The sequence below is a fragment of the Populus trichocarpa genome, chromosome 2 (assembly GCF_000002775.5).
Source record: "Populus trichocarpa isolate Nisqually-1 chromosome 2, P.trichocarpa_v4.1, whole genome shotgun sequence".
NCBI lineage: Eukaryota > Viridiplantae > Streptophyta > Magnoliopsida > Malpighiales > Salicaceae > Populus > Populus trichocarpa.
This window is the reverse complement of record NC_037286.2, coordinates 9,472,267-9,587,727: the sequence shown is the minus strand read 5'-3', so window position 1 is coordinate 9,587,727 and position 115,461 is coordinate 9,472,267. Positions and strand designations below refer to the sequence as shown.

At 34.2% G+C, this 115,461-nt stretch overlaps 11 protein-coding genes and 3 pseudogenes across 18 annotated transcripts; 3 read left to right on the top strand and 11 right to left on the bottom strand.

The window, feature by feature from the left end:
* Positions 1-9,075: 9,075 nt before the first annotated feature.
* LOC7462883 (uncharacterized) lies at positions 9,076-13,123 on the bottom strand. The gene is made up of 5 exons (XM_024594240.2): positions 13,021-13,123; positions 12,589-12,929; positions 12,254-12,449; positions 11,549-11,680; positions 9,076-9,576 (listed from the first exon to the last, which is right to left on the bottom strand). Exons 2-5 carry the CDS (start codon positions 12,885-12,887, stop codon positions 9,454-9,456), a joined length of 750 nt encoding a protein of 249 aa, XP_024450008.1. The 5' UTR covers positions 12,888-12,929; positions 13,021-13,123; the 3' UTR covers positions 9,076-9,453.
* Positions 13,124-17,238: 4,115 nt separating this feature from the next.
* LOC7462882 (cold-regulated protein 27) lies at positions 17,239-20,170 on the bottom strand. Its single transcript, XM_002301147.4, has 5 exons — positions 19,961-20,170; positions 19,097-19,294; positions 18,664-18,961; positions 17,804-17,916; positions 17,239-17,694 (listed from the first exon to the last, which is right to left on the bottom strand). Exons 1-5 carry the CDS (start codon positions 20,057-20,059, stop codon positions 17,629-17,631), a joined length of 774 nt encoding a protein of 257 aa, XP_002301183.2. The 5' UTR covers positions 20,060-20,170; the 3' UTR covers positions 17,239-17,628.
* A 1,870-nt stretch (positions 20,171-22,040) lies between these two features.
* Positions 22,041-28,198, bottom strand: LOC7472689 (uncharacterized). The gene is made up of 12 exons (XM_002301146.4): positions 27,679-28,198; positions 27,209-27,383; positions 26,809-26,892; positions 26,290-26,531; positions 25,553-25,781; positions 25,169-25,333; positions 24,955-25,086; positions 24,526-24,639; positions 23,934-23,981; positions 23,505-23,583; positions 22,928-22,984; positions 22,041-22,585 (listed from the first exon to the last, which is right to left on the bottom strand). The coding sequence occupies exons 1-12, from the start codon at positions 27,864-27,866 to the stop codon at positions 22,527-22,529; spliced, it is 1,572 nt and encodes a 523-aa protein (XP_002301182.1). The 5' UTR covers positions 27,867-28,198; the 3' UTR covers positions 22,041-22,526.
* Positions 28,199-30,235: 2,037 nt separating this feature from the next.
* Positions 30,236-32,050, top strand: LOC7462881 (protein DCL, chloroplastic). The gene is made up of 3 exons (XM_002302400.3): positions 30,236-30,722; positions 30,816-30,930; positions 31,648-32,050. Exons 1-3 carry the CDS (start codon positions 30,361-30,363, stop codon positions 31,807-31,809), a joined length of 639 nt encoding a protein of 212 aa, XP_002302436.1. The 5' UTR covers positions 30,236-30,360; the 3' UTR covers positions 31,810-32,050.
* A 6,911-nt stretch (positions 32,051-38,961) lies between these two features.
* Positions 38,962-43,604, top strand: LOC7462880 (bZIP transcription factor TRAB1). Of its 3 annotated transcripts, XM_052450627.1 has the most exons (6): positions 38,975-39,155; positions 39,528-40,198; positions 40,349-40,732; positions 41,776-41,847; positions 41,980-42,009; positions 43,285-43,604. In XM_052450627.1, the coding sequence occupies exons 2-6, from the start codon at positions 39,539-39,541 to the stop codon at positions 43,357-43,359; spliced, it is 1,221 nt and encodes a 406-aa protein (XP_052306587.1). In that variant the 5' UTR covers positions 38,975-39,155; positions 39,528-39,538; the 3' UTR covers positions 43,360-43,604. The 3 variants fall into 3 exon arrangements, 2 of the variants coding, with proteins under 2 accessions (XP_002302435.1, XP_052306587.1); XM_002302399.4 differs by having other exon boundaries at positions 38,962-39,155; positions 39,528-40,732; XR_002980496.2 differs by lacking the exon at positions 43,285-43,604 and adding an exon at positions 41,451-41,556 and having other exon boundaries at positions 39,528-40,732; positions 41,980-42,015.
* Positions 43,605-45,592: 1,988 nt separating this feature from the next.
* Positions 45,593-47,209, bottom strand: LOC18096301 (THO complex subunit 5B-like; annotated as a pseudogene).
* Positions 47,210-50,291: 3,082 nt separating this feature from the next.
* Positions 50,292-54,721, top strand: LOC7462879 (uncharacterized). Of its 5 annotated transcripts, none has more exons than XM_052450650.1 (8): positions 50,292-50,629; positions 50,724-50,871; positions 51,002-51,073; positions 51,149-51,850; positions 52,308-52,671; positions 52,877-52,958; positions 53,588-53,842; positions 54,160-54,275. In XM_052450650.1, the coding sequence occupies exons 1-7, from the start codon at positions 50,381-50,383 to the stop codon at positions 53,792-53,794; spliced, it is 1,824 nt and encodes a 607-aa protein (XP_052306610.1). In that variant the 5' UTR covers positions 50,292-50,380; the 3' UTR covers positions 53,795-53,842; positions 54,160-54,275. The 5 variants fall into 5 exon arrangements, with proteins under 5 accessions (XP_052306610.1, XP_024450268.1, XP_024450265.1 ...); XM_024594500.2 differs by lacking the exon at positions 54,160-54,275 and adding an exon at positions 54,330-54,721 and having other exon boundaries at positions 50,293-50,629; positions 50,736-50,871; XM_024594497.2 differs by lacking the exon at positions 54,160-54,275 and adding an exon at positions 54,330-54,721 and having other exon boundaries at positions 50,293-50,629.
* Positions 54,722-59,555: 4,834 nt separating this feature from the next.
* LOC112326436 (triacylglycerol lipase OBL1-like) lies at positions 59,556-62,833 on the bottom strand (annotated as a pseudogene).
* A 663-nt stretch (positions 62,834-63,496) lies between these two features.
* Positions 63,497-66,033, bottom strand: LOC7462877 (transcription factor HEC2). The gene is made up of 2 exons (XM_002301142.4): positions 64,949-66,033; positions 63,497-63,813 (listed from the first exon to the last, which is right to left on the bottom strand). Exon 1 carries the CDS (start codon positions 65,747-65,749, stop codon positions 64,964-64,966), a length of 786 nt encoding a protein of 261 aa, XP_002301178.3. The 5' UTR covers positions 65,750-66,033; the 3' UTR covers positions 63,497-63,813; positions 64,949-64,963.
* Positions 66,034-72,162: 6,129 nt separating this feature from the next.
* On the bottom strand, positions 72,163-75,767 carry LOC7462876 (protein ROOT INITIATION DEFECTIVE 3-like; annotated as a pseudogene).
* A 7,523-nt stretch (positions 75,768-83,290) lies between these two features.
* LOC7462875 (heat stress transcription factor B-4) lies at positions 83,291-85,182 on the bottom strand. The gene is made up of 2 exons (XM_002301140.4): positions 84,558-85,182; positions 83,291-84,431 (listed from the first exon to the last, which is right to left on the bottom strand). Exons 1-2 carry the CDS (start codon positions 84,804-84,806, stop codon positions 83,586-83,588), a joined length of 1,095 nt encoding a protein of 364 aa, XP_002301176.2. The 5' UTR covers positions 84,807-85,182; the 3' UTR covers positions 83,291-83,585.
* Positions 85,183-100,803: 15,621 nt separating this feature from the next.
* On the bottom strand, positions 100,804-103,484 carry LOC7462874 (probable BOI-related E3 ubiquitin-protein ligase 3). The gene is made up of 4 exons (XM_002301139.4): positions 103,323-103,484; positions 103,133-103,233; positions 102,565-102,875; positions 100,804-101,393 (listed from the first exon to the last, which is right to left on the bottom strand). The coding sequence occupies exons 1-4, from the start codon at positions 103,448-103,450 to the stop codon at positions 100,866-100,868; spliced, it is 1,068 nt and encodes a 355-aa protein (XP_002301175.3). The 5' UTR covers positions 103,451-103,484; the 3' UTR covers positions 100,804-100,865.
* A 1,925-nt stretch (positions 103,485-105,409) lies between these two features.
* On the bottom strand, positions 105,410-107,255 carry LOC7462873 (uncharacterized). 2 transcript variants are annotated; one of them, XM_024596232.2, is made up of 4 exons: positions 106,432-107,255; positions 106,154-106,339; positions 105,781-106,067; positions 105,410-105,696 (listed from the first exon to the last, which is right to left on the bottom strand). In XM_024596232.2, exons 1-3 carry the CDS (start codon positions 106,918-106,920, stop codon positions 105,783-105,785), a joined length of 960 nt encoding a protein of 319 aa, XP_024452000.1. In that variant the 5' UTR covers positions 106,921-107,255; the 3' UTR covers positions 105,410-105,696; positions 105,781-105,782. The 2 variants fall into 2 exon arrangements, with proteins under 2 accessions (XP_024452000.1, XP_052306390.1); XM_052450430.1 differs by having other exon boundaries at positions 105,410-106,067; positions 106,432-107,249.
* A 2,885-nt stretch (positions 107,256-110,140) lies between these two features.
* On the bottom strand, positions 110,141-112,608 carry LOC18096300 (subtilisin-like protease SBT3). The gene has a single exon (XM_024594842.2). The coding sequence runs from the start codon at positions 112,557-112,559 to the stop codon at positions 110,238-110,240; it is 2,322 nt and encodes a 773-aa protein (XP_024450610.2). The 5' UTR covers positions 112,560-112,608; the 3' UTR covers positions 110,141-110,237.
* Positions 112,609-115,461: the final 2,853 nt, after the last annotated feature.

Below are 115,461 nucleotides of genomic sequence, written 5' to 3'. Positions count from 1 at the left end.
CTTAACCATAAAATTAATTAAAACAATTAATACCTATTAAATTATTTATCACTTCTTCAATTCTAATACACTTGAGTTATAAAATCACACTCAATTTTAAAGTGACAAATTAAGTTCATTTCTTTCAAATCCCAAACAAATTTTAAAATACAAATCATATATTAATACAATAAAATTATCATTATAAAATAAATAAGACACTTAAATATACATGTAAATTACAAAAGTATGCAAACAAATTTCAAGAAATTAACTTTAAATATAAATGAGTGTTACAACAAAAAAAAACATGTTTTTTTAACTTGGTGGAGTGAAATTTGACAAGAAACAAAACAAAAAAAAGGGAGGTTGTGTTGATGTTTAGGGTTTAAACTGAAATCAAAGAAGAAGAAGACAATGTTTTAATTCTTTTTAAAATCGCTAACTAAAATTCTACATGTCAGAAATGCTGAGGAAATTTATCTTTTATTTTTTTTATTTACTTGTCATTCTCATTGAAATTACGAATAAACATTTTATGTCATAATTTTCATCAATAAATAATAATAGAATAAATTTTTGTTGATGTTTTCATTATTTCTTTTCAATTTTGAACAATGTATTTTATGCGATACATGATGCATAAAATTGTTATAAATGTCATTTCTTAGGATTTTAATAATAATGTGACAAGCAAACTTGGTCATCAATATTTTATTTGTTAGTAAATAGGTTTTCTTCCTCCTCGAGGATTAAAATTCTATAGGAAGCCGCAAAACTGATGTGGCAATTAAGATAAAATATTATAAATTCTATGTAAATGGTTTTATGACATCATTGCATCAAACAATAAACATCTTTTTATATAAATTTTCTGTTTGTTTAGATATTTCTTTTACGTATATTAGTTTTTGTATATTATAACATTAATGAAATAATTGATCAATAAAAGCTTTAAGCTATTGGATGCGTGGCAAAATAGACCTTTACGCTGTGTACAAATAACTATAGACAAGTAAGAAGGAAAATATGTAAAAGACTTGATAGAAAAAAGAAAAGAAGTAAAAATGTAAATTCCTTTTTTTAAAAAAATATCTCTTACTTAAGTTATGAATATAAGAATAAAAAATAAAACTATAAAATTATGTCAGCACGCTTATTGATTAACATTAAGTTGATTGCTAGAAGAGCTTATACCCCATCACCAATAAGATCTCAATGCACCACTCATAACGCCACCATTGAAGCTAATGTTTGATTGCTAGAGAAGCTTACACGTGCTATCCAAAATATATTGGTTCCTTCCACTTGTCAATCATTTTTTTTTTAAATTATATTTTATTAATATTAAATTATGTAATTACCCTGGTCTATTTAATAATTATAAAAAAAACTATAATAAAATGACTAAAATATTCTTGAATGAAACAATAATATTTTAAGTGTAGTTGATTAATTATACTACGAAGAAAAAAAAAACCCTTGCCCCTAGTCTTACGATACATATTTTACTAATGACCCTTATTTTTTTATATATATAATAATAAGCAAGTATATGTCATTATTATTCCATAGGAATATCAACATAAGATTAATTGTTTTTTGTTTTGGCTTGGTGCATGCAAGTAGTATTTGACATGTCATTATTATTCCACGCCCCAAGATAAGACCAATTTCTTGTTTTTTCTTACAGCATTCTACTATTGGAAAATTTTGGCTAATCGCGCACAAGATAAGACCACTTTCTTGGCTAGTTGGGCTACTTTCATAAACACTAGTAGCATAGCCAAGGAATCTCGTGTGGAGAGGTTAAATTAAGAAAAAATCTAGAAGAAACTAGAAGTTAAAATTTACTTAAAATTACTCGATTGATAAAGGGAAAAAAATTATTGGCAGGGACTCGGGCCTACCGTCCCCTACCTCCACTCCTGACAAGCACAAGTTATGTCACTAATAATAGCATAACTAGCCAAAAAAAAAAAATACTACATGCGTCATTGTCAATGACACAACTAAATAAAATGTGTAATTTTTTTCTGATTGTAATAATTTGTAAAATATTTTTATTGTTCGTGGAAATTTGAAAGAAAAAAAATCTATTGCATTTTGCATTTTGTCAAAATGGCATCCAGCTGTCGGAATTCTTAAGGTATCCGACCTGTTAGATCAGGTCTGATTTCTCGATTGTCCCCACCATGTCATGCTGTACGAAAACATAAACTGCATACGTGGAAGTCTCTGGATCATGGACTCGATCCTCTTGGGAGTTCTCAATCTCTGATAGGAGTACCCCTCCTTCCACCTTCACAGACTCACGGTTCCATTGTCACCAGCATGGCTAGCTGGACTTTGACACTTGTCACATTCCCGATTGCCCATTTCGAGAAACTTCAGATACGATATTGCTTCCTTCACTATATTATCAAGCCTTCTTATTGGTTATACATCAGCGTGGGGCTATTCCTTTCTTTTCTTTGTTTCTATATATATGCGCGCGCGCGCGCAAGAGCACTCTCCGTGTTCAGTCTCCTCTGCATCGTCGATAAATTATTTTTAAAAACAGATTTTAAATTAATTCAGTTCTTCTAATTAAAAAAAAAGCTAATTAGTTTCTCTGTTTTTTTAATCTACGATAGAAAAGTCAAGAATTTTTTCTTCCACTGTAAGATAAAATGGTATTCATATATTCAAAGTATATAGTTTAAAATTGCACATTAGGGGCCAATAAGTAACATTTTTGGTCTAGAAGGAGCCTTTTGTATGATAGCGAAAACCTTTTGAAAAAATCCATTCAACTTTAGGGACCATTTGGAGTTTAGGTCGGCTGGGAAGTGGGAACAGCCCCCATTGACTCTGCTATTGGGTATGCACAAGCACCATTGCCTTGGAAAGGGCGCCTTGAAAAGAATTTTAGTAATTTTACTATTCTATTAAAAAGAGAATATGTTCAGATATTTTGAAGAAATTTATTAAAGAAAAAAAAAGTATAGAGTAATAATTTATTTTAAGGAGCAAACTATATTTAGCTGTAACACAGCTTATTAATTATATATTTAGGGCGTTAGGTGTAGATTTATAATTAGGAGAAGATTATAGTGACAATAATCCCCATTAATTATTTTTTTCCAAAAAATTCATAATAGCTTTTACTATATGTTTAGGAGCTCAAATTTGCCATTATATTCTTTTTAAAAACCTCCTTAATATTTCTTGAAACTCGGATCCTTATACTAGAGGGTGGTTTTTGTTGGAATAATTATGTATAAAGTTATTGTTAAATAATATTTATGTAGTTTTATTTATTAAGAGTAGAATAATATTTTTAGTTTAACCAATATATATTTTATTTATATTTAGATTAAAACTAAATACTCATAATAGATAGATCATTTATAATTATATTTTTTTATTTGATCTTAATTATTTTAATAGTTACATTCAAATAAATATATATTCTGTAAATTCAATCTATGATCTAATAATTCTGTTTAAATATAACACCGGTTTCACATGGTAATATTATTAGTTTGGACAACACTACTCGACATCGACAACACTTGCTTTCTCTCTGTCCTCTTTGCTTGCGAATCCAACCTCCGCCTCTGTTGGGCATCATCGACAACCCTAACTAGGAGTCAAATTCATCGTTGTCATATTGTTTGTCGTCGCAGAGCTCTCTGCAAATGGGAGTTGAGCACGTGTGTATAAGAAGAAAACAAACCAATAATTCGATAGGATATATATACGGGTGGGTCCCATGGCATCGATGTGGCATCCATCATGTTTTTAGTCACATGGCCACTCTGCATGGTCCAGTAAAAGCAATAAGCAAAAAATAATTGGGTTAGGCCACCCCTTTGCCATAGTTGTTAAACCTGGTTTAATAGGGTGAACTACAAAAATCTGAGATTCAAAACTTTACCGGACTGAGTTTCTAGTTAAACCATGTTATACATGTCCTAGTTGACTCAAGTGGGTTTTTAATTATTTGATCGGCCTAGTCTAAATCTGATCAAATTAACAATAAATAATTTTTTTATAAAAAAATTAATTATTTAAATAAAATAAAAAATTGACATCCAACCTATATATGGCTACGCCCCTATTTACATCCAAAAGAATATGTTTTCAATTAATTATTAGTAAATTGAATCAAATTACGAGATTTGTTATTACCAAGGACTAAAAGTGATACTATTAGCAACATGAAGGACCAAAACGTGAATATACAAGCCAAATTTCATCCATTGAAAGTTCATGTGCGTTAAATTTGATTATAATTAAAAATTGTGTGTGTGGCCATGATCATTGCATGTTGTGTTGATAAGGAAAAATCCATAGTGTTGCAATTGCATTACAATTACAAAATAAACTTAAAAGTGCTTAGTGGTTTTGTTGCACCGATGTTTATTGTTAACACTTGTGTTTATAATTACTATAATGATTGATTTTTAAATTATTTTTTATTTTAAAATATTTTAAAATAATATTTTAAAAAATCAATTTTAACATTAACATATTAAAATGATTCAAGAACATAAAAAAATAAATTTTAAATAAAAAGTAAATTTTAAGCAAATACTATTTGGAACGTAGTTCCAAACTGCACTTTAGTTTTATTTTTAATTACAATAGTATTTTTTTTGTCATCAAATTATTTTTTTATTGCATTATGTTGTGAGCTATTTTGTGGCCAAAAGTCTCTTATCTTCATGTGTTATAGAGATTTAAAGGTTTTTATCATATTGTAAAACTTGATTGGAGATTGATTTAATAAGACTTGGTTTGAATTTGTAGTGGAAAAACACAAATAGAAAAAAAGAGAATCAAATTGAAAAAAAAAAAATCACGTTGTCAATCTTGAATTCGCTCAAAATTTTAACTTTTATTTGATGAGAAAAGTTCAAATTAGGTGTTTTTGACCATCTATCTTACAAAAAAAAATAGATGAAGGTTGAGAAAGAAAATTCAATTTTGTGTTCCTATACCGAATTGGAGGTGTTTTAGATTGAAAAATTAGTTTATTGATATTCTAAAAGTGTTTATTAAATATTTTTTTGATGAAAATAGATTGATAAATAGTTTTTTTTATACAAAAAACTTCAGCCCAATTTTTTAACCAACACTTTGGTGACTATAATAGTAGCAAGCAAACAATGTATTGTCTGCCATGATAAATGGCGCATTGTTTGCTTTATTTTTAAAAATAAAAATAAAAAGATGGATGATATGTCATTTGTCATTTGAACAAAAAAAAAAAAAGGCCAGACATGTGAACCCCATCTCTTTAGCTCAAGCACCTGACCCTTTTTTTTATGTTTTTATTTTATAGTTTTTATTGAAATGCACTATAAAAAATCCTTAACATGATATTTAATTATTATTCAATTTTTCCATGTTTTTAAATTTTAATGGAAATGTTAACAAGATTTCTTTTTCAATTATTATGTACCTAAATTAATATATATATATATATATATATATATATATATATATATATATATATATATGTGTGTGTGTGTGTGTGTGTGTGTGTGTGTGTGTGTGTGTTATTTCCTTTTTATTTCAAATTAATACAGTTTTTTCATATAAAAAAAAAATCTATTTGTTGTTGCTTTTTATTCAATGAACAATGCTACTAATAAAAAATAATTTTTATTTTCAAAATGAAAAAAAAATTACACGAACCAAATATGGTAATTTTGATTTAAAAATATATATATGTCCTTGATAGTTTTATTTATTGTCTTTTCATTTTATATTTATTTTTATAATCGTTTAATTAAATTAAAAATAGATTTTAGAAAGCAAGATTGTTTAAACTCAGTCGGGGTCATGATCTAGATAGAGTTAGATAGGTTAACCTGATTTGGCCCAATTCAATTTATAATATTAACATTTCAGTATATTTTTTATAAAAATACTTTAGTCAACATCATATTTAATTTATTATTTTTAACGTGAAACCTATATCCGTATGATCTTGGTATAGTACATAGTTCTCTTAATTTTTTTAGTAGAGAAAACTTTTTGGTTTATTAATTAGGTTACCCATCTAAAAACTTTAATGAATATTTTAGTGATCTTTTTGATATATCTCAATGATCTTTTTTAATCTAAATTATTATTTTTAACGTGAAACCCATATCCGTTTGATCGTGAGGTTGTTAAGAGATTAAATCTTAGATATTACTTCCATCTAGTCGAAGGAAGGGAAATTTAATTGATAACGATTCCTAACAAAATTGTTTGTTCATTCTTGATTTTAAGTCAAGCAACAGGTTAGCTAATAAGGGTGAAAAGGAGACAAATAGAGAATAAAAAGAAACAAAATTGAAGGTATTCTTTTTGACCCGATAGCACAGAATTAATCATATGAACTGCCCTTTCTGAGTTCCCACGGGGTATCTGATATATGCAAGCCGGCTATCTTCAACCCTCTTTTCTGGGTTGTTTCCAGGTATCTTCACGCTTCATCAGTCCACTTTCCAGAACATGCACGCATGCATCCTGCATTGTTTGAACGTTCTTGGACTACACTAATCCAGTTGTTGATTTAGCAATGGATTGTGTGTGTGTGTATTTTAATATCAGCAATGTATTTAGCAATGAAAAAATCCGAAGTTGAATTAAAAACAATAAATTATCTCTTGAAAAATAAATTATCTAAGGAATCTGCAACTAATTATCCGTTGTTGATTCCCAAAATAAGTATCCTTTTAAATCTTGATTTAAAACTAAAACTTCATATTGTTGATATAGTTATGGAGTTCTAAGAATTTCAGTCGTCTGTTAGCTAAACTCTCTCTCTTTCTCTCATTACACGCGCTTACACACACATAGAAAGAGTGAGTTTTTTTTTTTTTTAGTTTAACGTGGGTGTCCGGGCCAGCTTGCGCGCACCTCGACAAAAATGAGTTTTGATCTTATAGATCATCACACATGTAAATGCATGTGTATCATGCTTGAACTCTTTTAATGTGTAATTGATCAATAAGACATCTACGTACAAAGATGTGAAATATAAGTGAATGATTAAGACAAGACTGCAAGCTTGTTTAATGGACAACAGGTTGTGTATGTTTATAAATACATGTTTGGTGGGTAAATTTAACTGATTAGGTAATAATAAAAAGTAATTAGAGAGGTTGGTTTACTAAGCTAACTAAAAGCATGAATATAATCAAAGATACTAACTAATATGCATCATTACCATAGTAATTAGGAGATGGGTGTGACAAACTCCTCCTTAACTATACAATAGAAAGGAAGGAAAAAGAAAGGAGTGGAAAAAAAAATAAAAAGTTGAGTTATAATTGGCTTCTTTAATTTGTGTAACATGCGGCAGATAATGACTGGATTTGATCGATGGCAGAAAAAATGGAGATATTCTATTGCTGTGCATCATAATTAATCGATGGTAGGAAAAACAAAATTGTGGTCGAGATGAAACTCTGATTAATATCGGGATATATAATCATCAGCATTCACCCAGATAGAGAGGACCTACCATGATCTTTCAGTATGCCACGTCACAATTTCCAGCTGGAGGATCCCGGAAAGTAGATGAATTATTGGAATGCGGATACCACAAGGTAAAAGGGAATCTAACGACATTTATCACCATATGGCATGGTCTCGAGATCATGACAGCTCTTACTGCTTCCACTAAGACCTCCATCATATGCATGGTGAAGGTGGGCTCATCATCATCATCATCATCGAATGATTACCTTCTCGGTGTATGAAGTAGATTGCCCTACTCTATAAAACGAGAACATTGCTCGTGTTTTAATGGAAATGAGGCAGTACTGGCTGGTGAGGGTGAACACGAGGGTGAGGATGTTAGCAAAAGCTCGACACCATTATGAATGATGGGGCAAGAGCATGGTTGTTTGGTTCCAGTCCGAGATCGTGCAGATTGATGACACCAAGGAAATGGTGAAGCCATCATTTGATGAGGGAGTGCTTTCCTTTCCGAGTGTGGAACCCGTCAAGATATTTGGCCACCATGCACTCCTTTTCCATTATCCTCCACTCCCAATCCTGACATGTCATTTTCATGAATTGATATTTATATTTAGTCTGTCATCCATTACTGCAACTCTCTCCCGCAGCCGCTCTTTCAGTTCTCTTCCAATCCTCTCATCACAGATTTTGAGGAGAGGGTAACCACCTTCCGAGCAAAAGAAATTTGTTCATTATAAGCTCTATGGAACTCTTATAATTCAATTTAATTTTAAGGGTTAAATATATTTTTTAGTTTAAAATCTTTTTAAGTGTATTTATTTGAATTCCAAATAAAATTTAATTGCTAAAAAATAACCAAAAACAAATCAGAGAAGAGACACCCTCTTATTTGCTATCCTTTTGGAATTGACATTAAAAATATTATTTCAAAATACCCTTAATGCAAACTTGATTTCTTACAAAACTCTTCACTGTCTCTTTCCCTCATTTTCTAACACTTTCTTTCGCATAGTGGGATTACTGTAGAAAATATATAGGCTAATGTCTAAAAAATTTTGAGCTGGGTTCCTTTGACCAAATTGTAAATTGTAACAAATGATTTATGTAACAAAAATGAATTATAAATTAAACTCAAAATAGTTAATATTGCTAATTCAATTTATTTTTACAGTATTCCAAACACTTGAATTGAATTTAATTTTGTGGTATGAGAATTGTAATAGATTATGAATTGAATTTAATTTTGGTTCCAAACATATTAATGTTTTAGCTCTTTCCGTTCCTTGGATCAAGCCCAGAAAAACTTCTCAAAAACCTTGGGCCAACGTACGAGCAGTAACCATTCGGACCTTCAATGGCTTCATACTTGCCAACTTTCCAGCTTCAGAATCGGTTTAAAATCCATCACTGTAATTGTTAAACCCAACAATTAATCGACATTAATGACCCTTGTTTACCTGGACATATAAACTTGCATATGAAGACATAACAACAGCTAGCAGCCTTGAAACAATGCACGAATGATCAAAGGCTGATTTGAGTTGCTAGGGCAAGCATGAAGTCGTGAGCTAAACAATGCACGTATGATCAAAGGTTGCTGTCTACCAAGAGGGGTGGGAAGTATAATTGAGGAACTGAGGCCCAATCAAGTAAGAATCCAGTTACAGTTATTGCTCAAGTTTACCTAAACAACGAGATTCCATATCTAGATATTGATACAGAACTCGTCTTCGTATAGGTGGTATTTTAACTTGGCAATTAAATAAAAAAAAACATGCATTTATGGGTATTCGAAACTAAAAAAGGCCTAATTAAAATGTGAGTAAAGTAAACAAGGGAAAGCCTAATGGGGCTAAGGTTGACAAAAAGCTTTGAATGACGATCAATAAAGAGATCAGTGTTCCGTGGAGGGCAGAGCGCATGACGGGAATGTTAATTTGATCCTCGAGAGTATTTTCATATGAGCTCCACGTCCAGCATTAGACCATGCTTTATAAGAAACTTTTATGCCTTCTCTCCGTAGGATTTCTCAAGGACTGAGACCCCTGGTCCATATATCAATCGGCAGCGCTCATCGAACGAACCAACCAGTCGGGAGACTACCTCCTTGAAAAACATGGATGCCACCTGTCAAACAAAGCCCTCACTAAATCAAGATATACCAGATTTTGTAAAACAATCTTGAAGCCTCAAGCATACTACAGATATTCTTTCCATGAGAAATATATGAGTGCTGACATGGTAAAATTATGCTGGTGACTGAATTTTGAGCTATGAGAAGATGACTAATCCAGAGTTACAGCAAGTCACCACTACCCCCACCTATCCCAATTTAGGTTGGCCTTTTTCAATGACATTTAAAACTTATAAATCTGAAATGGCCCATCACTACTACCACAGTGATCCCAATCTACAACTTATAGGCTGAGACTTTGAATTGTCATTCCAAAACAAAAGGTTTTGGCAATCCAGAATTTTCCTCCAATCTTTTCACCTGTCTTTTCAAGGCAACACAATCCTGGTGCGAATTACACCCAGCCCATCATACCATAAATCCATTCATATAACAACTCCATCATCCCATTCTGATGTAGTGTAACTAGAACTAGGAGGAGGCTAGAGAACGACGATGATAAAAGCAGCTCCTTCCCTCCATCTGCTTTGTTTGTTTGAGCTATATATGTAGTTTGTGCTTTATTTCATAAAAGAAAATACCTTTTCTTTTTTTTTTGAAAAAAAGGCCAAATAAAAAACAGACAGTTAATTTTGCAGGCTACATTCATCCTTTGATCATTGTAATCAATTGTGTCCAAACTACAAACATGGACAAGAGCCAAGTGTAACGTTCATAGGAGAGTGAACAGTTTTTTTCTCATCCAGCTACATTTCCACTTTTCAATTTCAGGTTAGAAATGTTCTTCAAACCATTATGAAAGTGCTATTGTCAATCTACAAATTTACAATTTTTTCCTCAAAACTAGCACAACAAATCGCCCCCCTTCTCATATTTTTCATGCCAACCAATTTAATATTTTCAATTGGCAAAATTAGGCTTCTTAAGTGACTGTGACTAACTGTACCAGGTATGTTAACCAGGGAGGATAGATTTCCTATTCAAGTGTTTGAGACCCATAGGAGAAATTACTAAAGACAGAATGATGCAATAAATACCTTTTCATATCAAACTGTGTCTTCATTTATCAAATTGCAAGTCTACTCAGCAACTACAGTTTACAAACTAAAACAATAGGCTCGTTGGGACTTCTGAAATGTTTGGCCCCTCTTTGAAGAGCAAGTATGCTAATGCTTTTGGAATTTCTATATACACACATCATAGAAGCACAATAGATTGGAGTTTCATGTGAACTAAATTACTTTATTTTTAATTGGTGCATTTAACTTTGTTCAAAGAAATATATGCTTCTGAAAAGATTGATAACTCATTCACACAACTGACAACTACAAAATCACAGAGTAAAGCTCTTACAGGAAAGTGGACACTGTTTTCATCCAATTTTGTGTCCACTTTCCAGTTTCACTTCAGAATAATGCCCTCAAAAGATATTCAAAATGTTATTCTACATTATTCTTTTTGAGATTTTAATTTAAACATCACTTATAAGCATAAATCAGGCATCATGAAGTTAGATATCAGTCACATTACAAGTGAGAATATTGGTGTTGACAAGGGGCATGGAGTTATTTTTGCATTCAGCATGCATGTGTAGTTTGATTGTTTTTTGATAGCATGCCACCTTATCCCACTTCAAATTGTAACTTTTCTATCAGTAATTAGTTTCTAATCCATTTTCAATATCTTTCAAAAGTGCCAATCAAGTTTATGCCTTGATAAAATGTCTAGTAAAAGTGTAAGCCAAACTGCAAGATGTCGCGTGCCTCTTTTAAATTTCAAATGGAGCAATTCCGCATTTTTCATTTATTTAGTAACTTTTCTGCTAGCAAAAAACAAATACGTCATAAAAAGTATGTATATAATCATTTGCACAATGAGTGGTGAATGAAACATGCAAGAGAAGCATGTATTCAACTTCATAATTTCAAATTAAAACTAACAAATTCAAGAAAATAAGATCTTTACCTGTCTGTAAAGTGGTGACTGGAATTTGAAGTCCACTAAAAAATAAAGTTCACAAGATCCTGGAACTGGCCCCGGATTGAATTCCCAAATATTTATCAAATGGTCAAAGAGGTTACTCTCTGATGAAGTTGTCTGGAAGTAAAGGACAGTCAAAAGTAACATTATCAACAAAAAAAAAAACTTGAAAACAAATGATAGTAGCAACTTTAGTCTGAGAATAAGAAAAAAAACAAAATATTCAATTGCAAGTATAAGAACTAACTCGGGTATTTAATACAGCAACTTTTCCGCACTAAAGACTTCCTGAACTGGCAGCAACTTCTTACTAAATAGGTGAGTGGTATGAGAATTGCCCTCGAGATTTTAATTCAAGTGTCTCAAAAAGCAAGCAGCGTAAAAACTACCGCAAGTTTGCTTATAATCAATACATGTATTAGAGACATTTGTTCAATCAAATTTATTTGATGACAACATTGCTGCCTAATTTTGAACATTGATTTTCAACTTGCTTTTTCTCCTTCATAAGGGCAAATTTCTGTTTTTTTTTATTTTGTATACCTCCTTTTACCTGCAAGTCTGAACTTCAATGCCAAAAAGAGCCACTAAAATTTCAGCCACACTCCTTGATGGAATCCACAATTAGCATTCTCATTCGGAGACATGTAATTAGATGCAAATCTCACACCAAGAAGCAGATGTGTTTACCTTGAGAAACTTCGGTCTATTTAATTCTACATGAGAAACATAGCTCTCGACGAGAAACTTAAAACCAATCTCCAACTCCGCATCAAATGATCCATCTGGGTACTGTTTCAGTATCTCCGACCGCTGACACCACGGTACAAACCCATGATACAGATCAACGGCAGCAACCACATCAAATAACTGCTCCGGAGAATACCTAAATTCCACAAAAATAACACAGCAAAACAGCTCAATCATAAAAAACAAAAAAAAAACTAATTTCTGAATTTGCATTGCAGTATTAAAATCCTCAAGGTAATACAATAGGAGTTAGTAAAATGAAATAACTAAATTACCCCAACACGCGCCTCTCTTCGTAAACCTTCGATAAAACACTACCTTCTTCACCGTCACCGCAGCCAAGAAACCCTCGTTTTATAGTAGTGTTATTATACAAATTTCCTGATGCGAGATCAAAATCTTTCCGGTTATTGTAAGTTCCTCTACTAATTGATGGATTCAAGATACCGGCAAGGCTACTCAAGCATCGAGTTTGATCGAATTTGTGGCTATTGTGATTTATTGCGGACCTGAAGAGATGTTTCCATACATTTTCACGGGTTATTAAGGAACGGATTGCTTTCGAGGTTGACATTGTAAATATAGGTGAATGTTGATTTTGGATGAATGAAAATCACTGCAAAAAATGGGAGAAAATTGAATGAGATAGGGACGAATTGAAACCCTAGAATTTTGGGGTGAAGAAGAAGAAAGGACAGGGAGCGTACATTATTAAAAGACCACAAAATAATTTATTTCCACAGCGAAGGGCGCCAATTTGGACAGCAACGCGAGACCGATGGACGGATGGAGGATTGGATGTGCGTATAATAAGTTGGTTTTTATAATCACAATATATTGGTATATTCATGTTAAACGTGATTAATTTGATAATATAATAAAAATTAAAGCAATAATAATAAAGATAAATTAAAAGAATATTTTCCCATGTAAAATTAGATTAACATGCAAAATTTATTATCTAGAGAATAAAATCAAGATAGCCCCGTGTAAGAATGGAATTGTGAAAATCAATTATAAAACAATAAAAAACAATTAAATCAAACAGGTTAAATTTTTCAAGCCTATAATCTGAAAGGTTAACAAAATCCTGATTAAAAAAATATTGAGATATAAAAAAAATAAAAAAAATTCAAATAAAAAAAGAATTAAAAACAAAACAAGTAGGAATAAAAAATAAAAATTAAATTTGATATAGAATAAAATGAACTAAAATATCAAGGGTGCAATTGAAAAAAAATTAATTAAAAGAATTATATAAGATATTGAGGGATGCAATTGAAAAGATAATTTAATTAAGAGAATGATTAAAAAACTAACAATTAAAATAATGGGAAGCATATCTAAAAGTTGAAAAAAACAAATGAGGGTTAAATTAAAGAAAAAATTAATTCCATGGGTTATTTAAAAAAAAACAGCAATAAAAAAATAAGAATCATATCTAAAAAAAAAATCAAAAAACTGCTTTAAAAGTAAGTAGGGAAAGACTCTAAAACTGACGGGGAGATGAAAGAATGAAGGGGAAAAAAAAGAAATGGCCACTCGCACAAAATTTAACATATTTTTACCACATGTACCACCCGGTAATGGAGGTATTGCCGTGAGGATTTAAAATGTCATTGTGGAAGCTAGAGTTTAGCCACCAGACAGCTTTACAAGTATCGTTCAAAGACTACAGGAACACCTAAATACAACCGTTTTTTCAGATAAAATAATATTTTATATATGCCAAATATTAAATTGTTCTTATTCAAACTCGATAATTATTAAAAAAAAAAAAAAAACAAGAACACCCTTTACCCAAAGTAAAGACAATTATAATTCAAGAGTATTTTAATAATTTTACTGTGCAACTATAAAAAAAAAAAAAAAGTTGAAAGTACCCCTACCCGCCAGTGTTTAAGTTTTTGCCTCTAATGGCATGTCAGTAATTTCACTATGCAGATAACAGCAAGAAAGTTATTATACCCCTGCTTTCAAGATCTCATGTTATGTTTATAGGGATAAAATCATCATTTAACTATTATAATTTACTTGTCAGCGTTTAAGTTTTTGCCTCCAGTGGTATGTTAGTAATTTTATTATACAGATAACAACAAAAAGATTATTATACCCCCGCTTCCAATACGAAGTATGTTATGTTTACAGGGATAAAATCATCATTTAACTATTATAACCTACAATAATAACGAGTTTATGTGCACAATCATAAATGCAAATTAAAATAAGTAACCCTTTTAGTTTCTTTTGATAACAGATTGTGTGTGTGTGTGTGTGTGTGTGTGTGTGGAAGGTTTATAAATTTACGAGATAAAAATGTAACAAATCTAGACTCTCTTTTTTTCACGGTTGGATGTTTTATTTTTTATCAATTTAAGTTAGTCATTTGTCAGTAAAGTTCTTTGTCAAATCTCTCATGTTAGGTCCTCAGTGATGTGTCCATTAAATGATTATTTTACGTACTAGGTTAGAGAACCATGCTACATGGTGGATCAAGTAATAAAAAAAATTTACCTTCACAAAAAAAAAAAATATATATATATATATATAAAGTTTGTAGAGAATTATTTGGGTATTTTTATTCAATCTAACTTAATGGATCAATTTTAAAATTTTTTGATTTGATTTTTTTGTTTAAACTAAGTTTAAAATTAAACTATATAGAAGTTGTCCCAACTTTAATTAGTCAACTTGCTTGATCAAAAGATATTTCAATCGACTAGCAAGATAAAAATAAGAATGAATTTTAGAAAAAATAATGAAATTAACATAAAAAAACCTTTTATGACTCAACTTATTGTCTAGCATGGGTTTAAAATTAAAATGTGTTTGAATCGTTTTGACTTGACCTTGTCGACGTAGTTGATCCAAAGACAACCTAGTCGACTAATAAGAAAAAACCAAGAACAAAATCAGCAAAAAAAACCCTCCTAGCTCGACTCATTACTTTGCTCGGATTTAAAGTTAAATTATATGGGAATAATCATAACGTGGCCCAATCAATTTAACCGTCCAAAAACAACTGAATAACTATTAAAAAAAGTCTAAAAATAAGATTGAGAAAACAAAAAACAAAATTTAAATTAAAAAATAAAGGAAAATAAAAAGAATGAGGAACTGAATTATTATTTTTAAAAAATAAAAAAAGAAGCTTCACTGATAATTTGTGTGTGTGTGATAATTTCTTCAAAGCAGTTTTTTAATTTGTTTTTCCATCATGTTTGGTCAATTTTCTTTTGATTATTATTTGTTTTTTTTAATAATCTTTAAAGCTATATTTTTTTTTAATTTTATCATTCTTTAATTTTTTTATATGTCAAATCCAGTCCTTGTTTTTTTTGTTTTATTTGAGATAATTTTTAAAATTATTATTTTTTTATAATTTTATCGTCTTCATTTTTTTTAATTGCTATTTTTTTACATCGGAAAGGAATTTCAATTGATATTTTTTTTTTCAATTTCATCTATCAATATTAAATTAGTCAAAGATTAACTTCTTAATTGAGCCCGATGGTAGGATTTCACATGTTGTGAGTATGAGAGATTAACCCGGATTTTAGAGATTCACTAGGATTTGCATGTTTTTTTATTTTTATTTTTTTAAACTCATATTTTTTTAATTTCATCATTCGTTGTTTATGTAGTTGGAGATTGGCTCCATTATTATTTTTATTTGCTTTCTATATAATTTTTCATTGTTTTAAAAATAACTTGAGTTATCTTGAGTCTTTTTATTTATTGTTCTTTGTTAAATTTAGCTTTTTTATAAGATTTTTTTTTGAATTAAATCAAATTAATTGATTAAATATAAATATGAAATGCTCACTTCATGAAAAATTTATGATATTGAGGGAGTAGCTAATAATATCTTATTAGTTACTTCCTGAGACTACCATGAGAAAAGAGACAGATAAAAATAAAAGAAAGAAAATAAAACTCATACATGTTGAAAGTGATAAAATATATCCAACTAAGATTTTTATCTTCTACTTGTATTTTTTTTTTTAAATGAGCCTAAGGAGTAACTAATATAGAATGTCACTAGTTACTCCACGAACACCATAAAATTTCTCAATCACTTCATGATATCTTTCTTTGTTTTCTTTCCTGGTCGTGGCTCTAATGGTGCATGCAATTTTCTTCAGTGTCATCATATAACCTTTCACAGTGACGTTAAAACCTTCCTGATTAACTCCTTTTGATGTCTTTTTTTTTTAGGTATGATATTAAAAGTTTATTTTTTATAGTTACTTGTTGCTAGTTTTTTTATTGCGTTATTTACTGTAGATATTTTTTAAAATTATATTATTAAATTAACTGAATTTATTGAACCCATTTAAATCAATAACTCATTACCCGGGTCTTAATTTTTTTTTGTTTTTTTTAAACATCGGTGTTACTTGATTTTTTTTTCATATCCAAAAATATATTTAAAAAAAGCTAACCTAACCTGCAGTATAGTATAAATCACTTATCTAGAACAAACTAAATTTTTTTCATAATGTGAGAGACCATATTTATAACATGCACACATTCCTTTTTTACAATAATTGTTTGTTAACCAACTCGCAGCAGATATTATATATGGGACCAAAGATATGGACTTCAAAACCAGCGAAAAAAGAGAAGTCATCGTTCATAGTGAAACCCCCTGATCATGAAAATGTTTATTGGGCTTGTGAATATATACTAAGGTCTTTAAGTTCGAGCCCAGCAGGGAAGCAAAATCAGGTTAAAAGACTTCATTTTTTTTATGTTCAATGTAGCTGTATAAAACTTTCGATGTATGCATAGTATCAACCCGCCAACTGTTTTAAATTACTAAAAAAAAAAAAAGAACTGTCTTAAATTAGCTCAGGCATCGGTTGCATGGAAAGAAATATTTTCAAATGAGATAACCTTCTTAGTTACCCAAACTCAATACCTACTGAATAGCTGTGCTTCAATAACTATCATCATTGCTTACACACAAACCTTAATTGTACTACAAAATCTGTTGACTTATGTCAACATATGAAGCAACCGACATGCAACATAAACAGTTGCCACAACCATATAAAAGGTTATAAGCAGATAAAGGATTAGTAGCCCTCCGTAACAGAGCATCCCCCCACCTCCTCCCTGTCTTTGTAGCATCAAATAATGCCAGCTATTCGTTGAGGTAACCATGTTAAGAAATGCCTCGCCGCATCTCCTCCCCCCCCCCCCCCCCCCATTCAAAAGAAAAGGAAAAAAAAAATGCTTGTCCAGTCACTTCAAGGGTTAGAAAATTAGTCACACAAGCCAGCGACTTTCAGATCAGTATTGCAAGTCCTTTATTTAGCTGCAGAAATACACTCAGTAACCTCTTCTTCCACAGGAGTCTTGCTGTGGGGAACAACCTGTAAAAGCAGTTAATGAGGGGGGCTAAACTGAGACTACAATGCTGAAATTATGCTCTGACCTAGAGTCCAAATGAAAGGGTGCTGCTCAACCAAATTTAGAGATTACCTGGTCACTACTCGAAGGATCAGTTTTCAGAGTTTTCAACCTTTTTGAGCTGAAAGAACTGCTTGCACTTTCACTTTCGATGTCTTCGTCAACAAAGTTCTGGCCTGACATCTCTACAAGAATAATGAAGATGCCGCTCAGTTTGATAGCAGAAGAAGATGTTTAAAGCATCCAATCGTTTTGTATTCTTTCTCCTGAAGCATTAGCACTTGAAACATTTTTCAGGACGCCTAAGCATGGATAGCCACAAGGAACTAGGACTACCATGTTTATATAACTAAACAAATCCGTTCACTTTTTCCATAGTTAGAACAAATGCAGTACGGAAATTACTCTCCACATTTTAGTTCTTCTTCTTCTTCTTCTTTTAATTCACTAATTTAATGCACAATAGAAACTACTTTCTCGACTCTCAAATCCCCAGACTCCCCTATTTTTACCCATACAAAGTTTCTTTTGTTCAAATTCTTTGTAACACACTACTGTAATAGTATTTTCGGAAACACTTAGATTCCAGGAAAAATTTTGTTCTGCCAGCCTTCATCTCTACATATCTGCATGCGTGAGAGTATATAGAACGATAAATTATCCCAGCCCTACAATTCATATATCACCGTACTTGACAGAGTGATGTGGAAGAAGGGGCGTGACGATCCTGCCGATTTAATTTAAATATCCAACAGTAAATGATCAAGGAATCAACTAACAGAATTCATAGAAAACATGTATGAATTCTCAGTCTTCCCTAATCTTTTATTGTTGCAGTAGTTGTAGATATGGAGGAAAGAAGGAAAAGCATTGCAATGCAGAGCAGAAAAGGAGAATCTTTAAGGAAACACAGCAAACATAATTAAGAGCACCTGTGTTGCTTTCAACGAAATCACGATGACATGAAAAAGAGTTGCCAAAATGAGAAAGTTTTGAATTAGTTGCTGGACAGCAGAGAACTGCTTTCTTCCACTTTAAATTGATTCCTCGACTTTGGATAGCACATTCTTGAAGAGCAGGAGATGTTGCACCTTCTGGTTTTCTTGCAGGCGTAAATTGTTGAATCCATGGGCTTGTTAAATACCCACGGGAGTCCTTCGCTGAGCTTAGTTGAGATTCATGTCTTCGAAAATTGATTTTCTGCCAGCCGCCACGTCGAAGAACCTTAAACTGGAATAAATTTGAAATGAGGACAAAACAGAAGAAGAAACACTTACCAAGACAAAACATAGGCAATCGCAAACACACAGAAACAATAGCAAAAGGGAAGAGCACCAAAGCTAACAGAAGAGATTAGTTTCGAACCTGGCCAGAAGGTCTACAGGTGCTACAATTGACTTCCCCAGACAAGTTTGGAACTGGCCTCCCCTTCTGGGAACGCCAACCAAGAAGATCTATCGAATTGTATAATTGATTAACAAATGAAGCCTCCATGGATTTAAGATAAAGTTTGTGCTTCTCATCTGTCCATTCTGAAGACATGGATTCTATCATCGGTGAATCCTGACATGTATAGTTAACATTATAATTAGAATTAGAATCATTGAAAAGTAAAAAGAAAAAGAAAAAGAAAGGATCGTTTAATTCCCATGTATGATGTTCTTCATTTAATCTTGTGGTAAGAAAATATCCTCACGAGCTGCCAACAGATTGTTATTTAAACAATTGAACCATCTTCCTTCTTAGGTTGAAGGAACAAAACAAGCAATAATAACTTCCACAGAAATCAACAGATCATGAAACCTACTTTCTTAGCACAATTTCCTTAAAAACAATCACAACTTTTATATTTTATTTTTTCAAGGATAAAAAGCAAAGATCTTATGTCGTAATAATCAAATGATTTTTTAACTCAACATTCATGATTATAAGAATTAAGGACATCAGAACCATATATCGGTGAATCACAAACATAATGAAAAGAGTGTTAAAAAACAAACAAACATATATATATTCTTTGCGATTTTAAATATTGAAAGAAAAAAAATTAATGTTGCTTTACAGTTTATAAGCTAGAAAAAGAAAAAGAAATCATACACACACTGCTATATTGGCTCTTCAAAATAAGAAAAAAGTAAATAAAAAAGGTATCAAAACTGCGCTAAGAATCAACAAAAAAAGCAGGCAAAAACAAATAAATTTGCAACAGCAAATCCAAGAAGACAGTACCTGTAATTGAGCCAACTCGACTGACTCGTGACCAGTTAACCCAGACGTTTCTGATCTCGTTCGACTTTCACTTTCTCTATAACCATCCATATACAGCATAAAATAATAACTTCACAAAATTAAAGGATTAGATTTTCAGATTCAGAGAAACTTAAGGGGAAAGAAGTTGAGGGAGAGAGAGAGAAAGGGAAACGTGAAGAATGAGAAGTGGGAGTTGGGACAAAAGAACGTTACAGTTGTCACCGCTTTTACACGTGTCATGGAGCCATCACATGCCACGTCAGTAATGCAGACTAGTTAGCGCGAAGGCAGAGGCAGATATTTTTTTTTTTATTCCAGTGTCGAAAATATCTTCTTCTCTTTAGTCTGTCTTGACCTTTCAGATGCGTTAAGGTTATTACGTGGCGCTCGCGACTGTGACCTATGATATTTTCAGCCATCGTTTTTTTTTTTGTTTTTTTTTTTTAAACTCCGGCGGTTGCAATTATTTATCAGCACTGTCTCTCTCTCTCTCTCTCTAATCCTTAACTCCCGCTTCCCGCGCATGTTCTTACTTTACGGCATCGTTTTGCCTCTCTTCTCGGGATTTTTGCATATTCAATGCACACGTTGTTGTTTTTATGCTCGTTTTTCTATTTACCAGCATGAGATTTCGGGTTCATTTTTTTTTTCTGATATATTATATATGTGATATATGGTTGAAGTAAGTTGCTGTATGAAAGTTTCTCCTCTTTCTATGAGCAATGCATGTTCATAAAACTAAAATAAAAAATTATTAATTTATTATATTCAATGCAAAATTAACGTCTCGGATGATTTTTGTTTTTTTTTGGCTGAAACTTGCAAAGGAAGATTCCTAATAACATTAATAATTCCTAAAACACCCTAGGAAATCATTAAAAAAAACTAAAAATCAAACCAAATAAAAGTATTTTTACATGCAATATTGATCTACTTTTCTTAAATCTGGTTAAAGAGAAAACTATCTCAATTGAATCTCTTATTTTCAAAATTAATCTATTCTTACTAATATAATTTTTTTTATAAGATCGATTAAATATTTTTTCTCATTCTATCTCAACATCTAATTAAAAGATTAAAACATGAAAAAAATAATTAAGTTTAGGACTATAATACAAAAGGCTAAAACAATAGGGACCAAAACATAAAACTTTAGGGACCAAATTGTATTTTTTCGTGCCATTTAAACAATAAAAATGAAAATAGTCTTGTTTTTCATGTTAGTTTTGGTCATTATTGTTTTAATTTTTTTAAGTGTATCTAAAATTTTATTTTATAATATCAATCTTTAATTTAATGTTAAAATATTCTATAACACATCGATGATATGCAAATCAAAATAAATCAATAAATTCTAGAACATGAAACAACATTGATATAATTTGGGAGGATGAAATTAAAAATTCATGATTAAACTAAAATAGAGAAAACCCTATGTTTGAGTTCATAGTTTTTTTTAAAAAAAAACAAAAATTGCACCGCCCGTTAGATTGTGCTGTTCTCGGTCACATAACACAAAATGTTTTTTCTTTAATTTATTGAGGTTGCATTGTTCCCAATAGAAAAAAAAACAGAGCACAAACAATATTTTAAAGTATACCTGATGACCGATGACGACTTGAGATCCAATTTAGATTGGATTTGAGATTAAACAAATCAAATAATTGACTTAATTAGATTTAACTAAAACTCAGTTGATCTAATTTAACTTAGCTTAAACTTGATAAGTCAACTGTTTATATATATATATCAAGATCACTGTCATTTTAGTCCACTATATTCTGGCCTATTGTTCTACTTCAAAATTATGTAACAAACTATTCTTTTATTATCAAAGTATCATGATCTCCTTTTGTTTTTCACTCGCTTGTTGACCCAACTTGTCATCTTTATCTTCCTCATTTCTCATAAAAATCTCTAAAGTAGCTCATTTGTTTAATTTGTCTTCTTCAAACAATGCCATTATATTTGTTTCATTTGTTTAATTTAGATTGGATCTCCAGTCATTAAGTTCAATTTTAACATTATTTTGTTTTTAAAATATATATATATATATAAATTGTGTTATTCTCAACAATACGCATTCACAAATTTTTTATTTCTTTTCTTTAAGATTACAGTATTGAAAACAATCGTAGCCTCAAAAAATTATATATTTTTTAAAAAATTGTATACGAGCTACACGAAAAATATACATAAGTAGATCAGCCAATCCCCTGTAAACATTGACGCGCGCGCACAAACACGTGAAGTACTCAAGAGTTGCTTTTTCGTACCTGGCTCTGACACGTGTGAGAGGAAAACAAGCTCCCGACAAATTGTTTTCGAATTGAACTGAACTATTTAGTTGCTATGAAGTACCAAAACAGATTCGTGTATGCAAAAATCATTGTGGCCCAGAAATTCAGCTTACAAGCACTTGTAAAATCATGGTGTCCTTGTTCATGTCTTCCGATTCAGATTTCAGCCTCGAATAATTCTCCCTTTGTAGATTGCAAAACTAGGAATATCGACAGCACTTGCAGCAAAGCATGATACTTGGATCTCATGTTTCCGGCTTCTGCTCACCTTCTGATGTTGCAGTCTCTTGCAGGTCAATCTGACCTGAATTGGCCAAAAGAGAAATAAACATTAAATTAAGCCAACGATTACAAGCACTTGTAAAATGAGGTACTAGCTTAATCCTTATTTTTTTCAACCACGCTGGCTCATCCAAGAACAAAACAGATTAAAGTCTTGTGATGTTACAATATAATCACGCAAACATGGCTCGATGATATGATACATTGTTGATGCCAGGCTAGGCAGTTGTCATGAGGAAACAAGCAATTACTGAATCCGTCATCGAAATAGCAGCACCTCCAATATTTTACCGCCACCACCAGTGGCGCAACAACTCCACATGATTACCATATTGAAATTTAATTGAAGGAAAAGTAATCATACCTAACAAGGAAATTAGAGATGGAGCCTTCGAAGAGTCATTCAATTTCATGTCTGTACCTGAAATCAGCATCCAAAGTCAATATGACACTAGCCAGCTATTCATGCGATTTATGGCCAATTCGGTTTAATATATATATGTATGTTTACAGCATTGCTAATTTGCAGTTTGAGCACAGTCAAATATAATGAGCACCATTTAGAAAAACAAGGCATAGGCTCAAGTGAAGTATTGTGAAAAATATAATAATGAAAATAGAAAATAAAGAAAAGCTCTCTACATTTCGTTTGCGTTTATATAACTTAAATTTCTGACCAGGCGAGGTCACATAAGAAACTCATCATGTATATGTACTTATTGACTCCTAAGTGTGTTGCAGAATGACCACTGTCTTCAGTTTTTCTTCCGCAGTTTTGTAAGGTAATACGGATTAAATTCCAAGTGTTCAGATTTCAGCTGGGCCAGAGTCCCTTGTCGTTGACTCAAAATTTTAGATAATGTGCTAAAATGGTTAAACAAAAGAGAGGACAAGAAAATGAAGATACCAAAGGAAAGCTGCCAAACTCCAAAGCAGCTTACCTGAACTTTGCATTGATTTAAGGACGTCCGATTTCTTATAAGTAAATCCAATAAAATTGGTATCTTTTGATGTCAACATCTGCACCATGGACCAAGAAAAACAAACTGAAAAATTAGCATCACAGCTAACATAAACCTTAGGGGAAAAAATGGGATATAGGGATGCATGTTTTAAGAAGAAAATTGTGCACATGTATGGAAAAATCATAGAACCATAATCTATCAGGGTAATTATATAACTGAGCTGCCAAGACAAACCCAGGGACATAATGAAACAATTTCTCTTAAAATTTTTACAACAATATAGCCATGTTATCGTGACTGAAAAGAATCCTTTGGACCATTTCTCTAAAGCTCATGGATATAAACTCGGATTTTTAAGGACTTCTCTGCGTAAATAAAAAGTTAAACTTCAGTTAATGTTGTTACCTTCCTCCAAGGCCCTACACTTGGTATTGTGGATGGTGGGCCTTCCAGCTGCCAAAAAGAAAAAGCTTAGCGAAAGTTATTTTAAGAGGAAAACATATCCACATATAAACAAGAACGCGAGAATAAATGTGTGTCCCAAGCCAACTTGTCAAACTTTACTTATTTTTAAAGAGCTTAAACATCCTATCAAATTCTAGGAAGCATTTAAATAATTATTAAATAGCCTCCAGAATTTAACAGACACAAGATAAATGGTCAGGGGTAAGGAGAAAATGGTTACACAGTCAAGCTCTGTTCAATGGAAGCTACACCATCAGTCAAAACTGGAGGTGCAAGAAGAAGTAAGACGAGACCAAAGAAGACATGTAGAAGCTGATGAAATGGTGACTGTTTTAACCTAAAAAAAGGCATTGCTTTGAATAGAGAAACTGTTGATATGGGATCTCTTTTTGTAGAACTGATAGTTGCAGGAGTTCCTAGGTAAGTTGAATGAGCTTGAAAATTGTGAGGACATCATACATCATATCAGAGTCAAATTTTACCCTTAATGAGACCATGAATTACATGTTGCAATCTTTTACAATGTACTCACATCAGGAAACTTCTCAAAGTTCTGAGTATCCAAGTCTCCATTGACTGTAGGCTTATATGCAGCTTCCAATTCATACAGAAAATCCCACTGAGTGCTCCTGAACCATGGATGCACCTGAAACAATGGAGAATTCAGAACAGATTACTAACAATCTCAAACCCCTCCGTTGCAGTATAAAGGTATTGATGGCAATTTCACAATGCTCCAAAAGCAGCCAGCAATAACACATAACAGTTTGCATAATTGAGAATAAAATTGAGGTATGCATGTTTTACATCTTGATAACTTCAAGGTGGCAGATTCACCTCTTTGATAATGTATCAATGCTTAACCTATCCTGGAAATTGAAAGAGTTTAACAAGAGCAGAAATATCTGCAGCTTTGTTTGATGTGTATGATGAATGTTGTTATTATTAGGAAAACAATTACCTTCAATTCTTCAACTCCTCTGGTCCCCAGCCTCGTTTCAACATCACAGAGCAAGTGGCAAATAAGATCTTTGGCCTCGCTTGATATCTTTGGTTCCTCGGGGAATTTAAGGCATGTTTTCCAATTGATTATCTGATAGAAACAGATACATTGACGATTTAGCAACCATGAAGAATTCTGAGAAAATAATGGAGAACCACAACTTAGGCACAACCTTGCGGCATGTGATCCTTGGTTCATCAGAGCAGAAGGGAGGATAGCCTATAAGCATCTCATACATGATAGCACCAAGGGACCACCAATCACACTCCATTCCATACCCCTTCTTTAGTAGCACTTCAGGAGCCATATAATCAAGAGTTCCAACTGTTGAATAAGCCTGAAGATAAATGTTAAATGATAATTGGCCACATGCAGAAATTACTGTTCCAGAAGAAGGCGGATAGAAAAATCTTGAACAGCATTTGATTTTCATAAAAAGTCAAAACCCGACTTGCTGCCAAAATATGCACCTTGCATAAATTACAGATACCTAGCAATGCTAAAAAATCAGAATATACCAAAATGTGGCTTCAGAAAAAATGGATAAAGATCATACCAGTGCACGTCGATTGCGTTTCCATTGTTGCAATTTTTCTTTCGGCATCAACCAGGGGGGTCTGTCACTGGTAGAATGCCCTTCAGATTCATTTCTTCCTTCCTGGGTAGAAAAATTTTCATTTTCCAGTAAATTTGAATACTTATCATCCAAAGGTTTGCACAAGCCAAAATCTGAAAGCTTTAAATGGCCATTTTTGTCCAGTATCAGGTTATCTGGTTTTATGTCCCTGCATGGAGAGCATTCTCTGAGTAAAGAAAAAGGAAAACTGAACAGTATGTTAATTCTCTGAGAAAATTCTAGTGATAGTCTGCTATCAATCTAAAAATCTTCTAAGGTGGTCCTGACCTAGCACAAGAACAATTTATGACAGACTTGTGGCCCGCTCTGACTCCTCAACCAGTGTCCTGGCTTCAAATGAAACTTACGATAAGCATGGACAAATCTATGAGTATAAATGCCATGGTCTTTGCAGGACTGAACCGTTTGGCTCCCCAAAAGATGAATTAAGAAATTAGGCCCATAAAAACCCATGAAGTCGAAGATTGAGCTCAGATGTGCCAATTTGACAGGTCACGGAGACTGGGGCAAAAATTGGCATTAAAATCTGGACATATACAAGGATCCACACATTTATATCCTAAAACTCGGTCCATGCCATTAATAACTAAAGGCACACCGATCCCACAGGTAAATTATGTAAGCTTCTAAGCTCTATAATCGCAATATTGACATACCTGTGAACATAATTGTGTTGGTGAATTGATTGTATGGCTAGAATGCTCTCCGCTATGTAAAAACGTGCAACATCTTCAGAAAGAATATCTTCTCTCATCAATAATGTCATTATGTCTCCACCAGGTAAATACTCCATAATCAGATACAAGAAATCAGAATCTTGAAAAGAGTAGAAAAGTTTTACTATGCACCGACTATCAACCTCCGCCAGTAAGTTCCTCTCTGATCGGACGTGCTCAACCTTAAAACAGAGGGAAAAGGAAAAGATCAATACAAGTCACAGACGCACACTGAGTTTAGTTGAGTACGGACGGTGTATGATTGATCTCCGAATTCAGACAAGTCAAGCATGCTTTATTAATTACTACACAGTACCTTGTACTTATAATTCTCTTTATCGAATACCTATAACCCTATTAGAATGGATTGATGTCTGGTTATGCTGAAATGTACATTTGTGAGCAGCCAAGAGAGATTTATCTTGAGTATCAAAACTATCTCATTTACTTTGGTCTCACCTGTCCACGGCTAAGCATCTCTGACTTCTTCAATTTCTTCATAGCAAAAATCTCTCCGGTGTCCTTGGCTCTGCATAACCTAACCTGGATTTTTAGAAAATAAATAATAGAAAAGCTTCTTACAGTTTGCAATTGCAAATTAAATTACTTCTCATCCAGCACACAAATAAAAATCTACGGAGAAGTCAAGGTCATATTAACTCAACAACAACGTACTTTACATGGCAACAATCGGATTTTCCCCTATCAGGCAAACCTTTTTATTAATGTACCATTCCTTAGTAGCTGAGATATCAACGATCTCTCTGGATTTATATCTAATCATCAGTATTAAAAAAATTGGAACACAACAGCAATTCTAGAGGAATTTAAGTATGCAGAGCTTGAAATCAATAATTACCTCCCCAAATGCACCTTTTCCAATCACAGTTAACTGTTCAAAATCATCAATTCCAATTTTACGCCTTTGCAGCCTCATATACTCTGTTTCTCTGCGCTCCAAATTCCTAAGCATCTCCTCTTGTTCTTCATTTGAAACCTGAGCTTCTTGTGCTCTCATTTGAAGTGCTCGTCGCCTAAAAAACATAATTAAATGTAACTCATTACACATCTTCAAAAAGAAAGAACAAAATTATGCGTACATTTACTTGGCAATTAATCAAACGGGTAAGCATAGCTTTAAGATAATTATACGAATTGTGAACCAAATATTCCTCAACTTTTAACCTAAAATACTCATAAATAAAAGCAACTATAAATGCATTAAATTTGACCACTTTTGACTTCAATCGAAGCAGCAATAAAATATCAGAAATTCAAGCAGAAAAGAAATCTACAAAAAAAAAAGAGTATCAAATCCACACTGCATACCTCTCTTTACGATCTTGCAGTCCTTGCAGATGGTTCTTATAATGATTCTCTATGAACTGTTTTGCAGCCGCAGCTTTTTGTCTCGTAACCGGCGATGAAACGGACACATCAGGGCCTGAATCGAAGCCGCTGTGATCCGGCTTCAAGTTCAAAGCCCCCAACCTCACCGTCCCATCACCACCGTCCATTCTATGGAATGATATTGAAGAGTGAGTCAGAGACTCATAATCGAACTGATTGAGAGTAACAGTATGGGGAAGAGATGTAGGGGGTGTTTGAGAAAATGAAAATTATTATAGCAACAAGTAAGAAGTATTGGTAGGGGAATGGAGTGTGATCAACGCCATCATCATCAGGTTTTGTTTAGCTCGCATTCGCACCAACTGGAATCTGTGAAGCACATCCTTTTATTTCTTTATTTATTTTAACCACTTATTTCCAGCTCTTAGAGAGAGAGCACGAATAAAATGTGTGGAGAGAGAATAGAAGAAGCATTACAGCAGGCCAGCTTCGCTCTTGCCTTTTTGGAGACTCTAAAATGTCGGCGGAGATATATATATATATATAGATAGAAACACTAATTTTTCTGATTGGCGTGTGTGATCGCGTGTGTTCACATGGTTGGTTGTTGTGCTGGTCTTTCAGTTGATTATGATTGGCAAGTGTTGGTTACGTGCTGTTGACGAGAGTGGGGTTTTGTGATTTCAACGGTTGAATGATGTGAGTCGCATGGTGGTGCGTGCTGGGTCAGATTTCATTCCATTGTCTTTAATGACGGGTGGGTGGTCTCAGGGAATTTACGTGGTCCCTTGGGTGACATCACTTAATCAAACGGGAGGTTTAAGATCTGGATTTTTAGGGTCCATTTAATTTGGTCCCGGCCTCTGGGTCCCGCTCGGGTTTTTTTTTTTCCGTTCAAAATCAAATTCAACAAAAAAAAAGTCCCTGATTATTCTCTTTGTGATCTGATTCACCAGTAAACACACACATACATATTAAAAAAAAAAAAAAAGAACATTTATGTTGGGTTGAGAGGCCTTTTTTAGTTTTATAGCTAGACCTTAACACTGTAGTATAATTTTTCTAGAGGGTAAAATTTGCTATCTGTACACATGTAGAAGCCAGAACTTGGACATCAATTTTTTTGATGGTGGGAATTTTCTAGAAAGTTGAATGCTTGCCCATCTCCAAATTCTCCTTTTCGCCAATACTGTTTGAATTTAGCTCAAGAGCTGCAGATTCCTTCTGATACACCAAACGGCAACTAGGAATCCAAAGGCTGAAACACTACCGGATAATATGAAAAGCCCAGCGAGAGGTTTGAGATCTAAACTTGAGTGGTCCCTTAATACATCAGAGGAAGAAGAGAGCGTCTGTCGCTTAATACATCAGAGGAAGAAGAGAGCGTCTCTTCCAATTGCCGAGTTTCTCCACTCTATAACTTTCAGGATTGCCACCGACATGTCAAAAACCAGAGGAGAACCCTTTGGAAAACCTGGAAATGGAAGCCATGCCAGTAACATAAAGTATAAGAATTTTCTTTGTGCAAATTAACGGGGCAATGAAACGAGGAAGCAAACAAAAAGGAGAGAACTTAACAAAGCCAAAAACGCCTAGCTGAAAGGTAGGAAACACTGCCCTTTCCACCAGGCTAATAAACCGGTCCCCATTCTTCCAAAGAACGGTTGTCATTTACCCGCATTATCTTTCTCGTGGTTCTTTAAGAAACCGAATTCTGGTGAGTGTTGACCACACTGCCATCTCTCTATAGCTGTTAATGCAACGTCGATGATGTGAAATGAAGGTGATTGTCACACCACATTGCTCTTAAACCTTATTGCCCCACTCAAACCTTTAAATTTTCTGGATAAGATTCCTTTGAATAATTCTGTTGGGCTCATTTCTCCTGCTGATTTCTTTATAGCTTTTCAGCAATAGCCCAAGTTGCATCATAAGCACGAAGAGCAAGGATACTTGGATTACAATATTCTTCTTCTTCTTCTGGGTACTCCGATAGATACTTGCTGCGAAATCTAGATCTAAGCCGTTTAAGAGGCTTGCTAATGCGTCCAAACCCCGTTTTAAAACACATCACATCTTGCATGTGTAATTCTTGTATGTTAATATTTAGATTATGATATTGTCCGGAAACGAGATTTAAATTGTGTTTTATTAAAATTTGAAATTATTTTTTGCTTAAATATAATTTTTTATATATTTTTTATATATTGTTTTATTGTACTAATATAAAAAATAATTTTTTAAAAATAAAAAATAATATTTTAATATAATTTTAAATAAAAATACTTTTAAAAACAAATATTATCAAACTTTCAAACAAACTGTAGAAGCAAGGAGATCGCGGTCATCAGGGAAAGCTTAAAGTATAAGAACCGAAGTGGAATATTGGAGAATCTAAAGGGCTAGAATATAGTTTAGCAGCAAGTGAATGCTAAGCCCATAACTGAGAAGGCCCAGTTCCTAACCCAATACAGAACATCTGGCTGGGCTTGTGGCCTTCACGTGTTGTCTGGTAAGGTAGATAGGTAGGTTTCCCCTTGCAACTTCACTGACAGAGTGAGCAATGATAACTTGACCGTTACAATGCTCCAATTTCTGCTTTCCTAACAGCAAATTGCAGCACTAGCAAGTAACTAGCAGCAAAAAAAAAAAAACTAGGGCATGGCCTTGGCCATGGCTTCGTTATCTAAACCACCACCACCGCTATCCCTTCACGCGTTGTCAAACCCTATCTCTCTATTTTCCTCGCCGGCAGTGGTGTTATCTTTTCCGTTTAATCGAACAGCTTTCGCGAGTCCAAGTGCGCGCGCGATTAAGACAGGATCGGACAGTTCAGATTTGTTGAGGAAACCGATTGCACCGTCAGAGAAGGACTTGTTTGGAATTTCTGAAGAAGAAGAAGAGGACAGTGAAGGGGAAAGGGATGAAGAAGAAGAGGAAGGATTTGTGGATTGGGAGGATAGGATTTTGGAGGATACGGTCCCACTTGTTGGGTTTGTTAGAATGATTCTTCATTCTGACAAGTAAGCTTCCTTTTTTTTTAATAATAATCTGACAGTAATTAAAATTTTATATGATTTTTTAATGTAGTTTTTTTTGGGGTATTGCTGTGGCAGATATGAAAGTGGAGACAGATTGAGTCAAGAGCATGACAGAACTATTGTGGATAGATTGCTTGCTTATCATCCAGATTTTGATAACAAGATTGGATGTGGAATTGATTATATTACAGTAATGCCTGCCCCCCCCCCCCCCCCCCCCCCCTCTCTCTCTATATATATATATATCAATTTGATTCAGATCATTTTCATATAATACAATTGTATTGTTCTCGTTTCTCATCAAACGAGGCAGGTACTTGAGAATCATACATAGTGTTGTTATTTCGTAGGTGTTTATGCATATGTAGCTCCCAGGTAATTTATAGTGCTAATTACATAAGGACATTTTCTAGAATGAAGGGGGGAAATTATTTAATAGTTTGTATTGTATGTTTTTGCATCTTTGAGACATGGAAAACGGGACTTATTTTGTCTATGGTCGTCTGCTAATAACCAAACTATCTGCAAAGCGCGATTCTTGTAAAATTCATTGGTTAAGTTGTGAAAAACATGAATAGCAGTTTCTTCAAAGAGCTGGGGGTGATCTCTTTTCATCTTTTCGACTGTAAAGCAAAATTCACACATGCAGCTGAAGAATGCTGCTGATAGAGCTAAACTTTTGGTGTTGAAAAAGGTCATGGTTAGATTTGGTTGGCATTATCTAATACCATTTAAGACAGATTCAGATATGTTTCTAAATATAAAACTTGATTGTTTGCATTGTTAACCTTTTAAACTTCAGAAGTGAGTTGGTTGTCTTCATTGGGGTTGGGAATTGTGATTGTGATACATGTTTTCCAGCCACATTTGATTGCTAATTCTGTGGGTTTTGTCTTTGTTCTGCCAGGTTGGGTATCATCCTGATTTTGCGGACTCGCGATGTTTGTTCATAGTTCGAAAAGATGGGCAAGCGGTTGACTTTTCTTATTGGAAATGCCTAAAGGGCTTGATCAAGAAGAACTATCCACTATATGCAGACAGTTTCATTCTCAGACATTTTCGACGGTAGAGGAGTTGAAGGTAGCCGCCTCAACCTCTCAACCACCTGTATAATTGTAAGCTGAGGGTTTTTCCTCCCTTCCTTTTGTTGTCTAAAAAGTCTTTGTACGTCTTGAAGCAACATATGTAGCAAGTAGAAGCAATGATTGAAATCCTTAAGTTTAAAATGAAATGCTTGGTAAAGTTTCCAGAAGGATAAATCTAAAAGTTTGGAGCACTCTTCAACTTCAATCTGCTCTATTTTTTGTTTACACCGACTTCGTCCATTTTTTAAACTGCCGATGTATTGTAATTTTGGTTAAGTTGCAACTCTGGCCACAGCTTCCTCGCAGGGTCCTCAATCGGAAAAGACAAGAGCGAACTCGGTCCTTTTCGCTCCTCCCAATTGATGTTTGAATCCGACTTGGTAGTACATGCCTTAAAGTCGATGTCATGTTCACAAGCACTTGGCCATGTGATATGTCGCGTTAACTATAGTTGAGTCATGTTCAATGCCCTTGTGTTCATATTTCATTTTTCAACAAAAGTTGGACTTGAATTTGTCCCTTATCGGGATTTTCATCAGAAAAATGCCATGCAGACGGAGTTACCGGCGACCTTCCTTGTGTTCATATTTCATTTTTCATTTTTCAACAGAAGTTGGCCTTGAATGTGGCACTTATCGGGATTTTCATGAAATATTTTGTGCTCCTTTTAAAAATTTGATACTGTGCGTTTTGGAAATTGAAGACTGGTGTCTTTTTATATGTGATTTGGGAAGCTCCTCTACGATTCCCTAATCTCCAAATTTCGTAGCTTTAAACTTTCCAGGACCTTGGATTCTTTCTGGTTCAATTTGCATTATTTTCCATCACAAGACAGTCAGTTTGGCTGTAGCCTGTATCATCTTTCGATTCTTAATGAAGAATTGCAATATGGAATTCTGAAGACTTTTCATCCTTTATATAGACTTCCCCTCGCGTAAAATTTATTCCGCTCCTTCGAATATTTCAAATGGACATTAAGGATCTTTATCAGAGGCTGGACCTGACTTTATTGAGTTGTCCAGCAAATCTTCCATTTCAGTTTTCTCAATCACCATCAGCATGTCCTCTCTTTTTTTAAAAAAACGAAACAAATCAAACACGATCCTGACGTTAACATCTTGGAAAAACAATCTCTTGCCACGTTTATCGACCTTTCAACAGGTGTCTAGATTGTTTTGGTTGGTCGTGCTCGCTGTCGCCATTTATCTGGGATTCTGTCATAGTTTACGTATATGGTCAGAGATGCTTGTTTATTTTAAAAATATTTTTTTATTTTTTAAATTTTATTTTTATATCAATATATTAAAATGATATAAAAATATAAAAAAAATTAAAAAATACTTTTTAAAAAATACTTTTAAAAATAAATAAGCTCTAAAAGTAAATACGACCAGTACAGCATGAAATTGCATGCGAAATGCAAATTTGTAGCTATGCAAGGGTTTTTTTTTTCCAAATTCTCGAAATGGTTTTTTACTGGAGAAGATAAAGTTCCTCGGGCTCATTTCTCAGAAGAGGATGCGGTGCCAAAAGAGCCACCATAACCGATGTTACATGGTCTATGCTGAATCGTGCAACAAGCTAGAGAACAGGTGGCAGGCTTGCTTTTCTTCCATTTTGGGTCTCTCTCTTTGTGAGCGTTGATCGTTATGATACGTTCCAAAATAATTTGTAGTGGTTTTATCACGCGGAAATAGAGATGATGACATTTCTCTTTTGCAAAATGGCTTTTGTTTATTTGGTAATGATCGGTGGTGTGTAGTATTTTTTAAAAGTAATTTTTAATTTAAAATATATTAAAATATTTTTTATTTTTTATATTAGCATATCAAAATAAAAAAACACTTGAAAAATATTTTTTAAAATAAAAATAATTTTAAAAAAACTTTTAAAAATAGATTCAATAATGTAAATAAACAATCCCCACTCTACTAGGCAAGACTTCACATCCTTCATATCCTCAATTTTGAAAAGTCAGTCCCCCACGAGATAGAGAATGGAAGATACAAGGGTCCGTTAGTGTGTGAACACTTTTTTTTTAATTGTTATTTTGGCATGACATGATTTCACCTTCTAAACTAGTTAATAAATATATTTAATAAGTTATTTATATAATTTATTTGGAATAAATTTTTATTTAATTATGACAAACTCATATATGATTGTTCAGATTTATTTATTATTGTATGAATAATAACTTTTTAAAATTTTAATTGGAATTTATTTCTGACTCAACAAGTTAAATAGAAATAAATATTTTGGTTCATAAATCATATTTAAAAGAAAATGTTAATAAAATTATGAATTTTATGTAAAACAATCGACAGGTTAATACAACTGGATTCAACCGGTCAATCAATTGAGCAAAAAATAACACCATTTGACTATGAAGCATTTCAAAAATTTAAAAATAATGAAAAATGTTCTAAAAATATGACATGGTTAAAATATATTATTTTATTAAAACTTTTTAAAACAATATTCTGTCTAATTTTTACTTATACTGTACTATTTAAAAAAAAAATCTATTTAGGACGAGAAATATCCTACATTAAACATGACTTTATACCTTTAAACAAACAATCATGGCCTTCCATTAAAGACAAGCAATTATAACAAGCAAAGTGGTTATAATTTTTTTTTTAATTAGAGTGATATTTCTTTGCTTGGTTATAAAGCCAACCAATTCAAGACTCACGCTAAAGACAAAAACTATTCCATCAGCAAAACAATTAATTTTTTTCTATGCAATTATATCGTCATTTATTTATTCTGAGTTTTTGAAAAAAAAATGATGTAAAGAATTCCCTAACTCAATATTCAAGTAACTAGTTGATTCCCCCGCATTGCAGAATAGAGGTTTTTTTTTTCAACATAAAAAAGGTGCGGGTATTGTTAAAAAAAAATTATATTAAAAAAATCTTATATGTAATCTAAAAAGTTATATTTACGTTCAATAAAAATAAATTAATAATTATATAAATCAATAATTGATAAAAAAAAATATATTAAGTTTAACTAGAGATTGAGTTAAGATATTAAGACAAAGATACATATTAATTAAGCTATCTAATTTTATGTTGCGGGGAGCTTTTCAAGTTTTTTTTTTATTATACAAAAATAAAATTATTTTTTTGTTAGAAAATAAATAATTTAAAATCCATTAAATTTTTTTACCGTAATTCCTCGTTTTCTTATTAATAAATATTTTAAAAAGAAACATATCTTTTATTGTCATGGCTCTTAATTTAATAAAATATCAAAAAGAATTAGAATAAATATAAATCATCAACTCCAAGATCATTTGTTTTGGTTTGTCAGAATGTGACTAACCAACAACTTTTTCTTGTCTTTATAATTTTTTTAGTGATATTTTCTTTCTTTAATTTAAGGACTGAAAATAAACAAAATAATTATTTTTAGTGATATTTTTTTTGTGTATTTTTTAAGTTGTTAATGAATGATTTGAAACTTTAAACAACATGTTCACACGTTTATTTGTTTTTTGATAATATTAAATCATGTTTATATAAATCAAGTATGGAAATGCATAGTATGTAAGACAATTTTAAAATCAACATGACAATTAACAAAAATAATATTTAAAAAATAGTAATAATAAAAATAACTCTTGATTAGAAAAATAACACAACATAATTATACACAATATAATTATACATTTGAGATTATCCATGTCTTATGCGACAACGAGTGGATGGACTAGCTTTATCAATAACATGACTTCCACCTGTATTTGTGGTCTCATCCTCTAAGACAACATCATATAGGCTCAATGTCTCTCCTAATAGGTCAAGTAGTACGACATGTCTCGTACCAAGAAGATGCATAATAACGAGCAAATCCATCATCATCATCATTGGGATCATGAAGATTGGTTGCAAAATATTGACCATCATATAACAATTGTCCAACCTAATATGAAGCAAATAGAAATTATTAATCCATAAATAAAATACAATGATTTTTTACGATAAACAAACCCATTATTACAAACCATGTCATTAACTCCGGTATCACAACCAAAATTTGGAATTGGAGGCCTCATCACATCATTACCATCACCATCATCATCTGATGTTTCAATTAAACTCCTGCCACCCTCATTTTCATTATTAGTAGGATTGGAGGAGGCATACCTACGGTTTTTATCACTAAATCCCATAATTCTATCTTCCAGTATCCTAGATGTACCAGCACCAATTGAATGTGATAATTGTCTAAATGGTCGAGCATATGTAGGCATAAATATATTAGTATCTCCATGCTCCACATTATATGAGCTACTAAGTATAGGTCGACTACTTACATACAACTCTATCATGTTCGTTCCACTTTGGACGAACATTCACATCATGTTTCTAAAATCAACGTCACAAGCAATCGGTATTGGAAAATATTGATGTTCCCCAATAAGACACCTCAAAGTGATATCTATTTCAATATTATTATAATTTAACTCAAGTCTTTAACATATAACTCTTTTAGTATCTTCAAATGACATGCCTCTAGTACCATTCAAGAATACAATACTTCCGCCAATATAAATGATATTATTATTTGTATTAAGAACAATAGTATCATCATAATGACACAACATAAAGAAGTTTGAAGACATTTTGTAAAAAAAAAAATACTTATTTCATCAAAAGCAAATATCTCACAATTCGACACGAGATAAATTGTTATTATGTAGACTATGATAACAACAATAAAACTATAATTAATTGCAAAAATTCAATTACAATAATTTTAACAACTTATCAATTGAACAATTTTTACAATTAAAAATTAAATTATGAAAATTGAATATTAATTAAAAAGTAAATGATCTCAATTTAACAGAATCTACAATTATGATAATTTATATAAAAATTTAAAGCAAGCTCTAGTTTCTACGATTCCAACCATAACTTTATTAATAAAATCAGCTGGTTAAAAGTCTATCTAATTGCATCAATTAAAATAAAATTTATATAAATTAAAACAATATAATTAAATATGACAACTAACCCAATAATCAATTTAAACCCTAATTTCTCAAATTCAAGTCTAATTGATTCTATAAATAACATTAATTGTATTAACAATACATAATTACAACATTCAAAACCTAAAATAATCTAATTATCAAACACAAGACATATTCTTAATTATCAAACACAACACAAATACCAAATTAAATCAAAACACATAATTTATTAATTTAATAATTAAACTCATAAAACTAGCAGACAATGCAAATGTTTTACCTTGCTTTTATGATGTGTAAGTGGCAGTTGTGGCAGCGGTTTGCAACAAAAGAACAGTAGAACTACTCGTAGAGACAAGGGGAAGATGATTCTGGTGTTTTGATGGAGGATTGAATAATGTTTGGGGTGATTTGAAGGCTGTTTTTTCTTGGGGTTTTTCAGATTCTAGGTTTTTTTTTTTCTCTCGAGAGCGATGACCATTGAGAAACAGAGTTGTGCTTATATATACATGATACATCGTAACCACAATTCTGAATCGCGGTTATCTTATGAAACTGTTATTCTGAATTGTGCTTGTTAAAGAACTGTTATTGTAAATAGTGGTTCTTTAACAACCGCGATTCAAAATAATGGTTTTTATTTAAACTGTTTTTTTAAATAACAATTTTTTAACCATTGGGATTCAAAATAGCAGTTATATAAAGAAATTATACTATTTCTTCAAAAATTTTAAAAATATGCCATTTCCTCTTGACTTTTTTGAAACTGTGTTAAATTTATACCCCGTTTGATTTATGAAAAGTAGTTTTTTGAAAATCATTTTTAAAATTTTTTTGCTATTAAAAAAATTAATTAATAAAAAATACTTTTCAATTAAATAAAAACTTAACTTAATTTTCATAAAAATATTTTTTTTAATTTTGAACTAAAGATATTTCGGTTAAATGTTTTTGAAAAACTTCAGTTTCAAACACTACCCTGAACTAACAAGAAGGCAACGTCAACCAGATAAAAGTCACCGTAAGGAGTGGCTGTGGCTCTCTCTGAAACTGGGAAAAATAAAGGACGTACTCCTTGGTTTCACGTGCACGAAAAGGTTAAACATCAAATTTCTTGACGAAAATACCCCTATGCCCCCATGTGCACTGCGCATTATAAAAATCACTTTTATCCGCACCCTCTAACAGCATCAGTGTCTCTACGTGGACGGCTCTCGAGAACCCATATTACTTTCTCCGATTGGATGCACATCACATCACATCACAGACTCCTACCCAATCATGTTGGTCCACGTATTCGTAGACAGCTGGCCCACTAAACAATTATTAAGTTTTCTTTACCCAAATATTTTTTCGAACCCGATTATTAAATCCTGGTTTTGTTCAGCTCTTCAGTTCTTTTTATTTTAGTTTATATTCGGATGGATCGAAAATAACAGTAAATTGGCTACTGGTACAAAGCGCGTTAATTTGTTCTTTTACGTAACATAAAAAAATATATAAAATAAACTAAAAAGTTATAGAATTATAATTAAAATTTTCTAGCTAATTATATATTAACATTTTCATTTAAATACTAAATAATAATATAATATAATTAAAATAAAAATAAAATAAGTAATGAAAAATTTCAAGACTTTAAAATATATTGAAAACTAAAATTAGTAAGGTAATTGATCGACTAGTTATTAATATAAAATCAAGAAAATTATTTATTTTATAAACTTGTAAACTCGATCTGATTTTATTAATTTTACTGATTTTGTAATAATCAAGTTCAATTTTATTGATTTTTAAATTTTTAATTTAATTTTACATGTTAAATATAATTTATTTGTAAAATTATATAATTTTATGAATAAACTAGTGATTTTGACAATAATCCATTATTGTTACATGTTTGAAAAATTTAAAATTATGAAATTGATTATAAATAATAAGCTCAATTTCAAATATAGAAGAAATTAGTTGGATGTAAGAAAAAAATGATTTTAAAATAGAGATGAATCATCTCAAAATTTAGATAATTGTTTTTTTTCTTTTTTAATAAATGCACTGATAAATAAATAGTTTACCTACATTTTTGCTAATTAGTTTCTATGTGGGGGACTACCCTTTAAGAAAATATATTAAACTCATCCATGACTTTAAGAGCTAGAAAAAGAAAAAAACAGAGAGAAAAAACAGTCGACACTTGGCGCGTCCATGGAGCCCTAAAAAAGCGAAGAAGAAGGAAAGAAAAGAAAAAATTGGAAACGCAAGACACGAAAACAAGAGGAGAGGGTGAATTCCAAAAAAAGAGCAGAGCATAACAGATAGAAATACAAGCGCAAAACAGAGGTATGTTATTTATTATTCATTTGCTCTCCAGTCTCCTCCCCCTCCTCTCTCTCTTATTACTTCACTTGTATTTATTTTGTGTTAATTACAGATATAATTGACAAGGCAAGGCAGTATCAATTTCTTCTGCTTTAACATTTTTTATTTTATTTTTATGAAGCAGCTTTCATTTTGCATGGTTTAGAGTTTTTTTGTTTTCTTTTTGCTACTTTTGTATCATTATTTTTTAAAAAAATAAAAAATTCTTGAAGTTTTTTTTTGGTTCATAAATATCATCATGGGATTGGAAATGCAATGAAGTTAGGGTTCTGAACTTTTTTTTTCGGATTTAGTTATCAAATTCTTTAGCTGTTTTGACACTGTTTTATCCAGAAATTTAGAGAATGGGGACGAATTTCAACTTCAAGAACTTCCCAAATGACCCGTCAGATGCCGTTGGTTGCCGGCCACCGGGGAATTCTCCGCTGACCAGACAGTCATCGATCTATTCGTTAACTTTTGACGAACTTCAAAACACAATGGGAGGATCATTAGGCAAGGACTTTGGGTCAATGAACATGGATGAGCTGTTGAAGAATATATGGAGTGCAGAGGAGACACAGACCATGGCAACAGCCACCTCTACTGTGGTCGAAGAGGGTGGTGGTCTCCAGCGTCAGGGTTCGCTGACGCTGCCGCGGACGCTGAGTCAGAGGACGGTGGATGAGGTCTGGAAAGACATGTCAAAGGAATATGTTATTAATGGGACTAGTGCTGGAGCTGCTAATAATGTGCCCCAGAGGCAGCCCACTTTAGGAGAGATGACTTTGGAGGAGTTTTTGTTGAGAGCTGGGGTGGCGAGAGAGGATACTCAAGTGGCTCCAAAGGTTAATACTAATGGTGGGTTTTTTGGTGATTTATCACGGTCGGCCAATAATAGTTTAGCGATTGGTTTTCAGCAGAATAGGGGTGTAGGATTGAATAACGATAATACTAATCAGATCTCTTTGCAATCGTCTAATTTGCCTTTGAATGTTAACGGGGTTAGATCAAATCAGGCACAGGTGCAGCAGCAGCAGCAAATATTTCCTAAGCAGCCTAATATGGGATATGTGACGCAGCCTAATAACGATAATACTAATCAGATATCTTTGCAATCTTCTAATTTGCCTTTGAATGTTAATGGGGTTAGATCAAATCAGGCACAGGTGCAGCAGCAGCAGCAGCAGCAAATATTTCCCAAGCAGCCTAATATGGGATATGTGACGCAGATGCCTTTACAAAGTGGTCCTGGAATTAGAGGTGGAATGTTGGGGATTGGAGATCAAGGAATCGATAGCGGTTTGATGCAGGGTGGAGGGATGGGAGTGGTTGGATTGGGAGGTATTGCAACGGGGTCACCTGCGAACCAGCTGTCATCAGATGGGATTGGGAAGAGTAATGGGGATACATCTTCTGTATCTCCAGTGCCTTATGTATTCAGAGAAAGTGTAAGGGGAAGGAGACCGGGTGGTGCTGTTGAGAAGGTGGTTGAGAGGAGGCAAAGGAGAATGATTAAGAACAGAGAGTCAGCTGCAAGGTCTCGTGCTCGCAAGCAGGTGATTATCTTGTTTGATATTTTATATATCATCTATTGATTTATACATTTAGTTCTTGATTTTAAGTTTGCTGCAAATTCGATTTCAGTATATTGGTTTGAAATCTGTTCTTGAATTGAAACTTTGCATTAATTTAGAAGCAAGTTTGATATCTTTAAGATAAAAAGAATGTGTGGAAGCATGTACTATCCGTGCATTTGATGTAACCAATCCCATGGTTTATTTCCTATTTTCCGTACAATTGCACAATGGTTCTTTTACACTGCACCAAACTAGAGGAAAGCCGATAATAGGTTATTAGCAATGTTTTATTGACTGAAGTTCTTAGACACTTGATAAGTGCCCATATAGACAAACTTGCTGTGCAAAAGAGAAGAAAGAACAACGGTTCATTTACAATGAACCAAACTAGAGGAAAACCAGTAATAGGTTATTGGCCATGTTTTATTGAGTGAAGTTCCTAGACACTTGATAAGTATCCATATAGACAAACTTTCTGTGCAAAAGAGAAAAAAGAAGAATGACTGTGATATTTAGGTTTTCATATCAGTAAGTTGTTTTGAAATATTCCATCTTGACACTTGTTGTATGTCACCAAAAATTAAGAAAGAAAAAACAATCACAAGTTTCTTCTTCTTGTGGTTCATGAATTTTGCTGGCCATTAACCTTCTACTTTTATCATCTATGGCCTCTGCGCTTGCCAAAACACCATGAAAGATTATGGGGCAGAATGGTAATGTGATAGCGATCTGACATGACAAGAGATGAAAGTTTTTGAGAAGTCAAGGTCATGAGAAGTTATAAAGATCCAGTTTGTTACAAGGTAATGGAACATTTGTTTTAAGGATCACAACATGAATTTGAACTTGTATTGGGCCAAATTCAACAAACGTTAATTAAGAGCTGAACACTTTTGACTTATTTTGAATCAAAATATTATACAGGAACATAAGTAGATATTTTTAAAATAGAGTGTGTTGGATTATTACTTTTTAGCATGTGCTCAATATATACTCTTTTTTCTCATTTTGGTTTTTACCAGGCTTATACCATGGAATTGGAAGCAGAAGTGGCAAAGTTAAAAGAGGAAAACGAAGAATTGCGGAAGAAACAGGTATTTTAGCTTTTGTCACACCCAATTATTTGTTCCTGCCATATCACACCCACCCACTCAAGGTATCAGTGTCTGTTACAAATTCAAAACCTTTGTATTTACCACTCATTGATTGTGGGTTGGTTACTGCAGGCGGAAATGATGGAAATACAGAAAAATCAGGTGCTAAATCTATCTAGTGCTCTTTCCATTGAGCGGAAAATAACGAATAATCTTGCCTGTTTGCTCATAGCATGTCTAATGACTATTCAATGCTCCTATAAAGTCTCCATGTATTTTCCCACTTTTTTCTTTATTACAAAAAAATGTCTGTGCTTAATGTCAATAAAAGGAGGTACATCTTGTGTGCGTCTGTGTGTACAAACTCTATATTTGCTTGTTCTATGGTTACTTGAAAGCATTGCAAATATAGTGCCTTCAAGTTATGGGCCATTAATTGTCTTTACTTATTTTGTGGTTAAAAAAATTTCATCACTTTGTAAGTTGACTAATTATAGTTCCATGGCAATTCAATAAATATCATTACCTTGAAAAGAGAAAAGAATATTATTTAATTTATTATATTACAAACTGTTAAATATATTTACATATTATATCGTAATAATTTGTTTTATCATTTTGTAATTTAACTAATTTCACCATGATTGTGATAATTACAAATGATCAATTATACTCTTGACAAAAAGAGTATCCTGTTATCTTAGAGAAGAAAATAATACTATTTATTTCCTAAAAGGTTATTTTTAAGTGATTGTAAGTTAATGAGTACTTGTATTTAATGTATTGTAAATCTTATCTTAGTACTTTGTAAATTTTAAGATGCTATAATTAAAGTTCCTTTAGATAACAATAGCAAGCATATTCGTAAATGATGGTCTCCTGAGATATTTTCTCCTTGCTTGAACAAAATGGGAGAAGTGGAATGCCTGAAATAAGGATCATTGATGCAAGTGCGCTTCTTACCTTTTTTTTCAAATAGGAGCGATGATCAGGAGTATCACTTTTGACTGTGCTTTCTACTTGCTAATTTTCTGTGACTACGTCAATTGTCAACTTTTATTTGTGTGCCACAAATCTTGATGCAATACTGATATATAACGTTGTGGTCTTATGAAATCTCTAGTGTTTATAATGCTACATTCATATGAATATGACAAACCAGCGCTGCAGCTTATCAATGAAATAACTATGATCAAGCATGCACTATCTGATTTGCCTTATACTTTTCCTACATAAGCTGGACACTGTACATTGCTGGGCATTTCAGTTGTGGAAATCATTGCTTCCTACTGCGATAGCATTTAGCGTTTCTTGTGTTTCTGTTCAGCAGTGTGTCTCTCCAATTGACATTTATAATTGTGGCATAATGTACTTTTTGACAGTAACCACGCAGACACTGAGGTCGTCTTGATTTTTCTCCATTTGGTGGTGTTACAGGTTGCGGAGATGATGAATATGCAGCAGGGTGGTAAGAAACGGTGCTTGAGACGAACTCAGACAGGTCCATGGTGAATTGAAAGTGTTTTGTGATTATCCCCGTTGAAAATCATGTATGGTATTGGTAGGTGACTGTACATATTTAATGGAATTGTGTTTTCTTCTGTAAATGGAGAAGATACGAATTTTACAGTGAGAAGATCCGGAGGTTTACTGTGATGTAAATCAAACCTTCCAATATGTACTAACTGTGCTTGCATCTCTTCTGAACTTCTTTGATAAGTAATTAGATTGGCAAATGCATTTTGTGTTGGTGACCATTTTATCTATGTTTCCCGCAGTGTTGTATTTCGGTTCTCCTCTCATAATGATCCCTTTTTATTGTTCTTTGTATTGATTTTGAATCATTGAGGAGGAGAAGTATACATAAAGCCTCACTCAGTCACTTGTTTTCTTCATCGATGTGGATAACAATGGACTTCTGAGATATTAGCAAGTATTTACATCATTGAAGTCAAGTCAGCGAGCACAATTGTACATGGCAAACAAATGAAAATTAGAGTAGCATGATGGGGCCTGTCAGTCTGATTGCTTTTTGCGTTCTAGGCAAAGCTCTGTACCATCTGAGCCCTGATTCTAGGGTTAGAACTGGAAATGCAAAGCCAACTGGGAAGTAATCGATCTGGGAAGCATGCCTCAGATGGCCTTGGTGACAATTATCATAATCCCAGTCTCATGGAAGTTCGGCTAATCTCGTGTTTCATGAGATGCATGAGTAAACTAATAATCCTCAAGCCTCGCCATGCCATTCAAAGACACCATTCATAATCCGAGCCACACGAAATCATTTGCAGAACTGGCCTGGTTCAGAACTAAACCTTCCAGATTTTCTTGAAGCGACGAGGTTGCACAGATATTTGCATGTTTATATCAAGTTTATACCAAGAAATTCTCGACTCTTCAGTATCTGGGAAATCACAACATTCAGCTCCTCAGTTTGAAATTAATCATCTGCAGACAGTACATGCAACGCCGTGAAATTCCTACTCCGGTGCCCCTAGATCGACAATGAATACTATACAACAACCCCTTGCAGGGAAAAGTAACTCCAAAATTCCTGGATATGCGCGGATAGCATATCCATCAATTTAAGCAGAATGGGCACCCCAAACAGTCCTTTGCATGAACGTAGTCTATTCACATCCCCTATAGGCAAAGGTAATATCACCTCCCTCAAATACTTAATCCTACCCCCAGCAGAGAGGTAGCAGCAATAGTTTCTGGTAATCATTTCATCTGCATGCCCTGAGATTCTATTGCTAGTATGGGTAGCCAGAGGTGCATGCCATGTCCTTCCAGGATATCATCTTCCTGCGATCCCTCCCTCTAAATGATCTAGCAAGAAGACTACCACTAACAGGTTTTACACAAACCAACATCAACAGCAGAAGAACACTTTGCACTTGGAGATGCCTCATTGATGAAATACTCAAACAACACTGCAAGACAGTGCGCACTTGATGAGCTAAGACATGATTTTCTTGATCCAAAGGTAGCAGCTTTAATATATAAAGATTGACCTGCAGAACACCAACGGGAAACATGAATTTGTAGTCCTTCAGCAAGGAAACTAGCACCACATTTGAGACAAACAACACAAAAAGAACACTGAAAATAAAGACAATTAGTAGGCTTAACATGAGCATGATAAATCACCAGGATGCAACTCTTTCTTACATTAATAGTGAATTGGTTGCAGTTGACTTTCCAAGTAGATTAGCATTCAAATACCCTAACAACTCGTAAGGTAGATGCACCATACGAAGGTGTTCTTTAAACAATGCTGGACAACCACTAAATGTCTGCAACAATAATCTACCAGTGGTAATATTCTGTATTATAATTCTGATGTCTTAGTTTATTTTGTCTCGATCTGTCTCCAAGATAAAAGCTAACTATTTATTTTGAAGGAGTAAGCTTAACATCATTCACAGCAGACGCAGCTGCGATTAGAGACCCCATCTTCCCCAACATTCTCTGATCTTCCGTCCATATTGACATGTATTGGTTCCTGAAGTTGATTTGTATCAATGACGGGCAAAGTTGAAGCCTGATTAGGTGGGGGGCCTGTAGGTGACCGGCCAAGTAAATCGCATAAAGGTGTAAACCCACAGAAAACTTTCACAATTCAGAGCAGGCCATTCAAGCTTTGTAAGTGATTCAAGCTGTTCCCTGTAAGCCAATCAAAGAATTCCGACTTTTCAACCCAAAGCATACCTTACCACAATGACAAACAAGACAACAAGGGAGCCACAGAATGAGAATTAATACCCAAAATAAGAGGCAATAAGCACGCATCACTAGTCAGAAGAGGTAAAACGATTAGGACTATAAAAATTCCGCAACATGAGCCACTACATTATCTTATAATAGAGGCCATTGTAGTCCTAGCTGAAAGAACAAAAATATGAAAGCTTATACTCAGATTTGATCATATTTGGGCACCCATCCCCAACTCAAATGTCTAGCCTTCCCCTAATGGTCCAAGACTTCAAACAGACAGATCAGTGACTCACACAAGAGCCTGCTGTGCCCTTTTCTGAGAGCGAATTCTTTGCACAACTGTCTGCAACCGATTCAGCTGGCGATACAGAGACAATCCAGATAAAACAATCTCATTTATAGCTGTTTCACTGCTTGCAGGTTCAAGGTCACTGAGTAATGGGGCTGTCTCTAGTGAGAAACCAATCCCTGCCAAAGGCTGGGCCCACTTATATGGACGTGAAGTTCTCCTTTCATCAAATGCAAGGGAGAACAAACGTCCATACCTGGTGAGGCAGCTCAGTGCCAGTGTCACTGTGAAACAAGTTGCACAAGATGTTATTTTCTGGTCCTTCAAGCGATCCTTCAACCCCAACACATACAACATTCAACTTTAGAAAGTATTCGAACTTCAAAGTGAGGAGCTTTGGAGATTTTGTGATTAGAAACCTCATCATCAAATATATGGAGAATAGTCTTGAGTGAATGAGCTTGATACAATCCTGCTTGATCAATGCCCTCTTTGCTTTGAACCCTCTTTCCCCTCCTTTGACCATCATCTTCCTCGTCAGGTGCATCATCCACCAACCTGGAAGTCTCTTCATTGGTGGATATACCTGGTCTATTCAACAAACATCACTTTAGTACTCTCCGACCATGTTAAATCACAAACGCAGGTTTTGCAAAGCACATACCGCTGTCCTTATTTCCTTGCTGGCGAGTTGAAGATTGAGCTTCTTTAACATTTCCCGCCAGCTCCAAATCAATACATTCTCCAAAAGCTTCCTTTTGCGCCAACAACTGCGAGTAAATCACATTAGGTGGAGGCGTAAGCAGCTCCGCTGAGTTGTGCTGCTTTAATTTCTTCGTATGCAGAACTCCTAATTGATTCTGTACAGGCAATAAAGCTTTCTTAAGCGATTTAAGATGTGACGGCAAACTCAGACAAGAACTTCCTGTCCGCAATAGTACTCTCCAAACAGGGCTTCCTTTTGCTGCCCCAGTTTGTCACACAACGTACACAGCTCTTTTCTCTAAATTCCAAAAACATTAAAAAAGAAGAAAGAGTAAACACCAACACAAATTATTTTTCAAAATATCAAGTTACCCGGTGAAGCTCATAATGAAGCATCAAATTATGCGAAGCATGAGGAGACTAATTCGAACCTTTAATGTGCTGCGAAGCATGCAAAAACTCAACTCCTCTCGTACATCAAATTATACAGCTGTCGTAAAATACACTGGAGCTTTTGCCTTTTCTGTCTAATTCTTTTTTTATATTAATATATTAAAACAGTTTAAAAATATAAAAAAATATTTTTAATAAAAAAATATTTAATTTTTTTTAAACGGTTTAAACCGCCTTTCCAACTACTGCTTCCATTTACAGCTTTGTAAACAGTTTGGTAAAATCTTTTATTTTAAAATATATTAAAATAATATTTTTATAACTTTTTTTATTTCTAATTATATTAAAACAATTAAAAAATAGTGTAAAAATAATTTGAATCGACCTATTGACCAAAAAGAAAGAAAACAAGTACACAAAACTCATAGATTTTAATGTCAATTTGAATAATAATTTTAATTAAATATATATTTTAATTCAACTAGCAATAATTAAAAATACTTTTTCAATTTTTTTAAAAAAAATTATAATTCTATAACCGCAAAACCGACTACTATGTTCTTTTGTCTTATATGAATGGTAGATGTATTCTTCTTTTCTTTTCTTTTTTTTTCTCCAAACCCTTTTTTTTTTCTTACTATACTTTTCACTCTCTCCTGCTTTCCAAATCATGCATCTCTTGACGGTAAAAATTTTACATCACAAACACGTGATCGGCTCGAAGATATACGGTCGATACATGCTTTCATTAAGAAAAAACAAACACGTGATCGAAAGTCATCGTTGCCCAGAACGTATGAATAAGACAATAAATAAGATGGCCCCCACTGTCATTTCACTCCTAGTCAAATTTCAAATTTCCAGTAAAAGGCAATGAATGACATGACGAAGACCCTTCAACCACAACATTGATAAAAAGAAGTAAGAAACCGCATTAATAGCTTGCTCAGTGGTGAAAATTATTTTTTATTTAAAAATATATTAAAATAATATATTTTTTATTTTTTATATTATAATATTAAAATATCCAAAAATATATATAAAAAATAATTTAAAACTAAAAAAATTTAAAAACATAGCTAGACCTAAAAACTAAACACAATCTAACACTTATAACTACATTAATAAAACAAAAATCATATCGAATCATAATAAAAAAAAACCCAAACCTAAAATTAGCTCAAATTATTGTCTCCTTTTCAGTTTTTTTATTGCCTCCCAGATAAATCTTAGTTGATTAACTCGTGATTAGTTGTTGGTCGAATAATTTATTTAAATAAAAAAAATTTAATAGGCATAAATGCATTTTGTAAAGGGAAAAAAATCAATATTGAATAAAAAAAACTAATATTGGATGATGAAATAAAAAAAAGCTATAAAAAACAAAGTCAACCTTTTTTTAACTTATTATGCTCGTGACTCGAGTCATTTGACCTGAAGCACCAAAATTAAAAAAAAAAAACTTCAAAGCTCAATTTTCAACTAATTAAATATTAAAGGATAATTTATTTAAAAAAATCAATCATATAAAGGATATAAAAATAACAATTATAAGCTAAAAGAAAGGCTCAAGCTCACCCGGGGCAACCCGCCAAGCCCACGGGTTAGGTTATGAGATCAGGATAACCTGATAGAAAAAAAAACGAAGAAAATCACAAAACCTAATTAAAAAAAAAAAACCATTGTCATGTTATAAAACCTGTGACTTGAGACATTTGATCGAAAACACCGAATATAAAAAAAATCATGAAACCCAATTCTTAACAAACTAAATATTGAAGGATGATTTTTTTTTTAAAAAAAATCAACTACACAAAAAGATCCAAAAGAAGAGTAATAAAAGGTGAAAAAAGGTGCTAGCTCACCTAGGTTAACACGCTAACCCACGGACCAGGTCATGAGATTATGATAATCCCGATCTAAATACGAATGAAGAAAACCATGAAGCCTGTTTCGTTAAAAAATCAACGTCGAGTAATGAGGTCAGAAAGAAAAACAAATAAAAAAAAAACAATGTTGATCCGCGTTGGATTATTAAGCTCGTGACTAGACCATTTGATTGGAAGCAACAAACATGAAAAAACCATGAATCTCAATTTTTAATAAATCAAAAGTAAAGGGATAAAATTGAGAAAAAATTCAATTATTCAAAATGATTCAAAAGAAAAATAGCAATTAAAAATAAAGATTAAATTTGATAAAAAAAAAACAGAGAGGATGAATGATTTTGTATTAGAGGGTTAAATTGAAAAGAAAAATAAAAAAATCAATCTCACAAAAGAATTAAATGAAGAAACTACAAAAAGAACGAGGACTAAATATAAAAACAAATTATTTTTTTTTATGAAATGATGAAACTAGAAATAATTGAAAATTTACAAAAAAAAAGGCAAGAAAACAAATTAAGGAAATAAAAAGAATCAAGATCGAAATTGAAAAAAACAAAAAAATGATATATTTAGATTAAAGGATGAAATTGAGAAAAAAATTAAAAACCTACAAAAGGGTTAGGGACACAAATTACAAATCAAAAGAATAAGTATGAATACTCAAATATGTGCAACTAAGAGGACTACCTTGGAATTTTAAATGTTGAGCACAAATTCTGAGAGTAGAAAGAGAAAAGAAAAGAAAAAACATTGCCGGTGATAATCCGTTAAGAACCAACCAATAGGCGCCGCCACTAAAAAAAGAGGATGCTGCGAGGAATCCAATGATATAAATAAAGAAAGTTTTTCATTGCTAAAGTCAGCTGCACGTGCCACTGAAAGATGACAAAGCAACTGACGTGTGCAATGCATATATCAACGACTTTTTATTTATTTATCAAATTATCACATTATCCTTACCCTTAGGATCAAATAATTACTACAAAAATATTATTTATGAAATTCTGTAAAAGCCTTTCAAGCGTTGCTGCTTTGAGAATTTTAATTTTATGAGCAATTAAGTCATTACACTCTATTTAAAAAAAGTTAAAAACTGAAAAAACCCCTCAACCATAATGAAATAATTTTTTTTAAGATTGTTTAAGTAATTTTACTTTTCAATTTTTTTTTCTTAAAAACCGAGTTACCATTTAATAACTATAGAATGAAAAATGAACCAGTAAAAAGTTTATCTTACCGTCCAAGACTTCGTTCATCCAATATTTGTTTTTTTATAAACAACAAAGACATAAATTTATTATTCTAATCGATATTGAATCACGCATTTGATACAATAATTTTACCGCACAGCTTAGGTTTTTGTTAGTTAAAAAGAATACCCATACCCTTCTCCCCCACAAACAAACAAACTGATCATGACATTAAAATTAGAAAAACTCCTCCTTTTTTAATACCCGCCATTGAGCGAGCACACAACACACACATGCCACTGCATTGCCATTGAAAAGCGCGAATCTCTCTCTCTTGACTCACTATAATGTGGAGAGGCAGAGAGTTGCCACAGGCAATACATAGCGAAACTTCCAGAATGCCGGAGCTGGTGCGCCACCGCGACCAGATTTCGTCGAGATCAGGATTCAGAGCTCGGGATGCAAGTCCTGACTCTGTAATTTTCACTTTAGAATCCAACTTCAGTCTCTTCTCTTCTACTTCTGCTAGCGTCGATCGCTGCTCTTTTGCTTCCGATGCTTATGATCATGAATATCTCGCCTCTGAAATCTCTCTGGTAAACTCCTAGCATGCTGTTTTTCTCACTAGAGCGGCGGTTTTTGAGATTTAGAGGCGATGTAATGAGGTTTGTTCTTTTTTTTTTTTTGGAGTGTGCAATGCAGCATTTGGCTGCACATGATCAACAAGAGAGCTATTGGAGTGGTCCAGATCCAAACAAACTGAATACAGTAGGGAATAACAACAAGCAGCACACTCACACTCACACTCGTCCCTCCAGAAAAGCAGAAAAAGCGAAAGGTACGTCCAGCTAAGCCAACCATTATTATTGTTGTTGTTATTATAATTTTCCAGTGCAAAAGCTAACAAGTAAAAACAGAAATACAAAATTTAAAATTAACTGTTTCCTTTGTTTCATTCAATTAAAAAGCAGTTCAAAAAGAAGAAGACGATAATAATCTCCTAGATTCAGCAAGAAGCTCCTTCTCTCTCGCTCTCAAAGGTAACAACCAAATCAAATTATAAGTCCAACCTTTTCATTTTTCTCAATTTGATTTAATTAATTAATTTAATGTAGAGTGTCAGGAGAGCAGATCCAGATCTGATGCAATTACAAAGAAACCGGATAGGCGGAGACCTGCATCACTAGATCTTAATAATGTCGTTACATCTCCTTCGCCGCGATTGGGTAACATGAAAAAGAGTATAGTTTATTCATCTCGAAAATCCGGAACATTTCCTAGTCCTGGAACTCCAAATTATCATTCTAGTGCTGGGATGCAGAAAGGTTGGAGTTCAGAGCGAGTACCATTGCCAAATAATAGTAATAGGCGCCAAGTCATGAATGCTACTGCGGCTGCTGTTTCCCCTTTTAATAATAATACTAATAACAATAACAACGGGAGACCATTGCCGTCCAAATGGGAGGATGCTGAGAGGTGGATATTTAGTCCTGTTTCGGGAGATGGGTTTGTTAGGAGTTCGATTCAGCCTGCTCAGAGGAGGCCTAAGTCAAAGAGCGGACCACTTGGACCACCGGGGGTTGCGTATTATTCCTTGTATTCGCCTGCGATTCAGGTGTTTGATGGCAGGAATATGGGGAATTTCATTGCTGGTTCTCCGTTTTCCGCCAGTGTTATAGCTGCCGATGGGTTGGCTGTTAAATCAAACGGGAGCCATGGTGTTGCATTTCCTATGCGGACAGAGCCTTGCATGGCTCGTTCGGTTAGCGTGCATGGTTGCTCTGAGATGCTAGCTCAGTCTTCTTTGCCATCCCAAGGTACGAGTTTGTAAACTTCAGCCTGGTTTCTTGGATCTGTTTTTTTTTTCTTTCAATTTTTATTTTCTGTTTTGGAGGGCTGAATTATGCTGTATCTATAGAAGTTACTCAGGTTGTTGAAACTATAACACTTTAAACAAAGAATTAGACAGTGCAAATCGCATGGGTGGTTTGATTCAAAATGCCTGATATGTTCATCTCACTAAAATCGTTTTCAGAATCTCTTCAAAGAATCCTATTTTAATGGCAAGCATCCTTTGGCATGCGATTTAATTATTTTGTTCTTGTTGCTTGAAAGGTAGCTGAAATGGTTTCGATGAATAACTCAATATGACAATATTATATAATTATGGGAACAATGCTCTAATATATATATATAATTTTTTTCCCTCCAACTGTTGATCCATTCTTATCTTGCAGTATCTAACTTTCCATGTCACCGTTAACTAAAAATCAGATGAAAAGCTTGATGGTGTCAAGGATGCAGCAACTGATATATCTCGCGCTGTTTCAAGAAGGGACATGGCCACCCAAATGAGCCCTGAAGGTAGCAATCATTCATCTCCCACCAGGCAGCCATCATTCTCCGTCTCCACTCCCTCTTCCCTAGCTATTGTGGAACTGCAGGGTTTCAATTCCTCTAAATCTGAGGTCAGGGATGTACAGGTGGATGAAAGGGTTACGGTCACAAGGTGGTCTAAGAAACACAGAGCCCGCAACCATGGAAAAAGTTCAGAAATTGTTGATGACTGGAGAGAGGAAGCTGCTGATGCTCTGTCATCAGGTTTGGATGTTTCGGAGGCTGGAGAGAGCATTTCAAAGTAAGTCTTTCTATTGAATTTTCGTAATCCTTCAGTTTTATTAGGCCAGATTATGATTTTGTTATGAATGTAATGCAATTGAGTACTAAAACTAAGACTCTACTAGGATAATTAAGAAGGACTAAATTACAATCAAACACCAGATCCTTTGAACCGAAACCATAATTTCATTGATGGATAAATAGAGCTTTTGTATTTTTTTTAGGGTCAAAAGAGAGGAAGCCAAAATCACAGCATGGGAGAACCTGCAGAAGGCAAAAGCTGAGGCAGAACTAAGGAAACTTGAGGTTCTTTTCTTCCCCACGTGTTTTGTCCTCTAATTTTGATTAAAGTTGAAGGATTAATTCACTTAATGATCAGCCTGGGTGCAGGAGAGAAGATATTTTTTCTACTATTTCCTTTATGATCTTTTGAAAGCTTTGCCTCTACGTAATAAGATATTGGTGTTAGATAGAATATCAGAAAGTCACAACCTTTATTAGTTGCAGGACATATATCAGCACTGTAGAATATTGCGCTCAGATGTCTAAAATGAGAAACTTGGCTACATTAATTGTACATCCTTGCAGTTTGATAACTAGGAAGGGGATACAACACATGATATGGAACATATGTTTTCTAAGTTTTGGGGTTTTGATGAACAAAACTTCCATGTAGAATTGATAGCCTTTTAGCCGTGCCTGAGTATTTGATTAACTGAGCAATGAACTTTTTACCTGGATTCTAAACTTTTTCTTCCTCAAAACTATTCAGTTAATATAATATTGTATCATGAAAAATACAAAAAGAAATCTATATTGATTGGTCACTGAGATTCAAGATTAATAGGTTCCAGCTTTAACCACTCATCTTTGTTTCTATGTTTTGTAAATTTAGAGGCTTGTGCATTTTGTGGCCTTAACTGACTCAATTTCAGATGAAACTTGAGAAAAAGAGATCATCGTCTATGGATAGAATTATGAATAAACTGAGATCAGCTCAAAAGAGAGCCCAAGAAATGAGGAGCTCGGTACTAGCAAACCAGGCACATCAAGTTTCCACAAACTCTCGTAAAGCTATATCATTCCGTAGAACCTGTCAAAAGGGTTCCCTGAGTGGTTGTTTCACGTGCCATGCTTTCTAATATCTCATCCAGCTATATGTTCCTACGCTTTGATCGACATAATACCTGGTAATTACTTGGAAACTGCCTTTTGTTTCAGATTATTTTTTATTTTTCTCACTTGCGCAAAATTTGGTTTCTTGTGAAAGGTTTTACCGAAAACCCCTGGCATACCTGCTGGCTCTGTCTAGAGTCTGAAGAGCTTTGCTACTTTAGGTCAAATATTGAAAAAATATGTTGCCAATTAGTTTGTTTCCATTATTTAATTTGTCCATATAAACTGTACACATAAATAGAGGCAGGAAGGTAGAGTGCTCTTGAGTTTAAAATGCTTCAAGTCTCATACAGAACGCATTTGGACATCCCATGATTTGTTTTCGTTGTAGCTTTTAAGGTATATGTTTTTCCTTAAAACTACCTGGCGGAAAAGTTAGGGCTGGCATAAAACGTTTTGCCGTTCCTAAAAGGTGAATCTGTATTTATAGAATACTAAGTCTGTATATGATCCTAGCAACTATCTTGTAATTTGTTGAAGGTTTCTTATATCCCTGTCCAGGTCAAAGTGGAGGAAAACTGTTGGCGCATGAAGAACAATTACTAGGATTAAGTTTTCAGATGGGACGCAAGACCCTGGATGTGACAGTCCTGGTATCAGAATTTTCATGAAATTTGACTTATAATGATGATTTTTCAGAGAATACACAAACAAGTTTTTCTGAAAGATGTATTTGTTTTAGATTTCAGCAGACACCCTATAATTGTTGTAGATACATGATATATACAAGAGTATAAACTTTTCTAGGAAGGAAAGCTTAAATTAAGCATGGCATTTACAACACATTTAAGGAGGCATGATTCTCCTGTTAAGACCATGATTACGTTGCTATTATGGCCAAGACTTCAGCGTGAGAATAAGTCTTTAATCATGTGCTTTGATTCTTGGAATTTGATGCTTGATTGCTTATCACTTTAAATTACTTCCCTTATATGCCCCCGTAAGATGGAGGAGCCATTGACTAATCCAATATTGTTCCTGAGGGAGTCAAGGCGTTGTTGCGAAAGTGGTTTTGTTAAGAGGTTTGCAAGCTGATCTGCAGTGTTAACATGGTGCACATTGAGGATCTTCTTGCTAACCAGATCACGGATGAAATGGAGATCAATCTGAATGTGTTTCATTCTTGAGTGCTGAATGGGATTAAAGCTAAGATTTATGGCGCCCAAATTATCACACAATAGTGCCAGTGAAGCATTGATAAAAAGTCTTTGTTCATTAAATAGCGATATCAGCCATACTGTTTCAGAGGCTGCACTTGCAAGGGAGCGATATTTAGCCTCTGTTGACGAACGAGCGACAACTCTTTGTTTTTTGGAACTCCAAGAAATGGGATTGGATCTAAGAAAAAAAATATAAGACGTCGAAGTACGATCATCCATCGGAGTATGTCGTAAGTGTAAAGATTAATCGTTTCTGAATCTGAATCCCATGGAAAATCATGTGTTTCAGTTAACTGTTGGGGAATTCCGGCTCCCCATGCGCGGACCGGGGGTGTACTGATATTTGCTCATAGGAGGGATAAAGCACACTGACACACAATATTTTACGTGGTTCGGCAAAACCGCCTATATCCACGGGAGAGAGTCCATTTTATTAGAGATTAGAGAAAGGATATACATGGAGGAGGAGGATCACTTCACTCAAACTCTACTCCCAGCTCTTTTGCTGCACTTGCAGCTGCTGCAATGGCAGCAGCCTTGCTGCCATTGCAGCTCTCCACTTTCTCTCTATACTCTTCACATTCTCACACCTCTCTTACTCATTTTGCTATCACATAATGCCTCTATTTATATGCATTTCATGGCAGCTGTTCCACTTGTTCTGCTGTCAAACATGGCTGCAAGGTTAGGCATGGTAGGTTGCCTAACCATTGAAAATGGTGGCTGCCAATAGTCAATGGTTGGTGCCAACCATTTGCTGCACATGCAATGGCAACAACCCAACAATCACCCCCTTTGCCATTCATGTGGGGCAACTGTCCTCTTGCTTCTTCAGCACAGGCTTGCATCTTGCAGCTCTTCCAAGCTTACCATTCTGAGAGCATCTTCGGCTAAGTTTACATGGTACTCGCCAAACCTTTCAATCACCAGAGTCACCAAAGCACACCTTTTCTCACACAAAAGGATCACTACAACCAGATGGTCTGCCACTTCACATCTGAAGAGTGTTAACGCTTGTCTCTGGGACACACTGCATTCCCCTTCGAGCGTATCAACCATGCTCGGTCCGGAATGATTCATCAAGCCTCACACCAAGGCTTACAACACCCCCTCAAACGGAAATTACCATTTCCAAGTGCGACAGTCATTATCTGAGTATCTCAATATGATCACGAGCTCACCACTCTTCCAAGAGTCTACTCATCCAGGAGTTGCGCCTGCCCTCTGTTCCACCCTAGGAACCACGCCTTACTTCTCCGTGAGTCTCTCGCTCTTAGTCGTAAGAGTCCAGGTAGCTCTCCACCTTTAACCATGGGGGCAGCCCATTAAAGGTTGATCCATATATGTCTTGATACTGAGTATTACAATGCCTTCTCCAAGCTCACCACCTTGACAAGAGTCAACTTGTTCCCGGAACCTGCGCATGCCCTCTGCTCCTTCATAGCAGCCGCGTCTTAATGCTCCACAAGTCACACACTTATTGTCCAAGGCAAATGTCTTCTAGCTCATTGATCTTTAGCATGGGGGCAATATCCATGAAAGTCAATCTTGCATTTGTCTTCATACTCATCATAGCCACTTCACTGGCTATCCATCTGTCCACTCATATCCAGCCATCACATTGGCTCTGGGGTTGTTCTGAACTTGGGCTCCTATCGTGGCCCATACACCTTCTCTAAGGTGTCTTCGCCCGTTGTCATGGGGCGGTCTGAACTGGGGCTCTTATCATGGCCTTCACACCTTCTCCAAGGTGTCTTCGCCTTTCATAGGCGGTCGCATCCTCCTTCAGCTGAGATGCTTCAAAGTGGCTCCAAAAAAGTCTCTTCCACCATGTGCACTATGGGAGAGATTACTGCCACTGACTACATAGAAAGAGAAACTTGCGGTATACTCCTCGCAATCCTCCACCTCGATTTCTATGTTTGGAGCTTCTGTGCCTTTCTGCTTGACAGCTCCACCTACACCAACTCTCTTTGGTGTCTTCGCCTTTCATCATAGGCGGTCGCCTTTTATCACAGGCGTTTGCACCCCCTCAATTAGGTGCCTCTACAACAGCTCTCTTTCCATGCTTGCATGCATTGGAAAGGTCTTCGCCTGTTGTCTTCATTAAGAGCATAAGAGACTTCCTGTTGTACAAACTTTAACAGTCTCTGCTCTGAGCTTCATCTGGGAACACTTCTTCTCCTTGCACCTGTTGTCTCATTATAGTACCTCATTGGATCCTACGGGTACTCCTGCACAATCTCCGTGTGCCCTCGTGCAATTTCTGTTCTCCAGATTTCTCCCTATTCCTTGCTTATGTTTGACAGCAGCTCATCCTGTCACAACACCTGTCCAAGTCAAAATAGGGTGCCAATCTTTATACCCTTGCTGTATTTCTCTTCCATTATCAGGGTCTTCATCAATTCTCCCTTCGAGAAATCACAGTCACCGAATCTAACTTCTTTGGAGAAATCACCACTTCATCAGATCCTTGAACTTTTGGAACCCAACTGTTCCCTTGTGCCGCCATCCTGCTAGTCTTCAACTGTTTCATTACAAACTGCTATATATACGAAAATAGTACCATATGGATAATCCTTCCACTAAGCAAGTTCCCAGGAAAGATTGGAGGGGTCACACTGGTCCCGCTTAAAACCCAATCTCCTAGACAGAACTTCTTAGGCCATATCTATCCATCGTACTGTCTTTCGGTATATACAACCATTTGCTAGCTTTGTTGCGGCTTTCCTTTACAAGTGATCTGGAATATACTAGTTTAATACATGATTTCTCAACATCTGGCGAGACTACCAGTTCTTAGATTCGTCAAGATTGGTCTTCATCAGTTTTCACTCTACACCTCTAATTGTCCACTTGATCGGGTGTCCAGAGTGTCCCAATTTTGCCTTCCTTCAAAGCAATTAAAATTCTCCCCACTTAGCATTTTAGCACATATAATTGGGTAAACATGTGCACGTTCTTCCTCTTCATCTCCATCGACCACCATGATGACCTTCAAATGCCTCCTGATCGGGCAATCTCTTTTGTTAATTTACCACCGCCATTTTTGGTCTCAAATCTCAACGATCGGACCGTACCATTGCATCCGGAACGATCAAATTAGCTGGAAACAAGTCTGAAATCGTCCAAATCGCATTTCAGACGGCTAAGATTTGATCAAAACAATTCTGGCCTGATGAACGGCCCAGATTCAATCTCAGATCCGGTTGCACGTAGACTCCGCTGCACAGAATCTTATCCGTTGGCTCGCGGCTCGGCTCGGCTCAACTCGGCTAGGTTGAGTTCGGCTTGAGTCTGGTGACGTGGCTGGTGGGTCCAACTTTGGTGACGTGGCTGTTGACTGGACGCTGACTGGTCTATGACGTGGCTGCTGACATGGCATGCCTACTGTGCATGATGACTTCACCATTACATCAGGCTGATGTCATCATGGGCCATGCGACTGTACATGATGATGTCACAATTACATCATGCTAATGTCATCCCTCACATGTCTACTGTTCATGATGACGTCACTTTTATATCATGCTGACGTCATCCTTATCCGAGTCAGCCACATGGGTCGGGTCAACTTGTATTCGGGTCGGGTCAACTCATCCGGGTGAAGAAGACGCGTGGGGCGCGTCTGCGCGCGTGGGCAGACGCCTTGCCGGAGAGTGATGGAGAGTGCGGCCATGTCCGACGTCCGATTTTGACGCCGTTTTCACCGTTGGCTTCGTCTCTTCCTCCTCGACACAGTGGTATGGTCAAAACACAATTTTGACAACTTTCATTTTTGAGCAAAAAATCAAACACCCCTTTAAACCATCAGCTCTGATACCAATTGTTGGGGAATTCCGGCTCCCCATGCGCGGACCGGGGGTGTACTGATATTTGCTCATAGGAGGGATAAAGCACACTGACACACAATATTTTACGTGGTTCGGCAAAACCGCCTATATCCACGGGAGAGAGTCCATTTTATTAGAGATTAGAGAAAGGATATACATGGAGGAGGAGGATCACTTCACTCAAACTCTACTCCCAGCTCTTTTGCTGCACTTGCAGCTGCTGCAATGGCAGCAGCCTTGCTGCCATTGCAGCTCTCCACTTTCTCTCTATACTCTTCACATTCTCACACCTCTCTTACTCATTTTGCTATCACATAATGCCTCTATTTATATGCATTTCATGGCAGCTGTTCCACTTGTTCTGCTGTCAAACATGGCTGCAAGGTTAGGCATGGTAGGTTGCCTAACCATTGAAAATGGTGGCTGCCAATAGTCAATGGTTGGTGCCAACCATTTGCTGCACATGCAATGGCAACAACCCAACATTAACAAAGTAACCTCTTAGCAGCAGACCAGTGATTTGTCGTGGGGTTGTGCATGAATTGGGACAATTTGTTCACTGAAAAAGATATGTCCGTTCTTGTAAGAGACAAATATCGAAGACCCCCAATTACTCTTCGAAACTGTGTGCTGTCAAACGAGGCCGTGCCATCATTGAGCTTCAAAGTCATGCTTGTAGACAGTGGTGTAGAGATTTCCTTAGCACCTAACATATTCGTTTTTGAGTGCAGCTCCTACATGTATTTACGTTGGGAGAGAAAGAGACCAGACTTTGTGGGAATCACCTCTATGCCCATGAAGTAACGAAGGTCGCCCATGTCTTTCAAGGAGAATTGAGTACCTAGATGATTAATGACATCACGTGCAAAAGATTGATCACTTCCCGTGAGCACCAGATCATCGACATACACTTGAAGGCAGCACAGAATATCGTTGTTGATGTAGATAAACAAGGAGTCTGTCCTGGAATTTTTGAACCCAAGTTTCAGAATGTCTTTCTTTAAGGCAGAATACCAGGTACGAGGGGCCTATTTTAGACTATATATTGCCTTCTTTAACTTGTAGACATGCTGAGAATTTGTGTTATCCGTAAAGCCTGGTGGTTGAGGCATAAAAACGATTTTAGTTAGCTTGCCATGTAAGAATGCATTGTTGACATCATTCAAGGACCAGCCCTACATAACAGCAGCTGTCAGAACTGTCCTAACGGTGGCAGGCTTTACAACAGGACTAAAAGTTTCTTTGTAGTCCAACCTAGGCCGCTGATCATATCCCATGGCCACAAGCCTTGCTTTGAAACGGTCTACTGTCTCATCTGGTTTCCTCTTCACTCGAAACATCCATTTACAGCCTATTGGTTTACAATTAGCTGGTTATGGCACCAGGTTCCATGTGTCATGTTTCACAAGTGCTGTAAATTCCTCTGACATTGCAATTCTCCATTGAGGCTCATGGAGAATAATTTTCCAAACCTTGAAACTACACTTTGAAAACCTCGGCGGATGAAGTGCTAGCTAGGGTTATTATAACTTATTTTGTCATATTGGTGTAAAACCTCGGTAGTTGCTTCTAACTTCTTTGAAGTAATTGCTTTTCTGGAGTCCTGAAGATGGAAGGGCTATGACTAGTACGCCATCCGAGTAGAATTGGTATAATCTTGAGGACACTGCTGACAATCCTGGAATTACCAACCCTACCACCCTTAGCAGTGTGTAAACCAGCCTTCTCTATAATCTGGACCCTTTATGCAGGGGATCATAAAACTTCTAATCAGCTCCCAAACAGCATTCAAGAATTTGGGTATGGCGAAAAACAAAGAGAAGTAGTTCTTGTTCGGCTCTTCTGGCATAACCTGTGTCCCAATTACCATTCACAATTCATTAGTGGCTCATCGAAAGCATACCTAATTGTGCTAAGATAAGTTTTGGTTAAGTAATTTTGTTGTGAAGGGGGAGAGAGATGGAACACTGATCTTCTTCTTTATACCAGCTAGTGTAGTACCTGCGTTCCCAAAAACACTTGTAAAAGAAAACTTTGTCATCGAAAGGCAATCTAGGAACCGTGTCATTGCAATAGACGAATCTCACTTTATACCTTTTTCAGCTCATCTATCATATATTCCCCAAATTGATCGTCCCCAACCCTAGGTTACCCAAACGTGTAGACCCCTTCCAATCTCTCCAACAACCTAGCCTCCTCGTGTATAATCAACACAGCCATAAACAATATGGCCAATGCCCCACCCAAACTGTGCCCTGTCACTATAAATTTTGTTCTCTCATTGTTGTACAGTGTCCCTCAGCTTTTGTCTAATTTCATAGAACGCAGACAAGTGGTCATGATGAAGGTTGTTAAAATCGCGTTTTGACTCGTAAAATCGTACGATTTTACGAGTCAAAACACGATTTTACGAGTCAAAACATGCATTACGGGTTGAATCGCTTGAAAAAATCAAAAATGGGTAAAATCGGGTTGAAATTGGGTGAAATCGCAAAAATCGGATGAAATCGCGCAAAATCGCGATTTCAGGATCGATTTTGCGATTTTGACAAAATGAGGCTCTGAAACAAAATCCCCCCCTCCTGAACAGCTGTCAGATGCCTATTGGATTATTCCTGCACAGTCACGGACTCACGTGACTGTCTTCACTCTGCTCTTTCCAATTGAGGCGAAAAACTCTTTCACGAATCACAATTCACAAATACTCTTTCCAATTCCAACAGAACAAATCCCTAATCGGGCGGCGACAACGATCTATTCTCCATCCTCCACAAAAGCAGCCATTACGCAAACTATTACCCCTCATTTTACACCCAAAAAAGAAAGAAAGAAAAAGACAGAGAGAGACCGGCAGAAAGAGAGGGGCTTGATGAATTTACCGAGATCGGAGGATTCGAGGATTGAAGGTTTAAGATGAGAGTGGAACCAGCAGAGAGAGAATTTGGAGCAGCGGGCTCCCATTGATTATAGTAAAAACAAAAAACTCCAAGATGATCAGACAGTGAGGAGACAATGTGAGGTGAAATAATCACATGGTTAGGATGACACTGATCCTTGTTCTAAAAGTTGTTTGCATAGACAATAGAGGGCATTTTTACTCTCCTTTCTGGTTTCAGCTTTCTGCCTCTTTTACCATCATCATCTTCAACAGCAGCCGGCGACATCGTAAGTTAATTTTGCCTTCATCATCATCACCGGAGTCAAGGTTTCTTTATTTTTGCCCCTGTAATAGATTTGTATGTTTTCCTGTTAAGTGTTAATTGTTAGTTAGTCCTGTAATTCATTTTGCCCGATCCTGTAAATTGTATATGTATAATGTTGAATTGAATGGAATTGATCGGGTGTGAAAATTGTTGAATTGAATGCCACAGTATATACTATATATGACTGAATTGTGCAAAATATTACTCGGTGAAAATTGGACTGAATTGATTGAATTGGGGTGAAAATTGGACTGAAAAAATATTGAATATTAATGGGGTGAAAATTAGACTGAAAAATGTTGAATTGGAATGAATTAATTGGACTGAATTAATGGGGTGAAAATTGGACTGAAAATTGTTGAATTTGACTGAATTTAATGCCATTTCAGTATTATAGGACTGAATTAATTGGACGAATTGTTATGTATGAATTTTTATTTAAAGTATGAATTTTTTTTAATGTATTTTAAAATTCCTTACGATTTTATAATTTTATAATCCGAGTTTGTGAACGGCTTTCCGTGCCGTGTTAAAATCGCGATTTTAACAACCTTGATCATCATCTTGTTTCAAAAATTTCCTTAGGCCAGCTAATGTTTTGCAGGCCCAGGGCTCTCATAAAGCCACGGTGGACCTGACCAATGCCTTTAAGCAGGTACCACGAGATATACACATATGTGGCCCATCCAATGATGGTTCGGTCCCTCTAAAAGCTACCAGACCACCACAATTAAATTCGGGTCAACCTTTGTATCTTGGAGCATGAAGGCACGCGTTGAAGCCTGGTTTTGAATGTAAAAAATTTTCATTTCTCTAAAAAAGAGGTAGGATTATTTTCATTTTTTTAATCAAATAATCAACCCTTTGGATATTGAATGTAAACCCTCCGGCCAAAAAAAGGGGTAGCAGTTTTGATCTGATCCAAAGGTACCAGCTTTAAAGAACGTTTGGTATTGCGTTTGTAACTGTGTTTCGTTCAAATTTGAATTTTTTTTTTTTTGCTAAAATTGAGTGCGGTTTGTACTTTTTGGATCGTTTTGATGTACTGATGTCAAAAATGATTTTAAAAAAATAAAAAAACATCATTTACATGCATTTCGGCACGAAAAGTTATTTGAAAAGCACCCGTAACCACACTGCCACTACAGAACACCAGAGGGAAACATGAATTTGTAGTACTTCAGCAAGGAAACTAACACCACATTTGAGACAAACAACATAATAAGAACACGAAAATATTCAATAAGAACTCTTAAAATCCTAATTTCCTTTCAATTTTTTTGTTGGGAGCTTTTGGATGTTATTTAAGGTACGTTTACATCCTTTCTAATCTCTATACAAAGGACATCTTGTATTTTGAAAGGCAATCAATATGCCGATTACTTGGTTAAGATTATTAAATAGAGGTAATTTTTATTTTATAAAATATAATTAATAAATATATTTTTTATTTTAAAAATCTTTTATTAGGTGGAAACTCTGGACGATTTTCCAGATAGCTATTACCTTAAATCACATGCGGAACGCAGGCTTGGAGATCGAAGTTGGAGAAAAAGTCCAACTACGTTGACCATCTAGATTGAGTTTCACGTGTCAAGGCGGCCAACGACGTCATCATCTTGCCACGTTTGAAAAATAAAGCCCACCTCTTTGTCAGATTTTCACGTGGATTTCTCATGCTCCCTCGACAATGGCGATGCCATCACCTCCCATCTCATCAAATCTTCGCGCAATCATTTCCGAGGAAAACCAAGATGCTTTCTTATCCCAAAACTATGCTGTCGTTCATCTGGCCAGGAACAATTATCGACGAAACAAAAATAGTTAAATTTTAATCTACTTCATAAACCATTGTAAAATACAACACAATCAAATTATCAAATAGATCCTTGGTAATTGGTATGCTATTACAAATCTATAAGTATTATGGCTGGATTAACAGAACTTTTGATCAACTCCTTATCAACCAAGTAAAAAGTAAACCTTTCGAGGAAAAAAAATTAATAAAAAATTAGACGAGGACATTAATTAATAAGCAAACACATGAGAAACGAGAAGTTATATAATATGATATGATGCTTATAAAATAATCAGTAATATTTTTTTAGTTATTAAAATTATCTTGTTATTTTGATGGAGCATATATATAGCTATATATTTCCCAATCCCCAGCATTACAACTCAAAATTCACAAACCCATCCCTTCCCTTAATGATATACTAGATTTTACAAGATTTGAATATATTTATTATGCTCGATCATTAGTTTTTCAGGATTGTCTCCTTGTACTGCCGTAGAACGTGGATTGCAAAGACTTTCAGCGGCCAAGTGTCCCAAAATGACGGTAAAAGATGGTAATTCTTTGGCACGACCAAGTGGGTGACCAACTGATCTATCTGTAAAGAAGCCATTCTAGATTTTTCTCGGCAGAGAATTTAAGATTTTTTGTGCATAGTCTATATCAACCCACTAGCATTTATTATTTTCTTTTCCTGGCTGATTTCCCACAGAGAGCAGCATGCATAGCAGCGAGAAACTCTCTTCCTTTGCCAGATGCAATAATACTATCATTGCACTTGTGTCTATATTAATACCAAAGACAAGATTCTTCATTTTCTTTGGTTTGAATTACGCGATTTTGAGTGCGATGAAATCATCACAACTAGACATATGTAAGGGGAGATTTTTAAATGAAAAAAAGAAGGAAATTAACTAAGACAATGATTGACATGTTCACCTAAGATTTTGAGCATTTGTACATTGTATTCAGAGATTGTAATTATTGATGTCAATACAACAAGGATCACAGTGCCTCGAGATTTGAAGATAGAACAAATAGCCATGCATAAAAGACAGCTCTTTACAACCCCACTAGCTAATAATTCACTACTCACTAGAAAAATGCATTTAAAAATCCAGCTCACCACTCCCTTCATGAGCTAAGCATCACCATAATTCTGAACATTTTGACGACGACGAGCAGGCGGTTGGTGATATCCTTTTCCCATTGCAAGGTAACTCCCGCTAGTCATTGCCACAGGAAATCCAATCCCAGTTGTTGTTGTTGGCCTATTAGCCTGAGATCTCTCAAGTGACTGCACTTGAGTCTTCAAGAACTTAACATAATGAATTGCCTCATCTAACATAGAGGCAGTGTCCATTTTAGTCCCTCCAGGGACTAGTCTTTGAAGTATCCTTATTCTCTCACTTATCCGTTCTCTTCTATGGCGTGCAGCAACACTTTGCGGATCTTTTGATATCTTCACGTTCCTACGTTTTGGTGGCTTCACTGATTCTGGGTCTATTTGAATTGGCTGCATGGCGGCAATTCGAAATATCATCTCCCTCATTGTTGCCATTGAATTCTTCTTTTGTGATGGTGTAGCATAATCATTTGCCTCCGGTAATTCACCAAGACCTCTCCATCTTGACGAAGATGGACTGGGAAAGAAATCTTGCGGGGATTGGTCTTGAGTCGGGGTGCTGTTACTATTAGAAGATAGAGTGGATTGTAGGTTCATAAATGGAGGTGAGCTAGCATTGTGTGGGTTATCAGTGTTGAAATGCGAGATGGAAATATTACTTGCACTTGCAGCAAGAAACTCTGTTGGGGATAAATGATCAGCAACATCGTTATAGGAATCGTAGAACTCGGGAAGCTTGTCCATCAGCATCATCATTTCCATCTGATCTTCTGTTGCAGACCTTAACTGGTCAATTTCCATGGCTTATATATTTTTCAGCACTCTCTTTCTTACAAAAGAGAGAGTGTTTGAGGGAGAGAGAAAAAAAGGGTGAGAAGATAAGTGAGAAACGTAACTGAGAGACAGAGGGATGGGAAAGATAGAGGAGAAGAGTGTGTAGACAGACTAAGAGTTGTATCAGAATTTTCAGCGGAGAAAGAAGAAAAGTAAAAGAGTATGGAGAGGAAATGAAAGTGAAAAATGAATAAATAAGAATTTCGCCGACAGAGAAGAACTGTTGGGGTCTGTTCTCAATTGTTAAAACGTTGCCTCAAAATTCACCTTCTCTGCAGAAACCCTAAACCCCACTCACATGACAGGTGTCAGAAATCTCACCAGTCTCCTTTAAATGAGATACTCTTCCTAGTTGGCGGTGAGAATCCAGTGCCGCTGGATGTATTGGTAATGCAAACGCAAGCACTGGGAGAGACCCACTGTATTATTATTCGACGTGTTGCATAATCCTGATCATGACAGCATCTACCCCCTAAATTAACCTCCTCCTCTCATAGAAACGGAACGCTCTTCGAGACGGATCAGGTTCTGCTGAACCGCCCCTCTACATGTGCTGGCATTGCCTAAAGAGCTTTCCAAAGAGAGAAGCGCGACTTTAATGGCCGCCCTTTCATCACTACCTTAGCTGCTTTAGATAGATAGAAAAAGGATGCTTAGTTAAAGTCGTTTCTTTTTCTCTCAGGTGAATTGATCATGTTATAAAATAAATGAATCACAGTACTATGCTATTAATGTAGAATCTGCTTAGTAAAATATAACGTCAAAAATAGAATATGGGCTGGTTTTATTTTTTTGTAATCAACAGTTATTGATTAAAAAAAAATTAGACGTTCAGTTTGGTATTTTTATAAATAAAATAACCAAATTAAAATTTTATTAAGTATAAAAAATAAAACTGAAATCGAATCAAAACTGATTCCAACCGACTAGTTTTAGTTCGGTTCGATTATTTTATATAAAAAACCAAAACACAATCGACCGATTTCGGTTATGTTCACTTTAGTTTGGTTTGATTCGGTTTCGATTTTTTTCGATTATTTTATATTAAAAACCAAAAACTATATTGTTTTTTGGGCTTTCTAATGGGTTTTGATTTCAGTTTGGTTCTGTTTTTTCAGTTTTGTTTGATTTTTTTAGTTCGGTTTTTGGTTTATTTTTAACTAAACCGGTTCGGTTTGGTTGAGATTTTTCGGTTTTAGACTTATGAAACCGAACTGAACCTAATATTTTTTAAATATTCTAATTGTTTTAATCAGTTTTTTATGGTTTAGTTTCGGTTTTTTTTTTGTTTTCTTGATTTAATTGATTTATCATTTTTTTTCTCAACCCTAAAAAAGACATCAATTTCTAAATAATTAGTGAGAATTACTCCATAGAGATAGATAAAAAAAAAAGTAAAAAGAGAAAAGAAAGTAAAAAGTTATTTTTGTCATCCCTCGTCTTGTTGTTGAAAGATAGCTAAGGTCTCGGTGATTTAGGAAAACAACCTGTGAAATTAACTATAGAGAGGCAGCACCATGCCGACACATACATTCAAGTTTCAAGGTTTAATTATATTTTTTTTTCTCACATCACTTGTTTGGAATTATAATAGCATTTATAATTGAAAGTAATTTTTATTTAAAAATATATTAAAATAATATTTTTTTATCTTTAAAAATTAATTTTAAAATCAGTATATTAAAAAAATTTAAAAATATATAAAAATTATTTCAAATAGACTCCATCCAGAAAGAAAATATTTTCCTTCAAAAAAGCAAATTAAACATGAAATGTCAATTCATGTAGACAAGCCCGGAGATCGAATTAAGTAGATGAAACCTACTTTTACGGTTTCTAACAATCAACAATAATAAAACGGAGACAACAAATTTACTGCTCAGGACAATTTCCTTTCAAATATTTCACGTCCTATTTTTTTTTAATTATAATATTATGTTTTTAAAGAAAAGAATTTCTCAAAATTTCGATCCCAAATCGTGGCTAACTTTTATGGACCCTGACTTGTCTTTGTTAATTTAGAATTGTGGTTCAACCATGATTTTGAGAATTTTTTAGTTTTAAATTAATTTTTTATATATTTTTAGATAGTTTTAATATGTTAATATTAAAAATAAATTTCATAAATAAAAAAATATTATTTTAATTTATTTTTAAATAAAAAATACTTTAAAAAATATCATGTACGCTTTCAAACCTATCTAAAATATAATGTAGATTTTGATAAAGAGACATAAAGGGTCTGCGAAGAGTGTTAACGGATAGGGCCATTCAAAAGGACAAGGATGATTGTGGTAAGATTCCACGGAGAAGAGTAGGCCAACTATCTATATATGCTAAAAGAATATAGTGTTTTACTAGTAGCACAATTGAGATTTTCTCTCCAATTGTGTTTTTTTTATTTTTTTATTTTTTACATCTTGAATAATATTATTATTCTACACTTGATTAATTTATACTATTTTTTTTATCTTCTTTTCTTTGGTAATTTTTTTCTCTTTTTCTTTACACTTATTTTTTCAAAACAAATTATTATATATAGATTAAGAAAATAGTGTTTTTATATAGCAATTGCAATAATGTTTTATTTTTCTACTATGTTAAAAATAAGCTTGAAATATTATATGTTTTTATTAACACATATATATGATCCTCACTATATTTTATTATATATAAGCATTAATTATTTTTATTCTTAGTTATATTTTTACCCGTAGTAAAAAAACACTTTAATATCACCTAAACATTAATTCTTTTGCGTTAAAAAAATTTATTTGATTTCCAACTCGACGAGTCAAACAGACATGTTAACATTTTTTATATATATTTATTAACAAAGATGATTATTTATTTATTTAATTAAATGCATGTATAGAATTAATTTTAGATTTATAATTAAAATTCTTGTTGTAAAAAAAAAGCATTTAAAAATCTTACATATTTCTTTTTTTAGCTGAAAAAATTATCCACCCTAGGAGAAAACGCATTTCAAATAACTAGTAGATTGCCGAGGGAACTGGGAACGCATCAATGCTCAAACCAGAGATCGATCTCGATCAACTGTATATATTTTTTAATTACATAAAACATTCGATGAACAGAGCCATCCCCATCCTCGAATGGAGCGCAAGTGCCTCATACATTATGAACATCAAACGAGTTTAGATAGTGAATTAACGTGCTGTACATGCACATGTACATTTGGAAAATGCGATCTTCGGATAAACTGTGTTTATATCATATTTTTTTGGGATTAGTCTATGATGCATTGTCTAACAGTAACCCTCCTTCTTACGGTATCGTATGGGATTAAAAGAAGAGCTTACAAAATGCGATGCATGGGTTTGATCAGTCGTCATCAATGGGACAGACGCACAGTTGTGGTTTGCAGAGGTTGGTAGGTTGGCTAGGAAGAGGAGAAGATAGATTATTAATGAGAGAAACAGAACAGAAACATATAAATGTTGTTTGGTATTGCCTGCTCTCTTTTCTGCAACACCAACACAAAACACCCTCTCCCATCCACTCCTGCAGATTTTAAAAAAACTCTGTCCAGACTCCAGATTGCTGACGCCTACTCTTTCTTATTAAAATACTGAATAATTTAAAGTTCTTATTCGTAAAAATAAATAAATAAATAATTAAAGTAGTATTTTTTTTATGTGTATCAAGAAGGCATGAATAAAGAGACATGTTCTCTGCAAGGAGAGGTTCGATAGGATAAAAGGAATCCTGGGAAGAGAGATTTTGTTGTTGGGTTGTTTTTTTTTTTTAAAAAAAAAAGACTTGGCATTATCACCATTGCCCTACCTTATCTTCTCTTCCCCACATCCCCATTCAATAATTTATAGTGAATGCCTAATAAAACCAAATATTCTAATAATTCTTTGCTTCTCCCACTTTCCTCAACTAGTTCCCTTTCCCATCGGGAACTGCAGGCTGAGAGTGTGAGATGAAAAGGAACTCTTTTTTTTTTTTATATAATGATATTAACTTAATAAAAAATGGTCTGGCACCTCTCGCTCTCGCTCTCTACATGATTTTCAACACAAACTTGGATCGTTTTCTGATTGCCAGATTCCTCAAACCAAACAGTCATAGCATCTTTGGCATTTAGGGTTTGTTATGGCTTTGAAGTTTGTTGGTATTTAGAATAGTATAAAAAATTGATAAATGATGATGTCCTGGGTAAAAATTTATGTCTGGAATAATAATATTTTAAAGAGAAAATGTAATGATATTTTAAAGAGACTATAGCTCATGACTATTGTTTCTTTATAGAGAGAAGGGGTTAAGATGTAATTTTACCTTAATAGTTTTAATGAGATGAAATATTATTGACATGTACATTAATAAGAGATAAATATCTCTTACACAAATATTAATGTTGATGGAAATATGACGGGCCCTCAATGAACTTTTATACACAATACCTTACATAACATTAATATCGATGCAAATATGGTAGGTACTTAAAAGACTTTTATACATTATTCCTTACACAATATTAATGTTGATGGAAATATAGTGGGCAATTAGAGAACTTTTATACAGTTAAGAGTGTAAAGAGAGTAGGATTCAAAATATAGTTGAGTTCATGGTGACTGGGTTATTCTCCTAGGTTCAGCCCAAAAGGGATGAACGTTTCTTTTAGGCCGAACTCATGAGAATTGAGCTCTTCCCCTAAGCTTAGCCAATAAGAGTTGGGTTCTTCCTCTAATTTAAGCCCATGAGAGCTAGGATTTTTCCCTAAGTTGTGCCCATAAGGGTTGAGCTCTTCCTTACGGCTGGGGCCATTATAGCTGGGCCCGGACATGTTGCCTGAGACCATAGGTTTTTTGGGACTTCAGGGTGGGGGTTAGACACGCTAAATTTGAGTTTATTAATAAAATAACACATTGCAAAAAATATTTAGAAAACTAGAACAATTTAGAAAGTCGCAGATGACATTTGCGACTCGTGAGTCCTAAATGTCATCTGCGACTCTCTCAAGTTGCAAAATTATTGGACACAAGATTCAATAAAAAGAGAGGAGAAAGAAAAAAAAATAAAAAGACTCTAGAGGCACATTAATACTTCGATGACGACGCCACTGGTATCGTTAGAAAGATCTCAATGGTACGAATCCAACATTACCTGGAAAATTCACAAACAATGATTAGAGTTGGTCACACGAGCTGCCCAAAGGCAAGTGAGCCCTGACACCTTTATATTACTCATGTGGTTTACTTCGTTCACTGTTTGTGGCTTTCTTTAGTGGCATTGAATTTGTCTTGTCGAGATCTTTTCAAAAGTATCAGTGGTGTTATCATCAGAGCTCAGTGTGCCTCTAGAGTTATTTTATTTTCTCTCTCTTATTTCTCCACAAATTACAAGAGGAGAGAGGAGTGAGAAAAAACAAACAAAGAGAAAAAAAATAACACTGAAGACACATCAAAGCTCTAATAAAGACAGTACTTTTAGAAAGATTTCAACAAGATGAATTCAACAACTTGAAAGAAAGTCACAAACAATGAACAGAGTGAGCCACACGATCCGTTTAAAAGTGTTGGGGCTCACTTGTCTTTGGGCCACTTGTGTGACCTGCTCTGGTCACAATTGGTGATCTTTTTTAGTATCATTAGATTCATCCCATTTTGATCTTTCCAACAATACTAGTAATGTCGTCATCGAAGTTTTGATGTGCCTTCAATATCATTTTTTTTATACTTTTTTTATACTTTTTTTACTGGATTTTGTGTCTATCAAATCCTTAGACGTCATTTGTGACTTTTTAAAATATATTGTTTTTCTAAATATTTTTTATATTGTTTATATATATATATATAAGAATCCTAAAAAAACTCTATGGCTTTGGCGTCAATTTTTGGAGAGTACATTTTCAGAGCCCTCGCCAGTCTTTCCTTCGATGAAAGCTAGCGTGTAGAAAGAGGATCTGGTTGATCAGACTGTTTTTCAGGTAAATCTAGCTTCATCAGTGCTGTTTGCGTCACGAAACTACAGATGAGCTCACAAGCTGATTTTTGCCTTGTATAGTAGTACATTTTGAGCCGCGCATTCTTTCAGCTCTTTGCTTATTTTATTTTTTTGTGATTGAATGGCTTTGAGCACACAATTACAACGCTCATCTGCGTCCACACATGGACATTTTGGTTAAAAATGTGCATCTATCATCAATCAAAACCGAACAGCTTAATACCAAGAAATTTAGTTTAATTATTCACATTTTAAATTTATTTTTTAAAATTACTAGTTTAAATGCTATAAATTTCAAAATCACTAAAAACTTATATGATTATTAATTTCAGGAACTCAGAAACTTCAAGAATTCAAAAAATTAATCTAGATGCGTATAAATTAACTAGAACACCCATGATTAAAAAAAAAAAAAAAACCAGCATCTGCCTACCTAATTATTCGTCTTGCGTCTTTATCTCCTTACATTTGCTGGAAAAATCCTATTTAACTGTCTTAAACTCCTTCGAAATACTTATTGTACAAATTCATTTTCACCAATGATAAGAACTGCAATGCTCACCCTCTGCTAACCCCTAACCAATTAAGTAAACGGACAAAGCTCATCATATGACTGCTCATGGAAACAATGAATCAAATCTGAGCACCCAGTCATAATGGCACTTTGTTCCGCATGATGCTGTGGCAAATTCATGGGATTCTTTAAATTATGAACATCAACTTCATATACAAGGATAATAAATTCCAGAGGCAGGGGAATCAGGAAAGCTAAGTTGACCTTCTCTTGGGGCATGAAATCATGTAGTTGGGCTGAGGAGGATAAAGTAGTCAAACCCACAATCGATAAAGAGTGAAAAATATGAGTGTGGTTAATCATCCAGCTTCCATGGCACGGCAGTAACATGATTGAAGCTCATCTGTCTGATAAAACTGTTACCGTAATCCTAATCTTGAATGTTGTTCCCAAATACCTTCAGGATGACTTGTTTTTGATGGTCAACAAATGAAAATTCCAAAAAAGGACATGATTGTGAATAACTAAAGCGGAGGTTCTCACCACTCATCGGATTAATGGCAAATACACTGACAAAAACTTTGAAGCCATTCGTGCAATGAGAAATCCTTTGACATCTCAGGTTAATATCTGATTTGCACTCCCCACGTCATCTCCATCCAAGAGCTCGACCTCGCAAAATTCATGCAAGTTGTCATACATTTTCTTCCACCTTTGAAGCATTTGCATTGATAGCGTGCAATCAAGCTTTAGCTTCTCCACCTCCATTCCAGCTGCAGCAGCTGAGCCTTGTTGCTGGAATCAAAATTTTGTAAATACAAGTTACAGATATTCTACGCGGTTGGACAGAAATCAATAGGGAGCTCTTTCTAAAACAACACTCATCACAGTAACAGTACTGGAAAAATTGAATTTAGTTATCTGCATTAATAAAGTAAAAAAATGAAAATTTTGCAGCAATTAAGAACCTGAAGTTCTTTGATTTGACAATTAATCACTTGAGAGCTGATGCATGAAGAATCCAGAGGATTATTTCAAGACGCCTGGAGATTATCTACTGCGTAACGATTTTCTCATCCGTTGTATTGATATATTTATTGACCGGAGGTGGTAATGATGATCCATGCCTTCTTGAGTAAGCGTGAGCATTTGACAACATTGCGGGTTCAAGTACGCCATTCGCTTAATAACATGGATATTGTTCACATGACCTTTGATTCGTGCAATGTCAAATCACAATACAGAAATGTAAGCATAGAAAGAAAGAATAAAAATTAGGAATAAGGCAAAAACCATATGCAAATAAGCAAACGGAAGTCTAGGTAATTAGAACAAAACCTTTTGCATGTTTGAACACACTAACCATGTTATGTGTTTTTGGGTCCCAAACCTCGAATCATACCAACCTCCCTATCCAGCAAGCAATATATTTCCATTTGTATTATATGCTAAGCAAGTAACAGTTACTGCTCAATACAAAGCATATATAAGTATGTATAAAAACAATTATTTAAGTGCTGCTGCTGATGCTTATTAATATCTAAAGATCATGTAGGAACCTTCTAAATAGCATAGGAAATCGATTCATTATCTTTTGAGTTGAAAAGAAATCTATGAACATCTCTAAATCTATGGAAAAAAACACCATGTTCCCCAGGAGTGAAACTTAAATCTGCATATTAATGGGAAACATTTCTCCAAAATATAGCATGTTCACAATCTCAAGATCTAGGCCCTTGTCAGAAGCAAGAATTGGTCATGCCATCATGACAATGAAGGGCAGAGCAATTGAAGGCACTGCTGGTACCATGATGAGTCTTGCTACATAGCATAATTAAATACTATAAAGTACACACTTGTTACACAGAAAAATCAAATACTACAAAGCACGCACCTTAAATTTCAATTAACAAAACAATCCAAAAGCAAGAGGCTGAGTTACTTGGTGGAAATGATATGAGCAATGAAAACTTCGAACGCAGAAAATTTACATGCTAGAAGATTGCCACATTTATGACATGAATATCTGTAAGAAAAATCACAAACCTGTGACTAGGTAATGAACTGATGATATGCAACCAGTGACTTTTGCTAGATGAGCTATCAGCATTGAGCGCAGCAATGTGTATCTTGCCATCTCTGCCACCAGCATAAAATACATGTTCATCAGGGTCCAATGTAATCGCATCAATAATAGAGGGAAACTGTATATTTCTTAATAAGATTCTGTTAGATAAGCTCCCCACCTAATACAATCCACATCGGAAAAAAAAATCTAGCACATATCATGAAACAAATTTAATGCAAAATATATGGATTCAAAAAAAATTGAAAGAGTACATTGCTTACAATAAATATACGTGGCTCTACAAACAGCATAAAAATTACATAGTGAAGCAAAATTGTTTCCGATGATAGAGTGCCAGTCACAGGATAATAGACAAACCACAAGCAATTTAATCCAGAAATTGTAAGATCATATATCGAGTTGCAACGCGATTTTCTTATTTGAACAAAAACAAAATTAAATAATTACAGTCCCCATTTAAGGTAGAATCTTTCTGCACAAGGAACTGGATGGTCCTAGCTACTCAAAAACCATGCTAGCGAATAGGCACATCAAAGTATATCCTAAATTTATCAAAGAAACATGTTATATTTCCCCAAATTGGTACTGAGTAAAGAATTTTAATCGGCTAAGGTTGTAAAACTAATTTGTTTAAAAATGCATCACTTGCAAGCTCGACTCCAATTCTAGGAGGGGCTCCCTTGACGACCTTTCTAAGCAATCAGATTCACTGAATACTGAACTCAATTATCATAATCCAATTATAAATCGATATCTTAATCCAATTAACATCTTATCAACTGATTATCGATAGAAGTATGAATTAGTGTCTAAGTTAATGGAAAAAATTATAAATAACATGAAAACAGTGGAAAATATTCATTTTCAACAAAGATCACATCAACCTGTTACCATATCAGTGACACGCAAAGTATGCTCTTGAAAGCTATGCTCGTAAAGTGTGCTTGCCCGCTCTGTTTGATAATCATCAAATATCCTACCTTGTACAAAAGAAACTCAAGTATACTCCACAATCATGAGCATAAAAAATTAACCATTAACATTAAACAAAAAGCTATAAAAAACCAAAGGACGTACACGAGTAGTGACCAGACTCGAACAGATACATCCTCAGAACCAGAAACCAAAAGAGAATCATCTTCTGTAAAAACCAAGCAAGTAACAGTCCTGTAATGGGCACGCCATTTCTTAAGCAATCTACCCGTCATTCCATTCACACGACAGAAATGTCCCAACAGCAAAATTAGCAGCTCTTCGAACTAATTTCCGCTGGCCAAAATCAACAAACATATACGAAGAAAAGAAGAGAGAAAGAGAGAGAGAGCAAGAAAATTCACCTCCCCAAAGTAAATATTCCGGGATAAACCACCTCCAACAATATAAGTGCCTTCACTATTAGCAACAAGCGGCTTTACCGGCTTCTCTGGGAAGCACTTAACCCCCACTTGAGGCTAATAAATGGATAGAAATGAAATATATCAGACCAAACTTACTTAGATGAATTTAATCAAACACTTCAAGTGCATATACCTTAGACCAGGACCAGTAGAGGATGGAGCCTGAAGATGCTTTGGGGTCCTGAAGCTGGGAAGAGGCCAGGAAGCGGCGGCCGACGGAAGTAAAGCCGTGAGGAGCGGAGACGTAGTTATTAAATATTTTGTTTTATAAATATATTAAAATAATATTTTTTTTATTTTTAAAATTTATTTTTAATATTAGAATGATACATGAATAAAAATATTAATTTAAATTTAAAATTCAATTTTTTAAAATAAGCGGTAACAAAAAAACAAATGATGTAGTTTAGTTTACTGGGCTTCCGCTTTGAAACAGTAGGCTTCAACCTTGAAACAATTACCGGATGCTTAAAGGTTGTTTTAAAGTATTTTTTTATTTAAAAATATATTAAAATAAATTTTTAATTTTTAAAATTTATTTTGATATTAACAAATCAAAATAATATAAAAATACTCTAAAAAATTAATTTAAATCTAAAAAATATTCAAAAATATAATTAAACTATAATATCAAATATAACCTTAACTCGATATTATAATACAAATTCAAGATCCATTATATAATTGCTACAAGCTTACCACTATAAAAACAACATTTATTAAAACAATTGTCTAAAACACTATACTAATCAATTTTTTTTCATTTTAATTCTTAATATTTTCTTAATAAAAATCCAGTCTTTTATATCTAATTTCATGACTATTTTTTCAAAATTTGTTAAGGAAAGAAAAAAAATTCAACAATAAAGAATCAAGGTGTAAAATAAGAAGAAAAATCATGGCTAATCTAAAATTTAAAGGAAATGTTTTTTTTCCATTCTCATACTTTTTTTTCCTTCATAGTACCTATAGCTTTTGTAATTTTTATTTTGGTACAAAAGTTACTTTTCTTAACATTTTATTCATTGAGTTAGAGAGAGGAGAGAGAAAATCAAATGAAAATGATGATAAGAGAAAAAATATTTTTTTTCATCGTTTTTCAGCTACGAAACTCACATTTCTTGGTATCAACATCTTTCATTCAATGAGATGAATTCAATGGTGGTGAGTTTTTCATATAAACACGCATGAAAAAGTAGATAAAGGTTGTTTTGGGATTGGTAGAAGATTTATGGAGGTTTTATGGTGTTTATTAGGTGTTTTTGGGTTGAAAATTAAGTTTTTTTAAGGTCTATGCATGTTTGACCACCAAAGTCGTGCATCTAGCTTGACTTTTTTTTTTAATTTTATCTTTTAATATTTAATTGATTTTGAATTATTTTTCATATTTTCTTTATCATATAAATAAATAAGTAAATGTTTTTGAATCTAGTGAAGTCTATAACCTAGGTTACAAGTTTGACGGATTAACTAGAGTTAATCTAAGTTAATCTAATATGTCCTTATATCCATGTTAAAAAAAATATCTTCTTGAGATTTTTTTTTAATACCGAACATGATCTAAATCACTTTAATTTGAAGAAAAAGGAAAAAAGAATTTATAAAATTATTATTTTATATTTAATAAATGATATACTTATTCAAAAGCAAGGGTAGAGAAGGTAATTTTGCTCTTTACCTCCAACTATTTGTAAGTTATAACTTTTAATTAAAAACAATTTCTTTATTTTTCTTCCCTCATTTTCACCTCGATCCAAGCAAAATAAGGAAAATGAAATTCATTCCCCTTACATCCTCTCCTCTGTTTGATTTCATCCCACTTTCCTTCCTTGATGATTGTGGCTCCCAAACACTATATGAGGCATTATTATCGCGATGGTGGAACCATGTATGGATTAACAGCACTGCCGCCATAGCAAGACGTTTTCTTAATTAATTGCTTACCTCTTTTTGGTATAATTAAGAAATTATTAATATTTTTATTTTTGAGCCCTGTGATTGCTCATATGATGGCCACTGAAAGGTTACATGGTCGTTAACTTCAGGGCCTGTGAGATTAGTCGAGGTGCACGCAAGCTGACCCGGACATCCACGTTAAACTAAAAAAGAAATTATTAATATCGAATTGATCTGCACCGTGATCAAAAACATCATGTGCAACCCAAATCCATCTGCTATCTTCTCTACACGAAGGGAGGCTTCAGCAGATTTTGAGATCTCCACTAGTTTTAAACAACTTGTTTATGCACGATAAATTGTCTAACGCACAGAAGCAGCCTCGAGAATATGCGCTGAGCAGTCCATTGCATGCTCCACTTCTAATTTTGACAGCTGTTTAGAGAGCCTGTAATTAAATATTAAAACTGTCAAGAGAGTACTTTAGTAGATAATTATTCCAATGTCAATTTTTTAAAAAACATTATCAAGAGTATAAAACTTTTTTAGCACCTTCATTCAATTCAATTAAATGGTATTATATTAATATTTATCAACTTTACTCTTTTTTTAATTCGAGTTCTAAATTAAACCACGTGAAACCTGATCTAAAGTGTATTATTTAATTTAATAAATTCAAAAACAACTTTAATGACTGATAGAAACATGACATAACTTAAAAAAACAATATTTTTTTTTATATTGAGACAATATCAGATTAGATCGACCTTGGTCATCCTACAACCTGAGTCATAGATTTCAATGGGTTTAATAACTTTGATTTTTTTTTATAAATTATTTTTATTTAATTTTACGATAACATTATTAGATGCTTTCAAAATCGAGAACCAACTTTAAAAAAAAATATTTATTTGAGATCGTGATAACCCTATAAAAAATAAAAAAAAATAAATCATAAACTTCATTTCTCAACCAATCCAATATTGAAGAGTGAAATAAAAAAAACAATCAGAAAAATTAAAGGATCAGAAACTAAAAAAAAACATATCAAGTTGGATAGGTAAACCCATTAATTCCATAAATTGGAAAACTCGGGTCAACACGTCGAACCTGTAAAACAGGTAATGGACTTCATTGGGATTAATAACATATTTTTTTTCTAAATTATTGTTTTATTTAACTATATGATAACAAATATAGACGATCACAAAATTGAGCGTCAAACCAATACTGAGATTTTTTTTAAGACTATGATAAACTCATAGAAAGCAAAAAGAAATAAATTATAAAACTAAATTCTCAATCAGCCTAATATCGAAGGATAAAATTGAAAAAAATAATTTTTTTAAAAATAAAGTTAAACTCGTCATACCCATTAACAAGCCCATAAACTTTCTAAAATTTAATAACATATTTTTTTGAAACTATTTTGTTTAACCATATGGTGAAAAGAAAAATAAAATAATCATATAATCGAGTTCAATTAAAAAAAAATATACTCTACTAAACCTGCAAATAGGCAACTAGAATTTCATCTTCAAACTCTAAATTAGGTTACTTCAAACCTAATTTTTTAATAATTTTTTTTAACTAATTTATTTTTAAAAATAAAGCATATAACGATGCTACTTGTGATACCCTTGAGCTCTAGTAGGAGGTGGTCCTTAAAAGGCATTAATTATTATCTGAATCATTAATTTATCAGGGTTCAAATCTTAGGAGGTGGTGCTATGTAGTCGTGGATTATTTTAAACATCGCATATGATTCAAAAAGCAGAATATTCAATAAGATGCAACGGTACTAATTCCACAGATCGGTCAGATGAGATGAGATTTCATCTCGTGAAAACGGAAAATTAGGAGGTAGGAAAATTCACAGCACTAATTTAATTGATCATGCTGAAGTCAAAACTAATACAAACAACAACGGCCAAGAGTGGAGAGAGGATGAGTTCCACTAATTTTCCTTCCCATCTTCGTACAAAGAAGCAAGAATTTGCTTGAGTTGCCTATTAATTGTAGGCAAAGGGTCGCTCCAATTCCACCAAGTGACCTGCCCTCTCAATGCAATGCAACGCAACGTTGCTTCGCCTTCTAGTAGCCTGCGGTGACAATTTCAAGACCCTTCACGACAACCATTACTAAAGTGGTGAACGTATAATTATTTATTTAATTTAACTCTTTTAAAAATAACATGTAATATGATGATGTTGAGATATTTTTTTTGATATTAATTTTAATATTGTGATAACTATATAAAAAAATTATCAATTCTAAATCCCTATATATAGATACATCATATAAGAATTAAATTAAAAAAAAATCAATAGTCAAACAGAAAAAAGGACTTAAATGCAAGAAAAAACCATCATCGAGGATTGCTATTATAATTCATAGTGCTAATGAGTGTGATGAAACAGTGTTTTTCCAATACCTTTTAGTTTTATACTTAATTGTATAATTTCTCGCGCTATGCCGTGGGTAAATTATATTTTTTTATGTAAAAAAATATTGAAGTATTGTTAACATGTTTTTTATTAAAAAAATTAAATTATATAGGGATTGATCCCTGATGTAAATTGGTCGACTTTATAGGTTCAAAGACAATCCAGATGATTAATAAAACTATTGCTTGACTCAAAGATGATATTTTTAAAAAAATATATTAAAATGACAACATATTAGATCGATGAGGATCAACTCGGATTAACTTGTCAAATCCGCTACCTAGATCATGAGACCCTAATAACCTTATAGAGAGCAAATAAAAAACTATTAAACCAAATTTCTAATCAACCCAATGTTGAAGGATGAAATTAAAAATGAAATTCAATTCCCAATTAACCTAATGTTGAAGAATAAAATTAAAAAAAATAATCACAAAACAGACACAAAATACCAGCCAAGTCAACCCGAGCCAACCGACCAAACTTGTGATCCGGATTATAAGACCAAGATAACCTCATTGAACACAACCTGATACAGATTATAAAGTCTAATTTTCAACCAACCCAATATTAAAGAATATAATTGAAACAAAATAAAAAAAATGGATACAAAAGGATAAAAAAACCTTGAGTCAATTGACCTAACCCGCGACTTGGATAATAAGACCATCATAACCCCATGGAAAGAAAAAAAAAGATTATGAAGCCCAATTTCAAATCGACCCAATATTGAAGGATTATATTGGAAGAAAATGTAAAAAAAAAATAGACAAAAACAATGACCCAAGTCAACTCGGGTTATCCTGTCAAACCAAGGTCACAAGACCGGGATAACCCATAGAAAGCAAATCGAAAGAAAAAATTAAAAAAATGTAATTCTCAATTAACCTAATGTTGAGGGATGAAGATGAAAAAAAATCAATTTATACAAGGACAAAATAAACTCGAGTCAACCTATCTAACTTATAAAACTCGCGACTCAGATCATGAGACCGTGATAACCCCATAGGAAAAAAATACAAAAGCAACTATAAAGTATAATTCTCAATCAACTCAATATTGAAGGATGAAGTTTAAAAAAACTTAATTAAAAAAAGATAAAAAGATGACCGAGTCAACATGACTAACCTTCAAAACTCGCAACCTAAGTCATGAGATCGAGAAATCCTTTAAAATAAATTGAAATAGATTATGAAGTCTAATATCATGTAAATTTAATATTAAAGGATAAAATTAAAAAAAAATTAAAAAAAAATCCTCAAAAATTTGGAGGGATAAAATGAAAAAAAAAAACCTTGACTTTTAATTATGCATTGCTAGATTGAAAAGCTAATTTCTTCTAGTACAGGTTAAATATTTAGAAAACTAAACCTAGTTAGGGTAGGCTATATGTATATGTAGGGCATCATGGCCTCGTGGGAAACTTCGAGGAGAAAAGGGAAAACAATTTGGATACAAGTAGCTAGTTTTTTTCTTTTTTACAGCCTTATATTTATTTATTATACGCATCCACGTACCCTGCATTATATAAATCCTTATAAGTAGTATTAATATATGGTATATGTCAAAAACTTGTCAATAAAGTGTTGTAAAAAAAGAAGCCTCAGGAAATGTCAACAAAGTGCGATCAAAAGACTAAACGAAGCATAACAAGTCTTTTTAAATCCCATCTCTCTCCTTTCCTGTTTTTTTTTTTTTTTAAATTAAAACTTTGATTCAAATGACCTTATTTTGATGGTCGCTGTTAAGCAGCGACACGCAAACACCTTCCTTTAAAGCATCTTTACTGGATGATCCGTATCCACTTTTGGATGCCCCATCACCCAGCACTCTTTTTCACCCTTCTACGAGTATATAGACTGACGTGTCATCTCATTTATGTATTCTACATCACGCATGAATTTTCATGTCACGTGCGATACCTCCCAAGTCCTAGAAAGGACAAAGGTTCGGAGAAGGGGGCGTAGGCATAGGGGTACTTTTTTGTCAAATAAGAAAATACTAGGGTTAGGGTTTTGTATGTCGTATGAGAGGTATACATTGCACGACAAAGAATACTATTTGTCTAACTTTTCTTAACACATGCTCCCATCTCTGTCTCTTCAGAGCTTCTCTGTCTTAGACATTAAATAATCTTCGTGAAAAATACACAAAAAAACAAGCCAACAAAAACAAAGGAAGATTAAAACCCATGCCAGTAGAAATGTATAGTCGAACCCACTTTAATTACAATGGCAATACGTACATAGGACAAGCGAAGGGATGCATAAAAAGAGATGGGGTTTTTAAGCAAATGCTGGTTTGTTTAGCTATCATTCATGAAGACTCTATCTTTATGGGGTTGTAGCATGGAAGAAGAAAAACTAAGAAGGATTGGAAATGGTGAAAACAGGGATGCATGTATTGTAAGGAAAGAGAAGATGGGATCCAAAGGGAGGTTCGAGGAAGCTGATCGGCTACTTAAAGTAGGTAAAAGCAAAGGTTTCTGGTCCTCAGAAGAAGTATAGAAGCCTTGATAGAAACATTTCAAACCACTTTATTTTTTAGTCAGTCTCTCTAGCATTTCGCTGTCATCGAACAGGCCGCTCATTTTTTTCTTCTTCTTACTTTTTGAACCCCGTACTCTTTCATTACATCTGTTAATTTGTAATTTTATTTGCCGTCTACTGACAGTGCATACAAACGAGAAATGATGACCTGCTTCTTTTCCAGATTAATCGTATTATCTATACAGTTTCTTTTCACATTGACAAATAATTCTAGGAATAATTAATGATAATGATAGTTATTATGACAAGGCTAATCATATTTTGAGAAATGAATGACCATAATCATATTGTCCTCAGCTAGTTAGCTGCCCTTTCTTACTTTTGTTTTTATCCCATCCATCAGTTTTCGGATGTTTTGGAAGTATTTTGCAAGACATAGTGCTGCGTATCATACATTAATGGGACTAATCAGAGAAAGCCCTAGATGAACCCAGCCTGAAACCTCTCAGCTATTTTTGCCCCCCAAAAGAACCTAAGAGGAAAGGAAATTAATTAAGCCATCAAGACTCTATCTTTCCCTTGCATTAGTTAATGGAACTGAAACTTTTACAGACATTAAATTCAGAAAGAGGAGAAGCAGGAGGAGAGAGCAATAAATTGCAAACAATCAAAATGAAAGGACATCTCTTTAGAAATGGACTTGTGATTTTTAAACTTGATTTGATTTGATCTTCATTCTAACCAAACCCCACCTGCATTCATGGCTGTGGGGGGTAAAGAAAATACCCGGCACTAAAGTTATATACAAGGTCACAAAAACCAACACGCACGCACACGCATGTTTCTTTCATTAACACGAGCTAGTAGCCTACTATCATCTCAGACTATCTTAAGACTCAAAGAAGACAATGAAAATCAAACAAGAAATAAAATCTAAGAAAAGATATAAATATTAAACCCAAAAAGCTCAGATCTTTAGAATTGATTTGAAGATACTAACATCTTGAAAGAGGCATAAGATTCAATCCTAAATCATCCTTGTCCAACACCAAACGAGCCTTGCTAGTTTCCATATTTCCTGGATTTGAACCATACTCTGGGTGCAATCTTTTCTTTGTTTGTAATGACACACCAAACAACTTTGTCTTGCAACCATTGTTGTTGGCTTCTTCAAGAATGGTCAAAGAGCTCTGTGAAGTAGTTGTAGGTGAGTTGATCAAAACATGAACTTGAGGGATTTGCTTAGGGTTAGTTGGAGCAGTTGTAGGATAGTACCCAAGAAGCTGGTTTAAGGGCTTCTGTACTAGAGAACCATTAGAAGTAACATGATTTGTTGTAGCATAAGGTGATGGGCCACAAAGAAGCAAAGAAGAAGAGTAGGAATTGCTGGGAGCAACAGGCTTGACATGATTTTGGACAAAGTAAATAATATCATTGTAAAGCTTTTTCATGTGCGCAAGCTCGGACATTAGCATATTGTTGCTTCTCCTTAGTCTTTCATTATCTTCTGATAACGCAGAGACTGAACTATTAAATCCACCCCCACCACCAATAACTGTGGCGGTAGCAACTCCTCCTCTTGGTGGTGAAGTGAGAGGAGGTGAATCACACCAGTTGTTGGCTTGCTCATCTGAATCAGATGGAGAGATGCTGGTTCTGCTTGGGAAAGGAAAGAAACTGGGCCCGTTAACACCAAAAGGAGAATGTGGGTGGTGCTGATTAATGGCTACTTGTGGCTGAGCTGTTTTTCTTCTATGGATTTCACAAAGTAAATGTTTTTCTCCCTTCTTGAAAAACTCATTAGCGAACTCCCATCTGTCAGGTACAATCTTCCTAAACCCCTAATGCACCAAACACCCAAAACAAACCCAAATCAGAGCCAAAATAAAAAATAGAAAAAACAAAGAACAAAGACACAAAGTTTTAAAGAAAGGGCATATGATAAGAGTGATTGAAGTTATATTTACATAGGTATTGAGTTGCCTGACAAAGCTAGAGAAGTTGTTATGCTTGAAATAGTTAGGAAGGAGATCACGAGCAAACTCAGGTGGCCTCCAAACAACGAAAGTAGTGTCATCTTCACCCCAAGAAACTATGTGGTCAGTGGCTGGATCATCTACCAGTTGGTAGGTTTTGGTAAGGAAAGGAGCTGGGACTGATTTGTGGGAGTCTAATGAGAGTAATATGCCTTCACAGTTATCTAACATGAGAGCCATTGGAGATCAAAAGCGCCTGCTAATTTGCAGGAGAGGTGTAAGAGAGAAAAAGTGACGGTTTTGGATGTGATAGCTAGGTAAGGGATAAGGAAGAGAGTGTGAATATGGATATGGCGGTATTGTGAAGCTCGGGATGGGAGTCCTGGGTGTGGATTGAAATGTTGAAGAGGATGGAGGGATGTTTTTAAGTGTCTTGGTGATACAGTAAAATATTGTGTACAAGTTGTTTTTAAACTCTGTAAGTAAAATAGGGGTGAATTCACATTAACGTTGGATAGTCTCCTCGGTTGTGTGGTGAGAGAGAATATGTGTCTGTATGTCTGTCTGTCTGTCTAGAACTGTGAAATCAGGACCTTTCAAGACAAACCCGTGACCTCTCTCTCTCTCTCTCTCTCTCTCTCTCTCTCTCTCTCTCACACACACACACACACATTGATCCCGCGCACAGCCACTTAAAATCAGGCACAGGAGGATGGTGCAGGCCTGCCTTTCTAAATTGACAATGCCACCCTTCTCTTTTTTGAGTTTTTTTTTGCTAGATTAGAAAAAGAAAAAAAACTATTACCTGAAAAAATAATTCTTAAACTAGTCGAAATTCAACATACATTTTTATAAAAATGCAATGGCATGAAATAAATCAAAATAATCTAATAGTTAGAAAAAAAAAAAGATGCCATGCCAAAAACAAAAAAAAAAAACACAAGAGAAGAAAAAGAAAAAAGAAAAAAAAATGAATGAGACGTTGAAGACACAACAAAGCTCCAATAAATCTTCAACGAGATGAATACATAAACACGATGAAAGTTAATTTCAGAATTGGTGATAAAATGCCAATAAATAAACATGTCGCTATCTTTAGATTGCACGCGTGACTCACCATTAGTTTTAAAGTCGGCTTTTCATGGTGTTTATGAATTTATCTCGTCGATATCTTTCTAGTGGTATTGAAAGTTTTATCCTCAGATTTCTGGTGTGTCTACGAAGTATTTTTTTATTTTCTTTTCCTTTTATTTTCTCTCCTCTCTTTTTTTTTTTTGTCATATCATCCTTTTTTTAGCCATTAGATTATTGTGATTTCTTTCATGCCATTAGATTTTTATAAAAAAAAATATTTGCATAAGTGAATTATTTGAGAAAGCAATAACTTGCAGGAAATTTGTTAGTTGATGCGCAAAACACCTGGCAATGTATATGATATATGAACCTGTCAACTAATATGTTGGATTACAAAATTATTTTTTCATGCTGTGCTAGTCTAGAAAAAAGAACTCCTTTTCATTTTCACTCCCTCTCTTCATTTTTCACCACTTGCGATTGATGATATAGTCAAACACTTTATAACTGCCATGCCATGCTCGTCTCAATGATTATTATTTTTTTTTCTCTGTATCTCTTTGAACAGACCTCCTTTTGGTAGTCTCGATTATACACTGTACATTTCCTTAATTGCAGTTCTTATTCCTCATATATCCTCTTGGAGTCATAATTACACAGTACGTCCTTAACTGTGGTTTTCAGCCTCATCTATAGACCTTTTGATTACCTTACCAGGACATTTCTAACACCTTGACGGGGTGGATGAAATGAAGACAGGGGCCAGGAATTTTAATTAGAGAAAAAATTGCAGGAAGGATCAAAATTTAATTTTTTATTTATTTTTAAAGTTAAAGATTTAATTTATTAAAGGAGAAGAGCTGAAATATATATATATAGAAGACCTACCTGCCTTTTTGAGACGGAGGTGCTTTCGGACTTTCACTTCACGTCAAACCGATCGATGGTCTCTTTTCATTTTGCTGCTTAATAAATATTGCAGAGCCAACACATTCACTCACTCCATCATTTTCTAACTGTGTAGCAGGCAGATCTATGATAAGGTAAAGGATACATCGGACTACGTGATGGGATTTAAAACCTGTTTATTGGTGACGGCATTTCTTCTCCTCCTCCTCCTCCTCTTCTGTTGCTTCTCTTCAAAGTTCAAACACTTTATTTCTCACTACGTTCCTAACTTCAATATCGATATCATAACAATAGACATGCTCTCTCTGGCCACCACTACCTTTACTGACTAACTTAAAATTATTTCCATACCTCCTTCTCTCTCTGTCTCTCTCTCTCTCTCTCTCTACGTACTATACTGCCCCTTATAGTAAATTAGTAATAGTAGTAGTCTATACATGCGTGGAGCATCCAACTTTGGCTCTTTCGTGGCTCGGCTTCCTTGATGACGTGTCTCAGGTGACTGAATTATTGGCCCCAAAAGTCTCCATGAATAACTGAAAAATTAACAGCTTTTTTGCTTTCTTTTTTGTAATGGCCCAAGAAATATTTTGTTTTATATGTACGTACGTACTCTCCCTTGCTAGCTAGCTTTCAAGAGGTCAGGCAGAGAACATTCATGTCTTCGAAATTTAATAATTAATGCCATCTCAGTTCGGCTATATCTTAGCAATAAACGAGCTCAAATTTTACTGCTACAAGTGTCAAGATATGAACAAGATAATGGTACCACTTGAACAAAAAGAAAAAAAAATCATTTGGCTTGATATTTACGGGGAAAAACAGTTCCCATGATTCAAAATATGCAATGAAAAATCAAGAAACTTCATGTTCATGATAGCCAATGTGTAATGCCAAAGGAAACTTAACTTTCTCACATGAATAATGACCATCACCTAGTTTAAGTCGTCAAGTTCCAAAGCAAATGATGGGTATAGCCAATATTGATGCGAACAAATATTATAGAATAGAAAGGTTGCATGTGACATTTATTCTTTTTATCCCCTTTTGCATAGATTTGTGAAGCAACTAGAAATTGCTAAGAAGAAATGTCAGTTTCTAGTCCCGATATTCAATTAAAATGGGAAATACTATCTCCATAGCCCGAGAAGAGCATCGTCTAAAAAACTTCCTATGCTCCTCTCCCTCTCTCTCTCTCTCTCTCTGGGTGTTTGTCTTCTTGTCTTTCTTTTCTTGATTCTCAAGTTCAAGCCTTTACCCTTCTGCACTCTGCAAGACTGCAGCGGCTGACATGGAAACTGTCCCTGTATTTTTGGTGGTTCTGTATGCCATTCTCGTGATACTTGTTTTGTTCTTATCTTCTACAAAACATATTTATTATCACCCTTCCATTTCCTTACTCATGTTACATGCATATTTCCGGGAATATTCACACTATATATAGCTCTCCCTCAAAAATATGACCCCAATCTAGATTTTCCCCACAATTAACAAACACACCTCATCACATCCACAAGGAATTAACCTAATTGATCGATTACTATACCGTTATCGACTAATCCAATCGTGAACCACTTGATGCCCAGGTGGGTCCAACAATCACACAATGGGACCTGTAGGATGATGGAGAGAGCAGTTTATGATTAATAGGTAACAGAAGCATGAATAGTTAAGGAGTAAAGCAGTAAATTTCATGATTCATGGAGCCAGATTTCTAAGGACATGCATGTAGAATTATAATTAAATTAAAAAAAAAAGGGTCCACAAAGAGTATGGAGATCTAGAGAATAAAGGATGATCTTTCCTCTCACAAGTTGTCAGCAACTTAGGCACAGATCCTACCGAGCCCACCACCATCACTAGCAAAATCAAACCGAAAACACACTCACACTCACACACAAACACAAACACAAACACAAACACAAACACCTCTACACGTTGAAGAGCCAAGAAGATTCTATTCTAATCTCTAAAACGCAGTGAAAGTGAACCCCACAAAAGCTCCTCCTATATTATCTCTCACATGACTACCGCCGATACCTTCCAAAAACAATTACTACATATCCCTAGTAATTAATAATGAAATGATAACAGTAATAATTAGATAATCTATATAACGAGGATTTCAAGGAGAGACAGCTTAAAACACAGAGAGAATACGGATAGAATTAATTAAATCCCCGTATATAATTTAAAAAGCTAACCTTGTTAAATTAATTACCAATCTCTCTCTAGATCTCTGTCTCTAAAATGAAAATATAAAATGTGTATTCAATACGACAAGCTACAGGGTTGTTTTTCTTAATTCTGTCTTTTGCAGCACTCTCTTTTGTTTATCTCACTAACCCTTCTAGCTCCAGCTCTGCAAGAACTACTAGTTCTTATTATATACGTGTAGAGAGAGAGAGAGTACCGTAGTTTAAAAATCATGCATGCACAAAAGCATCTCTCTCCGATCTCTCAAACATGCTGCTTATATATAGTAATAGTACTAAAAAATGAGAATAATAATATCATTGTTAGACCGTCTAACTTAAAGGGCGTGGCGTAAATCGAACTTAGACGTAAAGGTACTTGTCAGATTAAGAAGGTGGAAGAAGAGCAGAGGGCACTGTTTATTTATCTGAGAGATAGAAGAAGCTAGCCATGCTGTATGGGTCACGAGGGGATACGGATCGATCCCACGAGGAAATGGCACACTGATATTAATGGATAGGACAAGGTACCCGTTTGTCTCTCTCTACCTAGCGCGCCCATGAAACCAGTCTCAATTTGTCCTTTTTGTTATATATACTGTGATGGACGTCTCAGTCCTTTCAGATGACAATTTCTCAGGATCATGTACAGGAAGTAGTACTGTGGGCAAGGCTTGCACAAAAGCAACTAAAAATATACAAGATGTGTTGATCCAGTGGTAAGAGCTTGGAACCAAAAAATTTATATTTTTTGTGGTTTTAGGTTCGAGCCCCGTGGTTGCTCATATGATGGCCACTGGAGGCTTACATGGTCGTTAACTTCAGGGCCCGTGGGATTAGTCAAGGTGCGCGCAAGCTGGCCCGGACACCCACGTTAAACTAAAAATAAAAAATATGCAATATGCTATCCTAATATGCTTGGTTCACTACTAATCACATAAGAACCCATCGACTGCATTAACAAAATATGAGTGTTGCTATTTTTTTATGAGATAAAATATTTGAAATTAAGATTAAAAACTTCCTTAATGTATTTTATCATCATACGTATTAATAAATAAATAAAAAATTAATGCGACTTATTTGACCTAATAGGTTTAAAGTAAATTGATCGTTATGTTCAAATGATGATTTGGTAAAAAAATTTTTAATAGCGGTGTCATTTTAACACCTACATAACCCTAGTTTAAATGTAAAACAACAGACCATGAAATGATTAAATTACAAAAAAAAAAAGTATAGAACATAATGAAAAGATGGCGCCAACTCATTGTATTGACTCTTACTAACTCATAAAATTGATGACTCATGCAATGGACAGGACCACAATGAGTTAACCTAGTTAGATAGTCATAATTTTTCTTTTTCTCTCCCTTATTCATCTCCCGACTAAGCTATGATTGGGTCTCAACTGACTTGGGGTTGATTAAAAAATATAGAGATTAAATTTAATATATAAATAAATATTAAAGGATAAAATTGAAAAAAAAAATATTAGCTTATAAAAAAACAAGGAAATATGGGCGAATCTTCTAGACTATAGTTAATCATCTAAACTTAAAAACAGTGAAATCCTAGACCTGGGTTCAATAAAAAATCTCAATTTCCAATCAATTTAATATTGGAGGATGAAATCATAAAAAAATCTAAATTAAAAAAATTTGCCAAAGCAAAAGGAATTGCAACCACAAAATGATCAAAGCATATAGGAAACAAATTGAAGGAAGATGACGTTGTAAAAAAACCTCAATTCTAAAAATCATCTAAAACAAAACTAATAGAAATTAAAAGAATGAGAATAAATATGATTGATAAAAAATCAAAGAAAGATCAAACTGAAAAATAAATAAATATTGAAGCATAAAATTAAAAAGACATTAACTTAAAAAAAAACAAGCAAATCTGCATGAACCTCCACAACTTAGGTTAATACTCTAAACTCGTAACTTGAAAAATTCAAGATTTCAGTTCAATCAAGAAACTCAAATCTCAACCAATTTAATATTAGATGATGAAATCATAAAAAAAAATTTAAAAATGTGTCAAAGCAAAAAGAATAGCAAAAAATAAAGAGTGAGGATTAAAACATGCACATAGAAAAAAAATTTAAAGGAGGATGGAATCTTAAAAAAAAATCAATTCAAAAAATTATCTAAAACAAAGAGAATAAAAAGAATAGAGATCAAATATGATAGATAAAAAATTAAAGGAGGATAATTTTTTTTAAAAAATCCAATTCTTTAAACAATCTCAAATAAAAAAAAATGCTAATCAAAAGACCATGGATAAAATCTTAAGGGAAAACAAATGGAATGGTTGATTTGAAAGTTTGAAGTGCCACGCAAGGAAATTGAGGTGGAGATATTAAAAAAAAATCTACTAGCAGCAACATAGGGCTCAAGATGCCACACGCACCTCCATGGAAGGTAGGGGTCACCAAGCTAAACCTAACCACACTAAGAAAGCTCGTCGTTTATCGTTGGATGCTATGGCTAAAGGTAGCGGAGACAAGCATCGACAACTTAAAGCTCGTCGTTTATCGTTGGATGCTATGGCTAAAGGTAGCGGAGACAAGCATCGACAACTTTTCTTTTTTTTTATAATATTTTTTATTTATTAAAAAATAAAATTGCCTTTAAAAAACATAAACATAATAAAAAAAATACAAAATAGCCTCTAGACAATGATTTGTCATTTTTTTTTTTGTTTTCAAAGGTATAATTGTTATTTTACTATGAAAATAAGAACAAAAATACAAAAAAAATGACCTTGAATGATACTTTTATATTTTTTGCTTTGTAAGGGTAATAAAATAATTTTATTGTGCTGAAAAAGTGAAAAGAGTTAGTTTCCTTTGGTCAATTTTATAATAATTAATGAATCATGTGCAAAGATTGTATTACCCTCGAAGGCAAGTTTATTGGTTTTTTTTTTAAAATAATAATATTGGAACAATCATATCTTAGAAATTATAATTTCTCTATTATTCTACTGCGATTGAAATTAGGCATGATCGCGATTAAAAAGAGAAGAGAGAGCTATTGTTCAGTGCGTAGGTTGTATATGACAAGTAGAGCTGATATAAAAATGTGGGCAAAACACACGACTAATGCCTATACTATCAAGTCTGGAAGTGAATTAATTGGTAACATTCTTTATCCATGAAACTTCCCTTGCACTTCCCTCTTGTGGAAATGATTTGCCCCACCATAGATCAAATTATTCATATGGTCGTTGCTGCTTGGCAGAGTGTGTACAAGAGCTTTCCTGGCGCACCGTCATTTGACACATACCAGCTAGGCAATATATCCCTTTTGTGAACATGAAACAGAGCATGATACTCATCTTTTCCTCTATTGCTACCACATGTGGAGATTGTGGCAACAATTTTAAAATTGGTTTGGCATCTCTGGGTGCATGTTGAATACAATAGATCAAATAATCAGCCAATGGCGGGACATGGCCAAAGGCAAGTTCCAACGAAGTGCTTTAACGATGCTATATCATATGGTATTTTATGGGGGTATTTGGACTGCAAGGAACAAGTTGATCTTCAAAGATAAGAAGCCGGATTGGAATGCATATTTTCAATCCATTCTCCACCATCTTGCACTTTGGTTAGAGGTTTAGAACAATAACTTTACATGCACAAGGAATGATTTAATTAGAAGTCTTGAAGGCACATTTTGTGTTCTTGCTTACAAGAGCTTGTTAATGCTCATCTTCTTTGTAACTCCCTAAATGTTCTTGAATTCTAGCTTATCATAGACTTAATGGTAAATTGATTAGTCAATAAATATCTTGATTATTATTAAAAAAAAATTACCATACCTCTAGATAAATAAGAAAAACTACCTCTTGACGTCAAAACATACACAGAATACTTTCACCTCGAGAGAAAGATTTCTGTATTGTCGAAGGAGAACAGAAATTTACAAAGGGCGAGGCATTGCTCAAATTAGAGGAAGAATATTACACCACACTCAAGCTTAGGCTAGCAAGCAATTATATATTCAATATTTTCTTTCGTTAAAATAAGATTCAAGTTTCAACAGTTACAATTTTCCAATTACAATCAAATACTACTCCTTTATACATCTCATGCCCGTTGGACTTTCCATCAAATCAAGAATAAAAGAACAGGAGCATTACAAACCTTACGTTGCACTTTAAGGTTGTCTCAACCAAGAGAATATTATTCAAATTCAATTTAATGTTTTATTTTAATACGCGTGCATGGTAATATAATTGTAGTAATCAAAACCAACAAAAGACATTGACCCAAATGAAGCAAAGGGAGTTGTTTTAATTGACTGATTATTTGAAAGAGAAAGGAATCTTAAAATTAATGAAGTACTTTAGAATAATATTGTGGATTTCATTTGCATGCAAAAGTTCTAATATTCCTCTAAAAAAAAAGAAAAAAGAAGTTCAAAAGCAGGTTACTTCAAAACTAGTCTCTTCAGCTAGCGTAGGTCCAAAAGGTTTTCTACATGAAAGACGTCTTTCTCAGACTTGCATGGGCAATTGTTTCTTATTAATAAAAGAAAGCTCATTTTATGTCACTTTAGAGTTGCATTAAAAGGAGAGAACAACAAGATATGTCTTTCCTTTCTCTCTTCTTTTTTCTTTTCCTTTCCTTTCTCTCTTCTTTGTTAAAAACACTGATTCAACATCTATGTGAAAAAGATCCTACTATAAAACTAAAGAAACTTTGTCATATACAAAGGATAAGGGGTTGATTATTGCAGATATACAGCATATATATTCTACAGGACATGCAAATTCTCACACCAAAAAGATGTTTACACTTTACGTGATCGGCTTGATGTGATGTTTGGACCCATAGATTCCACTAATGCCATGCTTTTAATCGGTGCTCTTGATGATCAAGCATTGGCAAGCATATCATATTCAAAATGGGAAGGGGCCCAAGATTAAGTTCTAGTCCCGAACAATATAACATCTATGAATGACCTAAACATACTTAGCCAAAAAAGTATATATGAGACCCCGAACGTCGCAAAAGACAACAGAAGAAGAAGGGTGGCTTAGAATAGGGAACATCAAGGCTGTTGGATCACATGCACATCCCATTCTTTTTTTATCTTCCTGATCTTCCCGTCTTTTGACACTGTGGAGGAGGAGATAGGAAAGGATGCCCCACAAATTCAAGGCTGCTGCTGCAGCTATACTACAACTCCTCAATCCAAGGGATTCCTTTGTAATGATCAAAGGCCTTATTTGGGTCCCTCCATCATGCTCACCATCATTTCATGCATATATAAGACCCACTCCTACGTCCTTTACTCACAAAGCAATAATAAGTGCTTAAAGTGATTTATTTATTTTTTTACTATGATGACATCCAATTATTCAAGATAAAAACTGGGCAATCTGGCTTCATCGAAATTCGATGAGAATTATGATCAGTAATTGATCGAATGGTGATCGATTCATTATTTTCTGGGGAAACGCAGTTATCTTCAAATCATTTGCAGTGTTGGTTTGATCCGGGCTGTCCAGTTTTCTCTGATTCATTTAGTTTTTCTTCTTTCTCTAACATATTCCTATAATCATACAGATATTATTGCCACCTAATAATCCACTGAGGAAACCCTTTTGGCTGGTCAATCATGTCAAGCAAAAAGCTTTGTGAATTATTTGTTGTACATCACTCAACCAGCGCACAAAATTTTGATGGTCCCTAATCGAACACTATCCGCTCCAATTTGTTCCCTGTCTGATTCCCACGCGCAGCTAAATAACCAAGCACCCACACAAACTATACTTCAGTCATGTTTTTGGATCATCAGTGTCTGTAATTCAAGGGGCTTCAGTATCAATGTTGTATGTGTGGAATAATTGGAAAATAAACTAGTTGACTGGTACAAACATGGACAGTTAGGAGGTGTGTGTGTTGTATATGCACTGCTATATATATGAAGTCTTTGGTTCCTAGGACCACTGCTGCGAAAAGTGAAACCCAGCCATGGCATTCGTTTGCACTTCTCTTTCTTCGTTTTCGTTTACAGAAGAATGATGTTCCTTTCTCTTCTTCCAGGCACATCTGGACTTGTCAAAACTATACTTCACTGTCAGAAGGATTGATAATGACGTTACTAAGGAAAAAAAATGACAACAAATTAATTGAAATTGATAAAAGTACCGAATTGAGATTTTGTTATTTTTTGAAATATTTAAGATCTAAAGGATTTATTTTTTGTTTTTGAATTCATATCGTGAACATTGACGTCATAAAATTCCAGTCAGTTTTCGACCCGTATTCTCAGAGGCAAACCCATGGATGGTTAACCTAAAATAATTTGCGAGCAACTCGTTATTAAATATATTTATTGGAACCCTAACTAAACAGGCACTGCACTAGAATTGCACGTGCTAATAGTTAGACAATGGCACGATCGAGATAAGACTATAGGCAACACTACGTCAAGCTACGAAATGTAAATATTCCATATATATATATATAAAATGGGCCGGGGACCTCTGGCAAGTCGCGACTGAGCAAGTTAGTTAGCCTCAGTCATGCCCGAGGCAGGAGGGTCTGGGCAATAATTTTGACTGCCGATGTGAGTATAGAATGGAATCGTAAAAGAAAATTAACCCAGTGATGGTACAAACATCAGATGAAAAAAGAAGGCAAAAGAGATAAAAGTGCATGAAAGCCAACAGAGATATCATGCCCCTGCACCCCACAGGTAAAAGAAGAAAAAGGAAGTAGAAAAAAACAGCTTTATAGGGAATAAGGAGGGGCTGGATGATTGAACGCAAGTAAAGTCACTCTTCCATTAAATCTTGAGTGTTCATTTCATATCTAATTGTACATTTTTATTGTTTTTTCCCCCAAGTCTTTATAAAAGACAGGACAGAGAGAAAAGAAAAGGGGGCAGACATTGACAGGACTGAGATCGGCTATGGTTTGCGGTGGAAGTGGGAGTGGAGGTGGAATAATAATACTTAGCAGATAGTTACAATCATGGGAGAAGCATATTCACTTTCCTCTTTGTCATCACTTTCTAAGGCATGATTAGAAAAAAAGTTCATCAATCTTCTCTCCTCCCCTTCAAAAAAAAGAAGAAGGGCTTTCTTCTTCCTCTCTCACCCCTCCACTTTTCCAATACCCAACAAAACAAATTAAAAGGCTTGCTTTCCAAGGCTTCTACATTGCCGATCACTGTATTAATAGGGAAGAAAAGTTAAAGACCATATATGATGATTAAATATATCTCGTTAATCAGGTTAAATGTTTCTCAGCTTGGCTGAAGCTACATGTTGAGCTTAACTGGGCAGGCTTGAAGCTTCAATTACAAGGTTGTATGTGGTGGGTCAGGGGACAATGCTTTTGTAACTACCGTACACGTGTTTCTGCTTTTAGATTCAACACAAACACACATGTAACTCACGTAATTGGATATTAATTGATTTATGATATTGGATTTCAAACCAAGCAGGAAGTGGACCTGATATTTCATGGAGAATATTAATTCTGCAATTGTAAATATCAATATTTCTTCATCTAATGTCCAAGAATGTCTTTTGAGCAAGTTTTATCGTTTTATATGGATTGCTTCCCTTTAAATAAAGCCGATGAATCTCTTAATTAACTCAGATGACATTGGTGTATGTGTATCTCTCGAGCTTCTCTTGTCAACAATAAGTATACATGGTTTTTTGGGCATAGAGATAAAGCTAGTATGTTCTCTTTATTGGGCAGTCTATCTAAAGTAGGAGCTTCTAATCAAATTGCATATGAATATATTATATTTAGGTCTCGGAGAAGGCCTAACAAAATATAATTTTAGATAGGATAGTCAATTCTAAGCTCAAGAAAAGATTCAATTGTGTTCAGCGACATATTTGATGAAAGCATGTATATATATTTTTTTTTATCTAACTATAGGGTTAAGCTCAATTTTAATTTTTCATGAGATTTTATAAGTCTAGTTCTATAGTGGGTCAGCTAGTTGTAACTAGTAGTGATCGAGAAAGCCTTCAAATTAGATTTAGAAATGTATTTTTACCAGTTTTATTATTTTTATATTTAATTTTGAATTTTAAACCTTACTTTAGGATTTTATTTTTATTTCTCCTAGTTTATAATTTCTAATTTTTCTTTTTTGTAAGGATTGATTTTAGACTTATTTAAATAACTATACTATTTTTAAAGAAGCAGTATTAAAATCATTATGGTAGTGTTTGGTTATTGTGTCAAACAGAAAAAATGAAGGCAGTGGAGATAGAAGAGACAAAACAAAAAAGAAAATGAAAATAAAATTGTGTTTGGTAGTGATGTATAAGATAAACTGATTGTTTCTGTATCTTATTTGATTATGATGGACAAGACATGATAAAATATGAAAAAATGTATTTTACCTTTAATATGTATTTTTGTCAAACTTACATATTTAAAAATATAATTAGATTGAGTGTTGAAATTAATAATATTATAATAACTTTAGTTATATAATCAAGACTAACTTGATGGGTTAACTCAATGCCCAAAATGGTTCAAGTTTCAGAAAAAATAGTAGAAGGATTGACTTGACCTAATCTAGTAAAAAACTCAAGTCAACTTGGGATAAAACACGGGTCAAATACTTGTTGACCTTTTTGAAAAAGAATTTTGGTCAAAATATGGTTGTTTTGATTTATTTAAAATTTTTTTTGGATCAGCCGAGTTGACCCTCCCGACTCGTGACCTAAACCTTGGCTCAAGTCGACTCTTGAACTGAGTTTTAAGACTATGATAATAATTATTTTTATCAATACATTGACCTAGGTCATCTTGTATTAATCTCTTGACCCGTAACCTGGACCTTCTCTCGATTGATCTTCAAGTCGGGTTTTAAGACCATAATAATAATAATTTTTATTTTTATATTCACCAGGGTGAATCTGGGTTGACTCTTTTGATCAATGATCAATGATCAATGATCTAGATCTTACACCAGGTTGGCTCCCGAATCAAGTTTTAAAACTATGATAATAATCATTTTTATTCTATATTGACTTGGATTAACACTCCTGGCACGTGACCAACCTTACCCCCAGTCGGGTTTTAAAACTATAATAATAACTATTTTTATCCTCACGTTGACTCGAGTCAATGGTCAACCTCACTCGTGAATTGGGCCTTACCCCGAACCGACTTTCGAATCGAGCTTTAAAACGATGATAATAATTATTTTTATTCCTATACTGATTTGAGTCAACCCGACCCATAACCTGAGCCTCAACCAATAACTCAGGCTTTGTCTTGTATCGACCGTCGAGTTGGGTTTTAAAACTATGATAATATATATTTTTATCCTTGCATGTTTTAATTGGACAATTTTGAAATTGTGAGTTTTTTTTACAATGATATTTTAGAAACAAAAAACAAAAAATATTGTCTTTAAAGACATATCCCTATCTCTTATTTTAAAAGTCCAGAAATTCACTTTAAAATTATTTTAAATATAAATTTATTTTTATATTTCTTTATATATCTTTTTAATCAAACACATTTATATCTTGATTTTCTTCATACTTTCTGACTTAGAACAGTAACTCAAGACTACTTAATTATGTTTTTGTTAATCTTTAATTTGTAATGTGTTTAGATTTGACAACGTCACCAACGTATTTGATTGGTGGATCTAGTCCCAAGTCTAATATACTCCTTTCAAAAGCTATCACACTATTTTTCTTAAAAAGGAAAAAAAACTACCATAGTAGGAGTTAACCATGTTCCATCACAGCCCAGTCCCATAGGATCATCGGACCAGATTGAACCCTAATTAAGAATGGATTATAAGTGGTTGATAAACCCTTATATATATATATATATATATATATATATATATATATATATATATATTCGAGTTTTAATTTTCACTTTCGAGCATGAAATAATATATATTACGTGATCATTTATCTTTTCCCTTTTCGCCGTGCATTATTTTACAACTCAAGCTAAAACGGCACTGATACGATTCTATATAAAGAAAAAAATATATTTAATAACGAATTATTAAACAAAGAAAATGGAAAGGGGAGGATCGGAATACCATTGTTTGTCGCTGATGGGCTACTGGATCGACGCCTAACACATAGAGCTCTCTTCTTCCTTGTCACAATTTACAAAGGATGCCATAATATTCATTAATTACCTCCGCCTCTCTTTCGCTCTCTCCACGTATACCGATTATTAGGGTTTCATAATGACCGTCTATAATGGAAATTGATTATTATTATTAGTAGTAGTAATTAATTAATAATTAATTTTAATTACTATTTTTAAATAACTTAGTCCTATTATCTGCCTTAACAATCAACGAAAAGAAATATTATTTCCAGGAATTGAAAAAAGTAAACCAGAAATAGAGAATCAAATTCGCAAATCGCATTATCTTTCTAATTTCTATCTGCAAAAACAATCTCTTTTCTTCATAAAATTAAGAAAGCACAGGCATAGACCTCTTGAATCATCCCAGAAATAAGAGATCAGAAACGTAAACACAGATGTATCCAAACAATTTCTTCTCCTTGAACCTCAACTTTGCAGCCCAGCATCATTAATTAAAAAAGCGTCAATCAAAACATTCTACATGAGGTGCTTGAACGGTTTGAGGCAATAGCTTGGAACGGGAACCAGCCCTGTGTCTGGCCTGCCAGGGAAATATTGAGAGCACACAGCATTCTGCTACCAAGAACCCAAAAAGAGCTTTCACACACCAGGTGACTGCCTGGATCCATATGGAAGAAATGTTAAGCCATTGCTTTCACTCCTCACATGGCAGGCACAGCACCATCTCAGTGCAGACTTCTTTAATATCTTCAGCTCAACAATAAATGTAAATCCAATTCTGGAACTAATCTTCAGCTCCCTAATAAATGTCAATCTTCCTCGTCATTCAAATTGAAGACTTTCAACCAATCACAGAGAAAAAAAGTAGCTAAAGATTATTTTTTTTATAATATTTCATGTAATTCTGAAATGTGTTCGTATAACATCCAAGTTCATGGTCATATCAAAATCTCTCGTGATTGGCTCAACTTTATCCCAGCCCAACCTAACCATATCCTAAACTAACTGATGGCTGCATGATTAATGCGGGGGAAAAGAGTTGATGCAAGAGGAGTTATTGCAATAAAATTTCGTTCACTAGGAAGATTAGAATTCAAAACTACAGTCGAATCATGTAGAAGCATAGATAAAGAATGGCCTAGGCTATTATAAACAACGTATTCAATAAAACAAAGTACTGTGCTCTAGATATCCCAAAATTAAGATAGCTCCGGTGACAGATACATGGAAACCTTGCAATTCTCAATACACAACAAAATAAGCAGGTGATCAATCTATGAAATTTTGAGAAACATATCAAGGATAAAAGTTCCAATAACAGCAGATTCTAATCAACATAAATGGAAAGAGAACATCTATGCTAGCTGATCATTATCTTGATGTAGCTTCTAACTGGTGCATGTTTTCTCTGATACACAGACAACCTTCATGTTTGGATAGTAGGTCAACATCATTTTATTGCATAATCATTAACTGTTTTTACAAATCATATCAATAAGTTTTGCTGATTTATTGAGCATAAGCCTGAAATAGGGGTGAAGGTATAAGCACTCCACCAAGTGTTAATGGCACTCAAATTTCACACACGGAAAGAAATGGCTGGACAGAGAAGTGGAGTGTCATTAGCACTTCATGGAATGCATATAATCCCACTCCTAAAATAACAGACACAAATTTGCCAGTTATTGAATGAGATATGACAAACCTTCCAAAAGCAGAAAATATCATCATTCAAAAAACTAAAAAAGAAACTTCAAGATATATTACCAGAGAAATATACAACACCAGAATGCCACTTCAACATTTTTTAAATCACTTTTACCATTTTCAGGTCCTTTCAATCAATAAACACACCATCCAAATGGATAAAGAGCCCCATTGCACTTGAAAGTTGTTTGCAAGCAAAACGTTTGAAGAAACATTAAAACCATAGAAGTGCAACATCAACCAGTATGTCAGCGATGAGGAATTATGAAAATGACATGAACAATGAGTATTACACTAGGTAGCATTAAATTTCATATTATCCCATTACATATAGACTTTCATGCCAATAAACTTGGAGGACTGACACAGTGGACAAAAACTAATCTTACTTTCACAATCCTTACAGAGGCAGAGATGCTTACAAGGTAACAAAAGCATGCAAACTTCATTCACTCTGCAAACCTTACAAATCATCAGCTCCTTCATGTCATTATTATCCTTGCAAAGCAGGTGAAAATCGATAGCATGGTCATTGTAGCACGAAGCTGTATCATCCACCTCACTGTCACCACACCCTTCTCTACTATCTCTACTTTGAGCATGGACTTGCTGAATATTAAACTTGAGGGCATTTATCATGTTTTCATTGTATCTGGCCCGTTGCTGCCATGCACCTGCTTCCATAGACAACTGTTCCATTCGTTCCTCAAGTTCCATGTTCTTCTTAGTAATGCTCTCCACCTCTGCTTCTTTCTCATGAAGTTTTTGAAGAACCTTCTCTTCAACAAGGGAGATACTTTGAAGTTGGTCAGCTTGGAACTTCTCTAGGATAGTTTGCCGTAGTCGATCACCCTATTAGACATGCAAGCAAGTTAGAAATACTTCAACAGTGAATAATCATATTACCAAAGAGAGCGACAAGAAATGATTCCTAAGCACCTCACACTGTGAAAAATGAATGGCGAAAGAAAAAAACACATTTCAATATACAAATTAACCAGTTCCCATTAAGTTGAGCAGGTACAACCAGTTTGGTCTACCCCATGTCCTGCCCCGTAACCATCAATTCAATTGAAAACAAAGAAAAAAACACTTCAAACAGAACCAAAGCCTATCATATCTTCACAGCATGAAGGACATGAACTACCAAAGGAAAAATAAAAGGAAAAAAAACGACACCTGCCTGAATACCACTGTAAACGTTTTTCACACCGACTCCCATAGCAAATGGAATTTAGGAACTCTACTTAGAAAGTTGAACACAATCACTGAGTTACAATGATTTTGAATGTTTTACATGTTGCCACCAGAGAGAATTAACAAGCAACAGAAAGATCCTCAGGCAAAAGACAACCACACCATCATGCATCTAGAATTAGCAGTTTCCATCTTTTCCGTAGAATCTGTTGATTTAATGTAGCCCACCATTAGTTTTAAACCTACTAAATCAATCCATCGAGCAAATGCTTTCATCTAATTAATTAAATTTATTGTTGTTTGAGTAAATTTGATACAAATAATTAGTGGTGTAATATTGAGACAAAAAGCATAATCACCAGAGAGAGAGAGGAGAAACTCTTCCCAATTATCTTTTATATTTTATTTCATTATTCTAGATATTGAAAGCAAAATCCTGTGCTTTTGAACTAAGATAAAATAGCCAGCAGTCATACACTTTCGAGTAGCACTTTGCCAGCTTAACAGTGACAGAGGCAGTATTAGAGATCAAATATGTGAAAAATATCGCAATACAATATAGAAACAAATCTGTGATCCAATTCGTAAACTGCTCAAATCAGAATCTCGGCACTTGTGAAGCCATCAAGTACTTAAACTAACAGGTCATAGATGATACACAAAAGCATAAGAAACATAATAAATGAAGCTACAGCAACCACTATTTGCGAATTAAATGAAGTGCATTAGCATAGCAAAACATTTCAAAATCATCCTACAAAAATGGCAACTGATAGGCTCATTTCACACTAAAATGAAGCTGTTGTCTTTAAAAAAAAATCCCAACCTGAATTTTAAGGAATTTATCAACCTCTACATGCTGCTGCTGTAATTCACTATCAATATCATCACCAATAAGCGATAACAAAGCCGAGTCACCGGAAGATGAAACATGAGCATTGTCAAGAGACAACCCTAACCCAGTTGAAACTGATTGCGGTTGTAGGAAATCAACGGATGAAATCTGGGAATGATTCTCCAAAAAATCTTGCTCCTTCAAGCTCTTTCTCTTGGGTTCCAGTCTATAATTCCATTGCAATTCAAATCCCCCATCACTACCATCATTGACAGGAACCGGAGCAAACCCCACCACATGAACTAGAACAACAACCACCACCACAAAATACCCAAAATTTTATAGCTTGATTTAAGATCATGCTAGCTAATTACATAAAAAAAAATTGTTACCAAATTGTAAGTAATTGAGCTTGATTTAACCTAAAAATGGTAAAATTAGGCTGGTATTATTTAAATATGTATAAAAATAAATTAAAGAATCCTTCGTTTATTTCTCTATGGCTTCTTAGCTTGAAAAATAAATAGAGCAGTAAAAAGAGAGAAGTTAAGAAACTTACAAGGTGGAACATAGGGAGGATGCTGAGATTGATCTTGCAGATTAGAAGGATTCAAATACGCTACTGCAGGAGAAATCTGGCCTTCGATTGCGTATACATTTCTGAATTGCATGCATTAAGAAAAACTGATAAAAATGCTAGGTTTTGAAGAAATTGATGTAAGACTTTGGTATTCTTTAACAAAACTTACCTCAAATTCTTAGGCTGCTGCTGCTGCTGCTGCTGAGGTTGGTAGTGTTGTTGAAACTGGTGCTGGGGAAGAGCCATGATGAGAATGGTAACTTCAGATAGACAAAGAAAGGCTTCCCGACTGTGCATATGGGAAAGGGCGAGGTGGCCAATGGTGGTGATTCTTTTTATTTTCCAGATGGTCCTTAATGTTTTCCAATTTACTCTTTGGACTGGATAGTTTAGCTAATTAATATTTTGGCCGGTTCTCTGTTGGAATAAAAAAGAAATCGAATATTCTACCCTGGTTTTTTTATTAAATGGAATAAGTAATTGTCATGTGATGATTTTGTTAGAAATTGGAAGGAGCCGTAATTCTCATTTATTATAGACTAAATTAAATCATACAATTTCTTTAAGGACCATTTTTATCACATTTTTAGTACAGTAACTAATGGCATGAGAGGTGTACATTATCAATACAAGACATGACCGGATTAATATAGTCGTGGGCGGGTAATGTGGAGGTCGTGGGCGGGTCGTTATGGGAGCAAAATTGTTTTCATTCCGTAGACAGATGAACTGTCATTTATGTGGTTGTCCGCTCCTTGTAAAAAGTAAAACAAAGGCTCAAGCGCCTGAGCCTCCCTCGTACCCACGAATCTAGGTTTATAATAAACCCATGAATTTTTTATTTGTCATTTTAGGTTTTTTTTTTTTTTTTCAATTATATCCTTTAGTATGAGGTTTTTTTTATTCTCTTTGGGTTTTTTTAGATTTTTTTTTTATCTTTTGGTTTTCTTTTCTAATTTTATACTTTAATATAATATTTTTATTTAATTCTATCCTTCAATATTGAAATGATGGTAAACCAATTTTTGCATTTTTATCATATAATAAAAGTTTTTTATTTTTTTTAATTTTATCTTTTAATATGAGGTTTTAGATTCTTGTAGGTTTTTTTAGTTTTTTTTTGTAATATCTTTTATTTTTTCAATTTCATCTTTTAATAAAAGATTTTATTGAAACTCATCTTTTAATATTAAGTTAGTTCTTTTCTTCAGACATATATAATGAACAAGATCTTGTTGGGGCAAGTGGCACAAGATTTAATTTAAAAGTTGGACTAAGAAAATAGTTGGGTTGAATTTTTTAAGTTTAAATTGTTGTACTAAATTTCATGATAATGCCAAAAAAATTTCAATAATCTAAATATTATTTATTTTACGTTCAATTTTTTTCTAGATCCAGGCTGCAATGAGAATGTGGTCAATATAGTAGTTTTAGCCTAAAAAGAAATGAAAGTAACCTATAACAATTACCTAAATACACTAAAAGAATTGGGGTTCCTTTCATGGTGTTTTAATGTTCATATGAACAATATGAAGTACCCTAATATATTTTCTTAATCTGTTGATTACAAATGCAACCTTAACCATGTCAGTTGGCGCGAGTGGAGGGTAGCGGTCGCAGGTCCGAGAGTTGATGGGCGCAATTATTTTCACAAGTGTGACAGACGACTGACGAGCACCTTAATATATTTTCTTAATCATTTGATAACAAATCCATGCCGCGTGGAGGCCAGATCTCGCAAGTTCGAGAGCTGATATGCGCAATTATTTTCACAAATGTCAGACACAACATGCTGTTTATAATATTTTTTTTCAAAAAAATAAAGGGTGTTTTAAAAAAAAAAATGCAGTGCCAAGCACGCAGACTTGTCCTACCAAGAATGAGCTAGGTATCCGCCCCTTCGCTGGCCTTTTTTTTTTTTTTACGTTTTTTTTTATATATTTTTTTGTTGACACTTCAAATAAAAAACAACAAATTATTCATAGAAAACCAATTAAAATCAATTTATTATTATTAAAAAATTTAAAAAGATTTCAAACATAATTTTATCATATTTACAATTTGTTTTAACAAACGTTATGATGGTAAGATAAACAAAAAGATATATTTATATAAAAAATTATCTTGATATAAATAAATTTCGAAATAATTATATTTTTAGATTTAATGCCCGAAAATCTGCCAAGACTTGTACATTTTTATTTTATTTTTTACGTTTAAAAGAATTCGGGTGGAATTCTAAATAACCAGAAAGCAGAAAATCAACATGTAAACTTTATCAAAGAATGTAATTACACGAACGGTAGCACTGATACATGAATCACTACTTACTTCTACATTAATTTCTTGTTTATATATATTTGGGGAAAAGAAATAGAAACAAATGGAGAGTGGCTCACAAGGCATCGCCGAAGCCAACGTTCTCTTTTCACTCTTCACTCTCTGGCCAGCTGGGTAAACCAAAAAAAGTCCAAATCCGCGTCGCTCACCCCTTGCCCACTTTACCCACTGAGCTGTTTTCCATTTCCACTTTCTTGATTCTTCTCCTCAGCAAAAACAAACCAATAATATGAAATTAAAATTAAAGAAAAAAATATGAAATTCCTCTTCACGTGTTGACTGATCACCATCAATCATATGTGCAAGCCTCCTTGAGAGAAATTGGGACGTTGAGCTTCTTTGGATCAAAAGTAAAATCACACTCAATTTTCCTGTTAAATTTTGTTTTAACCAGCTTTCCCAAAACATAAGCTCTTGATCTAACGACGAAGTTCATTTTTAGAGGCACTGGTAATGTGGTTGTCCCTGTTGAACTGCTCAGCCCAGCTCCACTTCCGTACAATGGTATTTTGTTGCTGATGACAGGTATTGCCACGGGTCTCTGGCTCTTCCTTGATTGGTAAAACTTCTTGATCTGCAATACCCAAACACCAAATTAGAAAAGAATCCACAACTACCTTCTTCTTCCTCTGTTTTTTTTAAGGATCTGAATTGGCTTACATTTCCTGATGCAATAGTGATTTCAGAGTAGGAAAGATCAAGAGGTGTTGATGTTACACGGACGCCGAAAAATGTTCCTTTGTTACGATAGGTCATTTTCACTGTAGAGTTCACCGAGATCATATCAGTTGCCACTCCCGTTGAATCAGACCCGGCTTGGATCCTAAATTGCTCAAATGTAATACTCTGCAAGAAAAAATAAACCAATTTCTCGAATTGTAATATTTTTCGTGAAAATAAATAAAAGAAAGATATATATAGTATATATAATAGTATACCTTCATTGTAATCTTGGGTTTTTGTGGCTTACTAGCACCCCAAAGAATTAAAGAAAAGAGAGAGAATAAGATAAAGAAACCAAGAACAAAAGCAAGAAAATAGCATCTACGAGGGAGACCCTTTCGACGCTCTTCATCTTCAAGAAGTCCTTCTTCTTCAATAACATCACACTCTTTCCACTGCTTTTGTCCCTTTCCTTGACCCCCTCTAGACGCATCATTTGGTGAGATCTTGCGCGATCCAGGTTTCAGCGACCCGGAAAACCGGCTTGAGGAGGACTCGCGCGAGTGGCGGCCAACAGAGGAGTGAGAGTGAGGTGGGGACCCCATGGGGCTGAGTACAGGAGTGGAGTGAAACGACGTCGTGGTTTTCTCTCCATCGTGAGAGTCACGTGATGGGCTCTGTACGTAGTAGACTGGCCGGCGAGGAGATCTTGTCGGGGATGATGGTGCTAGACTAGTGACCTCTGAGTCTGTCTTGGCGTGCATTGTCTGTCTTAATCAGGTTCTTCTTCTTCTTCTTCTTCTTCTTTTTAGTTTTGATTGAGCACCGAATTCTATACAATTGGAGATACTGATTTGCTGTCTTTTATCTTCTCTGTGGGTTCGCTGGAGATGATGGTGACTTTGTGGGAATTGCGAGGGGTGGATCGGTCAACTCGAGCGCAATTGAGAAATAGGCTTAATAGTGTGGGGAGAGAAGGTACGAGGGGTGGGATGTTTAAAGCAGAAAGACGAGTGTTTGGTGTCATCTGTCTGGAGTCAGGACTCGTGCTGTTATGTTAGGGTTGGTTAGTAGAGGAAGATGCGAGGAACTAATTACTCGACAGCCAATTACAGTTGGCGCCGCACAGCGAATCTATTTATTCAGTAACTGAAGCCGTATCGTAGACAGTAGATAATGGAGAGATAATACGGCCTTCTAAAAAGCATGTCACGCGGTAACTTTTTAGGAAGGAAAGAAGCAGGGATCCAAGAGCAAAGAAAGAAAGCATGGTCCAAGCTTCCAGCAAAATGGAGCTCGGCTCATCATGCGCAAGTCTTTCTTTTCCACTAGGAAGCTCAAAAAAGAAAGAAAATATGATGGAGTCATCACTCATACCATTGATGATTCACTGGTGTATGAATTTGGGTCACTCACCTAAAGCGAACTTGTTATAACTTACGCGTGTAGAAGTACAAAATGCAAGTTTCTCCTGCTGGTTACTTTTTTTTCCCAAAACAATAGTAAAAAAATAAAAGTATTGTTTGATACCAAAACTGCTGTTTGGACTTCAAGTGTCCAGGTTCAAATATGGAATTGCCTTTCTCTGCATAAAAAAAATCCCTTGTCAAAATATACAACTTTTTGAGACACAGGATGGTGAGACAAGGCCCGGTTTCTTAGAAGTGATGGCTCTGTTTGAAGTGTGCACCCACGACTAAACTTTTTGAGCATTTGTATTGTGAGATGAGGCCTCGTTTGAAATGAGTGCTTGAAAAACACAGACAAAACGATCAACCTCATTGTAGACATGGATATGTGGAGACATGAAAAATTCATTTGAAGATATATAGAAGCATTATTGATTTTATTGAAAAGCTCAAAAGAGTTTCTCATATAATCCATGGATCCTATCTGATTTCAGGAAACTCATCATGGCATGCATCAATTTCTTTCTCTTTATATTTGGGTTGCATTTTGTTTCTTACAAGTTGTTGAAGGTTACCTCTAACGACTAAATTTTTTTTTAAGAGAACTACAATTCTCAATATCATGTATATGGTCGTGGTGGAAGAAATAAAATTTATTAGGGTTTTTTTTTATAGTTATGCTGCTTTTTCTAGGAAGGGGATGCAGCATGAATCCTTTTTTTTTAATGGCAATCAATACCTAAGTGCATGTGGATGTTAGATGTGTGGTCAGAAGCCTAGCCATCACGTACTTTGCTCAAAGATTAAAGTTGGTATTTTACTCAATCTTTGCTGGCCATTAGGAATTAGGAATTATGTAAATACCATGCAGTCCAATTATCCATACAATTGGATTGTATCTGCCTTTATCCAACATGTAAAATATATGTAATTCTAGAGTAATATTTTTGGCCATCAAAGAATTATTCACACACAAAATGTATATATTCAATTATAATTATTTGAATTTCCAACTAATTAAGCTTTTTATAGTGTAACATCTTTAAAATCTCACAGACCAATTGATAAATAAATAAATATAAAAAATAAGCACAATCAATCACATAAGAACACACACCGAATTTACGTGGTTTGGTAACTTAGGTTTGCTAAACATGAGAGAAATTCACTATGAGAAAATATAAGATTACAAGGTATCTTGCAAAATTATATTTTCATTCAAAATCCTAAAGTAACAAAAAAATTCTTTTTTTCTCTCTCTCTCTTCTCTCAAACCATCAAAGTGTAGAGAATAAAAAGAATTATAAATAAATCTTACCCTAAAATATGACAACTTTCGACTTTTATGTGGTCTAAATACATGGGTATTTGTTTTCTCTCATTGGCCCACAATTTAAGACAAGCCAAACAAATCTCCATCTTGGTTTAAATAGAGCCAACTTGAGTACCTTTCTGATCATCTCCACCAAGCACCTCTCAAATACTACACAAACCAATCAAGTCCAAGCAATCCTTGAACTTAACTATACAAATAGACTTCGTCAACATATTTGTAGGATTCTCAATTCTAGCAATTTTTTTCGCTACTAAAACACTTTGTTACATTATATCTAGAATAAAGTGATATATTCTATCAATATGTTTGGTTCTTTCATGATACATCCAGTTCTTGACCATATGCATAGCACTCTAACAATCATAATACACATCAATTAACTTATATGCAAACCAAAATTATCAACCAAACATCTTAATCATCAGGCTTCTTTCATTACCTCTAGCAATGTCATATGCTCAATCTCTATTATAAACTAGACAGTAATGGATTGCAAAATCACTTTCCAATTAGTGACACGCCCGGAGAAAGTGAAAACATAACATGTCATGCACGTCTTCCTGTCAAAATCATCTTAGCTTTTCATTTTTGCCTTTCTTTCCTTCAAATCATATCATTAATTTAAAATAATGAAATCATAACAAGAAATTAGTTATTTGACTAAAATGTTTAAAAATAGAACACAAAATGAAATAAACATAGGTTTAGATCTTGGTTTTCTCATGCCTTTTACCTTTAATTTCATGATGTGAATTGGTCTATCTTTTGTTAGGTCGTTCTATTTTGTGAGATGTGCGTGCTTCTTTTAACATTCTCAATGTTCTCAAGCCTGAACATCATGTAGCAATGAACACAATTCTCTTTTTGTTTGAATGGATACAAACTCCTTTTGTGCTATAAAAGTGCTGCTATGTTTAATGAGAAATTAACCTCCTCTGTTGTTAAAAACTATAATTTGTCACGAACATATAATCAACCTTAATAACAGTATCTCATTCTCTTTATAATTTTTCTCCTATTTTGATTTTTCTTTGATTCTTAGTTAATCTAACCTCTATCCCATATAAAAACTTACTACAACTCTCATTATTCATTCTTGTAAAACAGGAATGGTAAATGTGATTACAATAGCTCTGATCTAAATATTACTTTTACTATTTGAAAGATCAATAGCCCTTGTGTATGATATCAAACAGACACGCCGATGATTTTGCAACCAAATAAAACTGACACTATCCATGAAAGCTGAAAGCTCCTTCGCTGATTATATGTAATTTTATTCAAAAATAACACGGACATAAGTTAACTTGTCAAGTACACAAGTTTGTTAGTTGTTCTAAGACAATTGTGGACTCAAACTTGTTGACACTATGGGACTCCTGACAATATGTTTACCCCCCACATCAACCCAACTAAGATAACCGAAAGTTACAGTCTCATCCAAGAGTGCTGGACCTTCAATGATCAGTTTGTAGCTTAATTTCTCATACTTGGCCCTGAACTCCAACTTGTCTGGAATGACACTTACCTTTAAACCAATCATGGGCGTCACATTTACGGTGTAAGTAGACATTTCCGCTCCAACATTGGTCACTGTCCTTTGAAATTCTCGCACGGTGGTCAAATTTGATGGCGAATCTTTTGCATTGAAATAGGCGATAAAAGAAGGGTAGTTAAGGTCGGTGGATGGGTTGGAACAATTTGTGGAAGATGACCTTGTGATAGCTTGGATTTGTTTTTCTGTGAATTTTAAAGCACAGAGTAGCCTCACATAATCATTTGAATTAACATCATAAATGAGACCAGGATCTAGAGCTTTGTTGGGATTAACTTGTCCAGCTCCCATGGCAAGAGGACTGGCTAGTTGTGTCTTGTTACCAAAACCGATGTCGTTGATAGGTTTCATGGTATGATCCATTATATCAGCGGTTGTCATCATGGCTGACCGTATAGCAGCTGGACTCCAATCAGGATGTGCCTTCCTCAAGAGTGCAGCCACTCCTGCTGCATGCGGGCAAGCCATAGATGTCCCTGATAGTATATTAAAATTACTGAACAAAGGTTGTGAATTGTTCAGAGCCACGGCAACATTTTGAGGCCATGAAGCTAATATTAGTGAGCCTGGAGTCATAATGTCAGGCTTCATTACCAATGGACAGCTCGTCGATGGCCCTCTAGAACTATAACCAGTAACACTTGGAGCTGATTTAATCCCCAGATTTGTTTTTCGAAATTCTACGCTTGCTTGTGGCTTGTTGCTGTTCTTGATGTAATCTATTATGGTTTTCCCATCTTTCTGATTCAGAAGAACAACTGGAAATTGACTTTGGATGAATTCTTCAGTATCTGTAAAATTTGTTATGAAAACACCAGCTGTAACGTTTGCCTTGATGACATTTTCAACTTGGTCGCTTAAGTCATTACCATCGTTCCCACCCTGACAAACCACAATCTTCGGTCCAATTTTGTTCAATTCGCTCACTTTGTGACACCCGTCCATAAAAACAATAGGCACTTCATAAAAATATGTAGTCCCCAAATAGAGAGATGAACCTGTGATTGAAATTCCATTGCAAAGTGTCAAAACTGCATTAAATTCACGGTCTAGAGTACCAGCAGCTACTGTTAACACCCATGGTATGCCATTATGTAGAGTTTCGTAGAAAGGCCCTTCGTTTCCAGCAGAAGTGGACACAAATACATTCTTCTCTACGGCTGCAAATGTTGCCAAGGCAATGGGGTCTTCATTCAAAGGAATCCCATCCAAGCCAAATGATAAAGATAATACATCTACACCATCGCTAATCGCTTGGTCGATTGCAGCAATTATATCAGTTGTAGAAGCACCAGCTTCGTCAAAGAAAACCTTGTACATGGCTACATGCGCCCGAGGAGCTACTCCATTAGCAGTTCCAGGGGCATAGCCAAAGTATGACGCACCTTCCACATAATTTCCAGCAGCGGTGCTAGATGTGTGTGTCCCATGCCCATCCGTATCACGCGTCGAATTCATAGATATAGTGATGTTAGGATACATTGCAATTAGGCCTTTGTTGAAAAATCTTGCTCCGATGAGCTTTTTGTTGCACAATGAGGAGTTGAATTGAGTGCCACTTTCACATTCTCCTTTCCATCTTTCTGGAATCTCAGGCATTCCATGGTCGTTGTAACTCTGGCTTTCTGGCGAAACACCAGAGTCCACCAACCCAATAATGATACCTTCACCATAATTTGACACCTTCCAGGCAAGGGACTGAGGTGTAAGGCCAAGAAATTTGGATGAATGAGTTGTGTCCTGCTTAACAGGTAAGTCTTTGATGGAAGAAATGTAGCCTGGAGAATTTTTTAAAACCTCAAGCTCTGAAGGAGTGAGACTGGCACTGAAACCATTGATAACATGAGTATAACTGTAAAGCAGTTTAGAAGAGGCAGTCAGAGTGGCAGAAGTAGCCCTAGTGGTGCTATTATCAGAGACATCAATTATAGAAGCAAGAGTGGACAAGTACCAATGATACTGGCCTGAAAAGGCTTTGGGCATCACCGATAAATCCATGTGAACAATATAATTTTCGGGTTGTGATAATGTTTGAGTGAAAGGGAGGATAGTGATAACTGAAATCCACAACTTATACAAGGAAACACTGTCACGAGTCGCCATGTGCAATGAATAGTGGAAGGAGATGGTCTTGTAGGAGTGCACTGTGGTGAACTTGTCTGTGCTTTATATAGAGAACTGGAAAGTATGGAATCTCAATATCCTCCATGCATGTATAATTTTATTTTTTATTATTGGTATGTCCTGATTGTTACCTATTTTGTCCATATGGTATATAGTATATACTAGTGGACCTACCTCTATTCTTTGTTATCATGCAGAAGTCTTGATCAACGCGTTTTGATCCATGTGATTCCGGTATGATTTTGTGGAAAGTATTTTTTAAAAAAATATTTTTTTATTTTAAAATATAATTGAATAATTTTTAATTTTTATTTATTTTTAATATTAATATATTAAAATACTAAAAAAAATATTAATTTAATATTTTTTAAAGCTAAATATATTTTTAAAACATATATAAACACTGAGTGAAACACAGTATTAAATAACATTTAAGGTTAGGTTGATTAAACATCAATTACAAGTTATAAAATAAATTATTCTTTAATCTAAGTTTTGAACCTGATTTCATAACTTAGCTTTTTATATTTAAAATCTAGAACTTAACTTCTTAATTCTTGTTTCCATAGTATAAAGCATTAACTCAAGATCAATTTATTTTTAACTTCATGAGAATCTCATATAAAACATTAAACTCAATCTCAAGTCAACTTAATATGAAATGATTGAATTGGAAACAAAAAAAATATCAAGTGACAAAGAGAAATTAAAAAAAAAAACATTGTGAGTAACTATTACAATTCATATTGGAGTGAGTTTTTCTCCAATGTTGCATTTTAATTATTTTTTAATATTTATTTCATCTCCTATTGCTTTATATATTCATGATTTTAAATATTATTTTATAGTTTACTGAACATTAATTTTATAAAACTGAATTATAATTTTTTAAAAGAAAGCAAAAGGACTCAATAAAAAAAAAAACAAGGATGTAAATGAAAAAAAAAGTTTGAGATGATTTGCTATTCATAATCTAAGAAATCAAATTCCAATTATTAAATGGAAAGCAAAATAAAAGATATGAAAGGAAAAGAAAAATATTTGAGGTGATTCATTACTTATATTAATAGTATTTTTCACCTCAAATCTTTTAATGTTTTTGTTAATGATCGAAGTAGTGTTTGGTATTATAGTAATAATTGTTTTTTAAAGTATTTTTTATTTAAAAATATATTAAAATAATATTATTTATATATATAAATATATCTAATCAATTCAAAAAAATAAAATTTTAAAAAACTTACCACCAATCACGGAAACAAACACAGTAAGAGACACTGGTGTTTTGCTTTCTTTCCTTTTCCCTTTGAATTCGACAGATCATTGGTGGTGTTAAAGCCCACCATGTGCCCAACAAGTGTACCACACGCTAAAATATCCACTCAACTCATATTATTCGGCATTGTAAGAAGAATAAAAATTGTAATACATGTTATCCTCCATGTGCTAGTTGTTTTCGAAGGCCACCATTTCATCTTATTCCAGGGAAATGATCCTAACTAATAATGCTGATGGACACAACTCAGTCTGATGGACACAATGCACTCCTAACTAATAATGCTGGTGGTCTGCATTGTGATTCTCACCAATGCAATGAAAACAAGTGAGTTTATTACCAATGGAAAGAATGATTGCTCGCCTGGTTTAAGAGGGAAACCAAACTATCAAAAAATTAAATAATAATATAAATTATATTTTAAAATCTTGTTTCATAATTTGGTAACAGTCCGGCAGCTCATAAAGGAGCAAGACCAAGTTGAAGTCGGGGAAGAAATGAGGGAAGCGTGTTGGAGAAGACTTACCTGCAGCAAAGAGATAAGGTGAGCACGTGTATGGTCAAGATTGGACAAGAAGCACTTACGTGGAGGGCTGAGATGAAGAAGCTCCTGCGGCTGACAGCTGGCAAGGGAGTAAGTTCAAAGGCAAACGGCACTGTTTGGGAGAAGAAAAAGAGTCCAAATACAACACAGATAAATAAAACAGCTGTCAATTCTATCTGTTATTCTTAATTCTCAACTAACCAAGAATTACAATAAAAGAGGGAGGAAGGGGCTGCAGATACCAGATAAGCAAGAAATTGTTTTGAAGCAAATCTCATTCACCCAGGAGGCCCGGGCTACCTCGAAGCTGCCCAAAAATCTAGATTAGGGTTTATCAACATTGCATTGTTCTTTCAATTCGAGTTCTTTAAGATATTTTGTTTCAGTTGTTATTTCAATTTCTCCGGTTTTCTTTTTTTAAAACCTGTAAGGTTTAGGTCCAAGAAAAGTTATAATAAGAATTCCAGTATTTTTCCCTTACTTATCAAGTTCATTACAAATTTATATTTTAAAATTGAATTGGTTTTTTAATATAGTATCAAAGCTTTAATGATGAACCGGTAATAAGTTCGAATCTTATCATTCTTATTTATTTGATAAAAATTAAATACAAGGTAGAATGGCTATGTACAAGTTTTAAGTCCAAAGAGTTTTTATTTGAGAATGTATGTTAGAGAATAATATAAATTATATTTTAAAATTTCATCTAATAGTTCAAGTTATTGAATTGAGATGGTTCTTTAATATAATAATTATTTGATTATGAGCATTAGGAATATTTTAAAAGGGCATTTATGTTTTTTTTTTGTTTTTTAATCTTTAGGATGAGTTTCTTTCTTTCCGGATTTCTTGTGCATGGGAGTATTTGTTTTACTCTTTTTTTCATTATTATTATTCGGCTAAAAAAAACTATATCCACTTAACGATAGACCGTAATTCTCTAGGAATAACATGTTAATCTTACCAAGTTTTGTCCCGGTAATCGCCTCTGGCCCTCTCACGTTCCACTGCATTATTTGGTAGGGTTCGATTTGTCGATTCTATGTTTAAAAGTCAACCAT

What these genes read in the sequence shown, in the direction of transcription:
- LOC18096300 (XM_024594842.2), bottom strand. Translation starts at nt 112,559, where the DNA reads ATGGCGACTCGTGACAGTGTTTCCTTGTATAAGTTGTGGATTTCAGTT.
- LOC7462879 (XM_024594497.2), top strand. Translation starts at nt 50,381, where the DNA reads ATGTGGAGAGGCAGAGAGTTGCCACAGGCAATACATAGCGAAACTTCC. An exon ending in TCGCCTCTGAAATCTCTCTG is followed by an intron (nt 50,630 to 50,723) that starts GTAAACTCCTAG and finishes TTTTTTTTGGAG; the next exon opens with TGTGCAATGCAGCATTTGGC. An exon ending in CAGAACTAAGGAAACTTGAG is followed by an intron (nt 52,959 to 53,587) that starts GTTCTTTTCTTC and finishes ACTCAATTTCAG; the next exon opens with ATGAAACTTGAGAAAAAGAG.
- LOC7462881 (XM_002302400.3), top strand. Translation starts at nt 30,361, where the DNA reads ATGGCCTTGGCCATGGCTTCGTTATCTAAACCACCACCACCGCTATCC. An exon ending in ATGATTCTTCATTCTGACAA is followed by an intron (nt 30,723 to 30,815) that starts GTAAGCTTCCTT and finishes TTGCTGTGGCAG; the next exon opens with ATATGAAAGTGGAGACAGAT. An exon ending in GTGGAATTGATTATATTACA is followed by an intron (nt 30,931 to 31,647) that starts GTAATGCCTGCC and finishes TTGTTCTGCCAG; the next exon opens with GTTGGGTATCATCCTGATTT.
- LOC7462874 (XM_002301139.4), bottom strand. Translation starts at nt 103,450, where the DNA reads ATGCACAGTCGGGAAGCCTTTCTTTGTCTATCTGAAGTTACCATTCTC. An exon ending in TCCTCCCTATGTTCCACCTT is followed by an intron (nt 102,876 to 103,132) that starts GTAAGTTTCTTA and finishes TTGTTGTTCTAG; the next exon opens with TTCATGTGGTGGGGTTTGCT. An exon ending in ATAAATTCCTTAAAATTCAG is followed by an intron (nt 101,394 to 102,564) that starts GTTGGGATTTTT and finishes CATGTCTAATAG; the next exon opens with GGTGATCGACTACGGCAAAC.
- LOC7462875 (XM_002301140.4), bottom strand. Translation starts at nt 84,806, where the DNA reads ATGGCTCTCATGTTAGATAACTGTGAAGGCATATTACTCTCATTAGAC. An exon ending in TCAGGCAACTCAATACCTAT is followed by an intron (nt 84,432 to 84,557) that starts GTAAATATAACT and finishes TTGGTGCATTAG; the next exon opens with GGGTTTAGGAAGATTGTACC.
- LOC7462877 (XM_002301142.4), bottom strand. Translation starts at nt 65,749, where the DNA reads ATGGAAATTGACCAGTTAAGGTCTGCAACAGAAGATCAGATGGAAATG.
- LOC7472689 (XM_002301146.4), bottom strand. Translation starts at nt 27,866, where the DNA reads ATGGACGGTGGTGATGGGACGGTGAGGTTGGGGGCTTTGAACTTGAAG. An exon ending in GAGGAGTTGAAGAATTGAAG is followed by an intron (nt 24,640 to 24,954) that starts GTAATTGTTTTC and finishes CCATTGTTTCAG; the next exon opens with GTGCATCCATGGTTCAGGAG. An exon ending in ACTTTGAGAAGTTTCCTGAT is followed by an intron (nt 23,982 to 24,525) that starts GTGAGTACATTG and finishes TCTTTTTGGCAG; the next exon opens with CTGGAAGGCCCACCATCCAC.
- LOC7462883 (XM_024594240.2), bottom strand. Translation starts at nt 12,887, where the DNA reads ATGTCAACCTCGAAAGCAATCCGTTCCTTAATAACCCGTGAAAATGTA. An exon ending in GAAGAGAGGCGCGTGTTGGG is followed by an intron (nt 12,450 to 12,588) that starts GTAATTTAGTTA and finishes TGTGGAATTTAG; the next exon opens with GTATTCTCCGGAGCAGTTAT. An exon ending in AGTCACCACTTTACAGACAG is followed by an intron (nt 9,577 to 11,548) that starts GTAAAGATCTTA and finishes TTTGTTTGACAG; the next exon opens with GTGGCATCCATGTTTTTCAA.
- LOC7462882 (XM_002301147.4), bottom strand. Translation starts at nt 20,059, where the DNA reads ATGCTGTATATGGATGGTTATAGAGAAAGTGAAAGTCGAACGAGATCA. An exon ending in CCTGTAGACCTTCTGGCCAG is followed by an intron (nt 18,962 to 19,096) that starts GTTCGAAACTAA and finishes AATTTATTCCAG; the next exon opens with TTTAAGGTTCTTCGACGTGG. An exon ending in TTTCGTTGAAAGCAACACAG is followed by an intron (nt 17,917 to 18,663) that starts GTGCTCTTAATT and finishes TTATTCTTGTAG; the next exon opens with AGATGTCAGGCCAGAACTTT.
- LOC7462873 (XM_024596232.2), bottom strand. Translation starts at nt 106,920, where the DNA reads ATGCACGCCAAGACAGACTCAGAGGTCACTAGTCTAGCACCATCATCC. An exon ending in AACCCAAGATTACAATGAAG is followed by an intron (nt 106,340 to 106,431) that starts GTATACTATTAT and finishes TTTTTCTTGCAG; the next exon opens with AGTATTACATTTGAGCAATT. An exon ending in TCACTATTGCATCAGGAAAT is followed by an intron (nt 106,068 to 106,153) that starts GTAAGCCAATTC and finishes TGGGTATTGCAG; the next exon opens with ATCAAGAAGTTTTACCAATC.
- LOC7462880 (XM_002302399.4), top strand. Translation starts at nt 39,539, where the DNA reads ATGGGGACGAATTTCAACTTCAAGAACTTCCCAAATGACCCGTCAGAT. An exon ending in GGTCTCGTGCTCGCAAGCAG is followed by an intron (nt 40,733 to 41,775) that starts GTGATTATCTTG and finishes GGTTTTTACCAG; the next exon opens with GCTTATACCATGGAATTGGA. An exon ending in TGGAAATACAGAAAAATCAG is followed by an intron (nt 42,010 to 43,284) that starts GTGCTAAATCTA and finishes GTGGTGTTACAG; the next exon opens with GTTGCGGAGATGATGAATAT.